At 33.1% G+C, this 144179-nt stretch overlaps 10 protein-coding genes across 18 annotated transcripts; 3 read left to right on the forward strand and 7 right to left on the reverse strand.

Annotated features, from left to right (window-relative positions):
* The first annotated feature begins 55837 nt into the window (after positions 1–55837).
* On the forward strand, positions 55838–60746 carry LOC107839554 (peroxisomal adenine nucleotide carrier 1). Its single transcript, XM_016683092.2, has 5 exons — positions 55838–56260; positions 58364–58595; positions 59351–59497; positions 59677–59834; positions 59917–60746. Exons 1-5 carry the CDS (start codon positions 56118–56120, stop codon positions 60188–60190), a joined length of 954 nt encoding a protein of 317 aa, XP_016538578.1. The 5' UTR covers positions 55838–56117; the 3' UTR covers positions 60191–60746.
* A 13667-nt stretch (positions 60747–74413) lies between these two features.
* Positions 74414–79470, forward strand: LOC107839553 (protein YIPF1 homolog). The gene is made up of 6 exons (XM_016683091.2): positions 74414–74861; positions 74942–74984; positions 75076–75156; positions 76438–76624; positions 78728–78995; positions 79092–79470. Exons 1-6 carry the CDS (start codon positions 74805–74807, stop codon positions 79296–79298), a joined length of 843 nt encoding a protein of 280 aa, XP_016538577.1. The 5' UTR covers positions 74414–74804; the 3' UTR covers positions 79299–79470.
* Positions 79471–82804: 3334 nt separating this feature from the next.
* Positions 82805–88421, reverse strand: LOC107839552 (serine--tRNA ligase). Its single transcript, XM_016683089.2, has 8 exons — positions 87898–88421; positions 87678–87748; positions 85683–85877; positions 85389–85600; positions 84237–84392; positions 83970–84153; positions 83412–83591; positions 82805–83288 (listed from the first exon to the last, which is right to left on the reverse strand). The coding sequence occupies exons 1-8, from the start codon at positions 88028–88030 to the stop codon at positions 83079–83081; spliced, it is 1341 nt and encodes a 446-aa protein (XP_016538575.1). The 5' UTR covers positions 88031–88421; the 3' UTR covers positions 82805–83078.
* Positions 88422–88573: 152 nt separating this feature from the next.
* Positions 88574–96862, reverse strand: LOC107839551. Its single transcript, XM_016683088.2, has 10 exons — positions 95408–96862; positions 94603–94828; positions 94380–94513; positions 94227–94295; positions 92469–92963; positions 92293–92361; positions 91760–91924; positions 90565–90781; positions 90074–90412; positions 88574–89227 (listed from the first exon to the last, which is right to left on the reverse strand). Exons 1-10 carry the CDS (start codon positions 96701–96703, stop codon positions 89112–89114), a joined length of 3126 nt encoding a protein of 1041 aa, XP_016538574.2. The 5' UTR covers positions 96704–96862; the 3' UTR covers positions 88574–89111.
* Positions 96863–98084: 1222 nt separating this feature from the next.
* On the reverse strand, positions 98085–99745 carry LOC107839550 (uncharacterized GPI-anchored protein At3g06035). Its single transcript, XM_016683087.2, has 2 exons — positions 99523–99745; positions 98085–98696 (listed from the first exon to the last, which is right to left on the reverse strand). Exons 1-2 carry the CDS (start codon positions 99611–99613, stop codon positions 98185–98187), a joined length of 603 nt encoding a protein of 200 aa, XP_016538573.1. The 5' UTR covers positions 99614–99745; the 3' UTR covers positions 98085–98184.
* Positions 99746–101015: 1270 nt separating this feature from the next.
* LOC107839548 (NADPH-dependent aldehyde reductase 1, chloroplastic) lies at positions 101016–102560 on the forward strand. Its single transcript, XM_047394659.1, has 4 exons — positions 101016–101351; positions 101447–101823; positions 101910–102268; positions 102362–102560. The coding sequence occupies exons 1-4, from the start codon at positions 101070–101072 to the stop codon at positions 102382–102384; spliced, it is 1041 nt and encodes a 346-aa protein (XP_047250615.1). The 5' UTR covers positions 101016–101069; the 3' UTR covers positions 102385–102560.
* A 5550-nt stretch (positions 102561–108110) lies between these two features.
* Positions 108111–113918, reverse strand: LOC107839547 (mevalonate kinase). Its single transcript, XM_016683083.2, has 5 exons — positions 113509–113918; positions 112144–112381; positions 111799–112052; positions 109313–109726; positions 108111–108499 (listed from the first exon to the last, which is right to left on the reverse strand). The coding sequence occupies exons 1-5, from the start codon at positions 113639–113641 to the stop codon at positions 108351–108353; spliced, it is 1188 nt and encodes a 395-aa protein (XP_016538569.2). The 5' UTR covers positions 113642–113918; the 3' UTR covers positions 108111–108350.
* Positions 113919–116895: 2977 nt separating this feature from the next.
* LOC107839546 lies at positions 116896–122081 on the reverse strand. Its single transcript, XM_016683082.2, has 7 exons — positions 121850–122081; positions 120968–121062; positions 120342–120421; positions 120182–120237; positions 120001–120113; positions 117429–117487; positions 116896–117207 (listed from the first exon to the last, which is right to left on the reverse strand). The coding sequence occupies exons 1-7, from the start codon at positions 121956–121958 to the stop codon at positions 116910–116912; spliced, it is 810 nt and encodes a 269-aa protein (XP_016538568.2). The 5' UTR covers positions 121959–122081; the 3' UTR covers positions 116896–116909.
* A 940-nt stretch (positions 122082–123021) lies between these two features.
* Positions 123022–126123, reverse strand: LOC107839545 (root phototropism protein 3). Its single transcript, XM_016683081.2, has 4 exons — positions 125437–126123; positions 125275–125344; positions 123586–124683; positions 123022–123486 (listed from the first exon to the last, which is right to left on the reverse strand). Exons 1-4 carry the CDS (start codon positions 125556–125558, stop codon positions 123112–123114), a joined length of 1665 nt encoding a protein of 554 aa, XP_016538567.2. The 5' UTR covers positions 125559–126123; the 3' UTR covers positions 123022–123111.
* Positions 126124–127380: 1257 nt separating this feature from the next.
* On the reverse strand, positions 127381–140813 carry LOC107839543 (alpha-crystallin domain-containing protein 22.3). Of its 9 annotated transcripts, none has more exons than XM_047394662.1 (6): positions 140639–140813; positions 138979–139063; positions 130534–130940; positions 128095–128223; positions 127958–128007; positions 127381–127629 (listed from the first exon to the last, which is right to left on the reverse strand). In XM_047394662.1, the coding sequence occupies exons 1-5, from the start codon at positions 140724–140726 to the stop codon at positions 127967–127969; spliced, it is 750 nt and encodes a 249-aa protein (XP_047250618.1). In that variant the 5' UTR covers positions 140727–140813; the 3' UTR covers positions 127381–127629; positions 127958–127966. The 9 variants fall into 9 exon arrangements, with proteins under 9 accessions (XP_047250618.1, XP_047250617.1, XP_016538562.2 ...); XM_047394661.1 differs by having other exon boundaries at positions 127939–128007; XM_016683076.2 differs by adding an exon at positions 139970–140043 and having other exon boundaries at positions 127939–128223; positions 140639–140777.
* Positions 140814–144179: the final 3366 nt, after the last annotated feature.

The raw sequence follows: 144179 nt of genomic DNA on the forward strand, positions 1-144179 counted from the left end.
ATTGTAGAAGAATTATAAAATTATAATAGTTTTCATAATTTATGGGTAATTTATGTTTATGAGAAATAAATACATCTTAAAAATTCAAGTTATATGTCCAAATAAGAATTCAACTTAAAATCAATCCAATTTGATATCGTTATTTTAATTTATGATTCTACATCATAGGTTTGACTCTGGTATTTTATTTGGCGGAGTAAAAATCTCTTTTGTGGGCACTTTACATTGAAAAAAATCCGGACTGCATAACTCATGTGCCAAACTAGCCTTCAAAATAGACCCTTTTGAATGATTACATTTGGGGCGTTTGGTTTGAAAATAAGTTAATGATGAGTTAAGTTATACTAGGATTAGTTATGCTGGAACTATTTTTTATTGAGTGTTTGGTTTGTTGTATTCAAAGTAATATGCATGGTATAATTTCTAAAAATAAATTAAGTGATTACAAAAATACCCTCCATCTTATTTAACTCTTTTTTTTATATAATTTCTTTTCAAACTTTAAATATTTATTCTTAAAAATAAAACTTTCATTTTATTTAGCCTAATTTTTGTGTGTGTGCGCATTTTATGATTATATTGTGTGTATTTTAAAAATAAAACTTCCATGTTATTTAGCTTTAATTTTTTTGTGTGTGCCTTTCCATGATTATGTCGTATGTGTTTAAAAAAATCTTACTACATCTTATTTAGTTTGAAATAAAAACTTCCAACTTAAGTTTGTTAAAGTAAAAGAGGATTTATTGTTTATTTCATTTCAGTTAAACACATATCACTCATATAATATATTAAAATTCATTTTATATATACCATATCAATTTTCAAGTGATTAAAAAAATATTTAATTTAAAATATATAATTCAACAATGGTGTTGATATTTTTATGTGAGGAGGGTCAATGAAAGCGGATAATTGGAGATAATGATGGAATAAGAATTTTGAATTTTAGATTTAAATTTTTGATAAATTATTATATATTACTAATAAGTTTTTAATGTAAATATAAAATTTATGTCAAAATTATTAAGTATTTAACTTTTATTAAAATTCATAATTAAAATATTAGTATAGAGAGAGAGAGAGATGTGTGAAATGAAATCATAGGTATTGAGGGTATTTTAATTATTGTATAATTTTATACCAAAGAAAAATAGTCTTGGGATTTGTTATCCCACCAATTGGGTGGATAACTTATCCCAGGACTAATTATTAGTCCCGGGATAAGTTATTCCAAATATTTACAACCAAATGAGTGGTTCAAATTTTTATCCCGGGATTATTAACTTTAGTACCGCAAACCAAACAGCCAGTATTGTTGCACCCAAGCTCATTCTGCCTCCAAATCTTGAGCTCCCTTAGTCCATTTTTGCCACCTTAAAGTGCGTATCATAAATGTCAAGTGAAGTTGCATTTTGAGAATAGATCTTGAGAACTTTCAATTTCACTAAGGGTGTGTTTGGTATGATGGAAAATATTTTTTGGAAAATGCTTTCTTATTTTTTCTTGTTTGATTGTAATTAAATGTTGGAAAAATATTTTCCATAACAACTTATTTTCCTCCATTTGAGGAAAAATGACTTCTTTTATGGGTCAAAGAAAGTTATTTTCCGGAAGATGACAAATATGACATATGCCGCCACCCCCACCCCTCTTCCCCACCCCAACAACACTCATATTCACGTTTCTCAAAAAATTCACATTACTCGAAAATATTTTTCACTGTGCTTTGATTCAATTTTTCACTGCTTGAAATAAAAAATAGTGAAGCCCAATTTTTTTCTTTTTCAATATTTGTTGAATGGATTGTTATTTCCATATGCATAGAGGAAGACTTACCTATATTACTTTTGTTAATTGCATATTTCATTTTGCCATTGATATAGCTTGTTTCACAAAGTTGAATAAGTTTGTCGTTTCGGATATTTTTATTGATTGTAGTATCTTGAGATTGTACTAACAAAATATTAAAAAATGTCTTCTATATTTGCTAGTTAGTAGTTGATTAAATTTAGTTATTGTAATATTTTAGTATTCGATATTGATATTATTTCCTATGCTTAAATTAGTTCTTATGAATTGTTGAGTTGCTAGAGGCATTGATATACTAGTTAACAGTTAGTAGTATTTCTAAAAAATATTTTTTCACTCACCAATCAAACACTAGAAAATATTTCTCTAAAAAATATTTTCTACTCACCAACCAAACACCATAAAATATTTTTCGAAAAATATTTTTCACTCGCCGACCAAACGTGAGAAAATAAGTAGAAAACGAACTTATTTTTCAGAAAAACTTTTTCCAGGAAAACATTTTCCACGGAAAATATTTTCCATCATACCAAACACACCCTAAGACACAAGTTTCATTCACATTAGGACCCAACTTAATTAATATCTCGATTTATCATGTAGGCTAAGTTATACTTCATTCATTTTGGGTTGAAAGTCATTTTCTCCCCCCAACTTTGATTAAAAAATTAAACTCCCCCTCAACATTGAACAATAATCATACTCTTCCCTTTATTTCATGCAATGTCCATTTTGTCCTTATAATTTTAATTCTATATTTATTTAATATCTTTTTATATTATATGTAATAAATATTTTTTTAACATGGATATTTATAGCATTTTATTTAAGTTTATTAACTTTATACGCAAATTAATACATTTTATAAATTTATCACAAAATTCAATATTATTTTTAAGATCATTATTTTGGTATTATATGTATTAAAGAGTCATTTGGTGTGAGGTATAATTATAATAATTCAGAGATAAAGTTCATGATTTTATATCCTGCGTTTAATTAGGTGTATTAGGTAGTCTCAAAATTATTTATCGCACTATTTATACCACAGTGATGAGATAAGTTATCACACATACATGTTAGTATAACTTATTTTGTAATAACTAATTCCGGAATAACTTGTTTCCAAACAACCCACCCCCAAGTGTATATATATACATATGTATGTACATGCATGTGTGTATATTTTCATGTTTTATCACTCTCTTACTAAATTTATTTCGTATTACTTAACTTTTTGTTGATATAACACAATCCTTAAGAAAATTTTACTCAGAGGTATATTTTGCTAAATTAACCTTATTAATGATAATTTGAAATTTTAAATTTGCCTATACTGTTACTTTATATAGTTATTTAACACTAAAGGGTAGAAAAAAAACATAATACAATTCTCTTGATTTCACAAACTGAGCAGATACACTAAAACATTTATTTTTAGCATGAGGATCAAGTGATAAGAAACGATATTATCTATTGTCTATATCAGTAAATAAGTTGTGATTGCCATTATTAGAGTATTACATATTTTATAATTTATATAAATAAATATAATCTTTAAAATTTGACCTTATTTTTACTAGAGAAAAACATCTAGTATCCCCGAACTATGACAAAATTTGCTACGACACACGTCAACTTCACGGGGGTCCTATTACCCCCTAAACTAAATTTTAGCGTATTTTTGTCAATCTTTTTAGCTAACGTGATACCTTTTGTCAATCGTTTTAGATGGTGTGACACCTTTGATATGAGCTCCATTTTATGTAATAAAGGTGTCACATTAGTACACCAAAAAAATTATAAAAATATGCTAAACAAATTGAGGAACACTGTACAGTATATGGATGACCCCATAATGACAAAGAACTTGAATCGCCTAATGGAAGCAGAGAAAACAAGTCTAGATTCTCTAGAATATGAAATTGAAAGTAATTAAAATGTGCATGCTTCGTACTTTATTGTATTGGATTTTACTAATGTCTAGTGTTGACTAAGGAATTCCAGGAAAGTGCTGCTTAAGAATTAGCAAGACGAGTTCCGCTCTCTCTTCAAATATTTCTCTCTTCTCAAAAGCTAACAGATGAACCCAAGGATGACTTTCCATCTTTAGCTTTCATTTTTCTTCTCCAAATAACAACCGAAGCTTCGATCTTGTCCTTGAGCTCTCCAAAAATTTATGTTCTGACGACATGTCCATAGTTGTGAAGAAGTAATCTGGATCAAAGTGTTCTTTGGTGGTGCTTTTGTAGATCGAATCTCCTCGGCTTGCTCTCCCATTCTAAACATAGTAAAAGGAAAATGTTAACTCAAGATCACAAGCCTGAAGAAAGTTAAAAGTGAGACTCGTGATTTTTTCCTTTTACATACCATGGAAGGGATTCTATATAACTTTCTGGAATCTCCATTTCTGACAAGACTTGAGAATTTATGGCAATGACTGCTTTATGAACTTGGTTTACTGAATCCTTCTGAAGTCGCAACCAATAAGACAAGTCGTTAGGAGGAACTTTAGGAGCAGGTATCCACCATTTGTCATCTACAATTCAGATAATTCTACAATGACATAAAGAAGACGAGAACAAAATAAAAAACTTCGTATCTCTTACAATAAGAATCACATCTAGCTTGCATAGTGTTGGGATGTTCATTTGAAGATCGGACCTCTGCTTTGTTACCATAACCTGATAAATAAATGAACGTATGATTACTCTAGTTGTATGGTAGATATGATTACTCTGGTTGTATGGTAGATATACGTTATACACAACAAAGAGAGAAAGAAAGAGGCAGAGAAAGATAAGTACCTCCATATTTGCTCCATCTTTTGATTTTTGTTTACAGGAAACAAATTTAACAATGTGATCGTGACAGATAAAAGCCAACCAATTTCTTTTCTCCATTTGTAATGTAATATATAACTAACTACATAAGTTTCTTAAATTGCAAAAAACCACCGACTAAATGTTGAATAGAGCAATAAAACGTCGCATTACCTAACGTGTGGCTGAAGATTAAGCACCAAATCATAATTCCTATGTCCCCTGGTTATTGACGGTATATATAAATTATACAAAATGATACACGGAGGCTTTTCAATTCTCCCATTACCCTTGCCTTAATTACAAAAATTATTAATGATAGTCAATAAAAAGGGTAAAGTAATATTAACTTTTTAATAAGAAAATAAGGAAAATATAATGTGGCATAATCAAAAAATGGTAAATGCAAAAAGAGTTTTTTCAATTCTCCCATTACCCTTGCCTTAATTACAAAAATCATTAATGATAGTCAATAAGAATGATAAAATAATGGTAACCTTTTAATGAGAAAATAAGGAAAATATAATATGGTTTAATTAGAAAAGAAAATGGTAAATGTAAAAATGATTAGAATATGTACAAATTAGAATGATCATTAATGATATTTAATAAATATGGTAAAATGTTATTAATTTTTAATTAGAAAATAGGAATAAAATGGGAGAAAAATGCCCCAAAAAATGTCAAAAAAGATAAATGGAAATGGTGACTTTAGAAGCTCACATCAGCATTCCCATATCTTTCCTACTTTTTTTCTTTTCTATTATATAGAAGAGGTGGTTTCGACCACCTCATGCAATTACCAAAAAACCAACTACTTTCACTTAATTACATATCATGTCTCAATATATAATAATTTCATTATTTCATTATAATGGTTTAAATATTTAATATATTCTATTAATTAACTATAACTACATATTGGAAGTAAATTTTTTTATTTATTTAATTGTCTATCATGTTCAAAACTAATTTGTTACCACAAATCACAATAATTAATAATTTTAAATATTTAAAAGACATATAGAAAATTTAGTGACTCTTACCCAAAAAATCCCTCTATTCCCACTAAATTACATACCATGCCCCAATATATAATAATTTAATTTTTTCATCATAATGATTTAAATATTTAGTATATTCTATTAATTTATATTAATTAACTATAACTACATATTGAAAGTAAATTTTATTTATTTATTTAATTAGCTATTATGTTCAAAACTAATTTGTTACCACAAATCACAATAATTTGTTACCACATATAGAAATTTTACTGACTCTCATTATTTTAGTAATGCCACATAAATTGAGATAAAAAAAAGTACTGCAAATCATAATAATTAACAACTTAAAATATTTAAAAGCTATATAAAAAGTTTAGTTGACTCTCAAAATTGTATCGAAGCCACATAAATTGGAACACAAGGAGTAAATATATTATTTGATAATTATGTAAAAAAATTTATAAATCACAATAATTAACAAGTTAAAATACTTTTTTAAAAATAGATAAAATTCTATTCAACTCTCAAAATTTTATCGGTGCAGCATAAATCATGAAAATATAAAAAATTATCTTAATTAATTGCAAGTAAATATTTAAAGTAAATCAATTTTATTATTTTAATTGACTTTTATATAGAAAATTAATCTTTTTATTTATTTATTTATTTTCGTAAATTTAAATTTTAAAATTATTTTTTTATTCTATAGAAATACTAATATTTTAACTGAACTTTAAATTTTTAATGTAAAAAAATAATAAAATAAATTTCTAATGAATATTTTCTTAGAATTTGTGTTGGGTCAATACGTATCAAGTTAAAAAGAAATAAAAAAATATATAGTAAAATTTTATTATTGTGAAAGATAAATATAATGAACTATCCAATGATGTTTAATAATGTCATATTTTGCATATGCAAATATAGCATCCCGTATTTAATTAACATACTATTTCGTTGAATTATCGATGATTACTATTGGATATGATAAAATTATATTAATTTTATAGTAATAACATAATCAATCGCTCTTAATTAATTATTATGAGTCATCTAGATATTAAGAAAATAAATAATATTTAATGAAAAATAAAATAGACATAAAATGCAAAATTAACTCTTAATGTTTTAAATTTAATTTTCGTCTTTCGAACGATCATTTTACTATATCACTCCTTATTATAAGTCATTTATGTATTAGAAAAATAAGAATAACAAAATGATATGTCAACATAAAATATTTGATTGACTATCAAAATTATATTAGTGCCACATAAATTGGGACGGGACAGAAGAAGAAATAAAACAACATATATTATTTGAAAATAAAATAAAAAGTATTGTAAATAACAATAATTAACAAAAAAAAAGTTATTATGGTCATTTAAGCATTGTGCCACATAAGTTGAGATAGAAAAAATATTATAAATCACAATGATAAAAAATTTAAATTATTTAAAAAATATAATTAGCTATCATCGACACAAAACTCTGGACAAGGAGAGTAGCATATATTATTCAAAAATTACATAAAAAGTATTATAAATTACAATTGTCAACAACTTAAAATATCTAAAAAATATTAATATGTTATATTTTTAAAAAAAATTACATGAAAAATACTATAAATCACAATAATCAACAACTTAAAAAATTTTAAAGATATAAAATATTTGGTCGGCTCTTGAAATTATATTAGTGTCACTGAAATTGGAATAGAAGAAAAGTATTATAAATTACAATAATTTAAAACTTAAATTATTTTTAAAATATAATTGACTATTAATGCCACAAAAATTTGGACAAGAAAAGTAACGTATATTAATTTGAAAAATACATTAAAAAAATTATAAATTACAATAGTTAACAACTTAAATTATCTAAATACATATTAAAATAACATATGTTGAACTCATGCTAGATTCCGGATGAATCCTAGAAAACATATGCAATCCTTTTATTAAATTTTTTATTTAAATATATCAAGATTGAATAAATAAATAAATATCTTAATGTTGGGCCCGTGCTGACACGGGCCATGCTTCTCTAGTTTCTATTATATAGAAGAGGTAGTTTCGACCACCTCTCATGCAATTACCAAAAAACCCCTCCGCTCCCACTTAATTACATGCCAGGGGGGTTGGGCCACAGGTGATAAAAGAGTTTTAAAATGAGGTGTAGGTGACACAAGTCTTAATAATTAAGTAGAGGTGACAATTACTTAATTATGGTTTAAGAAAGTTTGAAAAATTTTAAAATAACCCACAAGTTTTTAAATTTACACTTTGATTCAAATGTTAGTTAATATATAACGGGGAATGAAGGAAAAAAGACGTCTTTTTCTCTCCCCTCATCCGTGGATATTTTCTCTCTCTTCACGATATTTGTTGTTTATTGTTGCCGCTGCTTTATTCATCATCTTTTGATTCATTATCATCATCTTATACTTCATTATCAACTTCATATTCTTTTTGTTGACCATTATTGTTGTTGTTGTTGTTACCCCAACTGCTGCTCTTTGACCAAATTCTTATGTCAAATTTTATTTCGTAAATCACTTTCAACTTTGGAAGTTACTAGAGAGGAGACTTTGGTAAGTCAGATTATGTTTTTTAGTTGAATCTGAGTAACTGCTAGTGTTGTTTTTACAACAATAGTTTGCACGCGAACATGAATACAATACAAGAGCAATTTATTTAAACAGATCCATTAACTGCGGCACCAGATAAATGTTTTGTTGTAACAGTAGACTCATGTTGGATTCATGTTTAAGAGTTCTAGGTGCCCGTAATATGATTATGAATCGAATAGATGGGTATTCTATTGCACCAGATTAGTAATATGTTTCAACAGATAAATAATCTGTTTCATCAGATTACTAATATGTTTCGAACAACAAAATACAGCTCCTGTCACACACAAAACCTAACAGATAACTCATATGTTCTTGTTATTGATATTGGAATCAAATTATTCCTTAATTGTAGACATGTAATTCGTTAAGAAATAGAAATAGACAGCACGAAAATTAAATAAGAAATAAAAAATCAAGTGCATCAAACATAATTTTTTATAAAACAAATAAAAAAAAATACATAGATAACAAAAAAAAAAGATTAATTATTATTATCATCATTATTATTTATATGGTCAGCCGGCCAATCTTCAAAGGGCAGCAGCAGCACCTTCCGCAGCCTGCGGATCTCCCGCGGCATCCTCACTCTGACGGCGGCCAACTCCTAATGCAGGTCATGAACCTCTTTCTGCAGTTCCCTCATGGCGTCTTGTAAATTAGCGACATCCCATACAGGATCAGCCATATCTTAAAAACGCATAAGTTGACAAAACACACACGTAAACACAAAAGTAAAGAAAAGAAAGAATTCAAATGTAATGTAATACAACGTATATTTACAAAAAAAATCAAGAAAAAAACTTACCAGAGACAGGAAAAAGCTATCAAGTCCTTGAAGAAAAAGTAGTTGAAGGTGTAACAAGAGCGAGAAATAAATAGTGTGTAGTAGAACAAACGATTGAGTAAGGAGGGACCTATTTATAGAGGATTGAACTTGAATGATTTAGGTAAAAAATCGCAACTGTTCACCTCCATTTATTAATGACATTCTTGATTACTGTAATAAGTTATGACTTAATTAACTTAATCAATATTATGATAAGTCATGACTTTTCAGCTTTATTATTATTAATAATTAGTTCTTTCCAGGAACCATTTTTTTACACTGTATTGGACAACAGATAATACATCTGTTGCATCAGATAAATCATCTGTTACAACAGATATATCATGATTTACAACAAATATATAACCTGTTGCATCAGATAATATATCTGTTGCAACATATAATATATATGTTTTTTTTTAAATATATTATCTTCATGACATTTAAATTTTCTGACTTTTTAAATATATAAATTAATAAAGCAGATTTAGAGGCACAACTGTTCACCTCCATTTATTAATGACATTCTTGATTATTGTAAAAAGTTATGACTTAATGAAATTAATCAATATTGTGATAAGTCATGACTTTTTAGCTTTATTATTATTAATAATTAGTTCTTTCCAGGAACTGTTTTTTTTTACACTGAGTTGGACAACAGATAATATATCTGTTGCATCAGATAAATCATGTGTTTCGACAGATATATCATAATTTGCTACAAATAGATAACTTGTTGCATAAGATAACATATTTGTTGCAACATATAATATATATATATTTTTAAATAAATATATTATCTTCATGACATCCAAATTTTTTGACTTTTAAATTTTATAAATTAATAAAGCAGATTTAAAGGCACAACTGTTCACCTCCATTTATTAATGACATTCTTGATTACTGTAAAAAGTTATGACTTAATTAAATTAATCAATATTATGATAGGTCATGACTTTTCAGCTTTATTATTTTTAATAATTAGTTCTTTTCAGGAATCATTTTTTTTACACCGAGTTGGACAACAGATAATATATCTGTTGCATCAGATAAATCATCTGTTACAACAGATATATCATGATTTGCAATAAATAGATAACCTGTTGCATCAGATAATATATCTGTTGCAACATATAATATATATATTTTTTTTAAAAAATATATTATCTTCATGACATCCAAATTTTCTGACTTTTTAATTATATAAATTAATAAATCAGATTTAAAGGCACAACTGTTCACCTTCATTTATTAATGACATTCTTGATTACTGTAAAAAGTTATGACTTAATTAAATTAATCAATATTATGATAGGTCATGACTTTTCAACTTGAAGCTTAGCTTTCTAATTATTAAAATAATTAGTTCTTTTCAGGAACCGTTTATTTTTTACACGGAGTTTCACAACAGATTATATATCTGTTGCATCAGATAAATCATCTATTACAATAGATATATCATCCGTTGCAACAAATAGTTAATATGTTGCATCATATAATATATCTGTTGTAACATATAATATATATATCTTTTTTAAAAAAAAATTATCTTCATGACATCCAAATTTTCTGACTTTTTAATTATATAAATTAATAAAGAAGATTTAAAAACAAGAATATTTTTGGTGAGTTTTTTACGGTTTAAATTGTGTTTATCATTTATTTCCTTATTCTTTTCTGTCAAATGAAATGACTTAATTAAATCAAGCTGGTGGTGACTTAATCTTTTCGTTTCTTTAATAACCATTTTTATTAATTGAGTTATGGCAACAGATTGTATATCTGTTGCATCAGATAACCCATATGTTTCAACAGATATACCATTTGTTGCTATAAATCGACCATCTGTTTAAGGAGTTTTTTTTGTATTTTTTCTAACTGATTCATGAGTTGCAACCGATGAGGAATTTGATGCATCAGAAGCATTTTTTGTTTTTGTTTGTTTGTTGAATGTGTTTAGACAAAAGTCACAGTCACGAGTATTCATTAACTTTTTTCTTAAAAATCAAATCATATATATATCTTAATTAAATTAATCCAATGTTGTGACTTTTTTTAAAATTAAATAATCTTTCTTTTACTATTATATATCATTTAGTTCCTTATTATTTATTAACGAACTATTTTTAGGAGAATTTCTCATCATGACCGCATCCCTAACTCCAACCGCTGACATGTTTTGGATAGGAAATAAATAGAATGATAATTAAATATTGAATAAGAATTAAAAATTTAAAATCGACCAAACTAAACCAAACCAAACATATACATGAATTTTTTTGAATCCCTTATAGGTAGATCGGATATAAAAAAGGGAAATAAATATGCTAAAAGAAAGAAAAAACATAACTTTATTATTATTATTATTATTATTATTATTATTATTATTATTATTATTATTATTATTATTATTATTATTATTATTATTATTATTATTATTACTATTATTATTGTCAACCTGACAATTTTCATCCGGCAGCAGCAGGGCCCTCCTCAGCCTTGCTCGGAAGTCGACCAAATCCCTCTGGAGTTCATCAAACTGCCTTTGAACTTCCTGCAAGGACTCGATATGAACCTTCTTGTACGAATCTGGATCTGACATATTAGTATTGTAAGTATAGTAAAATGAAAGATAGTGAGTGAGAGTGAGTGAGTGAGGAGGCCGGAGGGACCTATTTATAAAATGATTGAGAATTGGAAGGGACTGGACTTAGTCAAACTAAAAGCCGCGACTGTTCATATCCCTTAAAAGGAAAAATTACACAAATCTCATATTTAAGACACCATATTACACAATATCCCTTAATGTTTTAAAAAATTACATAAAATTCCGGATTCATATTTACTAGTGATACATATGCTATATGTATCACTACTGTATACATATGTATATACTACTGATACATATACATATGTATCACTAGTCCATATATGTATTACTACTTAACATATGTATCACAATTCAAAATTCCGGGATAAAATATAATTAGCAAACTATCTGGGATTTAATGTAATATTGTTGAAACTATCCGGGATTTATGTGTTGTGTGTGTTACTTAAATAATACTGGTGACTTTAATAATAAGTATATTAGAAAAAAAATGGATCTAAATACAACATTTTATCTTTTTGTTGTATTTCCGAAAGATAAAGATTGGTAATCTGTTGCAAAATATATTCCACCTGTCAGATAACTTACAACATATGGACAATCTGTTGCAACAGATGGATATATCAGTTTGCTTTTCCTTTAGCTGTGGCGTCTGTTGCAACTTGGTAGTCATCTGTTTATTCAATTTCATCAAGAGCAATCGATTTTTCTAAATACTTCTTGGCCAAATTCAATTTTTGCTCTTGGATTGCTTCTGTTTTTTTCTTTGCATCCTTCAACCAAACTAAATTTTTGCTATTGGATTGAGGGAAAAAATTGAATCTGGAGGCCAGCTTGAAGGATGCAAAGAAAAAAAGAGAAGCAATCCAAGAGCAAAAATTGAGTTTGGCCAAGAAGTGTTTAGAAAAATCTATTGCTCTCGATGAAATTGAATAAACAGATGACTAGCAAGTTGCAACAGATGCCACAGCTAAAGGAAAAGCAAACTGATATAACCATCTGTTGCAACAGATTGTCCATATGTTGTAAGTTATCTGACAGGTGGAATATATTTTGCAACAGGTTACCATCTTTATCTTTCGGAAGTACAACAAAAAGATAAAATATTATATTTAGATCCATTTTTTCTTTCTAATTTACTTATTAATAAAGTCACCAGTATTATTTAAGTAACACACACAACACATAAATCCCGGATAGTTTGCGTTAGATGTGGAGTCTGTTGCGTCAGATATGGAGTCTGATGCAACAGATATGGAGTCTGTTGGAATACATAGCAGCCTTGCTGGTGGTTTGATTTGTTCCATTAGTTGCTCCGTCTATTACAACATCAACAACAGCATAAACTACAAACAACAAATAAAAAACATCAACAACAAAGAAAACAACAACATTTGTTCCAACAACATTATCAACTACAAAGAAGCATACATCCTATGTTCCAACACCATCAACAACAAGGGATGGACCCACGTGGAGTCCTCCGGGAGCGCGAGCACAGACTGAACTTGTATCGAACTTTACATATGTATGTGAAAATAAAGAAAAAAACGTATATAATCTAATCAGTGAGCACCCATAGTAAGAGTTGTTTGGTTAGCCTAGTTGTTGTTTATGGGTGCTTAAGGCGTTATTTATTTCTTTTGGTCTTGAGTTCAATTCCCACTCAGCACATATTTTTAAAATTTTGGTAACCAACTCTTCTCTTCTTATTCACTTTAAACTTTTTATTTTTTTCTCCCTTACTCCTTGTGTTGATTGTTCGGACTCCACTATTTTTAAGCTAAAAAGCACCCACCGTCTAACCCACACCACACCACTAGTTCCAACAATGTCAAACCCACCAACAACACCACACCACAAGTTCCAACAATGCCAGCCCCACCAACAACATCAATAACAGTATCAACAACCAAGAAACAAACAAAATACATAAAAAAAATGATACTACCAACAAGGCTTTTAAACTTCTCCCTATAGATGACTTTTTTTCGCATCTTACAATAAAATTTTTTGGTATGTTTATTCAATAATTAAAAGTTCCTTTAATTTTTTTAAATAAATATGATATGGGAAAATGGTAATTAAATAAACAAAAAGATGTAAATAAAGTTGCAAGAAGAAGACGAGAATGAAAGAGCAATAGTGAATCATATCATACAATGTCAAAAGGGGTCAAAACAGCAATTTCAGTCGAGGAATCTAAGATATGAATATCGATCAGTTTAGATCCGAACGAAAATTTTTGAGAAAGAGGAGAGAAAAAAAAGGCTGTGATAACCCTAAAGAGGATAGAAAAAAAAAGATGAGAGATTTAGGGCTGAAGGAGAGGAGGGGAGAGATAAGATAATTCTAATTTCTAGATGTACTACCCTTAATATTAAATGACTAAACAAAGTGAGTGTATTCATTCAAATTTATATTTACAAAGCATAATTAATAAGGCTAATTTGGTAGTAAAATAAACCCATAATTAATATTTTCTTGATGGGAGTGCCAACTCAATATGAAAAGGAAGAAGTATTAGGGGTTTCAATATTCATTAATTAATATTCACTAATAATTTGAGGGGCACGAGGAAGAAAATGGGTGACATTGAAAAGACAGGACAAGACTAATCAATGAGATTTTTGAGTTATCCAAGAAACATTTTTTACCGCCTTTAGTAGCACTACTACTTTATCTACTCAGACAGTAGCTTGCTTTAAAATTAAAAAAAAAACAAAAAGATTTCCAAACAGATATGTCATCTGTTGCAACAGATTTAGATATCTATTTGAGAAATCCCAACAGCTCAATCATCTGAGACAACAGATGGAAATGTCATTTGATAACTAAATAAAAAACGTCATCTATTACAACAGATATCAATATCTGTTTGAAAATTTCCAACACCTCAGTCATCCGTCATAATAGATGCAAATGTCTATTTGATAATTAAATAAGAAATGTCATCTGTAGCAATAGATATTGTTATCTATTTGAAATTCTCCAATAGCTCAGTTGTTTGTTGCAACAGATTTCATTATAATTGATTTAGGATGAACTAGGGATGAAAGAATGAGTTCCTCATTAACTCAATGTTAAGATTAATAATAGTACCTACATTGATATAGGTGGAACGAGGGATGAATGAATGAGCTCACGGGGTCAATTACAAATCCAATTGAGTCGTTGTATTTACATGGTGTTAGTATTGCGTTCGTCCCGACCCGAGTAGTCGATCGATCACTCTGAGTTGAAATGTGTTCTCATTAACTTAGTGTTAAGATTAATAATAGTACCTACATTGATCTAGGTGGAATGAGGGATGGATGAATAATCAAAAAGGGTCAACTACAACTTTAATTGAGTTTTTTGATGATTGCATGATGAGACGGTACTGCATTCCTCCCGACAAGAGTCATCGATCGATCATTCTAAGACGAACCGATTCTTACTACCTCGTATGTTCAACTAATACCTTAATTGAATAATCTGGGACTAGGGGTGAGTTCTCAAAGGGTCAACTACAACTTCAATTGAGTCTTTTGGCAAATACATGATGAGACGGGACTGCATTCCTCCCGACAAGAGTCATCGATCGATCACTCTAAGCCGAACCGATTCTTACTACCTCATATGTCCAACTAATACCTTAATTGATTAATCTAGGACTAGGGGTGAGTTCTCATAATTGACTTTTAATGTAAATTAATTTTATTATTTTAATTGACTTTTATATAGAAAAATAATCTTTTTATTTATTTATTTATTTTAGTAAATTTAAATTTTAAAATTATTTTTTTATTCTATAGAAATACTAATATTTAAACTTAACTTTAAATTTTTAAAGTACAAAATTAATAAATTTAATTTAATAAAATAAATTTCTAATGAATATTTTCTTAGAATTTGTCTTGGGTCAATATGTATCAAGTTAAAAAGAAATAAAGAAAAATATATAGTAAAATTTTATTATTGTGAAAGATAAATACAATGTACTATCCAATAATGTTTAATAATATCATATTTTGCATATGCAAATATAGCATCCCGTATTTAATTGATATACTATTTCGGTGAATTATCGATGATTACTATTGGATATGTTGAAATTTTATTAATTTTTATAGTAATAACATAATCAATTGCTCTTCATTAATTATTATGAGTCATCTGGGTATTACGAAAATAAATAATATTTAATGAAAAATAAAATAGACATAAAATGCGAAATTAACTCTTAATATTTTAAATTAAATTTTTATCTTTCGAATGATGATTTTACTATATCACTCTTTATTATAAATCATTTATGTATTAGAAAAATAAGAATAACAAAATTATATGTCAACATAAAATATTTGATTGACTATCAAAATTATATTAGTGCCACATAAATAGGAACGGGACAGAAAAAGATATAAAGCAACATATATTATTTGAAAATGAAATAAGAAGTACTGTAAATAACAATAATTAACAAAAAAAATTGACTGATTTCTACTGCTTCAATCGTGATTTTAATGTATCACCCGCAATTAACTATTATAAGTCACTTATGTATTGAAAAATTAATAATATTGAATTCATGATTTTACTATATATATATATATATATATAATTACTAACAATAAAAATTTTCATGATATTTTTTTAAAAAATAAAAATTACTACATATACTCAAAGGGCAAAAGAGTAAAAACACACAAGAGATAAATGTAGAGAAATCAAGAAGCACCAAATGCATTATTAACATTTGTAACATTCAACACTTTTCTAAATGTTTCCAAATTCTTCTTGAATCAACACATACACATAATAAAAATAATAAATAATAATAATTACATTTTACTATATCACCCCTAATTAATTATTATGGTCATTTAAGCATTGTGCCACATAAGTTGAAATAGAAAAAATATTATAAATCACAATGATAAAGAATTTAAATTATTTAAAAAATATAATTGGCTATCATCGACACAAAACTCTGGACAAGGAGAGTAGCATATATTATTCAAAAATTACATAAAAAGTATTATAAATTACAATAGTTAACAACTTAAAATATCTAAAAACAGTTTAATATGTTGTATATTTCAAAAAAATTACATGAAAAATACTAGAAATCACAATAATTAACAACTTAAAAATTTTTAAAGATATAAAATATTTGGTCGACTCTTGAAATTATATAAGTGTCACTGAAATTGGAATTGAAGAAAAGTATTATAAATCACAATAATTAAAAACTTAAATTATTTTTAAAATATAATTGACTATCAATGCCACAAAAATTTGGACAAGAAAAGTAACGTATATTAATTTAAAAATTACATAGAAAAATATTAAAAATTACAATAGTTAACAACTTTAATTATCTAAATACAAATTAAAATAACATATGTTGAACTCATGCTAGATTCCGGATGAATCCTAGAAAACATATGCAATCCTTTTATTAAAAAAATTTATTTAAATATATCAAGATTGAGAAGACAAATAAATATCTTAATGTTGGGCCCGTGCTGACACGGGCCATGCTGCTCTAGTATTTCTTTTCTTTTCTTTTCTATATATTAGAAGAGGTGGTTTCAACATGTGAATTTTTTGTCTTTAAATTCAATATTGAGGGTATTAAGGTCTTTAAAATAAGTTCTAAGTTTAATTTGATAATCTTTTATGCTTTGTTTTTTGGACCTCCCTAAAAGTTTTAATAAAAGGTCATTCTTTTCTATTTAATTACCAACAACACCATGTAAGTAATTTACAATAATGCCATCACATGTGCCTTGCATATATTTCCACATATGCGGGCCCCTCTATATTCCATTTTTCTTTTCATTTTCATTTATCATTTTTTATGTATAAAACTATTTCAAATATATTATATTTAAGTAAATTGATTAGTAAGATGATAATTTATTGTAAAAATTGATTATTGATACAATTAAATAAATTTTATTCTTTATTTAATTTCATATCAAACATATAATTTACTTTCTTTCTTATTTGTTACTACAATTTCACCTAATTTTTTTTTCTAATATATAGAAGACAAAATTTCGATATGCCTGCTTATGTTGTCTTCTTTAACTGCTACAATTGTGATTTTATTATATTGCCCCTAATTAATTATATAAGTCATTTATATATTAAGAAAATAATAATATTTAGTTTAAAAAACAGACATTTATGACATGTCTATTTCAGTTGTTTCAATCGTAATATTACTTTCTATTACATCATTTTTAATGAATTATTATAAATTATTTATACATTAAAAATTTAATAAAAAGTAAAATAGACATTTATGACATGTCTGCTTCAGCTGCTTTAATAGTAATTTTACTAAATATCATCCCTAATTAATTATTATAAGTCATCTAAATATTTAAAGCAGCTCTCCGTCGATCTGTCGGCTTCAGCTGTTTGCTCCGTGATTTTACTATATCATTCCTAAGTAGTTATTATAAATTATTTACATATTAAAAGATTAATAATTTCTAATAAAATAATAGAATAGACATTTATGATATGTCTGCATCAGCTGCTTTAATCATAATTTTACTAAATATCACCTCTAATTAATTATTATAAGCCAACTAAGTATTAAATAAATAATATTTAATTAAAAAGATAAAATGGATATAAAATGATAAGTTAACTCTTGATGTTTAAAAATAACTTGTCGTCTTAAATGAGATTTCACTTACTTTTTTTTCACAAGTATCTTTTATAGTAATTTTATTATATCACTTCTAATTAGTTTTTGTGAGTCACTTAAGACATGTCTATTTCGCTGCTTCAATCATGATTTTACTCTATCACCTCTAATTAATTATTATGGTAATCTAAGCATCATGTCACTTAAATTGGAGTAGAAAAAGTTTTACACAATAATTAAAATTCAAATTATTTAGAAAATATAATTGACTATCAGTGACACAAAACTCTAGACAAGGAGAGTAGCGTATATTTTTTGAAAATTACATAAAAAATATTATAAATTACAATAATTAAAAATTTGAAATATCTAAAAATAATTTAATCTATTATATATTTTTATAAAATACTTAAAAAATACTATAAATAAATAATTAATAACTTAAAAAATTTAAATGATATAAATATTTGGTTGATTCTCGAAATTGTATCAGTTTCACTTAAATTGAAATAGAAGAAAAATATTATCAATCATAATAATTAAAATTTTAAATTATTTTAAAAATACAATTGACTATCAATGCCACTAAAATTTGAATAGAGAGAGAGTAACATATGTTATTTAAAAATTACATAAAAAATATCATAGATTACAATGTTAACAACTTAAAATATTTAAAAACATATTAAAAGTAAGCTTGATTATCTAAATTCAATTTGTGTCATAGAAATTGGGATAAAAAAATATATATTGAGCTCATGCTAGATCCCGGGTGGCTCTTGGATGTATATGCAATCCAGCCTTTTTTTTTAGCTTTAGTTTAAATATATCAAAATTAAAAATACAAGTTCTAATACAGTTTATCAAACAGTGCATAAGAAATAATGTTAGCATAAATAATACCAATATTACTAATACAAGCATTATTAATGCAAACATTATTAATACATTCTATCGGCATATTTTTGTACACTCTAACAAAAGACTCCACGTTTCAATGTAAGGAACATATACAAAAGCAAAATTCAATAAAATATCTATATAAGTATATTTTATCGTGTTCTCAAAGTCAAATAATTTAAATTAATATGAAAGATGGTAACTTATAGTTTTCTTTTCTATATAATTTTTGAGAAACTTAAAATTTGAATTTAAAATATTAGTTTAGTTTAACTTCAAAGAACAAGGTGACAAATTAAAGAGAAGGAAAAATGAAAGCAAATGATGTTTATGGCGGCTTAGTAAGGGAATATAATGCGGGTTATTAATTGCAATTCACATGTGATGTAATATGTAATGACTAGATAACCCTTTATTTTTTTCAACACTTTTTCTCAAGTCTTATGTATCATTTTTAATCTCAAATTTTCTACTTAATGTAGCAAATCTCAACCATATGATTAAAGATCTAAACTTTTAAATGCATCAAATTTTATTGTTTATATGAGTAAGTTATACATAATTATCTTGTAAGACTTGACTCCGTGAAAAATGCTACCAAGTTGTTAATGTGTTTTGTGTATTCATGTTTTATAATTCATAATTTGAATTAATATCAATTTAACTTACTGTACATAATAAAAATATCTTAACATTGGGCCCGTGCTGACACAGGTCATGCTCCTCTAGTATTATATATAAGTGAAGGTTTGGTGTACTACTAATTTGTCTTTTGTGGTACTACCAAACCTTTACTTATAAATTAGTTATTATTACTATTATTATTATTATTATTATTATTATTATTATTATTATTATTATTATATTCTATATAAATGAAGGTTTATGTTTTTTCCCTTATATTTATTAGTTTTGTCCTTATTTTTATAATACAATAAAATGGTTATATATACATATTGCTTTTTTACTACTATATATAGGTGAAGGTTGGGGTGACTAACAAGGGTATTTCAGTAATTTTAGTCACCTCAACCTTCACTTATATATAACAGTAAATAAAATGGTCACACATGCATATAGACATACATCAATTTCGAAATATTTATCGCACCATAAAATTATCGAAATACATTTGATAGTCATTTAATAAGGAACAAAAAAATATTTATAAAAAATTACTGCCATGTATAGTTCAATTACAAAGGTTTAAATAAAAATATTATTAAAATAATACATGAGGAAAAAACTAATAAATATAAGAAAAAAATAATATGCATGTGTAACTATTTTATTACACCATAAAATTATCGAAATACCCTTGGTAGTCATTTAATAAGGAACAAAAAGACATTTATAAAAAAATACTACCATGTATAATTCAATTACAAAGGTTTAAATAAAAATATTATTAAAATAATATATGAGGACAAAACTAATAAATATAAGAAAAAACAATATGCATGTGTAAGTTGTAACTATTTTATTGCACCATCAAAATGAGGATAAAACTAATAAATTGTTACTATATATAAGTGAAGGTTGGGGTGACTACCAAGGGTATTTTAGTAATTTTAGTCAACCCAACCTTTACTTATATATAGTAGTAAATAAAATGGTTACACATGCATATGTGTTTTCCCTTATATTTATTGTCTTGTTCTCATTTTTATGATGCAATAAAATGGTTACACATGCAGCTTGTTTTTTACTACTATATATAAGTGAAGATTGGGGTGACTACCAAGAGTATTTTGGTAATTTTAGTAACTCCAACCTTTCAATTACAAAGGTCTAAATAAAAATATTATTAAAATAATACATGAGGGAAAAACTAATAAATATAAGAAAAAAGCAATATGCATGTGTAACCATTTTATTGCATCATAAAAATGAGGACAAAATTAATAGAAATAAGAAAAAAATAATATACATGTATAACCATTTTATTGCATCATAAAATTACCGAAATACCCTTGGGGTATAACAAACAAGTAATTTAATAAGGAACAAAAAGATATTTATAAAAAATTACTACCATGTATAATTCAATTACAGAGTCTACATAAAAATATTATTAAAATAATATATGAGGACAAAACTAATAAATATAAGAAAAAAGCAATATGCATGTGTAACCATTTTATTGCACCATAAAATGAGGACAAAACTAATAAATATAAGGAAAAAATAATATGCATGTGTAACGATTTTATTGCACCATAAAATTATCAAAATACCCTTGGTAGTCATTTAATAAAGAACAAAAAGATATTTATAAAAGTTACTATCACTACAACATTTTTGGCCTCAGGCTACTCTTGCAAAACGTGGCCTAAAATAGCAGAAAGTGTGGCCTTTGATCAAAGGCTACACTTTTTGACTTTAGACAACACTTTTTGGGGGGTGGCCTAAAGAGGCGTAACCTTTGCTCAAAGGCCACACTTTTCAAGTGTTGTCATAGCAGCTACATTTTAAAAGCGTGACCTTTAAGGTATAAAGGCCACACTTTATAGCTTGTCATTGGCAACACTTTTATTTGATAATGCTACACTTACAAGTGTTGCCTTTGTTTTTCTATGGTCACGCTTCACAAGTGTAGCCTTTTGTAGCAACTCTATGTAATAGTTAAAAAATGTTGCCTTTGTTTCATTATTGGGCACGCTTCACAAGCGTAGCCTTTTGTGGCACCTCTATAACAACACTTAAAAAACGTGGCCTTTTATTTATTACTAGCCACACTTCAAAAACGTAGCCTTTTATACATCCTCTATGACAACACTTGTAAAGTGTAAGCACGTTTTAACAACACTTTTGAAGTGTAGCAATATTGCCTAAAATTTGACATTTCAAACCACATTTCACTAAAATGGCATTAGACATATCAAATGTTCATGTGTAATTTCTAATTGAAAAATAATTATTTTGATCGGAATGTATGTATCACTAAGCACATTACATAAATAATTGAAGTGCATAGATTTGATTTAAAAAATATATGTCTTTTTACATACTAATAAGAAAAGGCAACATAATAAAAAATTGTATCAAGTTCCACACAAAACCAAATGTATATAAACGAATCTCAAAATATTTCAAAAATTCATCATTCACTTCAATCTCGATCAAGTTGAGTTGTGGCGCCCACCATTCAAATTTCATCCCCCACATTGATCCTACACATTCAAAATCAAACAAACGAAGTAAATACAAATATTTTTTCAATCCTGATATGAGGAAGTATGTGAATCCAAAGTTTCTTTAATTCATTCAATCAAGTTAAAAGTTCAGGATTTAAATTTCTTGTGTATTTTTAAGATAAAGTACCTTTTCATGTACCGAAGCATGAGCTGAGCCGAAAGAATTTGAAAGAATTTTTCCTCTTACAGCTTGTGCATTACTCGCATTAGGTGAAGGAATGTTAGATCCGTCACTCCCTAGTACATCTTGAAAAATCAATCCAGGATTGTTTTGCACCAATTGACTAAAAATCTGTCGCATTTCTTCTCTCATTTCACTTATAATTTCTTCCTTCATAGAAGTGACTTCATTAGCATCCTTTTGTTTAAGCTCGTTCATTTCCTCATATTTTTTCAGAGAAGTTCTTGTCACTGATCTACCATAGCCTCTAACTCGACCAGGGTTCTCTTTTCCAAACACTGCCGTGAATGCATCATCTAATGTTTCCCCAATATTTTGATGATTCTCTAGTTCATACTGTTAAAAAAGTAAAACAATAGCTGTCGGGAGAAGAAATAATGCAGTATATATAAGATACATTTCAAAAGAAGGCTCCTCAGTCCCAGGGCAAAAATCCATCTTTCTTAACAATAATACTCCTGGGAATAAAATCAATCTCATAAAGCCAAAGCAGATTTCAGTTCCTAAAGACTCAGGAACCCATTCTAAAATAGAGAAGGAATAATATTAGCCTACAGTCAATACCTTTTCTTCTATCTATATGCACTATACTACTTCAATTGTTCCCATCCACAGATGTAAAGCAACTTTGTTTTTTTACCTTTTCTAGAATGTAAGCTTATATGCTGTTGTGCACTAATATGTATATATGAATATCTTCTTTAGAATAAAAGGGAAATGAATTTGGTGTTTCTTTGAACAACCAATTGTTATCCTCGGGAATATTAAGAAATAACATGTTGGATATGTCAAATAGTCCCACAAGAGAATAGGAATGATTTTTGGTAATTTGGTTTCAATTTTGTGAAATTGCAGCCTCTTATACAAATATAGCCTCAAAGGTTTCTATCAAAGCTGCATGAACATAATGCATTTTCTTGAGGACTCCTCCTGTAATCCCTGCAACAAAATCTTCCATGTATTTTTTAAAATTTTCTAGCACAAATGCCATTTTACAAATGGAAAGGGGTATATTTTTTATGATAATTCACTGTAGTGTCACTTAGTTTAGCATCTGTATGTGGTCATTGTTAGCTCCTTAGTTTAGCATCTGCATGTTGTCATTGTTATCTCCTGATGTAGTTGAAATGAGTGGTCAAATTGACTAAGTAGTACTCTACTGATAGAATGAAAAAAGGTTGATTTTTCCAATTACACTAAATAGTATTCTCCTAATGCAATAAAACAAGTCATCCCCTTAGTTTATCATCCACAGTTGCTGGAATCTGAAGAATGGTTTCAACAAACATCAAAATATAAAGATATATATTGGTCGCTACTTGCTTAGTGTATATTTAGAGGCTTAAACAAGATAGCATTCTTCTACTACTATACAGGATAAACACATATCAATAATAAACAAGATAGCATTATTCTACTATACAGGCTTAAACATCTTCATATAAAGGATTAAATGTGAACTTAGCTGCAGTTGAAATCAATTACTTACTATTACAATTTGGGTATCTGCCTGAACTTCTTTTCCCGTCTTTGTACGAGTTGCAACAAACATTTCAGCCTTTAATGGTTCCTCATTATTTTCTTTTGTCCGGCGCTACAAATTATATCAAATTAAAGTAAAAACAAATATAAACATGTTATAACAAAGTAAAAAAGAAATTGAAAAATATAATTTTTTTTAAAAGCGCCTACTAAATATTACCAATGCCACGCGTACTCTCCCAAAATTAACAGATCCCATTCGATGTCTCCACTTTTGTTTTTTCTTATTTTGAGAATTTACCTCGCTCAAGGCCTAAAAAAGAAAACATAAATTAAATATCCAAAATATGTCAAGAGTATATATGCATTATTTTAATCTCACTTCAACTTCTGGAAGCTTCCAATACTCGATCAACTGATGTAAGTAAACAGCTGGAACTCCAGCGGGACATTTTGCTAGCATTTCTTCAACAGTAAGTGTTTTATCAAAACATCTCCGTTTAACTTCTCTCTTGAATCCCCTCCAAGCATCACGAAAAGCATGCATCAACCACTTTTGTCCTTCATTTGGAATCAGAAACTTTGACTATACGAAATAAATATATTAAGCTTCGGTTAGTAATAAACATAATATCTATACAATCTAAAATATTAATTTTTCTTACATTGACATAATCCCGCATGCGTTTTTTAGTTTCATCTGGAACAACATGCCAACTAGTGTACAACAAGGTGATAAATCTGGGATTCCTTGCAACTGTTCCTATGAAGTTGCTTAAATTACAAACTGCCTTGTCAGTTGGTCCCACTTCTTGTCCTAAGTCAAATGTCACCACCTCTCTTTCATCTAAAGATCTTGCATGAATTTTCTTGCATATTGTTGGTCCTCGAACATTTTTATTCTGTGGCACTCCTAGATTAATGTAACAACCAAGAAATAAGAAACAAAGACAATGAGTAATAAAATTATAGGATTCAAGACATACCATTTGTGCCACAATCAACATTCATATTCTCATTACTATTCGACCACTCATCCTCACCAATTTCTTCTTGTTCCGCAGGATCATCCAATTGCGTATTATGTTCATCTAGATCTTCAGTGGGCAAAACTCTAACACCATCTGTTGTGTGAACATCATGTTCTTTTTCACCACTTATGTGTATCCCTTGTTTTTCTAGAAACTGATCAAGACTACTTGACGGTAGGACTAACTTCCTCTTCATCTGTTTGTAGTTTTCTAGCTCTTTAATAGCATGTTATTTCTCTTGTTCAACTTGTGATCTTCCAATGATATCTGAAGTATTAACATTGACCTTTGAAAATCCTTGGAATATGATGTTGTGCATAGGTGATTCGACTCCTCTCTTTTTAATGGGCTCTCCAGATTGAGGTTGAAATAACCGTTGTTTGTTTTGTCCTTTTGTAGTGATCAAATATGAAGCATTAATCTCTTCCCTTGAGGATGATTGGATCATTGACTTGTGAACATGCAATATACTCTTTCCTTGTTGTGCAATGGACTCCTCAAGATTTTTTCTTTTTTGTGTCATCGGTGTCTGAGCTTTCCTGATTTTATCATTGTGTTCTTTTGAAAGTTGTTCTCTCTTAATCTTATATTTCTTGACTAGTTCAGCACTTGAACGGTATTGAGTATCAGAATTCACATTCTTCAACGGACTTTGAGCTTTGTTCGGATTCGAAACTTTTTTCTTTAGAGTTGATGCCTGCTTCATCCTTACTAACTGAAAATAGAGGCAAAGAATATTAGATTGCCAGAATATTAAATTCACATAAACATTACATGAATAAAGGGAACCCAAATAGGTGGCAAAAGAAAGAAAAAAATAGTACAGACAATGCTAACTAAGGAGTTCTCTTTAGTGTTCTAAAATGACTCTTCTCGAAAACTGTGTATGGACCATGGTCATTACTATTCCAGAAGCTTTCAGGTCTACTATAGCTTTTGTCTCGGACTCTTCAAAAATGTTATTGTATGCGTATCCGATCCTCCAAAAGTAGTGCATTTTTTGAAGATTCGACACAGGTGCAACAACATTTTTGTAGAGTTCAAGCAACATAGACTATAACTTCTACGTGGCAACACCCTTTCAGCTCACAACAAGTTTGGTTATTGAGAACTATTCTTAGTTCTCAGCTTCCATTTGCCAGATCAAGAAACAGAATAATCTCTACAAAAGAGTAGCTAAACTTATCTACTTGTGGTTGATCCTTAGTTCAGATATTTTTCAGAAATCTATTATCCCGCTCATACCCAGCTATCTTTCTTGGGAAACAGGACAAGATTCTAAAGCTTGATCGGGTAAAAGTTCTAGACTAAAGAGGCCAAAGGAGTAACTACAACGTGGAACCCTTTCATAACCTTCCTGTCACCAATCCTCGTTAGGTTTGAACTCAACTACTCATGTATCAATAGAACTAGCAATGAAGTGCTGCCCATAAAAAGGATAGTAAAGCAGAATACATCCATATTCAAGTTCATTGAGCCTACTTATCTTCAAACAAAAAAATAAATCTACGCATCTTCTACAAACTGAAGTATGCAATTGACAACGCAAGACCTTTATAACTTGAATAAGTGAATTAGCTTTACACGCTATGTTCTTTTTCTTGTAATTTTTACTGTACTGATCCTCAGTAAATAGCAACAGAAAACCAAAAGTTAATGCATGTAAACAAGTTCTTCAATCATCAAGTACATTATCTTCTTCCTACACTAATCATTACAACATCGGAAATCTTTGGTGTGCTACATTTCCAAATATTGGAGATCACCATGGAGGAAACTGCTGCAGTGAAGGATATTCAGCCTTTCGTAAGCAAGCCAAAAGTACCGATGTGACTGTCAAAGTACATATTTTTTATTTATTCCCTTAGGTGGCCATCTGTTCATCCTTGTAACTTACCATGAGTATCACATTATATCAAAATGTCTCTAGTATTAGGATAACTTAATCAATTTGCAGGAAGTGAACGAAGTCTTTCCTTTTAATCAATAGACTGAAATGGTCTCAGGAAGCCTGTTAAAAAGAAAATTCATAAACTCAAAAGAACCAATAAATTCCCAAAACACAAATTCAAGAATCATAAATCAACGGAACCAAATTCCTCACATTCTCTTCAATCGTAGTAAGTGGAATCACAACACACCCCAAATTGGCATTCCCAAAATCCAAGAAACTCAAAAGAATAACAAATTCCCAAAACCAAGATAAAAAATTGACAAAATAATGAAAAGGGTGTTCAAATTCACTGATTGAGAAAAAAAGACCAAAATGAGCGATTGACTATCACCTTTAGGTTGACAATTCCTCGCAGTAGTTGCCCTTACTCGCTCCTCGCCGGTGGTTTTCCTTCCGAGCCAATGGTGTCTTTGACTAGTTCGATGATGTTTCGGTGTTATTCAATGGTGGAGAGCTCCTGGTTTATTCGACCTACAACAAAATCAAAGGCATAACATTTGATTTTATGGAAGAAGATTTGAGCAGCAAAATTTATCACTTGTAATTCTTGAATACAACGATGAAATGTGGAAGAACGAGCCACGATTCTTACCAGAAGATCCCTATGAAAGAGCAACAATTCGTTTCTAGGCTACTTACTACCTATAATTAATTTAGGTGAAATGATAGCGTTGGGTTTTTTATTTTCAATATACTTAAATTTTTTAGGTGAATTATAAATTGGAGGGAAATTAAAATATTTGGGAGGGAGAGAAAATTTTGATGAAAATTTAGGCCACAATGTTGTCTTCTAAATTATAATAAAATTACACTTAAAAAATGTAGCCATACATATGAATAAGTGTTGTCAATTATATCATGATTTGGCAACATTTGTAAAGTGTGGTCTACATCATTAAAGACCACGCTTTCAAAGTGTTGCCAAAAGTAATGTGGCCAGAAGTAAAAAACTAAGGTTACGCTTTAAAAGTGCGGTCTTTAATGGTATAGGCCACACTTGTAAAGTGTGGCTCAGGTTTAGTATGGCCTTAGGCCAAAAATGTTGTAGTGTATCATGTGTAATTCATTTATAAAGGTCAAATTACTTATTTTTTATACCCCAAGGGTTTTTTGGTAATTTCATGATGCAATAAAATGGTTACACATACATATTACTTTTTCCTTATATTTATTAGTTTTATCCTTATTTTCATGGTGCAATAAAATGGTTACACATGTATATTATTTTTTCTTATATTTATTAGTTATATACTCATGTATTATTTTAATAAATATTTTTATTTAGACCTTTGTAATTGAATTATACATGGTAGTAATTTTTTTATAAATATCTTTTTGTTTTTTATTAAATAACTACCAAGGATATTTCGGTAATTTTATGGTGCAATAAATATTTCAGAATCAATGTATGTGTCCTCAACTTATATATTTGAAACTTTCAAATGAGATGTGCATCATGTACTTCTCCAGGAATGTCCAAACGAAAAACGTCCCTCCAACTATAGTTGCAACAATCTAATTAGATTTTTATCCACTTATATAATCACTTTTGTATTGGTTAGACCAGTTTAACAAACTCAATTTTGTTTCACACTGAATGTATATATTATGTTAATATCGGTTCATTGTTCTACATTTCTTTTCTTTTATTCTTATACTAAACAATTAAAATAAGTAGTAAATAATCTTTCCAAAGTTGGATCTCTTTTGCACGTTAATATTGCCAAAATGTCTATGCAAGATGGATATATATAGCACGCCACATCAGCATTTCCATATCTTTCCTTTATGTACAGCTTAGAATAATTATTAATGATAGTTAATAAATATGGTAAAATGTTATTAATTTTTAATTAGAAAATAGGGGGGAAATGGGGGAAAATGCCCCAAAGAGATAAATGAAAATGGAGGCTTTAGAAGCATGCCACATCATTCCCATGTCTTTCCTTTATATATTAACCAACAACAACAACATACCCAATATAATCTCGCCTAGTGGGGTCTGAAGTAGATAAAATATATGGCAGTCGTTACCCCTAACTCGGAAGTGAGGTAAGGAGGTTATTGATGATAGACACCCGGCTCACGATAAAAAACAATCTAGATAGAAACATAATATAAGAACAAGAAGCAATAGGCAGTAGCAGAACAACAGCTATAACAAAAATAAGCTTACCACAAAATAATACTATCATTGAACTATCATAAATAACAAACATCACCAAAACCCCAAGACTAAACAACTACAAGAAAAGTAGTACTACTGGCACATATAACAGAACAAAGTAGGAGCGCACTGATACCCTATTAAACATCTACCTTGTTTAACCAAAAAAGATTTATTCTAAAGTTATTAACCATCTACCAAGAAAGACTTATTCTAAAATTACAACACCAGAACCAGAATGACAAAACCCACACTAGAAGTCCGCATCAACATCTCGGGCATTAACATCCGGGATAAAACAGCTGCTAGCCGGTGAAATAGTCTCTAACTTGATAATATCAACTTCTGCGTAGTCAAAGTTGGCCTCCGAAATTGTATTCCCATAGGTATTTTTGATCAGCAAAGTAAATAGAACCAGACCTCAATTCAGGAAATTCTGTGGTTGAGAGAACAAAACTTCGATTTTTGCCAACGAAGAAGGCACGATTGCCAAAGTCATCCAAGTGTTGAAGCTTCACATTAGGATCATTTATGAAATTAACCTTAAAAACATCAAAAGACAGTGTGTTGTGGTAAATGATGTCAGAATCTTCAATATCTGGCACAGAAGTCACTGTCTTGTAATAAGGATCTTCACTATCTGGCACACCGAGAGTATAGGAGAGAGTGTTTCTATTACCGTGGCGCAATACAATAAAAAGTTCTTGATCTTGATGGTCGTAGGCCAAGTGTATCTTTTGGGTGTAAAGTGGCCCATCCCAATCTAGTGGATTGAGATAACGAGGAGGCCAATAACATAAATCTCTCATAATTTGAGACTTATCCTTAATGTGAAACCTCTTAATTGGATCGCTATGGAGATCCCAAGCTTCAAGGTTCAGCCATGCGTCGCTGACGGTGTAAAATAGTTTCTTTCCACTGTGATAAACAATTTGATAGTAATACATAAAGGGAGAATGAAGGGGAATCCAGCAATTGGGATGATTATCATCATCATCATCATCATCATCTCGTCGTGTTCTTTTTTTCCTGCAGAAGCAGAGTTTCTGGGTGACGCGGTAAATTGCCACGACTATGCAATCATCATCCATAGGAGATGACGAGAGAACCACATCAGACTGTATAATCTGTTGACGGTGCTCTTCGGAGCCAGTATCTATAAAGGAAGCTGCTTGATTGGTCTGCTAATTTCTGTACTTGCTCTGATTTTTTCCATTGGACGACAAGGACATGTGATCAATGAAGAGCTCACCGAAGATGAATTCAAAATATAAAACTTCTATTCAACTCTCAAAATTTTATCGGTGCAACATAAATCACGATAAAATAAAAAATTATCTCAATTAATTACAACTAAATATTTAAAATAGATCAATTTTATTATTTTAATTGACTTTTATATAGAAAATTAATCTTTTTATTTATTAATTTATTTTAGTAAATTTAAATTTTAAATTTATTTTTTCTTATGTAGAAATACTAATATTTAAACTTAAATTTCTAAGAATTTGTGTTGGGTCAATATATATCAAGTTAAAAAGAAATAAAAAAATATAGAGTAAAATTTTATTATTGTGAAAGATCAATATAATTACTATCCAATAATGTTTAATAATATCATATTTTGCATATGCAAATATAGCATCCCGTATTTAATTAATATACTATTTCGGTGAATTATAGATGATTACTATTGGATATGATAAAATTATATTAATTTTTATAGTAATAACATAATCAGTCGCTCTTAATTAATTATTATGAGTCATCTAGGTATTAAAAAAATTAATAATATTTAATGAAAAATAAAATAGACATAAAATGTGAAATTAACTCTTAATATTTTAAATTAAATTTTCGTCTTTCGAACGATAAATAAGAATAACAAAATGATATGTCAACATAAAATATTTGATTTACTATCAAAATTATATTAGTGTCACATAAATTGGGATGGGACAGAAGAAGATATAAAACAACATATATTATTTGAAAATGAAATAAAAAGTACTGTAAATAACAATAATTAACAATTTTTTTTAAAAAAAATTGACTGATTTCTGCTTCAGCTGCTTCAGTCGTGATTTTACTAAATCGCCCCTAATTAATTATTATGGTCATTTAAGCATTGTGCCACATAAGTTGAGATAGAAAAAATATTATAAATCACAATGATCAAAAATTTAAATTATTTTTAAAATATAATTGGCTATTGTAGACACAAAACGTTGGACAAGGAGAGTAGCATATATTATTCAAAAATTAACATAAAAAGTATTATAAATTACAATTGTTAACAATTTAAAATATCTTAAAAAAATTAATACGTTATATATTTCAAAAAAATTACATGAAAAATACTAGAAATCACAATAATCAACAACTTAAAAAATTTAAAAGATATAAAACATTTGGTCAGCTCTTGAAATTATATTAGTGTCACTGAAATTGGAATAGAAGAAATGTATTATAAATTACAATAATTAAAATCTTAAATTATTTTTAAAATATAATTGACTATCAATGACATAAAAATTTGGACAAGAAAAGTAACGTATATTAATTTGAAAAATATATAAAAATATTATAAATTACAATATTTAACAATTTAAATTATCTAAATACATATTAAAATAATATATGTTGAACTCATGCTAGATTTCGGATGAATCCTAGAAAACATATGCAATCCTTTTATTAAAAAATTTTATTTAAATATATCAAGATTGAAAAGATAAATAAATATCTTAATTTCGGGCTCGTGCTGACACGGGGCATGCTTCTCTAGTATTATTTAGAAGAGGTGGTTTCGACCACCTCTTGCAATTACATAAAAATCAATTACTTCCACTTAATTACATATCATGCCCCAATATATAATAATTTCATTATTTCATCATAATGGTTTAAATATTTAATATATTCTATTAATTATATTAATTAACTATAACTACACATAATTTTTTTTATTTAATTGTTTATCATGTTCAAAACTAATTTGTTACCACAAATCACAATAATTAATAACTTAAAATATTTAAAAGACATACAGAAAATTTATTGACTCTTACCAAAAAAAAACCTCTACTCCCATTTAATAACATATCATTCCTTAATATATAATAATTCCATTTTTTCATCGTAATAATTAAAATATTTAATATATTCTATTAATTTACATTAATTAACTATAACTACATGTTGGAAGTAAATTTTTTTTATTTATTTAATTAGCTATCATGTTCAAAACAAATTTGTTACCACATATAGAAATTTATTGACACTCATTATTTTAGCAATGCCACATAAATTGAGATACAAAAAAAGTACTGCAAATCATAATAATTAACAATTTAAAATATTTAAAAGATATAGAAAAATTTTAGTTGACTCTCAAAATTGTATCGAAGCCACATAAATTGGGACACAAGGAGTAAATATATTATTTGATAATTATGTAAAAATTATTATAAATCATAATAATTAACAAGTTAAAATATTTTTCAAAAATAGATAATTGTTCTATTCAACTCTCAAAATTTTATCGGTGCAGCATAAATCATGACAAAATAAAAAATTATCTTAATTAATTACAACTAAATATTTAAAATAAATTAATTTTATTATTTTAATTGAATTTTATATAGAAAATTAATATTTTTATTTATTTATTTATTTTATTAAATTTAAATTTTAAAAATTATTTTTTTAATATAGAAATACTAATATTTAAACTTAACTTTAAAATTTTAAAGTACAAAATTAATAAATTTAATTTAATAAAATAAATTTCTAATGAATATTTTCTTAGAATTTGTATTGGGTCAATATGTATCAAGTTAAAAAGAAATAAAGAAAAATATATAGTAAAATTTTATTATTGTGAAAGATAAATATAATGCACTATCCAATAATTTTTAATGATATTATATTTTGTATATGCAAATGTAGCATCCCGTATTTAATTAATATACTATTCCAGTGAATTATCATTGATTACTATTGGATATGATAAAAATATATTAATTTTTATAGTAATAACATAATCAATCGCTCTTAATTAATTATTATGTGTCATCTAAATATTAAGAAAATAAATAATATTTAATGAAAAATAAAATAGACATAAAATTTGAAATTAACTCTGAATGTTTTAAATTAAACTTTCGTCTTTCAAATGATGAATTTACTATATCACTCCTTATTATAAGTCATTTATGTATTAGAAAAATAAGAATAATAAAATGATATGTCAACATCAAATATTTGATTAACTATCAAAATTATATTAATGCCACATAAATTGGGACGGGACAAAAGAAGATATAAAGCAACATATATTATTTGAAAATGAAATAAAAAATACTGTAAATAACAATAAATAACAAAAAAGAAAAAATTGACTGATTTCTGCTTCAGCTGCTTCAATCGTGATTTTAATATACAGTGATGTTTAAAGAGGGTAAAATGGCATAATGAGATTTGAAGAGGATAAAATGTATGTAGTAAAGTGTGAGAAGAATAAAGCATACGTAAATTTTATTACTATATTTTAAAGAAATTAAGGAAAAGAAGTATAAAGATTATTTTCAAAAGATTTTTACCAACTAATTTAAATATAAATAAAGTAAATTTAAATACAAATAACGTATATTTATCACAAATTTGCTACCAAACACTTCCCACTTTCTTAACATTAGCAAATTTTCTATCAAATATGTGTAGCCATCTTTCTCATCTTTTTACAGGTCCTCAATATTAATTAACATTTCTCTGTTTTAAAAATAAAATAAAGAAAAAGAAAAGGGATAATACCTACGAAAATACCTGAAGTTTAACCAAATTTCCAGTGGAGCATATTGAACTTTGCGGGGGTCTTATTACCACCCTATACTTTTTTAATTGAAATTAATCCCCCCCCCCCCCCCCCCCCCCAATTTTTTTTTAAAGTGGAATTAATCCCTCCCCTCAAAATGTATACCCATTTTTTTCGGTGGAAAGTGTGGTACACGCGTCGTTTCTTCTCCATTTTATCACTTTTCAATATTTTTTCACCATTACAATCATATTAAATATTCCAAATGATTCCATTGAGCTTATGAAGAAAGTTTTTTCAAATAATTGAATGGAATCTTTCATTAATTTTCAATTGAAACTCAGAAGATTCAATTTGCGAGTTCAATTAATGGAAGATTCAATGAAACTAGCTAATTGAATGGAACTCGCTAATTGAAAACTCAATGGAAGATTCAATTTCCATTAATGAAACTCGGAAGATTCGAAAAATTCATTAATGGAACTCGAAAGATTCGGAACATTTAATTTCATGATTCAATTTCCATTAATGGAACTCGAAAGATTCGAAAAATTCATTAATAGAACTCGGAAGATTCAGAAAATTTAATTTCATGTATGAATCTATTCAATCTTCCGTTAATGGAACTCGGAAGATTCAATTTTCATTAATGAAACTCGGAATTAAATTAGAGAGTTTCCGAGTTTGAATCTTCCGAATCATCCATTGAGTTTCAATTAGGGAGTTCCATTAAATTATAACCATTGAGTTTTATTAAATTTCACTCCATTGTTGAAGAAAGAAGAAAGAAGCAAGAAGCAAGAAGCAAGAAGCAAGAAGCAAGAAGAATGAAAAAATAAATAAAAATATAAAACTTTAAATAATTGTAAAATTAAGGGGTTGTTTGGCAAAAAAAAGAGTTTTAAAACGTTTTTAACAATGTTCACGCGCTCAATGCACGTGAATCACACGTAGTGTGCCAAGTGGCATATATATGTTATTAAAATACGAAAAAAAATTGGGGGGTAATAGGACCCCCGCAAAGTTCAGTATGCTCAACTGGTAATCCGATCAAACTTCAGGTATTTTCGTGGATATTATCCCAAAAGAAAATCTTAACTTTTCTTCTCTATTAAAAAACAACACTCTTTTCCTGTGTTAAAATTAATAATTAAACAAAAAAATAGCGAATCTAAGGTGTGTATTCTCTTTATCGGGTAAGTTTACATGATTCTTAATTTTTGCGATATTGAAAATCAATAATCTGCTGGATATTTGATTTAAGCTATTTCATTAGATTTATGCCTCTTTTTTCTTTACATTTCTGATCACAAAATTCAACAAGAAGGTTAAAAAAAGGTTTCAATTGTGATCCCCTCAGCTCAATCATACTAATGAAAATATTCTACTGCTTAAACTTTCTACTCCAAGATAAATCCTAAAACTTAAAACTTGCAATCCATATGTTCTACTGTTGGGCCCGTGCTGACACAGGCCTTGCACTTCTAGTCAAAATAGAAAAGCATCTTTATAAAGGAATATATGTGTAAGGTTTATGAAATTTGCAAAGATAATAAAATTAGAGTGGCTTCCATATGATTTCTCGTATATATATATATAGAGAGAGAGATTTTCGCATAACACAATTTACTCGAAAAGTCACATTTAATATCTCACCGCTTAATCATTTGTTGGCAGTAGCTAAGTGGAATTTACTCGGACGATTGACCAACATATTTCCCTTGGGGCTTGCTAGTATTTCCTAATGTGTAATATTTTTTTCATCACTTACTGCCTATTTTGGGATTTAGCAGTATATCAATCCTGATTTTTTATGTGGTAGATATGGATCAAGTGACTCGTAGTTTTTTTTTTTCTGACTCAGTGCTTGTAGTAAGAAAAAAAATCTGACTATGCACTTAAGGGGTATTCTAGTGGTTAATGAAGTAGGTTGAAAACCTGAGGTCTTACGTTCAAATTTCAATACAATAATAACAACATGCTCAGTGTATTCTCATATAGTAGGGTCTGGGGAGGGTAGAGTGCAAGCAGATCATCCTACCACCTCATATGAAGAGGCTGTTTCCAATAGACCCCCGACATAGGACCGATAGCAATATAACAAATACAAAACAAAAATTCATATAAACTAGTACAATCTGCAAAATAAACTAACGTCACCAGCCACAAGATAATACTACAGCCAAAAGATAAAACTAAAGACTATCTATCCAAAACCATAGACAACACTCAACACCACAAACAAGAAACTTCAGACACAAATAAAGAACGCTCCCCTATTGTAACTAATGCACTCTCACCCTCAACTCTCTACCTTAATTCCCATTCTCCACACCTTTATATCAAGGGTCATGTCTTCCGTAAGCTGTAACTGCTCCATATCATATCTAATCACTTTCATCCAATATTTCTTTGGTCTACCTCTACCCTGCCTAAAACCATCCACAGTCAATGTCTCACACCTCTGCACTGGAGCATTAGAGCCCATCCTCATCACACGTTCGAACCAACATAACCTAACTTTATGCATCTTGTCCTCCACCGAGGCCACTCCCACTTGCTCCCGAATACTCTTATTATATTTCTTATCCTATCTTTTCTGGTATGACCACACATCCATCGCAACATTCTCATCTCCGCCACCTTCAATTTTCGGATGTGAGAGTTCTTAACTAGCCAACACTAGGTTCCATACAACATAGCCGGTCGGATTGCCACTCTATAGAACTTTCCTTTAAGTTTCTGGGGCACCTTCTTATCACATAAAACTCCCCAAGCAAGGCACCATTTCAACCACCCCATCCCAATACGATGCGTGATATCTTTGTCAATCTCCCCATTGCCCTAAATCATAGACCCTAGATACTTGAAACTCTCCCTCTTCTGAATGGGCTGGGAGTTCAGCTTCACAACCACACCAGCCTCCTACGACGCCTCACCAAACTTACACTCCAAATACTCCATTTTGGTCCAACGTACTTAACCGAAATCCTTTAGATTCAAGGGTTTGTCTCCAAATCTCCAACTTATCATTAATAAAGATGAAAATACTATAAATTTATATGGCCCACATAATTAATTTATTTATTGGTTTAATAATAATTGAATAAGTTAAATTCTTAATCTATATGGAAAGTTACCTAGTAGGATAATTACTGACTTCTAGTAGGATTGTATCCACAATTACTGACTCCTAGTAGGATAATGATTATATCCACCAATCACATTGATGAAACGTGAAAACATAACTGACTATTCCCATTATAAAAGGGGTCCTCTCTCTGCCAAAAGAAGAATAAGCTCTATCACAATTATTCTGAAAGTAAGGTAAAGAGAGAGAAAAAATTTAGTGCTTCTGCTATTACGCTTTTGCTTCCGCTAAAATCATGGAGAATTCAGGTAAGTAATTCTTTATTGAATTACTGTTATTATGTGTATGTAAAAATCATTAAGTTCAATGTTCCTGAATAATACAAAGGATTATGGATAGGATTATTTATGTATAAGATTGTTTAAGTTTATATAATCCGTTTTATGCTTACATGTGGTATCGGAGCCTGGTTTCGGAACAAGTGATTTTCCATTAAAATTAATGTTTCTCCATATCTTGTGAATTTTAATTATGTTTGTTAGAAATTTCACAATTATTGAATACGAAATTTGAAATATTGCTATTATTATAATTGATTCTATTTAAAAAAACATTAGTTTAATCTTTGTTATTTTAAATATTAAAGAAACAACTCTTTGTTGTTAGATCGTTGTAGTATGCAATAATAAAATTTATTGTTTCTTAATATAACTTGGAATCATATATGTAAGATTCGTTAATCACCAAAGTGATCGAATCTTTATGAAATTAATTCCAAAATAAAGGTTAAAGTTTAAATTAATTACTCATTAATATTGATGCTTATAATTTATCTAATAATTATGGGTAAATTAAATTTTTGGTCATAAGACATTTGTGGATCACCCAAAAGTTGATTGTTTGTTCGTATGACCAATAAATATTAAAGAGATAATTTTGATTTATCGTTAGTTTTATTTATTTATTTATTTATCCAAAGATGATAAATATTATTAATTGATGCATTAAATATTATCATTTTGTGTTAAATATATTTTAAGCATCATTATGTTTAAAGTTGTATTTTGATGTTTCGCCTAAAGGAGAACATCAATATACATTTAAGTAAGTCATTTCTGAATTTGATAATGTGTTTAAACTCGTATCTCAAAGTATTAACAAATAAGCATGTTCTAATTCAGCACTTGCCCTTCATTCGCACTCTACCTCTGTTACGACTTTTAATGGACTTAACTTTTTAGATTGGTGCGAACAAATCAAATTTCATCTTGGGGTTTTAGATCTTGATGTTGCACTTTACTCTGAAAAGCCAACTGCTATTACTGAAGCTAGCAGTGATGAAGAAAAGTCCTATTATAAGCAATGGGATCGGTCTAACAGATTAGGCCTAATGTTCATGCGAATGAATATTGCGGGCAACATTAAGACTACTCTTCCCAAAACTGAAAGTGCGAAAGAACTTCTGAAACTTGTGGAAGAGTCTTCCCAAACTGTTGATAAGTCTCTTGCTGGGACACTAATTGGTACTTTGACCACCATGAATTTTGATGGTTCACGTACTATGCATGAGTATGTCATTGAAATGACAAATATAGCAGCAAGACTTAAGTCATTGGGAATGGAAGTGAAACAAAATTTTCTTGTGCAGTTCATTATCAACTCATTATCGTCTGAGTATGGTCCTTTCCAAATGAACTACAATACTATGAAAGATAAATAAAATGTGCATGAATTGCATGGTATGTTGGTTCAAGAGGAAACGAGGCTAAAGAATCAAGGAACCCACTCCATTAATTATGTAAATCATCAAGGAGCTGAAAAGAAAGGAAAGAAGCATGGTAAGGGACAACAGAAGCAACTTAATGTTAATTAGTCCTCGTCTCAAGTACATAAGAAAGGAAACAAGAATGGAAAGTGTCATTGCAGTGGAAAATCTGGACACTTTCAGAAAGATTGCCTGAAACGTAAGGCATGGTTTGAGAAGAAAGGTAAGCCTTGTGCTTTTACATGTCTCGAATCAAATTTAACTAAAGTTCCTTATAATACTTGGTGGATTGACTCTGGTTGTACTGTTCATGTTTCTAATACTATGCAGAGATTCCTTACAATCCAAAACATAAACAAGAATAAAAGATTTGTTTACATGGGGAATAGAGTGAAGGCTCCAATTGAAGGTGTCGGGACTTATCGTCTTATTCTCGATACTGGGCGTCACTTAGATTTAGTTGAAACTTATTATGTTCCTTATCTTTCGAGAAATTTAGTTTCATTGTCTAAGTTGGATAAGACTAGATATTCTTTTAATTTTGGTAATGGATGTTTTAGTTTGTTTAAGAATAATTATCTCATTGGTACTGGTACTCTTTGTGATAATTTATACAAACTGAATCTTGATAATCTTTTTTCCGAAACACTCTTAACTCTGCATCATAATGTTGGTACCAAACAAAGTTTGGTGAATGAGCAATCTGCTTACTTGTGGCATAAATGTTTAGGTCACATATCTAAAGAAATGCTGGAAAGATTAGTTAAGAATGAAATTCTTCCAGATTTAGATTTTACTGATCTTAATATTGGTATAGATTGTATTAAAGGAAAACAAACAAAACACACAAAGAAAGGATCCACAAGAAGCACACAGCTTCTTGAAATTATACACACTGATATATGTGGTCCTTTTGATATCACATTTTTCAATAAAGAAAAATATTTTATCACTTTTATTGATGACTTTTACGTTATGGATATATCTATTTGTTGCATGAAAAATCTTAAGAGATTAATGCCTTAGAGGTATTTATTACTGAGGTTGAAAGACAATTAAATAGAAAGGTGAAAATAATCAAGTCTGACAGAGGTGGTGAATATTATGGAAGATATGATGAAAGTGGACAACACCCAGATCCATTTGATAAATTTTTCGAAAAGCATGGCATATGTGCTCAATACACAATGCCTGGTACACCATAACAAAGTGGTGTGGCAAAAAGGCATAATCGTACATTAATGGATATGGTTAGGAGTATGTTAAGTAATTCATTTTTACCTCCTTCGTTATGGATGTATTCTTTAAGGACTACTGTGTACTTGCTAAATAGGGTTCCTAGTAAAGCAGTCCCAAAGACACCTTTTGAACTGTGGACTGGTAGGAAACCTAGTTTGAGGCACCTGCATGTTTGGGGTTGCCCGACAGAAGTTAGAGTTTATAACTCACAAGAAAAGAAACTGGATTCAAGAACAATCAGTGGTTTCTTCATTAGTTATCCAGAAAAATCAAAGGGGTATAGATTTTACTGTTCTAATCATAGTACGAGAATAGTTGAAACTGAAAACGCTAGATTCATTGGGAATGGTGAAGTTAGTGGGAGTGAAGAACCACGTAATGTTGAAATTAAAGAAGTTAGATGTAACACCCCGTATTCAAGTACATGTATTGGCGTATTCAAGTACGTGTATTGGTCTTATTTATATGGAATTAATTTCTTTATTTTATTTATACCGGAATTTGCCCGTCGATGATTCCATGCGAAGGTTATTGAATAAGCTTTCCAATGATATAAAGATTTTCAAAAACGGATAGGTTTCGGATATAATCAAGCATGTTCGAAACTATAAAACGGTGGCCGGGATATTTGGGAATAGTAAATGTGCGGGGAAATTTCCTGCACACAAACTACTGAGGCCAGCCAATTTTTTGGGTCAACTTTGAATGATCATAACTCCCTTAATATAATGAACTGGGAGAGCTGCAACCTATGAAAAGAAAAATGTTTGAGTCTTCTTTCCAATGCAATTGGTTTCATCCAAATCCAACATCTGAGTAAGGAGTTATACTCGTTTCACTTCAGCCTCTCAAAATAGATTTTTAGGGTCAACTTCAAACGATCATAACTCCTTGTACAGAACGAACTGGGTGTCCTACTTTATATGAAATGAAATCCCTTTAAATTATGTTTCCAATGATACCAATTTCACCCAAATCCGATATCAGAGCAAAGAGTTATGGTCGATCTACTTTAGCTTATCAAAACAGTCCACCAAAGGACAGATTTGACATTATTTAAATTTTAAAGGCACTTTGGTCATTCCCTATGATATTATGGACGGGAATATGTGTATATATACATGTATATGAGTTCAAAAACTCATTTTCATCATCAATCATTGATAAAGAACAAACCTGAGCCAAATTTGACCTTTAAATTACTTTTGATTCAACTGTAGAAATTTCAAAGTAATTCGATAACTGCGTTTGTCATCTCGAGAGCTTCGAACGACACCTATTATTTGTGCAAACAGGATTGCATAATAAAGAGGTGAATTTTAAGGTATGAATATTGTTTGCCTTTGTTCCCTTCCATATGTATATGTGTGATAGAGGATTATATGTATTGGTTGTTATTGAAAGGTGATGAAAATGGGGTTATGGACTATTTTGCATAGTTTGATTGTATTGAATTGTGGAAGGTGGATATGGTAATTGAGTTATGGAAGGTGGATATGGTGATATACTATTGAATTGATGATTATTTATGTCTATGACTCAATTTGATTTAATGGATTGGTTGGAAGGATAAATGAATCCAAACTTGATATTGGAGGATGTTGTATGAATATGCATAGCATGTGAATGTAATTGGAGTATAAGAGGATTAAAGTGACACCCTTTATGGTGTAATTAAGGCTTACTACTTAACCACTAGTTTGATGAATTCAAATAATTAAATTGTGACGTTTGGTCGCTAATACTAGATTGCTATATATGTTCATTGTAGATGAATAATCCGAAAAGACGAGAAGTCCATTTGGGACTAGTATTGAAGGTTGACAGTCAGGTATGTAAAGCATGCTCTATACCATATCTTTGGCATGAAAGTGAACAATTGTTCTATTAAGAAAGTTTCCAAAGTTATTCAGTAATATGTGATCCATAATGGTTTTGTATGATGTCCTACGTTACCAATGAACTTATTTCCAACCTACAAGATGTCAAGACATCCCAATACTTACTTGTTTCCAAATCTTACATGTTTATTGCACTAATGAATGTCAGAAGGTATTCGGTTACTCAAACAAGATTCATGTGCTATTAATGACTCCAAAACGTTTCATTGATATACCAATAAGTTCCTACTTCATTGTTATGGCATTGATGACTCCAAAACACTTCATTGATGTGCCAATGAGTTCTTACTTCATTGTTATTGCATTGATGGTCTATTTATATGTCTCTTATTGATGTATCATTGTTTCAAAGTATCAAAAATGCGGTGGCGACCGAAATAACAATCTCAAAGATTAATTGAACTAAGTGATGAAAGTTCTCTCTTATCGGGTGGTATCCCAGGGGCATAAGCCTATCATGGGTCGATCCCTATTTATGTGTTTATGGGTGGTATCCCAGAAGCATAAGCCTATCATGGGTCGATCCCAGTTGATATGTATTGGAGGCATCCTGATGGTCACAGTACAGTGCAGTAATGATTACAAAGATGATAAGAACGAAGGTAAAGTGATTGAATAAATATAATGTACAGGTTGTCACAAGTTCTAGTAAGTGTGGTCCACTCCTATTACGATTTATTCACTTGTTTCTGATTTCTATTGAGCTCCTATATCATATGTGATTATCTACAGCTTTACATACTCAGTACATATTTCGTACTGACGTCCCCACGGGGGACCTGTATTTCACGCTGCAGGCACAGGTACCTCAGCTCATACACCGCACAAGTAGGAGCCAGGATATCCAGCTGCTTTTGGTGAGCTCCAGTTTGCTTCGGGGCTTTCTGTGTCATATCCAGTCACTTTTGGTATTGTATAGAAGTTAGTTATATGGCGGGGTGTGTCCCGACCTTAGTTAAACTCTGTGTATTGTCTAGAGGCTTTGTAGACCTAATGTACAGTCAAGGTGGTGTTTTGTTAATAGACCTGATGGCTCCAACGAACAAGTATTGTATATACATATATATGTGTGCTCGAGCTTATACAGGTGATTATTTCCTTTTATATGCGACATAATGTTGTCCGAATTTCGGGTTGTCATAGAGGTATGCATGGGAAGTATAAGGTTATGAGCTGGTTCTCTCGGGCCTCCTCGGTTACAGGTGCCAATCCGCGCAAATAGGATTTGAGGCGTGACATTAGAGTACGAATTCCTCTACCCTGTACTTCTTTTAAATTTGTTGTTCCTGAAGATGTTATACAAAAAAGTAATCAACAAGAACAACAAATTAATATTTCTACTAATAAAGCCATAATTGACGAACCTATAGTAGATAAACCACAAGAAGTAGCATCAAGAAGATCTCAAAGACAAAGGAGATCTGTTATTTCTGATGATTATTTGGTATATCTACATGAGTTAGAAATTGACTTGGGAATTGATGATGATCCAGTTTTATCTTCACAAGCCATTGAAAGCAATAATTTAGATAAATGGATAAATGCTATGAAAGATGAGTTCAAATCTATGGAACAGAATAAAGTTTGGGACCTTGTTGAATTACCCGAAGGCTGCAAAAGAGTTGGGTGTAAATGGGTCTTTAAGACCAAACGCGACTCAACTGGCAACATCGAACTTCACAAGGCCAGACTTGCTGCCAAAGGTTTCCCTCAAAAGGATGGCATTGACTATAAAAAGACGTTTTCACCCGTCTCTAGAAAAGATTCACTCAGAATTATAATGGTCTTGGTAGCTCATAATGACTTAGAGCTACATCAAATGGATGTGAAAACAACCTTTCTGAATGGAAATTTAGAGGAAGAAGTTTATATGAATCAACCTGAGGGGTTTTCTATTTAAGGAAAGGAACACATGGTGTGTAAACTTAAGAAGTCAATATATGGACTTAAACAAGATTCCCGATAATGGTATCTTAAGTTTAATGAAATGATTGTCACCTTTGGATTTAAAGAAAACACTGTTAATCGGTGTATATATCTGAAGGTCAGTGGGAGTAAGTTTATTATGTTAGTCTTGTATGTTGATGACATCTTGCTGGCTACTAATGATCTTGGTTTGTTACATGATACCAAGAAATATCTCTCTAACAACTTTGAAATGAAAGATATGGGTGAGGCATCCTATGTGATTGGAATAGAAATATTTCGAGATAGATTACAAGGATTGTTGAGATTGTCTCAGAAAACCTATATTAATAAAGTATTAGAGAGATTTAGAATGGAAAAATGCTCATCCAGTCCCCTTCCAATTCAGAAAGGAAATAAGTTTAGTCTCAATCAATGTCCAAAGAATGACTTGGAACGAAAGCAAATGAAAGATATTCCTTATGCATCAATAGTTGGGAGTCTTATGTATGCCCAAACATGTACAAGGCCAGACATCAGTTTTGCTGTTGGGATGTTGGGCCGATATCAAAGTAATTCCGGAATGGATCACTAGAAGGCTGCAAAGAAACTGTTGCGATACTTACACGGAACGAAAAATCATATGCTCACTTATAGAAAATCTGATCATTTAGATGTGGTTGGATATTCAGATTCAGATTATGCTGGTTGTGTGGATACAAGAAAATCCACATTTGGATATTTGTTTCTATTAGCTGGAGGAGTAATATCATGGAATAGTGCGAAGCAGTCTTTTATAGTTGCATCCACTATGGAAGCTGAGTTTGTGGCATGCTTTGAGGCCACAGTCCAGGCTAATTGGCTACGAAATTTTATTTCAGGACTTGGACTAGTCAACAACATAGCCAGGCTGCTGAAAATTTATTGTGATGATACTGCCGCAGTTTTCTTCTCTAAAAATGATAACTATTCAAAAGGTGCTAAGCATATGGAATTGAAATACTTTTCGATTAAAGAAGAAGTCCAGAAACATAAAGTGTCAATTGAACATATTAGCACTAAGCTTATGATTGTTGATCCTTTGACGAAAGGATTACCGCCCAAAACATTTATTGAACATGTTGAAAGGATAGGTCTTATTGATAGCAATGAATGATTTTATGTAAAGACTTTATTATGTTTATGAAATTGACATTTTGAGCTCAAATTATATATGTTTCTGTTGTTACCTGCTTTCTCTTGTATACATAATACTGTGAATGATGATAACAGGTTCTGACTTAGATAAAGTATTCTAAGTATTATTGTTGGACCCATTATGTATTTGAAAGGTTATGTTAGGTAATAGGCTAATATTGTAGTACATGGAAGGAACTATGTCAAGTAAAGGGACGTACAATCGCCATGACTCATTTTAGTTGATTTATTTAACGATGACAAATGATGGTTGATTTAACGTTAATAGTGCACATGATTGACGTACCAATTAAACCATTAAATTAACATTGTGTGTGCCAAGTGGGAGAATGTAAATTTCTATGGCCCACATAATTAATTAATTTATTGATTTAATAATAATTGAATAAGTTAAATCCTTAATCTATATGGAAAGTAATTACTGACTCCTAGTAGGATTGTACCCACAATTACTGACTCCTAGTAGGATAATGATTGTATCCACCAATCACGTTGATGGAACGTGAAAACATAATTGACTATTCCCGTTATAAAAGGGGTCCTCTCTCTGCCAAAAGAAGAATAAACTCCATCACAATTATTCTAAAAGTAAGGTAAAGAGAGAGAAACAATTCAGTGTTTCTGCTATTACGTTTTTGATTCCGCTAAATGATGGAGAATTTAGGTAAGTAATTCTTTATTGAATTACTGTTATTATGTCTATGTGAAAATCATTAAGTTCAACGTTCCTGAACAATACAAGGGATTATGGATAGGATTGTTCGTGTATAAGATTGTTTAAGTTTATATAATCCGTTTTATGCTTACAAAAATATTAGATGATTCTTTCTATTTTAACTTCGATAGATAGAGTTACCTCGTATCTGTTATTGATGGACATTGAAAGATATCTCATGGATCGAGTTGAAGCACACAAAATTTGGATCCAAAAATAATTTTGAGATAGAAAATTTTTAAGCCTCGTACACCCTTACATGTGTAAACTTTGTCCCAAGTCACAATGTCTTTCACACCATTAGATATGTAAACTTTGTTTCAAATCACGATGTCTTTTTTTTATGATAGTAGATTCATCTGATTATAAATAACTCTAGCATACTACTTCAATCAGTTTAATCACTACCTGACATCAGAAATTTTTTTGTACAACTAGCTTGATCTCCAAATAATAAAACCTTTATAAATTGAAACCACTATTATATAACAAACTTTTTCATAAGAGAAAAAGTTGATTGTCGTCATATAAATAATTCATTCAAATATATTAATAAATGATGAAATACTCTTTACCGTCTTTATCTATATCTATATCTATATCTATATCTATATCTATATCTATATCTATATCTATATTTATAATCTATATCTATAATCTATATATCTATATAATATATTAAAAGTGTGAAGACCCTTAAAAAAGTAAATTGGATTTTTTGCCCTTCATTAAAACAGTCCGCTTTAGACAAAACCGACTTTTACCCTCTTCCCTGCAATTAAATTCTTCAAAATAAATATAATAAAATTTTCCTAAATTTTCCTAATTTTCCTTTACCCAAATTTTTCTTTGCCCGTTTTATGTATTTTAACCAAATTTAGCTTTTCTCCATAATAAAATTTCCCTAACTAAAATTTTCCTAATTTTCCTATATCCAAATTTTTCTTTACCCGATTTCTGTATTTTAACCAAATTTAACTTTTCTCCATAATAAAATTTTCCTTTACCCAAATTTTTCTTTACCCGTTTTATGTTTTATTAATCCTATTTGATTCCTACTTGGTTTCTTTCAACCACGACTTTTCCTGTCCTTTTATATAAACGTTTGAGCTTTTTTTTTTTTTTTCATTTTTCATTATTATAAACAGCTGCGATCTTTCATTGTTTTTTGTCTCAACAAAGTTTAATTGTTTTCCCGCACAGTTTCAATAATTTCAGGTTTTTGATCGTTATATCATCTCTCCCTTTTTACGTTGTTAATTTAAACACACTATTACTTGTTATGTCAACTTAATTTTGCTAAGCTTAATTTAGCTTAATGTGTCCTTTTAGTTCAATATTTTTTATTTTCTACTTCTCATAACTTCTCATAGCATACCTCAACATATTTCATTCTATGTGTCACTTTAGTTGAATATATTATATTTTTTGTTGCTCATAACTAACTTCTTTATCTACCACCTACCAACAAGATCGCTCAGACAAGAATTAGTTGAATCAAAATTGAAGCTTTGTGATCACTATTATATTTTTTTTATAGTTACAGGTTGTAGATGAATGTCAGTTGGTTTTGGAGAATTTCTTGTGTAAAGGTTAGATTTAATTGTATTGTTTTGATATCTTTATTATCTTATTGTTATTTTATTTTAATTTACAGATGCTAGATGAATGCGGGTCGGCTTTAAAAAAAATTTTAGGTAAAGGTTAGGGTTAATTGTATTATTATAATATCTCTATTAGTTTGTTATTTTGTGGTAGTTTAAATCGGCTTTGAGAAATTTATGTGTGTAAAATTTAAGTTTAATTGTATTATTTTGATATCACTTTTATCGTATTATTTGTTGCAGTTTACAGGTGATAGATAAATGTTGGTCGGCTTTGAAGAATTTCGGAAGACTATAAGAAAATTTTTGTGTGTAGAGATTAGATTTAGTTGTATTATTTTTATGTCTCTATCATTGTATTATTTTGTTGCAATTTACAGATGGTAGATGAATATCGATCGACTTTTAAAAATACTTTTGGTAAATGTTAGGTTTAATAAATAAATTCTCCATCTTTATATACTCAAAAGATATTAAATTTAATTATTATATTCATCTTTATTATTTAAACAACTATCTTATTTAGTATAATGTTTGAACTCATCAAAGTGAGGTACACGCGCAAGACGCATACACCTAAACTAGTATATAAATAGATCCATGTCACTTTTCAAAATATCAAACAAATAAAAATTATGCATGAATTATACTTTGACAATTTTTTTAAAGTAAGACCATCAATTTGAGATTTCCGTAATTGACCTGATCATCACAATTGATCCGATTATATAATATATCAAGCAATAAATTTTAATGTTGATGAGAATCATATAATATACTGAAAAAGAAAAAGAATGATTCCTTAAATCTAAAATAAAATAAAAGAAATAATGACATATAAAAATTTCATTCATTAATAAATAAGAACTATAAATTCAAGAAAAAAAATTATTTTGTTATTTAAAGAGGTGAAAAATAAATCATCAAAAAACTTTTAAATAAAAGGTTAAAAACAAAATTCAAGGTTGGAAAAGAAAAAGAGATGACAAAATGACCCTAAACTTGATATCAAATTATAACTTTGACCTTAAACTTTGACAGTGCACAAATATGACCTTTAACTATTTAAAACTACACAAATATAACCTTCGATTCTACGTGGCATTGGGCGCGTCCAGCTTAAAATCTAAGGGCATAATACATAAATATGACCCTAAACTTGACACCAATTTATAACTTTGATCTTAAACTTTGACAATGCACAAATATGACCTTTAACTATTCAAAACTGCACAAATATAACCTTTAAATAACTTTTCACTATTATTTTTTCATTATTTTCGGTTCAAAGATGAAAATGACATCTAATTTCTTTTGTCATTGCGAAAAAAAAGTATTATTGAAGATTTATTAATTAGGTGGGTCAGCCTCATACGAAAAAATCGTGCGGGTATGTATATATATTATAAAGCAGAGGGCGAATTTAAGTTATATATTTATTTAAATATTAAATGAAATATGAAACTATACTAATAAAAAAAATTATAGTTTTAATAAAACGTTATTAAATTAACTTCATTAAGGATAGTAGTAGTAGTATATTAAATTAACGTTATCAAAATAACGTTATTAAAATGTTATTAAATTAACGTTATTAAAACGTTATTAAATTAACGCAGGGACAGACCTACGTGGTTGCCATGGGGTTCACCCGAACCCCCTCGGTAAAAAAATTATGTTGTATATATAAGGTAGAAAATCTATATTTATGTATGTATATTAATGTTGAACCACATGAAACAAGACACTTAGATAGCCTAGTGATGTTAATTACTCTTCTTGTGCGCTTCCTTCAGCCTACTGCGCGGATTCGATCCCTACTAGTGGTTGTTCTTTTTTTTGTTAATAAAAAAAAAGTTAGGTGTTGCTGCTGTAGAAATAAATAAATAATAATAATAAAAAAAATGACGTCGTTTTAACACAAAAAACAAAACTTTGACAGTGCACAAATATGACCTTTAACTATTCAAAATTGCACAAATATGACCTCCCTCCAAGTCAGCCCTTTTAACGACGTGACACCGTGGGATTGGATTACCTTTGCACGTAGGGGCGAGTGAAACTCACGCATGGGGTTGCAAAATCGAATGTCATATTTGTTCAGGTTTTGAATAGTTAAATGTCCTATTTGTGCACTATCAAAGTTTAAGGTTAAAATTATAATTTGGTGTCAAATTTAGGGTCATATTTATTTATGTATTATTAAAAAAAAAAAACGAATAGAAAAAGAGCAAGACTTGGGATGTGCTTGATACGAATGATTTTTTTTAAAAAAAATATTCTCTTTTTTATTATTTCACTTTCCTTTTTTCACATTCTCAAATAATACATTGAGTCAAATATGTTAAACAGAAACAGATATACTTTAATCAACATCATCAATTGCTAAATGTATATTTTTTAACTTAGATCTCTATTAACATGATTTCAGCCCTACAAAAGTTAATTTCTATAATAAATTATTTTTACACTATCAATACGTATGAATAACTTTAATTTTGTCAATAGGTAATTTCACTTTTTATCGCTGTACTAAAAAACACTGTTATATTGAAAAAAACTTTTTTTTATCTTCAAAAATAATAAGAGTATTAGCCTGTTTGATCAAACTTCTAAAATCAGTTAATTCCAACCAATGTTTTTTTGAAGTACTTTAAAAAAAATTGGTAAATTATATTTGTATTTGATGATAAACTTTTTCGTTTTTTTTAAGCAGTAATTAATGTTTGAACAAAACTTTTTAAAATTATTTTAAAATGTATTTTTCTCAAAAATATTTTTATTAAAAATTATTTTTTTAGCTTCTGAAAATAATTTTTACTACTCTCCATAAACACCTGGCCAAATATCTCACTTTTTTAAAAATAAGTATTTTTACAAAAAATTAGCACTTTAAGAAAAAAATTAAACTTGATCAAATCGATTATAAAACTATAAAACACAAATAAATCATTTTTCTAAAATATGATATACCATCATTTATGAAAATACACTAAATATTTTATTGTTATTCGGATTTACCTATTTCGTTTTTTTTAAGCAGTAATTAATGTTTGAACAAAACTTTTTAAAATTATTTTTAAATGTATTTTTCTCAAAAATATTTTTATTAAAAATTATTTTTTTAGCTTCTGAAAATAATTTTTACTACTCTCCATAAACACCTGGCCAAATATCTCACTTTTTTAAAAATAAGTATTTTTACAAAAAATTAGCACTTTAAGAAAAAAATTAAACTTGATCAAATCGATTATAAAACTATAAAACACAAATAAATCATTTTTCTAAAATATGATATACCATCATTTATGAAAATACACTAAATATTTTATTGTTATTCGGATTTACCTAATTAGTGTTTAAATCAAAACACATAAAATTTCAATAAATAAGAAAAGAGTAAATACATAAAGTAGTCATTAAAGTTGTCTCAAATTTACAAATAGACACTTAAAGTTTGAGACATTTTATTATCCTATTGAACAAATTAAAAGTGGAACAAAGATTGCATTTTCCAGCCAACATCAGCTACAAGAAAAAAAAGTGCAATCACGCACCAATTACTGTTCACCACGTGTCAATTTATTTATTTAATTATGTTTTTATTACTTCATTTGTTTTCATTTTCCTTTTTTTTTTTTCCTTTCTCTCTCTTCCATTCTACACCCTATTACTCTCTACATTTTACCACTGCTAAATGTTCAACTTTGATTACTTTCTTTTTAATAGGGTTGCTCAAAATCGAACCGTAATTATTAATCCAACCTCAAAATTAATTTATTGGCTAATTGGTAATGAGTTATTAGATTAATGGTTGGAGAACGGATAATTTTTTTTATAATTAATGGCTTATTGGTGTAGGGATGAATTACTCAATTTTTTTATCGGGTAAACCGTTAACCATTAAGAATTATTATAATTATATTTTTACCCCTATATATACAAGTATCTTTTGACAATTCAATATATAAAACTCCATTTATTATTCTATTCACTTCTTAATTTAGAAAATACATGTCACTTCTTGTGATATCTAACTATAAAGTGCAGTTAGACTCCCTAAAATGTAAAGAAAATCTGAAATTAATTCTTAAACCAAAACATAAATTATTCTTGACAGCACAAAGGACCGCAATAAAAATGAAACAACCCAAATGTATCATTCACAAAGTTTGATACAAAACATAAAAATTCAAATAATATTAAACTTTTAATTTTTTTTCTGTCAATCCAGTAATTAAAAATGTTTCTACATACATTTTAGGTCTAGAAGAAAATTCTTATTTGATTCGATGTTTTAACCTATTAAATAACTACACGAACAAAACTCAAGAAGCCTAAGAGATTGATAAATAGATCAATCATAGTATATAAACAACTTAGTCGGTGAAGAAATGGAGGAACTACCAATAATCGCTCGATATTTTATTCTCTCTTAAATTTATCTGTTACACCGTTCGATAACCATCCGTTAGTTGTTAATCTGATATCGAACCAACCGTTATCTTATTGGGTGGCTAGCGGATTAGTATATTTAAAAACCGATAACCAATAAGTTGAATCGCTAAGCATAATTATCCAACCGATCCAACCGATAAGCAGCTCTACTTCTTAGCACCTTTTATTTTATTTTATTTTGTCTCTTGTTAATTATTTTATTTTTTGTTTAGATAGAAAACCAAGATAAATTGGGCTGAGATATATGATTGAGCTTGAATTTTTTTCTTTGTATTCGTATTGTTCTAAACCTCTAATTACTTCGTTATCACAATTATTGTTAAATCATCATTGGCTTATCATCAAATTAAGATTTTAAAATCAAATATAATTATGTTGGATCAAAATTTTATTAAAATTAAATCTTATGCTCTTTTTAACCAAAAAATCGTAGTTTCATAACAAAAATTAAAAGAACCGTATAATAATTGACCGATTATAAACTTAAGGTGAAAGAACTTGAAAAACGAGTAGAAAGAAATGAAAGGAAAAACATAAACAAAAAGATATTGAAAAAATGAAAGAAAATGATGGAGAGTTGGATGAAGAAGATAGGAGAAAAAAAGAATTGAAAAATAAATTAAAATAATTAAAAATTATTTTTAATAAAATAAATACTGATTTTTGGTGGTTAGACCGGTTTTGTTGTATGAGGCGGAGTATTGGCCTGTTAAGAAGACCCACATTCAGAAGATAAAGGTGACGAAGATGAGAATGCTTCGGTGAATGTGCGGATATACTAGAAAAGATAGGACTAGAAATGAGGTTATTCAAGAAAAGGTGGGAGTGGCTTCGGTGGAAGCCAAGATGAGGAAAGCAAGGTTGAGATAGTTCGGTTATGTGATGTGGAGGAGCACGAATGCCCCAGTGCGGAGGTGTGAGAGGTTGGGAAGGGATGGTTTCAAGCGAGGTAAAGATAGATCGAAGAAATATTAGAGGGAGGTGATTAGACATAACATTGAACAACTTCAGCTTACCGAGGACATGACCTTGGATAGGAAGTTGTGGAGAAGGCGAATTAGGGTAGAAGGTTAGTCTGAGTTAGGATATTGTATGTTTTGGTGTATACTTGGAGTATCTTGATTTTGGTATTATAAAATATGTTACTTTCAATTATATCTTGTTCTATTACTATTCCGTATCTTTTCTTATATTGTTTTATTTTGAGCCGGGAGTCTATCGAAAACAACCTCTCTATCTCACTTTTGAATTAGTGGTATTAACTGCGTATACTTACTCTTTTCAGACCCCACTTGGTGAGAATATACTGGGTATGTTGTTGTTGTTGTAAATAAATATCGAGTTCCTTATAAAAAAATTAAAATTCTACTTGTTTCATACTTTATTGTAGAGTGAGGTATACTATCCACGTCATGTGGGGTCAAAAGATTTTCTCCGTTCTATTTTACTTGTCCCAATTTAATATTGCACATTGATTAAGAAAAATAATTAATAACATGACTATTTTATCATAATACCCCTATTAAATGATATTTACATTTTAATTTGGAGAAAAAAAAATTAATACTAAGGGTAAAAAAGGAAAAAGAAAATTAACTTGTCTTGATTAATAAAAAATAACAAATAAAATGAGAAATCAAATTATAAAATTTGAGACAAATAAAATGAAATGGAGAAAGTATTTATGATGGTATTGATAGATGTTTTGGAGTAATAAGATTGTCACAAATTTAAAATGTTTTTTTAAAAAGGTAAAATGTTCTTTTGGACCCTTGTACTGTGTCGGTTTTGTAAGTTAGACACTTCTACTTACATGTTTGTCATCTGAACTCCTGAACCCACTAAAAAGCAATATTTTAAACTCTTTTTTGGTGAGTGTAACACACTCTCCCCATGTCAGCTGCCATGTCACTTGCCACATCTGCCATATCAGCTACCACGTCATCTTTAAATATAAAAAATATTAAATATTAAAATAAATAAATAAATAAACAAACAAACAAACAAACCCCCTTTCTCTCTCTTCCCCTTTTTTTTCTTTTCCAGTTCTTTCTGTCTGTCCCCCTTTTCAGTTCTTTCTTTCTCTGTTTCTTCTTTTTTTTTTCTTTTTCTTATTCTTCTTCCTCCTCTTCTCATTCTTCTTTTTCTTTATCATCTTTATCTTCTTATTCTTCTTGCTCTACGAAAAAATTAAAAAGCGAGGGACGAAAAATTTAAGAAGTATGAAAAGAAGAGATTTTTGTGATTTAGGTGATTCAAGAAACTTGAAATTCAATGTAAAAACTCATTTTTATACTTTCTTTAGACTCTTTATGATTAGGGTAATTCAAGAAAGTTTGAAATTCTTGAAATTCAATGTAAAACTCAATTTTTGTGATTTTTTTGTGATTTGGGTAATTCAAGAAAGTTGAAAATTCTTGAAATTCAAAGTAAAGATTCAATTTTTATCTTTCTTGGGATTTCTTGTGTTTTGGGTAATTCAAGAATGTTGGAAATTCTTGAAATTCAATGTGAATATTTTTGTGAATTGGTTAAAATTTAATGTTGAGACTTCTTGAAATTTTTGTGAGTTGGTTGAAGAAAAAGAACTTAAGAAATTTTTATGAATTGGTTGAAGAAAAAAATTCAATGGTCAGTGGTATAGTGTGTGATAATATTTGTGGATAAGAAAAAGAATTTTCCGATGAGGCTTTGTCGGGAAGGTGGGGGGGGGGGGGGGGGGTGTGGGGGGGTTTGGCGGGGTTAGTGGGGGGGGGGGGGGTGGGGGGGGGGGGGGGGGGGGGGGGGGTGGCTGAGGGGGGGGAGGTTTTTTTTTTTTTCTTCTTTTAAATTTATTATTTTTAAAAATATCTTTAAATTAAGAAGATGGAGGAAAAAAAAGGCAGGTCCTTTTTTGTTTTTTAATTTTAGTATTAATTTTATTTTTTAAAATTATTTTAATATAAAATTGATCAAAAATTGATCCTTACTCGCACTCCAGGCAAGCGACTACACTTTCGTAGTCTTAGTCAGCCATTTCAATGCCACTTAGGCAAAGTCAACGATCAAAGAATACAAAATGTTGTCTTTTAGTGCGTTCAGGGGTCCGGATGACAAACATGTAAGTAGAAATATCCAACTTATAAAATGATCATAGTACAAGAATCCAGAAAATCATTTTGCGTTTTAAAAATTTGAGACAATTTTATCTTTTCTCTTTAAAAAAGCTTTCCAAACGCGCACGAAGAGGAAAGTAGGAAGTCCCTTTTGACAGGCAAACGTCGAAGGACTCATGTAAGCAAGAAAGGGACCCCAAAACCATATTAGTCCACCTTACCAATATGTCACGTGTAAAATGTAAACAATGCAAATAAATAAATAAATCATATTTGCAATCACAAAGTTTCCACTATTTAATCATTTATCTGAAACAAATAATTATAATATGTAAATAGTAATTTGAAATCTAAAAATAGACAATTTATAATAGCGTGAATATTATATACTATTATTTGGTTAGTGGAATAAAGAATCACCATATGCAGAAAAATTATGAAATTATCTCATTCCAGTTTTGGTAATTTTTTGATTACAAGTTAATAATTTTGGATTATTTATATCATTAATTATATAATAGTTTTCCTACCACACTCATGTCAAGATAATTTAACAAAATAATTTATTTGTCCTTCTCCAAATCTTTTTAACCATAATTTTCAATACATATTTATCCTAATTAATCCACTTTAATCACATTTTAAATTCAATAATTTTTTTTTTTTTAAAATAGCAATTAAAATATACCCTTTAAATAATTTTGTAATTATATAAATTATGTATAATTTTAATACCAAACGAAATGGATATAAGCGAAGAATCCTTTTTCAATATATATATATCCACGTATTGCAGTTCCCAAGAAGACCCATGATCGACCCCACACACTACCGTGTCTGTACCAGCCTTTGTGCTCTCATTCATCACCTAGAATTCAAACCCGCCTGCCTACTTTATTTGTTAAATAAATAAATAAATAAAGGATCAATTCAATTGGAATTTGTAATAACTTGGATTGGAGTCTTTGGTTTTGACATTTGTTAAAGGACCAGAGTATACAATTCTTGATTACTCATAATTTGTGTACTTATATTATAGAGAAAGAGAGAGAAGAAGATGTCAGGTGATCTGGAATCTATATCAGAGGCGACATCTGGAGCCATTGGAGCTTTAGTTAGCACTACTATTTTGTATCCTCTTGATACCTGCAAAGCTAAGTATCAAGCTGAGGTTCAAGCTCACGGTCTCCGTAAATACAGGTTCTTGTTTTTACCTACCACCCTTCTACTGTTCTCTCTCATCATGTGATCAGGTCTTTTTTGTTTTGCTCTTTGATCAGTTTTTTTGGTTGTTTTGTGTAAATGGGTATTTGTTTGTTTCTGACTGGATGATGCTTTTTCTTGAATCCTGTTATTATTTTGTGGAGAAAAAGTCAAAAGGAACATGAATTTTCTATGAAGGGGTCCCTTGATCTGTGATCGAAGTTTGGATCTTTAAAAGGGACTTTTGCATCTGGTTCGTTTTTTTTTTTTTTAAAAAAAAAACAAAAAATTAGTTAACGGATCAACTGAAATCCATGTGGCTAAATCTAGTTTTTCCAAGAATAAAAGTGAATGTTGTGTTTGGAAAAGCTTCCATTGCTTAATTTAGATAATATATTCGCCTTTATTAAAGAGTTTGTTCTTCAAACCATCATGTTATTTTATTGCCTTTTGGCTAAAAAGGCTTTTTTCTGCAGAATATGTTTTTCTTGAGGAGAATACTACTTTTGTAGTGAAACATTTGGAAGTGATTTCGTGGGTAGACCTTTCAATATTCTAGCCTTCGATTGCGCACGTTAGAGAGTTTTTCAGTGTTGAGATCTACAGAGAAAGAAAGAAAGGATGCCCCAAAATTTTCTAAGTCATCAGGGTTAACGAATAACAACTATTTGTTCTTTAAAGTTGTAACAAAACTTACGTCATCTAAGGAGGGTAGCAAGAAATATCTGTAAGAACTGACTTATCAAGGAAAAATAAAGTTTATGCGAGTACCGAGTTCTTTGTAGGAATACACTGGGTTTGTTGTTGTTGTTGTTGTTGTTGTATGCGAGTACCGAGTTGTCCCAGGACTGCCAACAGTTGAGGGCATAAGTCAAAGGAAAAGTCCATTCCAAAGCTTCATTTTATCTTGAAAATTAAGAGACAACACTCATAATGTGTGATATTAGCTGTGCTGTTGGCATAATCCGTATTAACCTCATGTGTCATAACTATGCATGTTGCACATCTTTTGTTGATCCCATGATCTGCAAAATTTCACTATTTTCTGACTTTGTATTCTCTCGTGAAACTTGATAGGCGTGGTGGGGAATTGAGGTATTGCCTTTATATAATATAAATGTCCAGCCTTTAGAATTTCTTGGCAAGAAGGTTTTGTCATTATCGTACAAAAAACAGTGTGACTATGATGCTTGATCATCAAAGTTGCAGTTTTCCAATCCAAGGAAATCTTGCTTTAGTCAATTGAGAAAATTCTCTAATGTCAGATAGACCAAACAGATGGTGTACTTGAGGTTTCTATTGCATCTTCTGCTTATATTAGAAGGTTTAACAAGTATCTCTACCTCCTCTCGTTCAGGATCACTAGAGAGATTTTTATTGATTGCAGACCTTTAGTTTAAGAAGTTTCATTTTAACAGGATATCTTTGGAAAACACATGATTATTTAATTGAAGATGTCTATTTTACTACTTTTAGAACGAGGAAATTTCCCGTGTATTCTCATGAGCTTTTTTGAGTGATCTTCCTGCTGCGTGTGATAACACTGTTCTTCAGGATGTCTCATCATTATTACTTTGTACAAATGACAGTAAATTTTCTTGGGTAGAAATTTTCTCTTTTTTGTTTACCAAGATGACTGAGAAAATCTTCATTGAGCTTATTACCTAGTTTACTGTAAATGAGTTCCTGCCAAAATGCTTAGTTTAAATCTCTCACTACTTACTAAAGCCCAATTTATCATGAGAATGTTGTTAACAACTGACGTTTCATTCTCGTGGTAGTGAGAAGAGATCCCTTATTTGAATATGACTAACCATTCCCTTGAAGGTTTGAAATTTATAATGAAGTCTGGGACTGAGATGCCTTTAGTTTCTTTTACTGTGTCCTCTTTTTCAATTATTACTGATCTCATTGAAGTGACATAACACATCTGGTATTTGTACATTCCACATCCTTTCTGACAATATGCCAATAATTAATATTTGAATACAATTTTTATTTTTTTTGGAACATCTTCCACAGCATCTATTAGAAAATGAGGTATTATGCTTTTTACGACATTGTTAATTTTGTCATTGATTCACTTTTGCCCTTCTGCAGGAATATCTCTGATGTTCTGGTGGAGGCAGTATCAAGTGGTAAGATCCTGTCACTGTACCAAGGTCTGGGAACCAAGAACTTGCAATCTTTCATTGCGCAGTTTGTGTATTTCTACGGATATAGCTACTTTAAGAGACTCTATTTGGAGAAAAGTGGTTCCAAATCCATTGGAACTACAGCCAATTTGTTAATTGCAGCGGCAGCTGGTGCTTGTACAGCCATAACAACTCAGGTAAGATGTTTGTATACTTGCATTTGATCAATTTCTTGTTAAGTGACTAAAGAGTAGTGTCGAAGTGTTCCTATTTTTATCTCTCTTGCATGTTGTGAGGAAATACGGCCTAAGAGTGTGTTTTGAAATCGTATTTTATGTATCAACAGAAAATGCTTGTTTCAACAACTGAGCTTTTTGTCTTTTTGGCTATGGTAGATAACAAACAGTAATGCCGATCTGGCTGTTTCCAACTGGGGAAGGAACTAAAAACTGAAATCATTGAGACATTGAAACTAGTTTTATGCATCTTTCAAATAAAATGTGTCCTCACAATTTTCCCAAGGCAAAATTCCGAAGTTTTGGTTGTGTCTTAATTAAAAGTAGTGCTCCTATTCTTAATTCTGGCACATAGACCAGTAAATATTAGTGGAGCGACTTTCCAGGTTGTTCATAGCTGCTCTTTGCAAAAGGTTTAGTGAAACTATCTCTATTTAAGATCTGTTGTTCTAAACACTAAATTTCTCAAATGTCTAATCCATGGTGTGTGATAATTTCATGACTTATGAATTATGATATAAGCGTTTTCTGTACTAAGAAATGAAAATATAGGTGCATGAGCCAAAAACTTATTGTCAAATGTCCATGGGTCTTACTCCAATTGATTGTTATCAGATTCAATGGATATTTGCAAAGCCAAAACCATATCGTTTAATTTCATACATCTGAAAATGATGCTACTCAGTTGGATTCTGATGTTATTTGATGTTCTGTAGCCACTGGATACTGCTTCCTCGAGGATGCAGACAAGTGCCTTTGGGAAATCAAAAGGCCTTTGGAAGACACTTACAGAAGGTAGTTGGAGTGAAGCATTTGATGGCCTTGGGATTTCTTTACTGTTGACTTCCAACCCTGCCATTCAGGTACTTAAACATTCTTCAATATTGCTTGTAAAACTGAAGTAGTGACTAGTTGAATTAGTATACAGATTTGATTTAATTAAATGGAGTCTTGTGAATTCAAGTAATGTTATTATATGTGAAGCCACAATTTCTGCTAATTATCGATTTAGTTTTCTAAAATAGATGTTTACGTGATGCAGTATACAGTTTTTGATCAACTCAAACAACGATTGCTGAAAGGTAAACAGAAGACAACAGGGAAAGACACATCGCCTATTGTACTTTCTGCATTCTCAGCTTTTGTGTTAGGTGCACTGTCAAAGAGCATAGCCACTGTTCTGACCTATCCAGCGATCAGGTTTGATATCTTTTGACTTCTATCATGGATTGACGTTAATGTAGATCCAGTATAAGCCTTTTAACATTAATCCTGAAAACAGGTGTAAGGTCATGATTCAAGCAGCAGACGATGATGAGGATAAGAAGGCTGAACCAAAATCAAGTAAGACAATCAGCAATGTCATATGCTCTATCTGGAAGAAAGAAGGAATCTTGGGTTTCTTCAAGGGATTACATGCTCAAATCCTCAAAACAGTGTTGAGCTCAGCATTGCTTCTAATGATCAAGGAAAAGATCTCTGCCACAACTTGGGTCCTCATACTATCACTTAGGAGAATTCTGCTGGTCAGGCCGAGAAGGCTAAAAAGTGCTTAAAAATTGCAGTCAGCTGAGCTGATTGCGTGTAAAAAAAAGGTCTATATGACAAATCAGAAGAAAGAAAGTTAATTTGGAAGGTTGCAGTCTTAGTTAGTTTCGAGGGGGGGAGAAGGCTCCCTGTTAAACGGTGTTCAGGTCCATGGCATACAGATGAAATTACTGTCATCAAGGTGGCTCAAGCAAGTTGATGAATTCAAGAGGAATAATATGATAGTTTTTGGTCTTCCTAGAAGAGAATAATCTGACAAGAAAATTTTTATTTTATTTATTTATTTAGAAACGTTAGAATAATGTGGTTAAGTAATCTGTTTCTAGTTGCTTTGAACAATTAGGTTCTCTAGAAGAAGAAGAACGGGGTTTGCTTCTGGCAGCAACATGCTTGACCGGCCCCGTCCGGCTTCCAAAGTTTTTGTGGTACTTGTCAACTTTGGATCCTTGTTACTTGCCCAAGCATTGCCCAAATAGGTTCTTTCATGTGACTTGCCCAAGCATTGCCCAAATAGGTTCTATCTCTCATTACATTCCAACTACTATATTATTGGATTTACAGGAAGTCGTAGCGTCTGGGAGATAATTTATTTTTTACTATGTGTTTTTCTTTGTTCCATAGTACAGAGGGAATATGCTTAAACACAACGCTTCGTGGAAATTACAAATAGAAAGCATAGTTAAAGAGGTTTTATGAGTAAACTAGTAATCTCCATCTTAGGCTTCGGCGCGCTATCACCTCACTCAATACCACAACTAAAAATTCAATGCTACAAGTGAAAAAAGCACTATTGGTACATATATTGAATAGGAAAAAACTTTTTCGCCATAATTTGGCCATAATAGTAATAAATGCTATTCACATTATAAACTAATTTATTTTAAGACATTTTTACCCTTTTTATCCTAAATTTCAATTTCTAACATTACTTCATTTATTATACCATTTTCCAATACATTGAAAACTATCCCAATACATGGGAATGAATAATTTATGTATTTAATTATAATTATTTAATTTTATTAATTGGCAATTACACAATTAAAAAATTATCAAATGTAGTAATATGTTATTAAGAAAATAAAAATTAATTAGTACAAATTTATTTATTAATTGTTAGTTATATTTCTTCTTTTTTACATTTGTAGTTGTTTCATTTTTGTTCTACTTTTAATTATGTAGTATAGTTTATACTTTGTACATATTTTAAAAATTTTAATTAAATTGTTTTACTTATTTTTTATCTAGTTCGATTTTATGATTTTTTTAATGAATATGAAAATTATTGTATGGAAATAGAGTTTTAACGGTGAATTTTCGAAATAGTCAGCTAAGTTTTAAAATTTTTCTTCAAATATCACTTATGTTTTATTTAGGATCACAATATCACTCAATAATCACTTTTTTTCTCAAAAAATAGTAAACACCTCAAAAGTCTTCTTCTCTCTTGGTTGACATGAATGTCATTAATTTTTTATTTTTTTTAAAAAAACTAGACCTATTTAACTCATCAAACTCATTCAATCAAACTATAGTTCTTTTTTTCTTTGAAAGAATGCATTAGTTTATTAAAAAAAATTATACTTAGAAAAACTTTATCGGTACTAAAACTTGACACATATTTTTTAAAGGATTATTTTTGTCATTGACCACTCATAATTTTTTAATTTCCTACAAAAATTATTTTTATCTTTTTAGAGATAATAATATGACTCAACTTTCACTATTATTCTAAAAAAGACAAGTATCGTATATGTCTCTTTCTCTTCTAATTGACGGACCATGTTGTTAAATTATTTTTTTTAATAAGAGACTTATTTAAATCATCAAACTTATTTAGTCAAAATTATATTCTTATTCTTTTCTTTAAAATATATTAATTTATTAAGAAAAAATTTTCACGCTTAGAAATCTTTTATCATTACTTAAACTTTCAATTTTTTTCTAGAGTTATTTTTTTGGATTATTATAAATATTATTGGAGTCTCTTATAAAAATTTCATTTTGTTTTTGCTAAGAAAATAATATCACTCAGTTATTAATATTTTTTCAAAAAATACTAAATACCTCGAAAGTTTCCTCCTCTTCTAAATAGCATGTCATGTCAGTAAACCATCATTTTTTAAAAAATAATAAACATATTAACTCCACAAATTCATTTGACCAAAACAATAGTTTTATATTTTTAAAAATATATATTATTTTACTAAGAAGAAATTCTCATACTTAGGTATTTATACTTTTTTTTCTAGAGTTAATTTCCTAGATAATCATTCTAGTTTTTATATATAATGGCCTACAAAGATCAGTTATTTCCTAAATAAAATAATATCATTAAATTATATAAGTTATCTAGAGATTTTAATTTACATTTAAACTAATATGATAAAGATTAAGTATGGTAAAGAATTTCTAAACAGTAAAATTAAACTAATGCATTTTTTTTAAAAAAGGAATAAAACTATAATTTTGAGTACATGAGTTTGATGAATTAAATGATTTATTATTTAAAAATGTGATTTTAATGACATGACATGTCAACTAAGAGAAAGAATATTTTTGAGGTGTTTAGTATTTTTTTAGGAAAAAAGTAACAGTTGAGTAATATTGTGGTCCTAAATGAAATATAAGTGATATTGAAAGAAATTCTCAAATTCACTCAGAATTTTAATAATAACATGTTTTGGCATGTTTAAATTTTTTTTATTTTATATTTGTATATAGATAGATATACTAACAAAATGGTTGTGGTTAAATATAAAAAATTATTTTGCTAAATAATTTAACCACAATATTTTTTTTTCGTAACATTTGTAGCAATCAATGTGGCTGAAATTTATATACACATTTTATATGGTCTATGACTAAAAATTTATACTTATTGCTATGAAATCTATTATGTTGTAGACTATAGTTATAAAGAAAATTTTACTTTACAATATACATACATACATATATATATATACATACATACATACATACATACATACATACATACATACATACATACATATATATATATAGTAAGTGATTTTATCTTCGACAAACAATTTGTATCTATCTTCATATAATTAGCGAGAATTTATAAAAAAAAATATTAGATTAAGTATATTAATTAATAAAATAATTATATATAATAATTTATTTATTCAAATTATATTTGAAACTTATAAATAAGATCCTGTAAATTTGAATTAAGCCGAATAATAAACACCTCTAAAATTCTTAAAACACTTGATCATGATGAAGCTTGAGTGAAACATATTAAATTTTTGTTTAAATTCTTTATAATTAGTTAATTGAAGTTAATAGAATCGTTAATATAGATATTTATTTTCTAAAGAAAATTATATTTGAAACTTACAAGTTATAAAATTGAATCGCATCATTGACAAAACTAATTAAACTGAACTGATAAAAATATTATTTCGATGAAACAAGTCTAAAGTAAAATTTAGTAAAGTTAATTTGTTTAGATTTGTTATAATAAGCTGATTAAAAAATAGCAAAATTTAATCACTTATTTATTTAGATATACATTATTATACAAATACACTTTTGTGATAGCTATGTTCAATTATTAATCCTTGGTTCAACTAATTATAACTATATTTATAATAATTATTAATTAATAATTTAGTATTAGACTATAAAAACATTGTTCAGATAGATGAGGTTTAAATCCTCGAATAAAATAACCGTTGTCGTAACACTTGATCAAGGTAAAGTGTGTTGATTTGTTGTTATCACAATATTGTTATCGCAATATATATATATATATATATATATATATATATATATATATATATATAAGCTTAATAATAATAAAAAAAATCATTAGAGATCATTTTAGTAACAAATAATAATTCATAATTTATCAAATCGACGTAATATAGGGGTGAAAGACTTATATGATTAACACATATGTCATTCTCTTTTGTTCGACAAATGTGAACTATATGCATAATTTTTATAAGTGTCAACATATATCAAGTTTAAGGTATGTTGAATTATCGTTATTGCGATATCTTACAAATTATGCCTGAGAATTATTAAATTATATATATTTTAATTGTATTTAACCATATACTTAAAAAATAAAGAATCAGAGGTCAATTTAATAACAAATATAAGTAATGATTCACAATTTATCAAACCGGCGTAACATAGGGGCGAAAGACTTGTACCATCAACATTTATGTCTCACTCTCTTTGGTTCGGCACATATGCCTATATGAATGATTTTTATAATGTGTCAACATTTACCACTTCTAAAGTGTGATGATTTGTAGTTATTGAAATATTTCAAAAATTATTTTTATAAATTATTTAAATATATAATTTAATTTTATTTTAACACAATAATTAAAAATAATTAAGCATTGTACCACTTAAATGGGCATTTGTGATTTATTTATCTCACTTATAAAGAATGATAAACAGACAACAGATCGACATGTTTGCTTGTGTTGCCTGCTTAGATTTTTATTTTATATTTGTTTATTTAACTTACTTTTTAATATATTATATATTTGAGAATTACGTAAAAGTATTATAAATCATAATAATTAACAACTTAAAATAATTAAAAAGACGTAAAAAATTTAATTGACTCTCTAAATTTTATTACTGACACATAAATTGAGACAAAAGAACAAGTAGTAAAAATCACAATAATTAATAAATTAAAATATTTTAAAAATATATAAAAAAATTTAGTACACTCTCAAAATTGTATCAATACCACATAAATTGAGGCAAAGGGTATAACAGATATTATTTAAAAATTATTATGTTTTTTAAAAATTTAAATTACATAATTTAAATAATTTTTTAAATACAATTTGAAAATATTTTAATAACAAAATTATCCGTCCTAAATTTCAACTTACTTAAAAATAAATAAATACATTTTATTACAACTTACTTCCTCTGTCCCGTCCTATGGTTGATATAGTGAATTTAATTTTCACTGCCTTTTGATCCTGTACAATAAATATAATTTATTAAACTTATTTAAAATAAACAAATGCGTTTTCTTATTTTATTGAATAGTCATTTATTGATTATCATTTTCCAATGTGGTAATTGGCTTTTAAGTTTAGAAAATAACAAAGACTTTAATTTTCTTTAATTAAAAAAAGAAAAAAAAATAATTTGTTTTGAAAGAGAAAGGTCATTGAAGTCTTTTTATAATTATGGCCAAACTATGGCTAAATTTTTATGGCCATTTAGCACTATCCGATTGAATAAGTTGCGTTGTGCCTTTTTAATTTAAATGAGAATTGTTATGATATATATCAATTATAGTGAATGTCTATCAAGATCTATTTGATGTCTATCAGGATTTGATGTATTTGTCTTTTATTGTGAAACTAGGGACAAATTTCTCCTATAAATAGAAGAGCTTCCTTCATTAGTTCATTATAAATGACCCCTCAAGAGAAGAAATAAGAATCACTCTCTCTACTCTCTCTACTCTTCTTCTTTATTCTTTCTTATTTTATAACACGTTATCAGCACGCGACTCTATCGTCTCAAATTTGAAGGCTAAGGCTAAGGTATTATTATTTTTCTTCCCTTTTTTTCATATGGCTAACAATCTTACGAAGTGTGAGTTCGTTGACCTTCAAAGTTCGGGCAAGAACTATATTTCATGGGTGTTGGATGCTGAAATCCACCTAGATGCTATGGGTCTTGGAGACGCCATAAAGAATTAAAATAGAACATCTAGTTAAAATCGTGCTAAGACTATGATTTTCTTGCGTCATCATCTTGACGAAGTTCTGAAAATTGAGTACCTTACTGCTAAGGATCCACTCGTATTGTGGAATAGCCTAAAAGAAAGGTTTGACCACTTAAAAATGGTCATCCTCCTAAAAGCACAATATGAGTGGATGCATCTAAGATTTCAAGACTACAAGTCTGTTCATGAATACAATTCTGCCATGTTCAGAATTTCTTCTCAATTGAAACTTTGTGGAGAGACGGTCAATGATAATGATATGATGGAAAAGACGCTCTCCACTTTTTATGCCTCGAATGTGCTATTACAGCAATAATATCAAGAAAAAGGTTTCAAAAAGTATACTGAACTGAGTTTTCATATTCTCGTGGTTGAACAAAATAATGATTTGTTGATGAAAAATCATGAGAACTGACCAACTGGATCTGCACCATTCCCTGAAGTGAATGATGTGCACGCTCACCATGCTAGGCGTGAAAAAGGTCGCGGCCCTAGTCGTGGTCATGGTCACAATAACCAAGAAAGAAGCCCTGTTCCAGGTGTTAATCATTCATCAAACAAAAAGAGAAAATATGAGAAACATGACGCAGTTACTTGTTTCCGATGTGGTGAAAAGGGACATTATTCGCGTGATTGTCGTGCTCTCAAGCACTTGGTTGATCTTTATCAAGCATCACTAAAGAGGAAAGAGAGATATGCCGAGGCTAACTTTCTCTCTGAAAATAATGTTGACATCACATGCTTGGATGTAATAGACTTTTACGAGCACCCTGAAGGAAAGATTGATCACTTGATTGGTGATGGTTCCGTTAACATGGAAGAATGAATATTTTTTTATTATTGCTAAAAGTTAGTAAATAAAGAATCATGTAAAAATAGTTGTTTGCATGAGTATTAGTTTTTGATTAGTTTTTATTAAGTTCAATTATATTATTGTAGTTTATTATTAAATTGAATTGAATTTTAATTTTACCATTATTTATTGAAAAAAAATAAGAATAATCATTGACAATACCTCTTTAATTTTTTCATCAACACTATGTATGAGTTAACTATAACATGAGGTGACCTAATAATTAAGGTACTACAACATATACAATAAGTGGTAAAGTAATAAAATTAGCGTAACCTTGCCGTGTTATTCATGTAAAACATCAACACTACATTCAAGTATAGTAATTTAACTTACTAATCTTCCTACGTGTGCTTTTAATCATTATACATAGTAATTTTTTTATTTTTTTTCTTTCTTTATCATCAATACCAATTGTCAGATAATATGCATGCTGTTTATTAGGTTTACTATGTGTCTATCAAATCTGTTGACAAGTAATTTTTTTTTTTTTGCACATGCCATATAGCTATTTTTTTCTTTAACTATTGAAACATAAAATGCTAAGCTAAGCTAAGCTAATTTTTTATAGTATAAGCTTTCACTTTGTAACAAAAATTTAATATATATCTTATTTGATGTATGTCATTTTATTTGAAGATATGAATAATTTTCAAAGTAAGATTTCAAATTGTGAAGATATTTGTTTGATTGATTCTGGCACTACGCATACGATATTCAAAGACGAGAAATATTTCTCTCATCTAAACATGGACAAGATTAATGTTACTACAATTTCTGGTAGTGCTAATTTGATTGAAAGCTTTGGAAAAGCCATTATAATCTTACCCAAGGAAACTAAACTCATCATAAATAATACTATGTTCTTTCCCAAGTCTCGGAGAAACTTGATGAGTTTTAAAGATATTCGTGAAAATAGTTATCATATCAAGACATTTGATGAGATGAATCTTGAATATCTTGGTATTACCAACAATGTCTCTGGGCAGACATGTATTGTTGAAAAGTTCCTTGCTTTATCTTCTGGCCTGTATTGGACAAAGATTTGTGCAATTGAGGCACATTCTATAGTAAACCGGAAGTTTACTGATTCCAATACTTTCGTAATTTGGCATGATCATCTGGGACATCCAGGATCAATAATGATGAGACGAATAATAGAAAATTCAAATGGGCATCCATAAAAGAACTTGAAGGTTTTTTTGAATGGTGAATTTTTATGTAATGCTTGTTATCAAGGCAAGCTGATTGTGAGACCATCGCCAATAAAAGTTGGGATTGAGTCCCCCGCATTCTTGGAACGCATACATGAGGACATTTGTGGACCAATTCACCCACCAAGTGGGTCGTTTAGATACTTCATAGTCCTAATAGATGCTTTTTCTAGATGGTCTCATGTGTGCCTTTTGTCATCTCGCAACTTGGTATTTGCAAAATTGTTGGCACAAGTAATATGATTACGGGCTCAATTTTCTGATAATCAAATTAAGTCTATTCACCTTGATAATGCTGCAGAATTTTCATCCCACGCATTTAATGACTATTGTTTATCGATTGGGATAAGAGTGAAACATCCTGTACCCCATGTTCACACTCAAAATGGCCTTGCTGAGTCATTAATTAAACATCTGCAGTTCATAGCAAGACCATACTGAAGAAAACTAAGTTGCCCACTTCGGTTTGGGGTCATGCAATTTTGCATGCTGCAACATTTATTCGTCTTAGACTGATAAATTATCATAAATTTTCTCCGTTTTAATTGGTTTCGGATCAAGAGCCTAATATATCTCACTTGAGAACTTTTGGGTGCGGTGTATATGTGCCTATAGCACCACCAAACCGCACCAATATGGGCCCCCAAAGAAGGTTAGAAATTTATGTTGGGTTTGAATCACCCTCTATTATTCGCTATCTTGAACTATTAACGGGAGATATGTTCACTGCTCGATTTGAAGATTGTCGGTTTGATGAGATACTTTTCCCAAAATTAGGGGGAGAAGATAGTGATATCAAAAGAGAAATTTTGTGGAAAAATCCATCACTATCTCATCTTGATCCACGTACTTCTATTTGCGAGCAAAAAGTACAAAAGATTATTCATCTGCAGAGAATTATAAATCAAATGCCGGACGCATTTACAGGTTATCACATATTCCTGCAGAGAATGTCCCAATTTGAATTGATGTCTCTAAAGGACCATCCATTAGTGTCATAGCTAATGAATCTAAAGCACGCTTGAAGCGTGGCAGACCATTAGGTTCTAAGGATCGAAATTCTAGAAAAAGAAAAATAAATGGTCAAGATGTCACTACAAAAGATCCTCATATGAAAGCTCAAGATTTGAGCAATGTTGATATCCCTAAAATGGTCAATGAGCCTGAGACTCAAGAAAATGAGGAACTATCCATAAATTCAAGTGATGTTGAAACTAATTTGAATCAATCTGAAATAGTAGTGGATCATGTCTTTGCATATAATGTTGCAACGAATATCATGCAAGATAGTGAGGATCTTGAACCTCAATCTGTCACAGAATGTTGACAAGGAAATGACTAACCAAAATGGCAAGAAGCAATTCAATATGAATTGGATTCACTTGTCAAGCGTAAAGTTTTTGAAAACCTATAACTCAAACACCTAATGGTGTTAAGCTTGTTGGCTATAAATGAGTCTTTGTGCGAAAAAGAAATGAGAAAAATGAAATACAAAGGTATAAAGCACGCCTTGTCGCACAAGGATTTTCACAACGGCCTGGTGTCGATTATGATGAGACATATTCACCAGTTATGAACGCAATAACATTGCGTTATCTTATTAGTTTCACTATCCATAAGAGACTTGAAATCCATTTGATGGATGTGGTAACAACCTATCTATATGGATCACTTGATAATGAGATATACATGAAAATTTTCGAAGGATTTAAAATGCCGAAAGCATATAGTTCAAAGCCTCGAAAAATGTATTCCATTCAATTGCAAAGATCATTGTATGGTTTGAAGCAATCTGGACGCATATAGTATAACCGTCTTAGTGAATATTTATCTAAAGAAGGTTATACGAATGATGAAATTTGCCCCATGTGTTTTCATAAAGAAAACAACGCCGGAGTTTGTTATACTTGTTGTCTATGTCGATGACATAAACCTTATTGGAACGCCAATAAAGATTCAAAAGGCAATTGATTACCTAAAGAAAGAATTTGAGATGAAAGATCTCGAAAAGACAAAGTTATGCCTTGGTTTGCAAATTGAGCATTTGACAAACGACATCTTTGTTCATCAATCTGCCTACACAGAAAAGGTGTTGAAACGATTCTATATGGATGGAGCACATCCATTAAGTACTCCGATGGTTATTCGATCACTTGATGTGAATAAGGATCCATTCCGGCCTCAAGAAAAGAATGAGGAATTCCTTGGTCCTGAAATACCATATCTTAGTGCAATTGGTGAACTAATGTATCTTGCAAATACTACAAGGCCTGATATTGCCTTTTCAGTAAATTTGCTAGCAAGGTATAGTTCTGCTCCTACTAGGAGACATTCGAATGGGATCAAACACATATTACAGTATTTAAAGGGGACTACCGATATGGGCTTATTTTATTCTAAAGATTGCAGTTCCGATCTTATTGGTTATGCTGATGCTGGGTACTTATTTAACCCGTATAAAGCTCAATCTCAAACAGGCTATGTATTCATATGTGGGGGTACTGCCGTATCTTGGAGATTAACAAAGCAGTCTATCGTAGCCACTTCATCGAATCACGCTGTGATTATAGATATTCATGAAGTAAGTCGAGAGTGTGTGTGGTTGAGGTCCATAATACATCTCATTCGAGAAAAATGTGGCTTTGAATGTGACAAAGTACCCATAATTTTATATGAATATAATGCAGCATGCATAGCACAACTGAAAGGTGGATTCATAAAAGGAGATAGAACGGAGCACATTTCGCCAAAACTCTTTTATACACATGAGCTCCAAAAGAATGGTGATATTGATGTACAACAGATTCGTTCAAGTGATAATGTGACTGATTTATTCACCAAGTCTCTTCCAACTGCAACTTTCAAGAAGATGGTGCACAAGATCGGAATGTAAATGTTCAAGGAAGTTCTTATTAGGGGAAGCTAATACGCGTTGTACTCTTTTTCCCTTACGAGGTTTTGTCCCACTGAGTTTTCCTTGTAAGGTTTTTAATGAGGTAGCCTATATGCGTATTGTTAGATATTCAAGGGGGAGTGTTATGATATATATCAATTATAGTGAATGTCTATCAAGATCTATCAAGATCTATTTGATGTCTATCAGGATTTGATGTATTTGTCTTTTCGTGTGAAACTAGGGACAAATTCCTCCTATAAATAAAAGGGCTTCCTTCATTGTAAATAATCCCTCAAGAGAAGAAATAAGAATCACTCTCTCTACTCTTCTTCTTGTCAAGGTATTGACTTTCAAACGAGAACCTGTATAGGGCAAATTACAATTGTATCACAAAAATCTGTACATAGTCCATCGATAATACCACAATTAGATTTCGTATTATAGCTTCTGCATGTTTCTACCAAAACTATACAAAATTTTATTCTCATCTTTGAAGCTAATTTTCCTTACCATTTCCTTTTTCTTCCTCCTTAATTTTCAACAAGAAAACAAGAAAGCTAAATGAAAAGCTCTGTTTTACTCTTTATATGTATTATGATGCTTTCACATCCGTTGATTTTCTTTCTGCATTGTTTTAGATTATTTTTCTTTAGCCAATATTCTATCAAAAATATTTTTTCTATTTTTAAATGGTGATAAAATTTATATACACTTTTATCCTTTTGAGACCCACTCTGTGAGACTACACTGAAAACATGTTGAATGAAAATGTTCGTTTATAAGTAAATTGACTGACCCACACATAAATCCCTTTTTTAGATTACAATTTAGATTTGTTACTATTGTTAAAAATAGTGCAATATAATTCTTGAGAAATTACTTTCCGCATAACTTTTAACTTGAATTTAATATTATTTTGTTGATTAACTCTATTAATGAGTGTAGACACCTAATTTTGTCCCTCCCGAAGACCTAAGTTACACATTTTTATCCCTGTCTTACCACGTGCCCTCACCCGTATGATTATATCCCATAAAAAATACAAAATTAACAAACCCACTAACAAACCTAATCCCTAATTATTCTTTTGTAACAAAATTAACCACTCCTCCTATCAATTTTGGACAACACATCACTACCCCATGCCCCCATATCCTACCCCACCTACCCTACCCCAATACCCACCCACGTAAACCTCATAATAAAACACATACACATACTCTCACAATCACAGAATTTGGCACCAACAGTAACCAAAAAAGAACAGAGCACATCTCAAAAAAAAATAAAAAAATTCCCTTTCTTCTCCTTTCCATCACCTTCTTCGATTTTTGGACCTTCAAGAACAACAACATACAATAACCCATTTTTTTTTCTTTTCTTTCCATTCCACAATTCTTTCTTCACTGACAGAACACCACACGGATCAACACAACAATAATACCACAGATTAAAGACACCCACAAGGAAATTTTCCATCATCTTCCATAATCACATACTCCACTCAAAAGGATTCCACTCCATCATACCTACACAAAAACACACAGAGCTGGTCATTTTTCTCATTAACAAGAGACTCTCAGCTCTCACACATACACGAATTCCACCACACACAGAAAAGGGAGTAGATCATGAGAGAGGCGTGAAGAGTAAAGAGAAAAAGAGATAGAAATTGAGTGAAAAAGAAAAGGCGAAAGATAAAGAGAAAAGCAGACGAAAATTTGGATTGTTTCGGCGAGTTCTCGCTGGAAAACGCTACTGTCGCGCAAATCCAGCCAGTGGTTCTCCGATTTCGCCGTTTTCGTGTACGCCGGAACTCCGACGAAGTGAAACCCGGCTACTTTCTGACCCAATCACACCCCGCAATTATTCCCGTTCTTTTTTTGGTGAATACTACCAACGAAAATTCATGTTGAGTGGACGAGTCGACGGTGAGGTTCGATTTGGATTGAGGTTCTGATGGCTGCGATACTCCAGCCATTCATAAAAATAATTAATGAATTTGATTCGAAAGCCCTTTTATTGGATCTTTGGTGGGTGTTTGGTCTTGTATGTTGTGGGGTCCATTCGATATTGCGTTTGGGGGGTGTTCGTGACTAACCCGTCCAATATTCGTGATTTGATTTTCACTTTGAGGTCTGGTTCCTTGGTTGAAATCTGTTCGGCTGAAAATTTTGAGACACTGATTGGGTTTGTTCATTGTGAGGTTCTCCGGTCGAGTATTTTGGTCTTCGGATTTCTTTATTATCGACAAGGATCAGTTTCATCGAGGTCCATTTCTTCTACCGGTCTTTATTTTATCTTGACTCTTTATTGATGTTGTGGGTGTGGATGATTTATTTGTTGTGTGTTTGGTTTGAATCTTCGTTGTTTGTGTTGCGTTTGATGTTGGTTTCGGATTATGAGATGTGATTGGAAAATCGAAGCATACACTAATCATGTGGTTAAAAATGGACTTGGGGGTGAGAATTAAAATTTGATATAATTGGAAATTTGGATTAGTTGATTTCATTGTGTGTTTAACTTGAAACGAGCGCTAATTGAACTTGGTAGTATCGTGATACGCCGATTGGTTTAGGCAAAGGTAGGTTGGGTAGGCAAGATTTAGGATTTGTGGTGAAATGTTTGTGGAATGGTTTTGATTTATACATTGACATCTATTGTATTAATTTGGCCGGGGAATGCCCCGAAGTATCTGTATATATTTATTCACCGGGGAATGTCCCGAAGTACCTTGTACTTGGAAGATGTTCGTGGTGAAGGCCCGAGGCGTCGGGTAAAGCATTAGTTTAGGATTAGCGTAGGTTTATTTTTAGTCCTTTTTTATTTTGGACTGTATAATTGGACTGGACTTTACATTTTTGGATTGTTTTGTTTTGTTTATTGTTTGATTATTTTGCGTTCTTTTGTGCGGTTTATACATTTTGTAATGCCGAAATAGTTGATACACTCTACCAAGCGACCGTGGTTGAACCACGGGATCGAGGGGTGCCTAACACCTTCCCCTCGGTCAACAGAATTCCTTAGCCGGAGTCTCTGTTCGCAAACCAGTTTAAAGAGTCAAATGGTTTTGAAAAGGATTTTCCAATGATGACTTGGCACACTAGATTATGCCAAGTGGCGACTCTGAGTAAAAAATGTAAATAATCCTTTTCCGAAATAAATTTTTATTTCTTGTCACTTAAATAATAAAACCTTTTCGACCCTTAAAATATAAATCTTTTGGAGTGTGTAAAAAGAGGGGTGTGACAATGAGTTAATAACTCAAATGGTCACCCAACTTTGAATTTTTATCCAGAAAGTCACTCAATTTTGATGTTTACTCAGAAAGTCACTCAACTTTCACATTTTTACTCAGACTCAGACTCACTGAGTAAAACTGTGAAAGTTGAGTGTCTTTCTGAATAATGATCAAAGTTGAGTGACTATCTGGGATAAAAGTTCAAAGTTGAGTGAACATTTGAGTTATTAACCCCTCTACTAATAAAATAACAAACCTTCATCAACAAAAACAACAACATACTCATTATATTTCCGCATAGCGAAAGAATCATTGTCTAACATATAAATAAATAAAATTTTCGATCATGATTTAATATCTTTATATAAAATTTTACACTTTATTCAAAAATCTTTTGAAATCTTGATCTAAAAAATTCATAAATTGAAAAAAAAATAAAAAATGAATAATCGGCAAAAATTTCCAAAAATATGAGAAGATCCACCATCCCTTCACCTGAAAAAACCAAACAAACAAAAAACCCCAAAAAGAAAAAAAGAGAAGTAAAATAAATAGAAAGAAGAGTTTGGGAAGGATCACATTCACAGATCTGTACGCGAGAGTGAGCTGAAAGAACAAATTTGCGATAAAATCCCTTGAACTTTACACCTTTAATACATAAAGGAAGCGAAAATGATGTCCAGTAATTACACCGCCATTGATAATCAGAATGTTTCTGGATCTGTTCCTGTATGTTTTTCTCTATTTTTGTTTTCGAATTCATTCAGCCTTTTTTCAGTTTCAGATCTGATTGTTGAATATTATTGCAGGCAGTCGCAGATCCACCTGGTCAAGTTGCCGTCAAATTCACTGGTAATTGACTTAATCACCTTTTCAATAGAATCATTGATGATATTGAATTAGTTTTTGTCAAATTAAATGGACTTAATTTTGTGATTTGCAGAGTCGAATTTGCAGACATTTCCACCTTCCAGTTCCCAGGGCAAAATCTCTGCTGCTTCTGGACCTCCACGTGATGCTGACGGTAACTCCGACTAATCTACTCATATACGTACTGTTTTTTTTATTTGAAATTTAATTTGGTTTATCGTAGTATGATTGCTATTATAAAGCGTGTAGTTTTCAGCTAAATGCAGCTGATTTAATGTTTATCGGTGTTTATATTCTACAATTGATTGATCCATCTTGTCATGCTTGGATTATCATTGTGGTTGTCCATGATACTGTTCTTGTGGCAGCGGTGATTTGAATCAGCATCCTGATAACACTGACATTGACAACATGTTTGACCTTGATATGATTTGAATTGTTAACTTGACAGCTGATATGTTTTAATCAACTAAAGATAATGGACATTATTATATTTGTCAACACTGTTCTGAATTTACTGGTGAAAAAATTTCTAGACTGGCATCTTTTACTTGGTGCACTTTCATATGCCTATAGAAGAGGTGGAGAGATGTTGGCATGCTACTGGTTAGAAGTGCCAAAGTGGGGAAGATCTTTAAATTTTCCAAGCAACTACAAGGTTAATTTAAGAATGTAAGTTTTTTTAACAAATGTAAGTTTTTTTAACAAAACAAGTTAGTCGAAAGCGCTAGTTCCTGCTTCCATCTCCTTTTAGATAGTGCCTGTCCAAATCAATGTCTTGGAAGTTTGGCTGGAGCAGAGAGCAATTCAGTCCTGATCTTGCTTTGTGGAGATGAAACAATTAGAAAAGAGGAGAAATTGAGTTCTTTAGCTAATGAAGTTTTTAAAGAATTCTTGTTATGGAAGATCTTGATAGTCGGCAAGGCACTACAAATAGCAGTGAGGTTATTCATCAGAATGGGAGTCAAAATCAGATAAATTTTGGGATGTAATGATGCTTCTGATTGTTATGCTAGTGGTCTAGTACTATATGGTAGAATCATAAAAAAGAACTTGTTTTGCCAATAATAGGAAAGACGAATATAGTTTGGTGTGGATTTATTAGTCAAAATGAGGTGAGGAAGAAATCTTTTTTCCAGGATAAAAATAGGAAAATAAGGAAGTTCCAGAACGGGTCTCGAGGGGTTACGATAATGTGGTTATGTTTACTCTAGGTATACCTAGTTCTTTACAGGTTGTATCATTTGGTGCTCCTTCATATTGACTATTGAGTTATTTCATTATCTCCAAAGCGTAAACTGAAGGAAGCTGCAAGTGATGCTATTCTGTCCTTCCCGTTATGTTATTAGTACTTTTAGCAAATTTATTTTTCTTGATTCAAGTTGAATTACTTCTATTCTCTTTTTGTTTAATAATTATAATTTTGTTTTTGTAGATACATTCTCTAAACCAGTATCTGGTTCTGATGAGCCCCAACAGGGCGGTTGGTTCCGTGCTTTCACTATTGCTGCTTATAAGCCATATTTTGATGTTGATACCTCTGATGTTCTAGAGAGGATAAAAGATTCACTCCTTCCTTTCACGGGATCCTTTTCAGAGAAGACTGCCGATAACCCAGATTTGTATGCTCCCCCCTCTTTCATTTTCTTTACTGAATTGGTCTTTATTCTCTTATATTATTCTGAATTACAGATCTTATGCGTTATGAAAACGTATCACTCGTATTTATTTCCTGGAAATATAAGTTTTTTGGACTTTTACCATTTTCTGAAAATAGGGTGGGGGTTGACCATTATTAAAAGACATTTATATTTTTTTATCCCATTTACTTCCATCAGTTCTCTGCCCTAGGTGTTTCCCGTTTCTAGGAGAGCAAAAATCCATCTTCTCTTTAACACTTCTCTTCTTGGATATTATTGTTCTAATTTTGGTTTTGGGGGAGATCCCCCTTAACGAGTATCCCTTTCTGGCAATTCCATCCTACAATATTCTCATTGATCAACTATTTAGACCTTAACTTTTTACCTCGCTTAAAATCAGAAAATGACTAAGAGGCGTTCACTGGCTGAGATTGTTGGCTGGGAGGTTGGCCATGAGCCTGAAATAATATGACAAAGCCAATATTCTCATTGATCAGCTATTTAGACCTCAACTTTTTTACCTCCTTAGAATCAAATAATGACTAAGAGACATTTACCGGCTGAGATTGCTGGCTGAGAGGTTGTCTAGTGGCAAAGTCAATATTCTTGAATTGTTCAATTTGAATAGTGATTTATTTTGGTGTTGAAGTTCCAATGAGTGCTGGTTGTAAGGGGATGGTGTAGTGTAATGTCAGGCTAGCAGATCTGGAACGATTCTTTATAACTCTTGTAACTATAAAGATTTGTTGGTTCTCGTTTTTTTTTTAATTATAAATAAACTGGCTCCCCACTTGGTGCGATTACACTGGGTTTGTTGTTGTTGTTGATAAATAAACTGGCTGTTGTGTTTCTTGTTCATCTAAAGTTTATGTCAACTGAAATTCCCGCATGAAAAACTTAAATGGAACTGAAAGAGAAATTCTGTTTATGTTCCCTCAATTCTCTGTTAGATTTAGGATTTTAACCAAAGGGAGGTTGTTTCAAATTCTGGTGGTATATTTTGAAAATTACTATTACAGAAAAACCAATAAGAAAAAGTTGCGCTGGCATCTTTTTCAATTTCGAGTTGGAAATTGTGCTGTGCGTTTTTTTTATAATTTTTTTTAACAAAGGTTGAAAAATTGTTTGTATGTAGCATCAGTACAATGCACAGCGCAATTTGTGCTGTGCATTGTACTGATGCTTGTGTATTTTTGTGCAAATCATCTGATTTCTATCATATGTGCATTTGTTTTGATTTCTTATTCTCTCCCTTATATCTACATGTCTTCTATTATGATATTAGGATTGTTTAGGTACTTTATTTATTATTTGGATCTTTTATTTCCTTAGTGTTTCAATTCTTAAATTTTGTTTTTACTTTTCTTTACTTTGGAGTGCTTAGTGGGTTTTGTTTCGTGTGTTTGGGGATTGGGGGTAAATCATTCAGCTACTCATTGCCTCCTGTTTCATCTACTTTATGCGTGTTCCTCTATCATTTCTGTCCTGGTATAAAAGCTCATGTTTGTTTGTTGGCAAGTGGCAAGCTTATTATGGTCATACTGGTACCTTGCTTGAACGCTGCTTTATGTGATGGTTATCGAATTTGTTTCAAGAAAAGTTACTTCAGTTGTTGACTTTATGGTACATTATGACTGGTCTCGTGCCCTTGCTTCTTTTTCACTTGGTTTCCAATTGGTTTGCTTTTTCGGAATTGGAACTGTGCCTATGGTATTTCAATACCTTCATGACAAGTAACAAATCAAACAACCTACCAAAATAGCAAGTAAAGGTTTGCCACTACTGCCCCGCTGGTATGTCTTTAGCCCCAGCTTTACCTGTTCAGTGAACAAGAAGAAGCTCGATCAGAACTTCCCTGCAGGAAATTTTTGCTAAAGGGTGCAATGTAGGAAGAGAAGCTATGTTTGCAAACGTTGCATCTAAACCAGCCCAAACTCTTGCCAGATGCTTAAATTAGCCATTATCTGCACTCGGTGGTGCCAGACTAGTTTGTGCCTTAGCCCTTAAGATATTATCTGTGCATTTTTCAGTTGTTTCCATAGTTGCAAACTTCTCTACCATAATTATTCAATTTCTTCATTTCAGGTATGGCCCATTCTGGATATGCAGTACCTTGGTTTTTGTTGCGGCTTCCATTGGTACATTTATTACCTATATAGCACACAAGCTACACAACAAGGAGTGGAACTATGACATCAACCTTGTCACTTGGTCTGCGGGTTTATTCTATGGTTATTCCACTATAGTTCCTCTTTGCTTGTTTGTAGTCCTCAAATACTTCTCTGCCCCATCTGGCCTCGTTCAGCTGCTGTGCCTTTATGGCTATTCCCTTTTTGTCTTCATTCCAGCGTTGGTAAGTTTATGTAATTATAGTATACTGGATCAATGATTGCACTATCATTTTTAGTTTGTAGGATCCATACTAAGATTTATGGTTACTGTGTTACAGTGTCTGTCTCTTGTTCCCTGGGAGATAGTGAGATGGGTGGTTGCTGGTGTAGCTGGCTTCATGTCTGCCACATTTGTTGCTACTAATCTGAAGCACCACATAGCATCGGCTGGCGAAAGGTGGTTCTTTATTGTGGCTGCTATCTTCCTGTTGCAACTTGCTCTTGCTTTGGTATTGAGGGTTTACTTGTTCAACGTCACAGTATAGCTAGTATTGAAATGCGTCTAGGGTTGGTTTGAATATGTCATGTTATTAATTAGAAGAGAAATCACATTGTCCTTCGTATCACTTTGACTGGAAGTGTGCTTGGTCACTGAAACGGAACTGTATTCATTCATTTTTGACGATATACAATAATATAGTTTCATTTTCACCAAAAGGGTTCATTCTCAGCTTGTGGCCCTCTTTTTCCATAAGTAGGTTTGAGAGTGAGCTAATTTTCAATTTTGTGTCTGCCTTTTCTTACTTTGCTTGCTCCTTTTGGGCTTGGGGTCAACATTGGATTGTGATGATTACTTTGCTATTTTCTCAACTCTTGCATTGTCAGATCATGCATTGTGAGTGCAAATTCAATATATTAAATATACGTATAAGCTTTTTCACAAGTCAATAGAGCATATATGTAGAAAGAATTAATCAAACCGACCCCCTCGAATCTTTTTGAGTTGCCAAGTCGGCTAAAACAAAGGAGGCAATTACTGCAAGCAAATTTGGCCAGTTAGCATTAGAGGCACAAGATCATAATCTCAAAGTTTAAGCCTATACATTATACAACACGTGTAGTGAAAAAGATCATAATCTCATAATAGCTACTAACATTTAGCTTGTACACACAACATAATTTTCCGACAAAGAGTGTGCACCTGACCACCCTTTGATATAGGTGGCTCCGCCCACGAGAGAGAGAGAGAGGATATTCGTTTTAAGAGCTGACAACGACTCTTTTCACCAGGAAATCATAGTAGAAATGACATTTTCTGCAGGCATAGTTAACAAAAGTTATTACAAGAATTTCAGAAAACAAGAGGGCGGCTACACCCACCCACCCCAGCCTCAAATGGCTTCCTCTAGATGCTACGCGTCTAGCTCTCAAGTGCTCATTTTCCAATACGTTTAGTGCATTGGAAATACTAGTTTGCTACTTTGCTTAATAAGAAAATTAGGCATTAGTAAAAGGCCAAAACAAAACAAGTTGCCCAAACAAAAAAACTCGTCATATGAAATGGGAAGGACTAGTTTTAATTAAATCAATAAGGCTGTCTGTTAACTTGTTAATAAAAAAAAGCAAGTACCAAAACATATTATAAGTTAGAAAATTTTAGTACTCACGTATGGTACGTTAAGCTTTAATAACTTGTTTTACTATAGTATCTAATTAAACAAAATGTCACAAGATTTTATGGTCAGAAAGAGATCAAGCCTCAAAGCAAAGAGATGACAAATCCAAGGAGTATATGATTATTTAATAGTACAAATCTCTACTTTTAAGAGAGGTTAGAACAAAAGAAAAAACAAAGATAGTATTAAATCAAGGAAGAAACCTACCTCAAAACAAAACAAAACAAAATGCTAAAGATGCCTTTATGAAAAATGTGTTGTTTCTTCAAAGGCAAGAACCCTTTACATATTTTACTAGCATATTAGGGTCATGACAGTCAACACAAGAGCTAAATTAACTTGTATCTTACCTAGATATTTGCATAAACATTATGTTTTTGTCTTTTAGACTTTAGAGAAAGAGAGAAAACATTTGCAAAAAGGTCAGAAAGATCCTAAGGTAGAGTCAAATGTTAGATCCTGAATTTAAGATATGTGGATTTTTACCAAAAAGCTTTGTAGAAAAAGCCTATTGGTAGAAATTTCTAAGAATTTTAGTAATCACTGTTTCTGCTGACATTACATTTTGTCATCATCCATATACTTCAACTACGTAACTTCTTTAAAATTATATTGATGACTAAGGTTCTACTTTTCACACACAACTCTGTTTAGTTGAAAAAAAAAAAAAAACACACCTTATTAATTAGAAGCTCCTATATAGTACCATGCAACTTACTCAAATGTATTTACTCATTCACATCACTTAATCTTTTCCATCTTGGTTCAGTAGCCATATCTTTTTCTCAATAGAAATCACATTCTCACAAAAGTTATATCAATCAAGAGTGAGAAGAAGTTTACTAAAGGGCCATGCTTGCCAAAAGAAGTATAGTACTTTTATTAATGATTTTTGTGACTCTTTCATCTATTAAACAAGATGTTTTGGGGGGTCGCGGTTATTACCTGCTGCAAGATAAAAACAACATGAATATGGAAGATCTTGCACAAAGTCCTGTAGGTACTACTACAAGTAGCAGCCATGTTGGAGATGAAGGTGGATTTGTTGCATATGTCAATAGAGAAGTGCCCTCTTCTTCTGATCCCTTGCACAATAGATGAGCAAAGAAGAGATAGTAAGTTGTACATAGATCATTGCAGAAGCTATTGGATATCATGCATTAGGTGTGTGTCCTTTATCATGAGCTAGCTATTCCACTTGATACTTGTTATCTCCTACCAGCATATATAGATGACGCGGGTAACTCAAGAAAAATCACCAGTTATCGTATTTTCTTTGTGCTAGGATTTGAGTTGGTGCTCATCTGATCGTTTATAGAACCACTAAACCATACCTTTGGGTGCATGCGAGTAATAATATTCTTATATTTTGTATGTTGGGTAAAAAGAATTTGTATGACTAGAGATGCTTCACAACCCCTTGCATGAAACATAGAAGCAAGAGTTGCTCTGTAAGGGGTTGTGAAACATTGTCATTCTCATAATAATAGCCAAAACACTTGAAGTTCCTCTTTTTATTTTTATTTGTTATTACTGTTGTTTCTTTGATTTTTTTATTATCAACAGTTCTGGAAAACCCTAAAGATTTCAGCATGAGTTTTTCTTTTATTCTTCACAAGCTTTTCATTCCCACTCATGTGAATGTACTGTACTCCCTTTTCTTCAGTAGAATACATCATCTCTTTCATTATTTCTTGTTTAGAAAAATTATTGTGTAATTCTTTTTTGCAACTCATGGAGAGAAAAAAACCAGGGCACTACAAGAAGAAAAAAAGAAAGTGAACTGCCCAACCAACAGGAAGATTAACAGTAAACGAAACCTTTTAAAAGTAGTACAGGATTTTCAAATTCTTAACACCACGGTGAGTTTATTTTTGTTAAAAAAATCTTACGTTGGAATACGAGTGCTTAGAGTGGGAAACAACTGAACATTGAACGAGACTTTGAAGCTTGAAGAATAAGTCTAAAATGTCCTTTAATTATTGCACTACAATTAAATAATTGCCATTTTCCTCATTAATTTGACTAATAATTGTAGTTGTGATTTCCTCATTAAATAACAAGCCTGTAGAAAAAGATAACGTAATGCACACGCGTTGAAATTAAACTCATCGTAGGACCCTTTAATCACATGGATTAAGGACTAAAGTGGTTTAATTTAGGTCCCTACTTTGAATTACTTCAAAAGGCACCATTGAGTTGTACTTCAATTTCCTCTCATGAAATTTCTAATATTCTACTTTAGGTATAACAATTTGCCTAGGACATGAATCATGATGCATCCATCACCAGATATAGTTTCATAATCAACTGGGATTTGCAGGAAGGCAATGTAAAGCTAGCTACCACAAATATGCAACACTTCGCAGGGTTCAAAAAAGTTTCAAATAATCATGAGATTAACATCTGGCAGGTTTTCAAAAGAAATTTATCAACTTGACATCAAGTGGGAGACAGCAATCTGCTTTTCTATGTCAATGACCCCACTAAAATAAACTGTTTTTCTAATTCGTTTGTTACACTTCCAGAATTCAAAATTAGCTTCCCTGTCTTGTTTCCCTTCCTCCTCAGGCTTCTTATAATCAAGAGAATACATGCTTCAGTTCTTTTCACAATGGAAATTTTAAGTGTACAAGATTGGAAAGATTATCATGCCTTTGCCTTGTTTCCTTTAGCTTCTTTTGCTGGAGGGGCCTGGAAAGGCATGAATGTCTTCCCACCCATGTATGGCCTTAGAACTTCAGGAATCTCAACTCCATCCTCTCTCTGGTAGTTCTCAAGTATACAACAGATAGTCCTCTCTGTCGCTGTAAGGGTGGAGTTCAATAAATGCACGTATTGCTTCGTGTCCTTATTACCCTAAGGAAACAATTATGTCAAAGGAGTTCAGATTTGTGTGAAACAAAACATAAAGATTGGAAACTGAAGCTGACTATCATCAACATCCGTTAACACTATGAATGAAGGGGCAGATCACAATACCTTCTTTTGTCCAAACCGAATTTCCAATTTCCTCGACTGATAGTCTGTGCAGTTTGAGCAGGACACAGGCTCTCTATAAGTCAATGATGCAGGGTACCACCCTTCCAGATCATACTTCTTTGCTGCTGCATCATTTAGTGCACCAGAAACAATAGCCACTACTTGGTAAGGAATCTTAAGCTGTGAAAAAGAAAGAGCTATGTTTAGATTTCCTTGAGATCAGCCTGATGATAATGAATATGACTAAACAATAGCAAATGCCTCATATTATCTAACACCTAAAAGACACAGTGAGCCAGAACCCAGAATCCACTCCTGAGCTGCAGAAGTTATTTCAGACTGAATTTTCTTTATCAAATAGTGGTCTCAGAAATTTCAAAAGTATGAAGTGCGGAGATCTTTGGATACATAAATCTTGGATTGTAAATCTTACTAACCATCTAGATAAAACCAAAAGACTTAAGACCCAATAGGTAGGGACCCCTAAAGACCCCTGCTTCAAAGATATTTCTAACAGAAGGCAATATCCCACAAAAGGGAAGAGAAGATCAGACCAACCTGCTGAAAGAATTCCTCTGAGTTTTTAAGCATCTCTTCATGCATGTCCCAAGAGTCATCGCCTCTTGGACTCGTCAAACAAAACTGCTCCGCTTTCTCAAACTGGTGGACCCTAAACATTCCAAGTGTATCGTGGCCATGCGAACCAGCTTCCTTACGGAAGCATGACGAATATCCAGCATACCTGGTGAATGGCATAGATGTTAGTCCATAAAAGCAAACGGGCAATAGAGGACACGCTGTAGGTGCCGGGTTGTGTTACAATACCTTATCGGAAGCTGTGAAGGATGAATCCAGTCATCCAAATGATAAGCACACAAAGGTTGTTCGGCAGTGGCAATCAGATATTTGTCATCTCCCTTCACCAGTGACCTATCAAAATATAAGATAAGTGAAGCACGTCTTGCCACCAATAATTTCAAACTGGAAAGCATTAATACATGTCATCTTGTAAGAATACCAACAAGAACGTAGAATAAATGTTACCTTAAATCATCAGGGATAGGGAAGTTCTATTCTGATGCACATATTTTTGGGACTTTCTTGTCCATTTAATGAAATTATCTTTTGCTTTTTTTTTTTTTTTAAAAGGAGCAGAGTTACTGTCACTAATGAACAGCATATTGGAGATTTTTCATTCTGACAGAACTCAAAGATCCTCCAAAATAAAAGGAAATTGTTTTCAAACTGTTAATAATCTCTTATAGAAATGCACGGTATAAATTCATAAATTCCTGTAGTTTGCCCTTCTTCAAATTATTACTAAGCGGGAGCTTAATGCACCGGCTTGCTGTGTTATTTTTTTGGTCATTTTTGTTCTTTATTTTGGATATATTATGCTCTTTTCTTAGCTTTCTTGATTTTTTTTATTTCATATTTCTCTCCACTATGACTTTTTCCTATTATTAAGTACACTAATTTACTTCACTTGATCCGATAGTCTTTTAGAAATAGCCCGGTAAAGCCTATGTACACTCTAACCTCTCCGAAACCCACTTTGTGTGATTTCATTGTGTATGTTGTTGTTGAGTATTTTGAGTAAAGTAATGGGTGTCTTTAAATTTTGCATATGTACCTTGTTTACTATTCTTTATCTTGAGCCAGGTTCCTATCGGAAACAACCTCTCTACGTCTTCGGAGGTAGCGGTATGGACTGCGTACATCTTACCCTCCCCAGACCCCACTTTGTGGGAATACACTGGGTTTGTTGTTGTTGTTGTAATATCGACAAATTTTACTTCTCAAGCTAACTGGTTTCCTCTTTCACAACTTCCTTAAAGATATTCACTTCAATAGTGTGTTAAGGGAAAAAAACGCAGTACGAAGCATTTGGTTTTCAATGTTAAGAAAAACTACTAGCATGTGCTAGCTATAGAGTCTATGAGGTGGATTAGATGGTGAGAAATTACACACTGCTACCTAGTCCAGGGAAATTTCAGGCATCCAAAATAACATGCAGAAAGCACAGTCCATAAAAAAATTGCACTTAATAAATGCAAGAAGTCTAAGACCATAAACTCAATATAGCCCTTACCCTTTGTTAAGTCTGCAATTCCAAGAGCTTCAACATGATTTTTAAGACCCTTCTCAGTTCGCCTCTCTCCCCATGATCGAACTATAGCATTATTTGCCTACAAAACAATCTTTGATTAAAAGAGAAGTTTTTATTATACGCTCGTGGTATGTCACTATAAAGCTAAAAAATCCACATACCTCATCATCACTAACTGGCACTGAATCGTGCACAAGGTTACCAATGATTTCCAGCTTTGAATACAAAGCAGCTCGAACCTCCTGTACTTCTACATTTTTCTTTGCTTTTAGTTCCTCATGCACTGCCTTCTTTTTTTTGAGACGTTCCTCGTTCTCTGCTTTTTCTTCAATTGTTTGACTTGCATCCTTAGATTTCTTTATCAAAGGAAAAGAACAATATCAACTCCAACATTGAACTAAAGAAAAACATGCATGCTTCGTAATAAACAAAAAAGAAACCAAAATCAGGTGCCAATGAAAGAGGTAGATTAATTTTAGTTGCTTGAGAACCAAGAACAAAATTATTCCAATATTAGCAGTCCACCTATTTTAATATTATCTCTTAGAATCCATCATTCATCACCAGCATGAGGGACAGCCTATTTCTCAAAAGAAGGAAAACATTTCTGCTTCTGACTAAGGAATCCGAACTAAATCTTTCTTTTTCAGCACGGAAATTAAGCTTTTAGCGTCCATAATTATTTTCTTAATAACAAGAAAGAAGGTTCTCAAATATTGGCTTCTACTTTCAGACTGTAACACTAGAGAAGGACCAAGCATAACATTGGTCATCAACAATGTATAAACATTAGAGAGACATAGTGTTATGAACCAAGTCAAGCCCATATGTGGATGCTAAGGTCACACAAGTAGTTATTGGGTTGAGAACAAGCAAAATGGATGGGTTAATTTGGGATCCGGGTTGACTAGTGGGCACGAGAGCGGTTTCATCTAAAGGGGTAGTGGTATGTGATTCAGGGATGATGGGTATTGTTGAGTAAATAGCCTGATCCTCTCATCTCTTCTCAGAGTCTAAGCTTCTAGTCTCTCTTATTATCTTCTTCAACAATTCTCTTTGTTTTACTAGTCCATCATTGTTCTGCAACTTCTTTATTAGTTCCATTTTCCATTGTAATTTTGAGTCTAGTAATTATAAAAGTAAAAGAATGTTTCGATTGTGAAATTGGAGATGTCAAACACAGGTAATAAACATTACTCTACCATCTAATCTTCTCCAGCTTCCAGACTTGCCATTTGCCTAACCGGTACATTGAAAAGCGTGTTTACACTTGTAATTGATCAATTGATACAAGCCGAATCAACGCCAACCTTTCCAAACCAATAAATCAAGGTCAACGCAAGGGGATCCAAACCATGATTATCTCAAGGATGCAAGGACATATTTAGAGGACCTTTTTTGAGCTCCCGATTGAACAATGTCGTGTTTGGAAAGTCACTTGGAACATGGGAGGCTCCACGAAGCAAAGAGCCAAGGGACAACTGTTTGGTGATAAGGAGGAGGATTGCCAAGGTCAAGGGCAAATCGCCAAATGGCTTTAGCATCGCCGAACAAGGCAGCTTTTCCTTGATGGGCCACTTTTGAGCCCATGAGTAATAAGCCTAGGCCTAGACCATAAATAGCTAGCCTTTCATTTCCATAGGTAGATCTTTATGACTATTGATAGTGTGACACTTGAGAGAGCATGAGAGCTTGGAAAAGCTTTTGTTGACTATTGTTTAGAAACGGTTGGTTGCGAGGGTGTTATCATTCCCTCGAGGTCATCGTAAGAGTTAGGTGCTTGTTGCTAATCAACAAGGGAGGTCTTTGGGTTTGAAAGATCCATTGGTTGCCCTTTTCTTTATCTTCTTGTGTCTATCTATCTATCTCTATCTTCTATCCTTTATTCTTCGTATTTCAATTCACGTTTTCTTCTAGTTTTTGTGTTTATTTCTCTTCTCGTATTTTGGTTCGTATCATCAATTTATTAGGTTCTCCTTTCCATTAAGTCCAAAATAAATGATGTGATATACTATAATCACAACAAATGCCAGGTATGCATGAGTCAGGCTGGTTGATGTGCAGAATTATGAGCTCTTATTACACACAAGACATCAAACTTTGTGAAAAGAAGATAAGAATATGACAGATGAAATCAACAACTCAATAGAACTCACTACTTTGAGCTCTTTAAATTCCTTGGTGATCGTGTTGATAACTCTCTGCAACTTTTCAACCTCAAACTGGCCTGAAATACGAACGAATCTTCATCAAAATCACGCCTCTAACATTTAAAATTTCATTATCAATCTTCATTATTCAAAATTTTTATCAAAGCATTATCCTAGTATTTGATAATATAATTACACAGAGACAAATAACAGTGAAAAAACTTACACTGACGCCATTCTCTATCAAGCTGAATGACCTGATCGACGAGACTGACGTCGGTAAAACGGCGCCGTTGCAATTCACGGATGATTTCGGGATTGTGTCCCTTCTCTTCTCTGAAAAGATTAATGTCCAACATCTTCTTCTGCAATTCTCTTACAATTCAGACAAAACGAACTCAATTGTCAACGAAAACTAATGCGTTGAAGTTAAAAATGGAGATGAAACAAGAATTACAGCACAAGTGCGAGTGAAGGTAATGCTGACGGCGGCGAGGGTTTAGAGAAAGGACCAATATCCAAAAACAGTACTAGAATGAGCTTTTTAAAATTGTTATTTGCTTTAAAATATTGTTCATAATTACTTGTCATTTATATTAAGAAAATAATGATCGATAGAGTAATTTTATTTTAAATATTATCCTATATTGATGCTTAAAACCCTAGAGCGTATTTCGTGGCTAACATCACTGAAAATTTCATGGTAGCACATTTTATGGCGATCTTGCGTTCATCCAAAGCATATGAGGCGCATATGAGATTTGGTCACTGTTAAAACAAACTATGTATGCGTTTGTCCATGAGAAAAAAAAGAAAAATTGAAGTTGGAGTTGAATTTTAAGTCGGAAATGTTAAGAGTGAGAACTTCCAAGTACCAATATTTAACATTGTACAACACTCAATTGACCAATGAAGATGGGCACTATAAAGAATCGAAATCTTTGTTTCAGTTTCCTGACAACCCTACTTTCTTTATGGATGGAACATAAGATTACACCAGTACATACAACTTACACACGAGCCAAACTTAATGGTACAATGTGACCAGGATACAGAAAGGAAAAATCAGGGACGATGACCGACATGCTTTACTACAACATATCTTGGAAAAAATTGCCAAACAAAAACCAAGTAATCTGTATCTCACATCATCTCTCTACTGCCGTCTGTAAAGAACCTCAACCCGTGCCTCTGCACTCAGTATCTTGATGTTCAGATCTGCCAACTTTTTTGACCCAAAGCATACTTTTGTGTGCATACTCTTGTGCAAACAGAACTCTTCCAAAATAAGCCAAAGGCCAGAGCCCTGGAGAGCAGCAGCTTATATCCTTCACTCCAACCTCTGCAGAGCAATCTCCAGTTGACATGGTGTGCTAATCCAAGGTCCTTGTCTCAAATTTGACACTTCGCGAATTTGATACCAATCATATTGATATTTTCTCACCATCCAATAATTAATTGTGGCAACTCCGGAGGGTCATTGCTTATAAGATTTGCCCACAGATTTGCAAGTGTAACGAAGTAATGCTCTCCATTCCAGTCAATAAGCTTCATCCCTGAATTTTGCATTGTGAGGGTAAATAGCGTAAAGTGAAATTAACAGACTCTCAATAACTTACACGCAGCGAGTAAAGGCTGATTCCCAACGAAATAACAGAATCAAGCAGTCAATGAGTTCTACTTTAAACCATCATAGTAACAACAAAAAAACAATTAACAACAATGTCTTGTGCAAGTTTCAGCATTCTTCAATCAGATGCTCACTTTAATTGTTTGTGAGAATTCCCAAAATTTGTTTCTTTCATGATATGTTTATCTATTTGTTCTCCTGGTAAGTAAGATCTTATTATACCAAGAAGGTGCCAAAATGTACACAAAAGCACTATTGCCCAATTTCAAACTTTTACCTAACTGAGGAAGAATTTGCAAATTGATTTTCAACGAAGGGGCCCAGACCCTGCGCATAGCGGGAGCTTTAGTGCACCGGGCTGTCCTTTTTTTCCGATTTTCAAGGAAGGGGGAAAAATGTGGTTTCTTCATAATTGAAGGGAGTCCAAAAGGTCGGCAAAAATATTCTTTCACGATTTATATCTCTACCAAAATAGAGGAAATACACAACAATCTAGACATGCCCCTAAACCCAAATTCCATGGGTAAACCAGACTTACTACTGAATGCACTTCCAAATGCACCACTTGCTATGATTAGCTCTTCAGGTTTTCAAAGATACTTTTTTAAGTTTCAATATCCAGTTATGTATCTCCAACTAACCATTAAGTTGTCATGAGTACTACTCACACCATTTATGCGGCTCCTGATATTAACATGTCTTTGTCACAAGAATGGTAAGAAGCGGAATGATGCTTCACCCCGAAAATTATGAACTTGTATAAGTTGTATACCTGGCAATACTTCCAAAGTTAGGAGCGACAGCCTACACACTTCTTTCTGAGCATAGAGATGTTTTTGAAGGGTAAGTCCATCAAGATCACGAATTAACTTGATAGAGTCCAGCAACGAAGCAACAGGACTCTCATCTCCAGAAGCAGAATCTAACATACTCGACAGAGCTGCTCCAAGACCCGAAGAGGACCACGTAATGTGACATTCATCTAGCACGGTATGAATACTTGTACACTGAGCGGTATCTAACCAAGTCCAAGGTTTGCATAGTTTCACAGACGCTTCAAGCACTACAGTAACCCTATAAATCTCACCCAGTGCCCGGATGAATGCCCTTCCTGCATTTATCATATTGATCGCAATAAGATACCGGAACTAAGAGATAGAATCTTCCATACCAAACAATTTCAAGGAATTCCTACTTTGGGAATATAAAATTTTCATTGCGCCATTTTTCCAGGCCATGTACAAGAAGATACAGATAATGTACCTCTGGGGTGAGATAATATATGACCCTGACCATTCATTTCCAATATCTTCTTCCAGATACAGGAGCCATGTTGCAACTCGTGTGCACAAGCAGAGATCATTTTACACCATACTGAAACATAAATTGATTGCTCTTCCACAGATCCCGATCTCAAAATTTTTAGCATCACTGTAGCATGTCTTATAAGATCCACTGTTGTCTCCAAATCATTTTCCACCTATGCACCAGAAAAATCACATGTAAGTACAATAAACCAGAGTTAAGTATACACATGAATATACAAGCACAATATCCAAAAAGAAGCCTAAGTTCATGGATTTTTTAATTTGATAACCATGGTGTCATGGGCCAGCTTGCACGCACCTCGACTACTTCCACGGGATACCCACAAGGCTGCCACCTTCCACTAGCAACATATACAAGGTAACTCTTATCTACCAACGCCAGGACAGATGGGAAGAAATCACCTAGTGTATCCGCTGGGATTTGAACCTGGGACTTCATGGGTCTCAACCCACTAAATTAACCACTAGGCCACACCCATTGGTGTGGTTCATCCAATTTTATACAAAACATTTTTTAAAGTGGATTTGATTGAAAAAATCAGTATACATTATTCCCTTGATTATGTGTGTGCGCCGAGTCACAGTTTTGTCACAACGCAATTGAGCCAAAGCTCAATACAACTCTTACTTTTTCCCAACGATAATGAAAGGGACTTGCAAAGTTCAATGTGATTCATTGAGAGTCCTAGTTTATGATATCTCAATAATCACTTACAGTTTTTATTCAGAAAGTTAAGAAGTCCATTTCAATAAGATTACAAGTCTGAATATATTTAGAAAACTTAAGCTTCTTTGCTTCTTAAATGGAAAAAACCTTTAAGATTCGATACTCCCTCTATCTGATACTCCTTAGTCCTTCCTTTTAGGCCTGTCCAGAAAAAGAATGACACCTTTCTATTTCTTTCTTTCAATCTTATACTCCACGCGCAATCAAGTACAATTGAACAAAATGGGACGAAGGAAGAAATAAGTAATGTACAATTACTTAACTGATTAGTAAATTAAGAATTACATCTAAGCATAAATCAGTTAGAAAATTTAACTTTTTTGGAACAGGGGGAGGGGGTGAGAGAAGGCCATCAAACTAAAAAGTTCCCTCTAAGCATTAGGAAATGGAGAAAATGACATACCAATGACAGTCTCCTCGATAAGTGGTACTCTGATTCAAGTACTTGAAATTTTGATTCCTGCAAAATCTCAATAAATACACCCATACAAGCATTGTGAGATAAATGTCCTTCCAAGTGGTCACCTTTGCACATGGTACTATCCTGATCAATATCCTTGCAAGCCTCCTATAAAATGAAAAAGAATTACAAAAAACGTCAAATTCAGAAAGATCCTTTTGCACATCATATTGAGGAATAAAAGGAAAATGACACATTCACATCCATGAATAGATTTTTGTCTCAAAACTATTAGAAACAGATAGCCAGTGACACCTAGTGAATCAAGGAGGCACATGCAAATGTAGATGGTGGTGAAGACAATTTCTAAAAGTACATTGACCTAATAATATGTGCTACGTACTACTTTTCCCAGACCTTGTTGGATCCTCTAGCATTGGCAGTATAATCTCACAAGTTGCAAGGGGGCAAAAAAAACAATGAGAAAATGTTCATAATTTCGAGCAATATATGAACATAAATAAAAGAATACAAACCTCAATTTCCTTATTAAGAGTCAAAAATTTTGCTTCCTCTACTGGATGTCCATCAATGCTTTGAGCTCTCTGGAGGAATAGAATATAAACAAGTCAATGCATCAGTAACAAATTCAGCTGGTTCGCTGTATGTGGAACTACAAACTAAAATTAAAAAAATAATAAGCCACACAGACCTTAAGGTCATCGAGATGGCATTTTGCATGATAGCACAACTCATTCCTTAATTTAGAGTACAAATTCAAACAATTATCCAGATTGAGACTGGAAAAGCTTCTCTGTGGAGGATCCTCAGAAGTAAGAAGAGAAATATCATTATATGAATTCATTTGAGAAGAGCCATCCTTAAACTCCCATTCATCATCATCCAAGTCATCCTCACCATTCAACAAATTTGAACTTGAGACTGAATCTTGTGGACTGACACTAATACTATTTGGCACTTGAACAGAGTGAACAGGTGAGATCTGTTCAGCTTCGCTATATAAATTTGAAATGAGATCATTAATGGAAATGTTTGAAGCTCGACTTCTATCATTCTTCAAATAAGAAACATTATGGGGGAAAAAAATATCTTCAGTATTAGAAGACCCATCGATCTCCAGCTCTTCATCCCCAAATATAGAGAGGGGAAGAGCCCCTTTATGATTCTCTAACTTTGTCTCCTTTACCTGGATAATAAATCAAGAATTGGTAAGGGAACGCTGGAAATAAGTTGCCTAAAATCTAGACACGGCGAAGTTCAAAACATAAAGAAGAAAAGCTCTAGCAATGTTGGTAGAAAATGCAGTTTTCTAATCTAAACTTGAAAATCAAGAAAGATAAAGACACTAAAATATGGTAGTTACTGTACATGTATCTCATTAATTACATGGTCCTACCTATAAAATAGACCAAACACTCATTTAAAAAAAACAACAACTAAAAAGTAGAAGAATATCCCAACCATGTCTTTAATAAACGTGGTGTACGGGCCAACTTGGGCACACCTCGACTAAATCCACGGGGTACCTGCCATCTCCCACCAGCAACAGGTATCACGAAACACTATCCACCAAGGCTACAACAGATGGAAAGAAATCACCTAGTATTTGTCTCTACTGGATTTGAACCTAAGATCTCATGGTTCTCAACCCTTTTCATTGACCACCAGGACACCCCAGTGGGTGCAGAATAGTGCAACCATTATACACACACATCTACAGACTACAACTCCCAAACCATGGAAAGGGCAATAAACTTAAGATATTTATTATTAATTTGTTATTAATGAATTCAACGAAACATCGTTCTTTTCTGAAGGAATTCAAAGCTCCAAATGTCCAAATTATCTGGAAAAAGAATCTTCTGCACAAAAGCAGCATCAATGGAACAAGGAAGGCAGAATTTCGCAAGAGATACAGGCAACAGCATGATTACAGGCATGAAAAAGAGGAGGAAGAATGAGACTTCATATCAAAATTTTAGCACATTGCTTATACATTCAAGGTAAACCAGAAATACTATTATTGATAGGGCAAAGAATTCACCATGACCAGAATGATACACGGAAGGAGGAAATTACAACAAGGTCCAAATTGTTAAGCTAAGTTGAGAAGGAACAAAACTGAGAAGAAGATGCGGAAGGAATATCCTAAATGCTGAACAAAGACTTATCTTTAACAATGTCCAAAGTACTAAGCAAAATGGAAAAGAAAAACATCCAAAACATTAAGCAAAACGGAAAAGAAAAACATGGGAAGAAGAGCCAAAAGAAACAAGTAAATACTAATGCAGACTATCTTCAAGACCTCAAGAAGTCCAGATTGCTACTAAACTTAACAAAATATATGGAAATAAAAGAAGGAATAAACCAGAGAAGGAATTAATTTTTTTTCCAACAAAAAGATATAAGTTTCTTAACATAAGGGAGTTCCATTAAATCAACCATTAACCTGGTCTTTATCATCAGATTCAGAAGCTTGTAGTTCAGAATGAGCAACATCATTCATCTTCCATTCTTCCTGCACAAAAGCATACGAAGAATGGCCTGTAAAGGGAAAACTCCAATCATAGCATATATTCAGAAATAGATCAATATGAATTACCTCCAATTTCAATCCAGAATCTGACGATGCCGTTGTAAATTCCCCAAAATCCTCGTCGGATTCAGCGCTCCCAACAACTGGATGAGGGTCCAGTGCACCATTACTCTCTTTTTGCTCATGTCTACCATCTGATGCTGAAATATACATATATTCTTAGTTGGCATAGATCGTTCAAAATCAAATCCAAATATATTGTCAGGGTGAAAAGCAGAACTTCCATTACATGTCGCAAATAGATCAATTGGTGGACTTGACATGGCGAATAAATCGATAGAACTATTGCCAAATCCAGAGGAATATGTCTGCATGTCACCAGCATGATGTGCCTTCGAATCAGATGCTGCTGATCCGTTTGATGTTGCAAACAAGTCGACTGATCCATCCAATCCATTGTGAAAACCGAAAGAGAAGGCATTAGTTTCATGCTCTTTTTTTGTCTCTGATGTAGCCTTCACACAGAAGTAACACAATTAGTGAACCATATACACCTTCATGCATACTAACTAACCAAGAATAAGGTAAATGAGAACAAAAAAGGTAATCAACCAAGAAATCAATCAACTATTCCTCAATCTCAAACTAGATAGGCCACATTATGAATCCTCTAACCTGAGAGGGAAAAAAAGAACTCCTGACAAACACATGGCCTAGCGTTAACTAAAAAGAGTAACCAAAATAACAAAATTGCAAGAATTGTGAATAGACAAATAATTACCAAAAAAGTAACAGTTGAACAGTTTAACACACACAGCAGGCAGTTTTGTAACTGCACTGACCATCAAATAGATTACATCTTGCTATGCAGTAATTGAAGAATGCGGAACCCGAAAATATTAATAACCGCCTGGAATTCCCGTCCTTCCATCAATTGATGCAGATGACTACAATCTCACATGTACATAATATGAACTTAAGAATAGTGCAGAGAAGGGTTTAACACCAGTACACAGCATAGCTTTTTCTCTTTTTTTTAACTGTACTAGTGCACAACATAACATATTATTGATCATAAAAATGTCAAGCTTTACCTTATTGTTATCATCTCCAACTTTAGAAATTGAGTAAGCATCCTTGAACTCCCATCCATCCTCATCGTCATCATTGTCGTTGTTAGCATCATCCAAATTTTCTCTTGAGCCAACAGCATTGAAGTTTGAATTCAACCCACCAACATCAGAACTAGAGTTTGGCATTTCAACAGCGGATCCAAATCCACCAAAATCAAAATCCCATCCACCAAAAGTTGAACTTGATGCTTTTGCAGAAGAACTAGAACCATTTGAATTGGGAACAAGCCCGCCATTTTCAGTCTTGATCTGCTGAACCTGATCATTCAAGTTCGTTAAACCATCCAGACTCAAATCTCTGTTTAATCCAATCTCATTGGATTTAGACCTATTAATATCCGCATTCCACACACTTGAACTTGTGGCAGCTGAAGAAGAACTTACACCAGTTTGATTAATACTAATTCCCACACTCTGACCCCGATCACTCAAGTTTGATGTAACGGCTCTACTCAATCCATTCTGATTGGATTTGTACATATAGAAATCCGAATTCCACATCCCAAAACCAGAACTTGTAAAATTTGCTGAAGAACTCGATGCATTTGGCTCGAAAACAACCCCAGTATTTTCCGTCTTGATCTGCAGACTTGTTGCAGCATCTGCACTCAAAGTTCTATTCAATCCATTCAGACTAGATTTGGACATACCAAAATCTGGATTCGACAAAGTAAAAATCGAACTCGACACATCAGCAGAACTACTCAAATTATTCGAATCCGAAAAAAGACCCGTACTATTTTCTGCCTTCATCTGTTGACCCTCACCACTCAAGCTCGCCAGGTAGTTCAAGCTCTGCACTCTACTAACACAAGGAGAACCCAAATTCGGATCGAAACCCAATCCATTCGACTGTAATCCGGACTTTTTGAGAGTCGAATTAACACTATCCAAGCCCACCAATTTATTGGAATTTGAAAGTGACCCATTTTCAGATTTCACTTTCTCTTGTTCATCAGCATCTTCTTCTTCACCGAACAATGATAAAGGAAGAGCACCAGAAGGCTTCACCCACCCAGCTGCCTTGTTGGTTTTTTCAGATTTGGGCGGAGATTGAGAAACGGAAGGAGTAAAGGAAAAAGGGTCATAGGGTTTCGATTGGGTGAGGGAGGATGCAGTGGACGGTTCAGATCCACTAGGGTATTCAACGAAATCACCCCATTCATCATCTTCAGATTTGGGAGGGGCAAATTGGGAATTTGTGGGAAAAGATGCGAAAGTGAAATCGCCGAAGCTGTCGTCGTCGTCCTCTGCCATACTTGACGGAATTTAAAGAGCCACCGGTACGATGCTGTCGTGTTCCATTTCGCGGTCTCAACCGCCCAACTCCGACTAGTTTTACTTCCTCGACTTTATATAAAATTTACACAACACCACCTAAACTAACTAGTAATACAACTACACGTCAAAGACATTTTGCTAAAATTCACTTAAATTCCTTAAGTAAAGTATGTTTCTATGAGGCCCCTAAATCCCCATATTTTGTTCCAATTAAGCCATTTTCTGACAATCAACTATAAATTTAAAGTGTGAGAATTACACTAACGATGACGTGACAATTTAATAAATAAAATAATGACACATGGCTATATGAATATAAAAATTATTTTAGAATATATTAGATTAAAAAAATTATTTTAAATTAAAAAATCCTTCTTCTCCGTCTTCATTCTTCTTCTCCATTTTTCACTCCATTTTCAAGGATATTTTTCCGGTGAGTCTCGTTCTTTATTTCTTCCGGCAAGTCTCGTTCTTCCTTCTATAGCTAGCAATATGAACCCAGATTCAGTTGGGTCAATTCAAAAAATTATGCTACATAATCTATCAATTCAAAAAAATCACTTTTAACTGAAATTCGACATGTAAAAGTTAGTGTTTAGGCAAATCAGATTTGTGAAATCCATTAATTTTTAGAGTTAGTTTGTGTCTCCCTTTATCATAGTCAACAGGAGTTTGTTTTTTCTTGTCAAAGGTTGTAATTTTTTTATTTTTGTTGTTGGATTTTTGTTGATTTAAATTTTAAGGTGAGTGTAATGAAATGGGGTTTGAATGTGGAGTTTGTATGGTGGAAGCCATGAAAAAAAAAAGCTGAACTGAATTAAAGAAGCTAAACTTTAAAAAAAAAATAGTTCGAAGATTCTTGATTATGAGTTTCATAATTGGAAATTGATGAATTAAAGAAGGAAAATTGATTTGCGTTTTGGATGACTTGTAATGGGATCAAGAAGACGGAGAGGAAAAAGATAGTATCACATGGCAGTCCCTCGATCTCATGTTCCATGCCTCCAAATAAAAATGACAACTGCTCAAGTAGTTGGAATGCCCAACTCAGATTGGCACCTCCTACCACATCAACGTCAAATGAATAACCTGATGTATATGTGCGATTATAAACACATTTTGAATGACCTGAGATATATATAAAAAAAATTGGTGATAGATGACCTTAAGAAAAATTGGAAATTGGTGTTTGTGACCAAGTAGATTTTGAATGATGGATGATGTAAAAAGTTGGTGAATAAGGTCCCCATATAAAATATATTTGAAATGACGTGCGATAAAAAAAAAATTGGTGAACGATCCAAAACATTAAAAATTGGTCACATCAAGGTTGCAATACTTCAAAACTCATTTGAAATAATACACTCTCTTGCAATATACATAGATATATTACAGTAAAACAGTTGATACAGATCTAGATAATTAAAGGACCAACTACGTACCAGTCTTATTAATAATTAATGGACATGATTAACTAGGAAGAGACCTAACAACAAAAACATAAAATAATAATGAATACTCCTACCAAACACACTACTATTAATCAAACTAGTAACTCCACTAGCAAAGCTTCCACCGACGGTATTCGTAGTCAAGACCAAAACAGTCCAACCATTCTCAGTGCCAACTCCAGCTCCAGTATACTTTGAATTGTTAAGGTACCTCGCATGCTGAGACTGAGTATAGTTGGTGATCACGAGAGTTGCGACGCGATCGTGGACACAAACAGGGAGGATAACACCTTCGATTGTCGTGTTAATGTCTATGTCGCACTTGTCCAAGAGTTTGGGATACTGAGCAAATTGAGATACTGGCGCTGGCGTAATGCCACCCCTGGGGCATGGTTGGTGTTCCATCTCGTCTGCGATTTCATCGGCTAAGCAATCTGCCTTATCTTGCTTCGTTAGAGGTGGTAAGCTGTGGGATTGCCGGTAACTGTTGATACCGGAAAGGACGTGGCCTTCTTCATCTGCAATATCATGTTAATATTTTTTAAGATGTAGCAAAGAGTGTTGGGAGGAATATTGATTGAAATTTTTTCACAATAATTTGTCAAGCCTATGTATGTATAGAATGAATGGTAAATAAGGGATGTTGAGCCTAATCCAATTTCAAAAGCTAGCTCATGAAAGAGAATTGCCTAAGCCTTAGACGAGACCACCTATATCTCATTAACAATAATCTTAACCACCACCAATGTGAGACCTTTTTTCAAACCTGAATGCGTACAACGAAAACATAAAGAAGACCAAAAGATCATCTTTTGATAATATTCGCATTACACGTTACGTATGAGTAGATATCACATACAACTTGAAATACATAAACCAATGGCACAATGCAAAAATTGGTTTATATTCTACCTTCCCATATCCAATATCTTGGAAACTAATTGATGAGTTCCTCTTTTCTTTTACTCATTATTTAATAATTCTATTTTATTTTTATTTAATAATTCTATTTTATCTTTAACCATATGCTTTTTTAAATAATAGCTTTACCTGTATCCCATTTTTCCATAATATCTCGACCTATCCCCCATATTTTTATAACAGCTTTACTCTATACCCTATATATTTTAATTTTAAACCATATCTTTACCGTCTCGGAGATTCATCAAATAATTTTGCTTGTGAGCAATCCATTAAACATTATATTTATTAAAACAATACAACATAATAATGTATATTATAATACAATACATTATTAAATCAGCAACAACAACCATCCAAACAAGCTGTCAATATTACAGTGATTAATGATGAGCTAGATAAGCAAAGTGAGAGAGAGTGCACCATCGCAGTTCACCGGAGCCAAGAAGAGCAGCTGTGCAAGCAGAAACAACAAAAAAGCAGCAGAAGCAACCTTGTCCTTAACTAACGCCATCAATATTATGTTACTGATCAATATATCACTTGATCAAATTTGTATCTATGTTTTTTTTCCACAGCTTGAATATTAAACTACCAGATTTTTAGATTGCTGTATGGTGGAGACTGGTGCAGAGTTATCCGGATATAAGCCTAGTTTTCTGAAGCCCCAATGGGTTGAATTTGATGACAGTTTGAGCACCGTAAGGAAATTTGCATGAAAATTACACGTTGCGAACATGCAAAGCAGCTGACGCATTAAGTTAACCTCTAACACCACTCTAAAGATACATCTAATTGGCACCTGTAAAGTACCTCCAACCTTGTATTATTATATTATAATTATACATTCAAAACCTACCTCCACATAGCTACTTGTCTTTATCTCTTGTGATTATGATGAGGCTGTCTTTCTCTTTTCAGTTTAATTTATCTAAAAAGGATAAGATCAAAGAGTTTCCGGTCATTCAGAAAGTTGTCTTTACGTAGCAAATCTTGTAATAACCCAAAAAAGAACCAGAATTTCATTACTCCCTTCGTCCACTTTTAGTTTAATGTATCTAATCTACTAAAAAGGATAAGATCAAAGATTTTGAGGTCGTTCAGAAAATTGTTTCACTCGACAAATTCTATACCCAAAAAAGAACCAGAATTTCATTACTCCCTTCGTCCACTTTTAGTTTAATGTATCTAATCTACTAAAAAGGATAAGATCAAAGATTTTGAGGTCGTTCAGAAAATTGTTTCACTCGACAAATTCTATACCCAAAAAAGAACTGGAGAAAGGAATCAGAATTTTGTTACTCCCTCCATCCACTTTTTGTGATTTCGTTTCATTTTTTTAGATTTAAATAAATTGTATAAATTTTAATTAGTATGTAAAATGTTGTCATTTAAATTTTGAACAAATAAACATATCTTATTCGTAAAATAAAGTGACTTCAAAAGTCTCGTGTAAATTAACATGAGTTTTAAAAACAATCACCGACTTTTCAAAGAATTAGATAACCTGCGTCTAACCCTATATGATCAGGGCAATAACTTAAACCAATCATTCTCACGCTTCGAACCTTTCTCAATTCCATTTTTCAAATTACTCCTTAAATTAATTTAACTGATATAATTTAAATTTTGAGAGTTATGAAATTACTTTATTATTTCAACTACATTTAGACTCTGCACGCAACCATAGGTCATTGCACAACCAGGAGAGCATCAGGGTTAATTTTTAGCTATGTCTAACAATTGTCCAACAAAACTCCATTTCCTCTAAGGGGTAAAACACATTATGATGAAAATGGTTCAAGAGGTCCGCCAGACCCGCTATGACGTACATTTCCTACAGACGTGTCCACTGCATGTAGCTAAACAAGACACGTAATTCCTCCTACGTACATAAATAAAAGACACACCTCCTCTTCCAAAGTATTTATCCATTCTTCACTTTCCATTACTTCTCCACGTATATATACATGTCCTCTCGCTTTCTACATTGTTCAGTAAGAGCTTTGTCTTCCACTTTCTTCACCACTCACCTAGTTTCTCCATCTAGCAGTTTTCTTACGACTTTCTGTTTAAATAAGGCCAAGATAAAAAGATCGTATCCTCCCGTTAATATTATTGTCAGATCAATGGCTTCAGATGGCCAAACATTCCCACCCCAGAGACAGGAAACTCAGCCTGGCAAAGAACACGTCATGGACCCTACTCCTCACTTTTCTAGCCAGGATTATAAGCCTGCTAACAAGCTTCAAGTAATTAATTCTCATCTTAATTCCCTCTATTTTCTCCATTTCTTAAGTTGTTTATTTTGTTAATATGAGAACGGAAAATAATTTTACGTGATCAGGGAAAAATAGCGCTGGTGACAGGAGGCGATTCCGGGATTGGACGAGCAGTGTGCCATTGCTTTGCGCTGGAGGGTGCAACTGTGGCCTTCACTTACGTCAAGTCTCAAGAAGAAAAAGATGCACAAGACACGCTTAAATTGCTAATGCAAGCCAAGGGGGCAGATGCAAAGGACCCAATGGCTGTGCCAACAGACTTGGGTTTCGACGACAATTGCAAGAGAGTGGTGGATGAGGTTGTGAATGCCTATGGCCGTATTGATATTCTGGTGAACAATGCTGCAGAGCAGTATGAGGCTAGCTCGGTTGAGGAGATCAATGAGGAAAGGCTTGAGAGAGTATTCAGAACTAACATCTTCTCTTACTTCTTTCTCACTAGGTTGGTCCTACTCTATAGAAGATTTACATAATTATACTATTATTAATAACTTTTGACCGAAATTCAAATGAATGTTTTGGATGCAGGCATGCTTTGAAACACATGAAGGAAGGTAGCAGCATAATAAATAGCACATCAGTGAATGCATACAAGGGGAATGCCAAGCTGCTTGATTACACGGCCACAAAGGGGGCAATTGTTGCATTTACTAGAGGACTTTCCCTTCAGCTTGTTGAGAGGGGCATACGCGTTAACGGCGTTGCCCCTGGTCCAATTTGGACACCACTGATTCCAGCTTCGTTTTCTGAAGAGGCATGTGCAAATTTTGGTAAAGAAGTACCAATGAAGAGGGCTGGTCAGCCTATAGAAGTGGCCCCATCGTATGTTTTCCTGGCTTCTTGTCCTGAATCCTCCTATATAACTGGCCAAGTCCTCCACCCTAATGGTACGCTGAGCTTTTACGTAATGAAGTTGCTAACAAATACGTTATCCTTAGATTGAGCATGTGATCTGAAAGTTGTATATTGTTGGTTTGCAGGTGGGACGATAGTCAATGGTTAAAGAAAGCCTGCTCTTTGGGAGCTTTTGTCAACCTTCATGGAATGCTATGATCTGTTTTGTGTTAGGTTTTAGATGTTTCTCTGTGTTTTGTACTTGGTCATAGTGAAGTGGTATCAATAAAATAATACTCCACTCTGTATGTTTATAAGTTTGCAATATACTCTGTTTTGTCTCTCTCTCCGTCTGTGTTACACAAATCTAGGAGTTAATAGAGGATAACTCGAGTTATTTGTAGGCTGATTTAGGAACAGGGTTCTTGATTTCAGTTCAAGATGATGAATTTAGAAGAAGAGGAGATGGAATAGAATAGAGAGAATTTTAGAAGAGAATCTCAATATTATGATTTCATTTTACATGTTCTTTATATATCAATGAAAATGAAATACCTAAGAGAATTGAGAATGACAGTAAACTGCCTAATTAATTTGTAATTAACTTTTAATAGAATTGAGAATGACAGTAAACCGTCTAATTAATTTGTAATTAACTTTTAATATAATTGCTGATCTGGATTAAAGTTCTTTTAATCTTTAATTTCAGCTATGTGAAGTCTTTTAATCATTATTTGGTGTATCAATACTCCCCGAACAAGAGATCTTTAATTTAGTCAACAACGTATTGTAGAACTCCCAAGTAGCCTTATCAGCGGATAGGCCTTGCCACTTAATCAAGACCTGAGCATAGGCCTTGCCACTTAATCAAGACCTGAGCAACAACCTTATTGCCCTTCTTTACGATCCTTCTTTGCAAAATACTTTTTGGAGAGGGGCAGCCCTTCTTCAAAATACTCTCCGGAGAGAGGCAGTGAGGATGAGAATATCCAGGCAGGGGATAAGAGATAGTAGCAGGTAGAGAATATCCAAGGTAGGGGATAAGAGATAGTAGCAGGTAGCTCATAACACTTCTTCAGTAATGACACATGTACAGTAGGATGACTGTTGACATCAGCCGAAAACAAAAGAACACATGTACAGTAGGATGACTGTTGACATCAGCCGAAAACAAAAGAGTATATGCTACTGGCCCAACCAACCTTCTTGATGATCTGGAAAGGACCATAGTACCTAGCAGACAATAGAAACAGTTTGTTGTCTGTAAGGTTGAGTCTTAAAGTACACCCAATCACCAATGTTAAAGGATCTATCACTTCTATGTAGGTCAACCTGCTGCTCCATTCTCAGTTGAGCCCTGGTCAAATGATGCTTGAGAAATTGTAAAATCAATTCTCTGTGAAGAAGAGAATTATCAACTTCAGCCGAAGCTGATTCACCCGGAAGGTAAGGCAAGTGCAAAGGGGAAGGTCTGCCATACAATGCTTCATATGGAGTCATATGAATATCGGAATGATAGGATGTATTGTACCAGTATTCAGCCATAGCTAAACAAGTTGACCAATTAGAAGCATATTCACTACAGAAACACCTCAAATATGTCTCCAAACATCTGTTCAGTACTTCCGTCTGGCCATCAGACTGTGGGTGATACGCTGATGATGTGTGTAGATGGATCCTTTGTAAGGTGAATAACTCCTGCCAAAATGTGCCGAGGAAAATAGCATCTCTGTCACTAGTAATTGCATCGGAAAGACCATGAAGTTTCACTACCATATCCAAAAATACCTAAGCAACAGATGCAGCAGTACAAGGGTGTTTAAGAGCCATAAAATGAGCATATTTGCTTAACCTGTCAACCACCACCAATATGACTTTATAACCTCTAGAATTAGGAAGTCCAGTGATAAAATCCATGTTGATTTGAGACCAAACTACATCAGGTATGACCAGCGGTTATAATAAATCAGGAGAAGTTGCTAAGTCTGCTTTGTTCTTTTGACACACATCACATGCATTAATAAACTTCTGAACATCAGATCTGAGCCCTTTTCAGTAGAAAAGATTAGGCAATTTCTTCAAGGTGGCCTCTATGCCTGAGTGGCCACCCTGAGGGGAAGAATGCCACAAGGTGATGATCTGAATTCTCAGCTGATGGTTATTTCCCACCATAAGTCTTCCTTTCCTCCTGAATTGATTATTACACCAAGTATTCTGCTTGAGAGTGCCAGGAGAGGTTTGGAGTTGATGAATAAGAGCTCGTGTCTCATGGTCAGCATGCCAACTATCAATTATGGCCTGAAAAAGATCATAAGTAGCAGTAGATAACACCAATGACATAAGTTCAACACCTGTTACCCTTGATAAAGCATCAACCACTTTGTTTCCCATCCCTCTCTTATATTCAATTGTGTGGTCAAATGGCATTAGTTTAGTCAACCACAAGAGTTGAGAGTTAATATACAACTTTTGTTCCATAAAAAACTTCAAAGCTTTTTGATCAGTTCTAGTGACAAACTTTTGACCAAGAAAATATTTTGAATTTTGTAACAGCCTGCACAATAGCCAATAACTCTCTATCATATACCGACATGGATGCATGTTTAGGGGCAAGAGCTTTGCTAATAAAAGTAATGGGATGACCCTCTTGCATGAGAACAACACCAATACCAGTCCCACTTGCATCAGTTTCCACAATAAAGAGTTTAGCAACATTAGGTAAAGCTAAAACAAGAGCCTGAGTAAGTCTTTCCTTAAGAGTTACAAATGCAATAGTTGCTTCATTAGACCATTTGAAATTGTCCCTCTTTAAGAGGTTAGTTAATGGTCTAGCAATTATACCAAATCCCTGGATGAACCTTCTATAATAGCCGGCTAATCTCAAAAATCCTCTCATTTGCTTAAGAGTAGTAGGAACAGGCCAATTTTGCACAACATTCACCTTTTGAGGATCAGTAGACACTCCATGCTCAGTAATAAAATGGCCAAGATACTCAATCCTCAACACCCCAAACAAATATTTACTTTCTTTAGCAAATAGGTGGTGTTGCATCATAACTTCAAAAACAGCTGTAAGATGCAGCAAGTGATCTTCCAAGCTCTTGCTATATACAAAGATATCATCAAAGAAGACTAAGACAAACTTCCTTAGGAAGGGTTAAAATACAAAATTCACAAGTCCTTGGAAAGTTGCTGGCGTATTTGATAAACCAAAGGGCATAACCAAATATTCAAAATGACTTGAGTGTGTTCTAAAAGCTGTTTTAGGCACATCCTCCTCTGCCTTTCTCAGCTGATGGTAACCAGACCTGAGGTCAATCTTAGAAAAGATCTTGGACCCTTCTAACTCATCTAAAGAGTCTTCAACAATTGAAATTGAAAACTTGTTCTTGACGGTATGTTTATTTAAATCTCCATAGTCCACACACATCCTCCAAGAACCATCCTTCTTCCTAACTAAAACAACAGGAGAAGCAAAAGGACTATAACTAGGTTGTATGATCACTTGATTCAATATTTGTTGTATTAACCCTTCAATGATATCCTTTTTCACAGATGGATATCTATATTTGGCTCTTGTTTATAGGTTTAGTACCATGGTGTAACATAATCCTATGACCAAAAACACCTCTAGAAGGTGGTAACTGAGTAGGTTCTATAAATAAAGATTGAAACTGCCCCAATAAACTTAATAAGCTTACATCTGTTTCAGGTTGTTCCTTAGTTTCAATGGCATACCATTGTACGTCACTATTCATAGAGGGAACTACTTGGATCATACATAGTTGAGATTGATTACCTAAAAACTTAGCCATTTTCCAGCTCCTGAGGCTGTGACTTGACTTCCCGCACCTCTAAGACAATGGTTCTTTGTAGTAGAATTCCATGGTGAGTTTCTTGAAATTCATCTTAATATCCCCCAAGGTGAGCAGCCATTGAATCCCTAAAACCACCCTACAAGAACCTAGTGGTAACAACAAGAAATCAGCAGAAAACTCAGCTCCTTGTAACAACCAAGATATAGTGCACATCTTGTCAATTTGCATGTCATTTCCATTGGCTGCTACAACTTTTTCAGGAAGAACTAATCTGATAGGGCACCCCAATGGTTGTAGCAACTCAGGGTCAATAAAGTTGTGTGAACTACCAGTATCAATCAAGATGTGTAAAGGCTTTTAAAGTGATAGCCAGTCACTTTCAAGGTCCTATATCCTAAGGAACCATTTAAAGCATGAATAGAAATTTCTAGTTGCTCCATTGTGTTAGCTATCTCCACTTCTTGACTTTCTTTAGGATCTATCATTCCCAAAATCTGGTCATCACCACCCTCATCCTGCTCCTCTATTTCCATCAAGTACAACTGCTTAATAGTCTTGCATTGATGACCAAAAGTGTACCTCTCATCACAGAAGTAACAAAGACCTTTAGATCTCCTGTCATTCATTTCTTCAATACTTAATGTTCTCCGGTTAACACCTTTTTGTGGCCTGCATAACCAGTACTTGGAGTTGGTAATAGTCCTGGTTTACTCTGCAACCTGTGCTTAGTTGACCTCTTAGATGTGTTGAGACTATGGAATCCACTGGATGGTTTGATGGCCATAAGAAATGCTTCTTGCATTCTTGCACTCTTATACACCTGTGAAAGTGATGTAGGTTGAGTAATCTTTATAGCAATGTTCAGGTCAGGTTTCAAACCCCCAATGTAACAACTAATAGCATTTTCTTCAGACAATTTGACCCTAGTCAAATACTTCTCAAATACAGCCTGATATTCTTTCACGCTCCCCACCTGTTTGATCTTTTTCAGCTCCTCCATAGGGTCATCAAAGTCAGTCCCAAACCTATCCACCACAGCTATTACGTACTCGGTCCATGTAGGCGGTTGTAAATATTGCCTATACCTCGTAAAAGATAGATGCCACTGAATGGCTTCTCCCTCCAACTGCAAAGCTGCAATAGAAACCTTATCCTCATTAGCAACATTTTTCATGGAGAAGAATTGTTCAGTTTTGAACAACCAGGATCGTAAATCATCTCCCAAAAATCTCAAATAATCCATTCTCGACCATCTTGAGAAATTGGAATTGTGAGTGTTATAGCTTGCAGGGTTTTTATCTTGCCTTCTTTCTTCTGAATGTCGATGTCCAGAGGGACCTGTTCTATCCAGAGGAGATTTCTCCCTCCTATTTTCTCCAGATTGCACCAACTGCTCTTTCAATTCCATCACTACTTGATCCAATCTTTTCAAGCTAGTGACCTCTCCTGTCAAAGTTCCCATATCCGCTGACAATTTCTGTAGCATATCCCTTATTTTCCCCATTTCAGCTGGAGAACTATCAATGGATCTTGCTGTTTTCGTCATGGTTGCCAAGAAGTCAATTGGCTTTGATACCAATGTTACACAAATGTAGGAGTTATAGAGGATAACTCGAGATTTGTAGGCTGATTCAGAAACAGGGTTCGAAATTTCAGCTCAAGATGATGAATTTAGAAGAAGAGAGAAGAGAAAAAAGAGAATAGAATAGAGAGAATTTTAGAAGAGAAACTGATATTTCTTGTTATGATCCTTCATTTTACATGTTCTCTATATATCAGTGAAAATGGAATACCTAAGAATACATTTGTAACTAACTTTTATAGAATTGAGAATGACAGTAAATTGTGTAACTAATTGGCAGTTATAACTGTTTTCCAGAACTAGTTGCTGATCTGGACTAAACTTCTTTTAATCTCCATTTCCAACTATGTGAAGTCTTTCAATCATTATTTCATGTATCAGTCTGTGTTTGGGCTCCCTTGAGAAAAATCAAGGTTTCGCTACTGTTAAATGTTGTCCAGAAGAAACCGTAAGCAACTAGGTAATAAAATTAGACAAATTTGGAGGACTAGTAAATTGGAGGAACCAAGAGAATTTTGGAATTAGAATAATTAGCGTGTAAATACAATCATAAAAACAAAGAATCTTCCCATTAACAATTATATGTTTGTTAAAGAACAAAGGAAAAAAAAAAACGTGAGATTAATCTCTTATGATTATTGCAAGTAATTGAGACTTGGAACTATAACAAGCAGATGGCAGGGACCTGAGCTTCTCTAGATTGCAAAGCGCACCTCCTCCATGTCCACATTCATCTCATGACAAATTGCGTCCGTTGGCTCCAAGATCAGGAATACCGATATAGGAAAATTCTACACCATTTCCTCCAATTCCAGCAAGCAGGCATTGGAATCCGCATGTTTCTAAATCAGCCATCACTTTATCAACAACGGTTCCTGCCAGAACTGGAAATTGTTAAGGAGAAGCGAAAAGACTAGGATGAAATGTGGGGAACTCGGCAACACACATGATAAGCTATTTAGGGAAGATTAGTGTGTCTAGCGATTGTTTTTTCAGACAGGTCAAAGATAAATGTATTGGCCAAGAAGAGATGGATACAACACTGTAAAATAGCTGTAGAATTATGTAATTTCAGAGAAGATGGTCATAACACTGTACAATAGCTGCAGAATCATGTAATTTCAATCAATTTAACGAATGCTTTCATGTGCAAACGTTCTTTGTTGTAAGAAAAATGGAATAAAAAACTTAGACAAACAGTGGGACACACGGGAAAGGATTGCAGCTCATACTTTCAAATAAGATGTTGGTTCCACAAGCAAAATGCGTATGCCAATATATTGAAAATGTTAGTGATAAAGATAGTTGTATGCCACTATATTGAAAATGTTAGTGATAAAGATAGTTGTTCATCTCTATCAGTACAAGCAAAGTTGACTCAATATTATCAAAAGTTGGAGCACACTAAACACGAAATCTATATTCTAGGCAAATAGAGCTGTGTCCAAGTGAATAGCCTTTTTTTTTAAAACCTTTTCAGAGTAATGTTCAAGAACCTAAACTTTCTATGCATAGGGATGGCCAAGGCAGCCCATTTATGAACCCCAAGGTAAAGCAGATGGAGTTTAGAGGTAAAATCAAACTATATCCTGGAGAAATAAAGCAACTCCAAAAATGTCAGTATTGAATAGAGATACCATATAAATAGCACGTTTAAATAGAAAGCATTTATCAGAAGGAAAATAATCAAAGGATACGGGTTGGTAGTAATGTCAAAGCACAGCCTCCACCACCAGCTCCAGTTAACTTGGTAGACAGTTTGTACTTTAGAGTTGTTCTAACAACAGTTTCTATGGAAGCATGGCTAACACCCATGCATTGAAGCAATCCTTGGTTCATCTCCATCAACTCTGCCAGTTTTTCTTCTTTCTCGGTTATGGCAAGATCATCTGAGACAGGCGATTGAATAATTGCAGCCACTTCATTACTGATAGAATCCACTGAAGTAAACACAGAAGCCATTGCAGTCGGATGCCTCATAGTCCTTTCAGAGACGCCAGCTACCAAAGCTTTTGTATTTCTCCCAACCTTTGTGTTAGTGATCAGCATTTTAAGTGGCATGTTTGTTTTGAGGCGTGTTAAATCGCCTGACTTAAACTTGATCATGTTTCCTGTATGTTAAGTTTATAGGTTATAAAGTCATTAGAATCCTGACATATCCTTCAATTTAGTATCTGAAAATTAGAGGTATTCTATGTTTCTTAACCATAAAAGAAAAATCCACCATGGAAAATAGTTAGGCAGAATCATTTACAGATGCCTTGATGACAGTAGAAGGAACAGAAGAGCAAGTGACTACTGACTATGCAAATCCCATGTCCCAAAAAAAATGCCACATAGAGAAGAATGTCAAAACGCTGCCAATGCACATGAGAGAAATTAACATTGTAACTCAGGAACTTCCATAAGCATAAATCTTCTTTGCCAAGCAGACCTTAATTTTACAACAGCTCATCTGTTCTAATTTCTAATTAGATAACCTTCTATAACAGCTAATTAATTACCTTCATGAATAGAAAATTCAGATTCTCTTATGGATGTAAGACTTCATTGTATGTTTTGTCAGACCAAATTTAAACAGGACATATATGTAAAGTTTAATCAGTAGAACAGCAAAAGAAGAGAGAACAATTCTCTTCTACCTACGAACAAAAAGTTATAATTATTGAGCAATATAGGACATGCAAAGTGAAAAAAACTTGCATTTCCTTTTGTGAGTAAGTAATGATATGCCTAGATTGTGACTAGAAGAATCCTTCCCATGTTGACTGTACCCATCTACCTTAAAATGAATATTTTCTGTCTCCACTGCTTCCACCATGTCTAAAGAGCCGAAGACTCAAACAAGTGGAAAACCAACATAATTTAACTTGAAAGGCAAGGTTTCTTTTATATATTGTGCCAAGTTGATTATCTGTCAACAGTTATCAGACTTATTTCCAGTGGACATCAGTCTTTGTTACAAGTTACTTCCTCTAAAACTCTACTTTTGCTAGGGGTTTGGACATGAAGAAATTAACTTGTGTGCCTAAAATTACTACAGAAGTAAAGGATCTGTTAATATTAGAAGGAGCTTAATGCTTACATTGTCTCCAGTTCTTGTTTGATTCTGGCCTGATGAGGACACACATCCTCATTTCTGGCAATATAACAGCTCTCAAACAAACACTGACGATGTCTTTTATCATATGCCAAATATTTGAGACACTTATGGAGATTGAGTAAAGCATCTAGTACGCCCCTGAACTATGACCAAAGTTGCTACGACACACTCCAACTTCACGGGTGTCCTATTACCCCCTGAACTCAGTTTTAGCGTATTTTTGTCACCCTTTTGTTCTAATGTGACACCTTTGATGTGCGATCCATTTTATGTAAGAAAGTTGTCATGTCAGCACAAAAGGGTGACACAAATACGCTAAAATTGAGTTCAGGGGTAAGTTACCCCTGGGAAGTTAGTGTGTCGTAGCAACTTCGGCCATGGTTCGAGGGGGTATTGGATGCTTATCTCGAAGGAGATCTAAAGACTTATATAGAAAGATAAAATAAGTATTGCTAACTTGCTACAATCCATAATTGAATCTCAATAGTTCTTCATAGATCACTGGGTACCTCTTATCCATATCATGGTTCCAAAAGCACACCAAAAGAAAATTAAACTGCAACTGTTTGAAGTGGATGTTCTGGAAGAATTTAAGAAGCAGATTTTACAAAAATGTAGGAGAACATAGAATACCAACTGCTGGTCGAACATAGAGATGGAAATATTTTTAACAAGCCTAATGAATTGCTCTTGGGAAATTTTGAAACACGCAATTCCCATTAGATTAAGCTGTTATTCCGGAGTCCTTTAAGGCGGCAAGACTATGGTGCTACTAATTAAAACCTCAAAGATAATGTTTAATTTGGAAAGTTTTCAAGTTAATCCCATGCTTTTTCTTGCACCCACAAGTTCAATAAGATATCTTTTTCTATTTTAATAAACTCTTATTAACTCCCACAGACCTACCAATTTCTCACTTCTCAGTCACAAATCATATGCTTTTATCCGTTTAGGCAAAAAGTCAAGAAAATTCAATGCTTTAGTGCCCCTTGTCAGCTTGACTATGATGTTCTCTGATCGTTTAACATATCATAAAAGGAATGCAGATATGGTAAGGTAACTATGGCTATTATGACATACCATATGTGCTCACTGTGTTGTCAATACCAGATGGCTTCCCATGAATTATTTTCTCGCCCTCGAAAGCCCATTTATTCACCAATTCCAGCTCATTCTCTCCAAATACTTGCCAACCTTGGTGGCTGAAATCCGTACTGACTGAATCTGACAAAGCAAGAATGGCCGCGGAGAGTGCAACACAAAAAGCTGCAGACGAACCCAAGCCTGATCCCAGTGGAAGCTCAGAATTTACAACTGCTTTAGCTGGTTTGCATCTAATAAGGCAATCAAAGAGAAAGTCAATATGATAATATGATTCTGTTTAATGAATTTAAAGTGGCCAAGCAAAGGAATGGAAGTTAATACCCATGGACTGAGGTGAACAGCCAAAGAAAAGCAGTGACACCAGCAGCGAGACCTATATTTGCCTCAGGAATGTTCTGCTCATCGACTAGAATAGCAATTAATTTAAGTTTCTCCAGCGAGCATGAGGAAGGCGGAATCTGGGTTTCCAAGTTAGGAAAAGCCTCTTTAATTCTTGCAATTGGCCAGGAAACTTCTAAGGACACATCCTTAAGCTGGAGGCTTAGTGTTTCGTCATTATCTATTTCCCAAAGAAATTAAGAAGAAAAGAGCATAATTTGATAAAAACTAAATGAAGGAACCAGTAAACATATTATGATTATAAATGAAAAGAAAACAACAGTTTGGATAAAACCGATTTTTCTTTGTTGGTCTTACAAAGAAAAATAATCTGCTTAGACCAGTAAAAATTGAATTTAAGCAAAATTATCATAATTTTTCATATTGCTATCTTGGTTCATCCATTTTTAGGATAGACCTAGCATATGTGACAAATCCTTGAGGTCAGTTTGAACTCCAGCATCTCATCTCAATATCGGTGTGGTGGCAGAGAACACTGACCATAGCATGGTAACATTTAACCAATCAGCCAGTCCTATTAGCAACTAAAAGCCTAAAATTCAACCATCAGAATACTATATAAACACTTTATCATATAATTATACATTTCTTCAGGAAACTAAATGTCTCTTACGGTGCCTTTGCTAAGGAGAAAAATCCTCTTTGATGAATCATTTCTCAGTGCTTGATAAGTTATAAAGGTTTGCAACATAACACAATCAAAAATGATTTAGGATAAAGTGCAAGGATTGCTTGTAACATACTTCTTCTCATTATAAGACTACAACACTTTCTAAATATTATCACTCCCTCTGTCCCATACTAGTTTTCCACTTTCCTCTTTACACGCTTTCTAAGAAATCATAAATAACATGGTTAGTTTTACTATTTTATCCTTTATACACTTTTGAAGAAAAAAAAATTGGAACTTATAAACTCGTTTAGGCTTTCAAGAAATATTAATCACAGGAATAAAATAGGAAAAATTTGATTAATTTTGTCTCGATTTGGTAAATGGACAAGCAATTTGGGACAACTATTTATAGTAGGTGAAAAACTAATATGGGATGGAGCCGTTACTGAATGGAGATAAAGAGAATAAGGAACGGATTGTAGTAATATTTATGAAAATGAGAAGAGAGTTGAAAAGCATAACATTGAAAATCATTTGTCAACTACAGAGAAGGAACACTCTTCAACATTTTAAAGTGTGAAAGGCAGGGATTTATTTGGGAATTAAGAAATGATAAGCAGCAAATTAGATTGGGAAATGATATTTTACGAGAGATTTGGAGACGAATGGTGTACCAGCAGGAGTAGGGAAGCGAAGGGAGACGTAAGTATAGAGATCAATGGAGGCAGCAACGGCAGCTGATCCGTGAACTACAGCATGTTCTCCAGCCAATATTATCTTCCCCGGAGCTCGCGCTCTCACCTCCATTTTTTACTTTTCCCTTTCCCCTTTTTCGTTATTTTCGAGATACGAATCTGTGCCTTTTATTTATATATATATATATAGAGAGAGAGAGAGAGATCGGTCAGAAGGAGACTGCGGTTGGCTACTGCAGCTGAATGCTGACTGCTGGACTGCTACTGTGTTGGTTGAATATGGCGGAGAATTTTATTTTACGAAATAAAGCGCACATTCACATTTTTTCCCCTTTCCAAAATATGAAAATTGTCCCATTTTCTGTTGAGAAAATTTGGCTGAATTTTCATGTTTTACATCAGTAAAATGAAATACTTTTATTTTCTCATTTTAAAATAAAATTAAAGGTTATAATAACATAATACTTAAATATTATGGATGATATTTATAAATATACTTAAAATATAAATTCAACTCACTCTTTCAATTTCAATTAATTCTTTCCCTTTCTCTAATTTTTTTATCTCCTCCATTCTTATTAAAAACTCATTATTTCTTCAACTCTCTCCTTTTTTGAAACTTCGTATTTTATTTCTAAATGTTCGTTCTCTTTCCAAATGGTAAGTTTTCTACTCTCCACTCATTTTAGTATCATTTTTTTTTTTTTAAAAAAGAAAAAAGATTGTGTATATATTAATGTAACTAGTCGGATAAAAAAGGATCGATGATTAATCTATCGACTAAAAAAGATCGATGATTAATCTGCCGAATAAAAAAAGACTGATGATTAATCTGTCGGATTAATTACTATAATTAATCAATTATTGAATAACATAAAAATTGATATTAAACATCGATCGAATCGATAATCAATTTGTCTATGTAAATCAGGTTTTTGATTAATTTTTAATTTTTAAAAGATTTTGATGAGACGAATTTTTTAAAAGAATTCTTGATAGTTGGTGATTTGTAAATCACTTTGTAAATTTTTAAGATTTGTAATTAAATTTTAAATTACAAAATCCTTCTATTATTAAATACGGCTGGTACCATTTCGATGTGTTTCAATTCTTTCAATAAATTAAAATATTTAAAAGTGGGTCATGTTACTAAAAAAAAAATAATAATAATTAAATAGTAGACTTGAGACAAGAATTCCTTTTTTGTTGCTGACTTCTCTTACCAAACCACTCTCAATTGTTTGTGCGTGATTTTAATCTCTTTACCCCAATATGGTATATCATACACTAACTTTATCCCAATATAATTTTTTTTAATGTGAATTCAAATTTAATCGAATTCAATCAGATATCAAATACAAATTACAAACAAAAAGTTATTTAGACACAACAAAGATATTTTATTCAAGGTTGCTTTCCGGTGTATCATAATTTGTGATGGGCATCACCCATCACAAGCGAAAGAAGCAAATACGTGCAGGCAAATTAAATTATTTTTCCTTCTGATGATTTATATGTGATTGTGCTATATCACATTTAAACATGACTTATTTGATAAAAGTGGTGAAAATAAATTTTATAAGCGCCGTTTCATATTAATTGTCTTCTAACTCCCTCCAACATACTTCATCCTCTCCACCTAATGGAAGAGACAGATCCAGAATATAATTTGTATGAGTTAAACCTTTAAGATTCTTGACATTAAACTTTTCATATTTAAAAATATGGGTTCAATGTTGCAATCTTAGTGGTTTTTAATAACGTTATACTCTGTATCAAAAGTATTGAATTCATATCAATTTTGTGTATTTACAATGCATCTGTCTTTACATAGTGTGTGCCTATATTACATACAAATATTTTCAAAATAATATTCTCTTATTATTGATCAAACACAAGAAAATAAGTGAACCCACTTTATTTTTTATTTTTTTTTTATTGAAAATAGCTTTTGATACCAAACACATCCTAGTATGACAATATATGGGGTCAACTCAAAAGCTTTTATGAACTCTAATTAAACGGCCGTGACAATTTTAAGCTTATGCGCCATCAACAAATATTCTCCACTGCTCACTCTCATAGAACTTACATTTCTCATGCTCGTAATTTGTAGATTTGGTTGTTAACTATTTTTTTTAAAACGCAAAAAGGAAAAAAAAAAAAAAACAGAGGGCAAATTTAAATTCATCTAACAAAAAAATTAACTAAAATTAGTTAAGATGGACTCTTATATGAGAGTGGTCAACAGGTGAAAATATTTTTTCCAATGTTTCAAATTTGACCAAAAATCTGTATCCAGCGTATCAATTTGGAAACTATACACACTTTAAATGTTAACCTTTAGCTATAAACTTAAATAATAATATATGATAATTATTTCACTGTTTGTTTTGGTTGAATTCATCACATACTTATATCACTACTTGTTCTCCTTAATTTGCAACTTTCTTGCCAAACTTTACTACTCTTAGACCACTAACTGAAGTAATTTTTTGCAGAAGGATAGTCAATTGAGTGCCTAATTAACGATATTTTTAGTAGACGATCCATGATACACAACATAGTGCAGTTGGTAAAACACCATCTTTAGGGCTCGAGATTAAGCCCCGAGAATAAATAACTTTTGATAGAGACAATTTACCTTCTCACTGGTCTTACATGACTTACATGACGTGATTTTGGATTAGTCGAGTTAGGGAGCTTCAGATAGGGAATGATTAACCCCACCCACCCACCACCCACCACCCACATGAACGAAAAAGGAAAAAAAACCAAGGTGGACTGTGATTAGTGTAGTTGTCAAACTTGGCCGGCTAAATAGAATATTCTGTCTTGGTAAAATGCCATTGGCATCCATTCTGGACTTTTGCCGCCTGCCGTATCAGCCTATTAAATTCATATATATTACACTGAAGCCTGCCAACCATGTTTGTTTAATCCTTTTACATGTATCTTGCTATAACACATTAAAGTAGTGGGATGCCTACAGAATGAATCTTCAGTGAAATTAAATGATGGAAATGGGATGCCTACAGAATGAATCTTAGTGAAATGAAATGATGGAAATAAAACTTGAACAAGTCGAGAACATATGAATTCTACATGCCTAGAACTTCGGACAAAAATTGATATGCAGCTGTAAAATAAGAGGCAAATTTTGGAACTTACATTTTAGAACGGCGCAACAATTTTAAGCAAGCAAAATCAGACCTTAAAATTGCGAGTGTTGTAAATGGCCATTACAGGAACAAGGCAGGTCTACGAGAGTTTGAAACCATGGATGTGAGAAATAGCGAACATGTAATCCATGGTTGAAACTGCGCCTGCACCAGCTAAAATCTGTCAAGTGAGATGAACTTACAATTTAAGGAGAAAATCTATTCATTTCCATCGCAATCCTCATCAAAGAAGTACAAATAGGGAACCAAAGGGGCATGTTCAACTGCTTCTCCTACCTCACCCTCACCCATCATTTCAGGAATTTTCCAACCCAAATGTTGGATATAAATTCTATCAAAAGCATCAATAGTCAAAGATGAAGCTAGAAATAGTTCTAACTCGTTCACAAATCGATCAGTTCGACCTGTCAGGAAAGGTCTTGCTGCTTCAGTCACCGTGATCTTGAACTCTTCTTGCTTTGCTTGAGGAGTAACTTTTTTTTGCTTTTGCTCATTTCTGCAACGTTAACCAACTGACAGATCATTCATTTTATATTGAAAATGCATAATGATGATCAATTAAGAGAACATGAAAACATCAAAACAATAACTTAAAGGTAACTGATTTCAAAAAATGCCATTTAACTTTCCAATAGAGCGGAAAGCAAACAAAGAGGTTAGTTTGATGGTGGGAAGTTCAATATATGCAAATTATCTACAATTCACAGCAAACATTACCTTCTAAATGAGTCAATGACACCAAGTATATGATGTACAATAATATCTACATCTTCCTCCTGCATGATACGTAAAAGAATCAGACTTAGCAGAAATGTCATACAATAATGTTTCTTGTGATGTTACTTCTTTTACAAGGATGAGTGAATTATTGAGATATCAGTTTAATGATAGTATTTAAACAAACTTTGATGTATTATTGCAATAAGAATGACATGATCAATAATCACCAAAGTTCACTATGGCTCCCATTTTACGACTTTCTGTCACAACACTCAAGGAAATAAAGTTCGAAAATGTAGTAGCTATATTCTAGCCATTTTGTAATAATTTAGACAAGTATGATGTGTTTTCAACAAATCATTTTATGAGAAATCGGGATCAACGTGACATCAATAGATGTTGAATTTTTTTAATATAAGCTCTTTATAGTTGCATGACATTCAGAGTTGCAACAACATTAGGGGTATTAAGCTATTGAGTCACGCTATGAATGAAGATTTGGGAGAGAGTGGTCGAGGTGAGGTTGAAAAGGATAGTGTATTTCGGAGAACCAGTTTGGATTTATGCCCGGGCGCTCAACGACGGAGGCAATTCACCTGGTGCAGAGGCTGGTGGAACAGTATAGGGAAAGGAAGAAGGACCTGCACATGGTGTTTATCGACTTGGAGAAGGCGTACGACAAAGTTCCTAGGGAGATTCTTTGAAGATGCTTGGAGGTGAGTGGGGTCCCGGTGGCATATAGCAGAGCAATCAAGGATATGTATGATGGAGCTAAGACCCAAGTGAGGACGGCGGGAGGAGATTCAGAGCATTTTCCTGTCTTGACAGGTTTGCATCAGGGGTCTACTGTTAGCCCGTTTTTGTTTGCTTTGGTGATGGATGTGTTGACGTGGCGTATCCAAGGAGAGGTGCCTTCGTGTATGCTTTCTGCAGATGATGTCGTTTTGATTGATGAGGCGCGAGGGGGTGTGAATGATAAATTAGAGGTGTGGAGACAAACTCTTGAGTCCAAAGGGTTCAGGTTGAGTAGGAGCAAGACAGAATATTTGGAATGCAAGTTTAATGACGTGAGGCAGGAGAACGAGGTGACCGTAAGGTTGGATTCACAGGTGGTGTGTAAGAGGGATAGTTTTAAGTATCTCGGGTCCATGATTCAGGGGAACGGTGAGATTGACGAGGATGTCTCACACCGTATTGGGGCGGGATGGATGAAGTGGAAGCTTGCATCGGGGGTGTTGTGTGACAAGAAGGTGCCGCCCAAGCTTAAAGGCAAATTCTACAGGGTGGCAGTCCGTCCGGCCATGTTGTATGGAGCGGAGTGTTGGTCAGTCAAGAACTCCCACATTTAAAAAATGAAGGTGGTGGAAATGCGGATGTTGCGTTGGATGTGTGGGCTAACTAGGGGTGATAGAGTTCGGAATGAGACTATCCGGGAGAAGGTTGGAGTGACTTCGGTGGAGGACAAGATGCGGGAAGTCCGACTGAGATGGTTCGGACACGCGATGAGGAGGGACACGAATGCCCCGGTTCATAGGTGTGAGAGGCTAGCTTTGAATGGTTTTAGGCGGGGTAGGGGTAGGCCGAAGAAGTACTGGAAAGAGGTGATTAGGCGGGACATGAACAGTTACAGCTTACTGAGGACATGACCCTAGATAGGAAGATCTGGAGGACGCGAATTAGGATAGAAGGCTAGTATCAGTTTGGGTCGCTAGTGTAGGGTATTACTTGGTGGGTGTATCATTCTTGCTAAGACACCTTGTTTCATGCTTTATTACGATTTTGTTTACTTTTCGTTGGTTACTATTACTTGTGGGTGTCTTATTTATGTTATGTCATCTTGTTCTATGCTTTATTATGGATTGGATTATTATTCCTTGTCTTGAGCCGGGGGTCTATCGGAAACAGTCTTTCTACTTCTTCGGAGGTAGTGGTATGGACTGCGTACATCTTACCCTCCCCAGACCCCACTATGTGGGAATACACTGGGTTTGTTGTTGTGTTCCTATTTGTGGAGGGAAATAGGCATATAGGAAGTGAGTTGCCTAAGATGAGAAATGGGTTGTTCATGACAACTAGTCCCACGAAGCTTTTTCATGGATCAGTCTAGGGATTGTCGGCATCTTTATCTCTACATTTGCAGAGATTATATCCCAGTGACTTCAACCGGAGTCTGAGTGAAAAAACTGTTCAGTTACACCAAGATTTACTTCAATTGACGACCAATTAAAGATTGACTAAGAAATAACCATGGATATGTCGGTTCTGTAGACAGTTTTCTGCTGGTTGCAAATTATTATTGATTCTACCTCAAGGAGACCCTAAAAACTTCACCTCCATCAGCTATAAGAACACAGAGACAAGGAATGTAAGAAACAGCTAGAGCACACAATAATAATCAGAAATTGTTGTTTCTCTTTGAAACATTAAAAATGCTTCCTTTTTTGTGATTCAACGGATCGTTGTTTTTACTGACCATCATAATCAAAAGTTGTTAAGAGATTGAGTTAGATGTGCAGTCTATACTGAAGATTACAACGTTTAAACAATGAAAAAGATACAATTGAAGGACCTGAGTCAAAGCCTGGATTTCTCTTCTCAACCAACTTATAAGCCAAGGATTAGGCTGACGATACTTGTGCAATTTCCAATAACGTGGCACATTGAATTTGTCAAATAAGCCCCCTGCAGAACTACCAATTTTAAGTTCTTGGAAGCAAAGTGATATTAACCAATGATGGAAAACACTTCACCTTCATTGATATAGTAGCATTGCAATCTATACTTGTGAGATTTTGTGAAGAACGCACTGGAATACAAATGTCATATAAAGGAGCTCAATAAGTTAACCTAGAATAGTAAAAAACAAAGGGAGAACATACAAAGCAGAACAAGTATAGAGGACTTTGCTACCTATTGTCCGAGTTTCCATTAACATAATGTTGTTGAAAAAACCCTCCACTATAGCTCTGTATAATAGAAAAATTCTCTGTCTGTAAAATAGACAATCACAAAGATAAGTGTTGATTTGAAAGAGAAATTCAACAGAAAACTTTTAATATTAACAACTGAAGAGTTTCTAGAGGGACAACAATCCGATTCAGCAAAACATTTACAAATGTATTGCATATATTTATGTATGCACATCTCTGATGTATCCACTTCGTTAAATGAATATCCACACTGAGTTCTAGGCTGACAACTCCTCAGATCAATCAAAAAGTTTGTAAGACCAAATATTTAATCCCATGGTCTTATCCCAAATATTACATGGATGTTATAGTTACTGGAATCCTCTCAAATACATCTTAACAAAAACATTTCAGATTTCTTGAGGTTCTTGCATAGTAAAAGCACTCTAACGCGAAAGCATGTCATCTAGAACGAATCATATCATTGTTAATAGTAGTTCACCAATCAATGCATACCAAATTGCAACCATTCTTATTCCTGAGAGGGATCTATTTTACTAATGCTCGTGAAACTAAGAACGCATTCACGAAATAGTAACAAACAAGAATGATAAAACATGTTCGGACCTTACATAAAGGACACTTTACTGAAGCAGGTGCACGCGAGTGCTTGCTCGTAACCACTTTTATCCAATGCAAAATGCAGCTGTAGCAAAATTTGTCTGCAGAAAAACATGAATGGATTGAGCACTTACTAACTGATTTAATCAGAAACAATCCGTACATAGCTTTCTTCCACAGCTTATACACTCAAGAATTACTTAGCAAAATTCCACTTATAAAGGACCATAAATCAACTTTTTCAATTATAGACATACAAGAATCACACACCAACTTCAGACAACAGACAGAATAACATGAGTGTATTACATCACATCCTCACTAAGTAAGTACTCCCTCTGTCTCAATTTGTTCGTCTAATTCTCATTTTTAGTTAGTTTAAAAAAGAATGCCTCTTCCCTTTTTTAGGGAATCTTTAATTTTAACTTTTCACGTGGTATATTTAACATCACAAGATTAAAGGGCATTTTGGTACATTCTATATATATTCACAATATTGCACCCAAGAGTGTGGCCTAGTGTTCAATGAAGTGGGATGAACACCATAAGGTCTAAGGTTTAATTCCCAAAGGAGACAACCACTAGGTGATTTCTTCCTAGTCTATTCTATTGGTGGACAAAGTTACCTGGTACCTGCTGTTGGTGGGAGGTGCCAGGTATCCGGTGGAATTTGTTGAGGTGCACCCAAGCTGGCCGGACATTACGGTTATTAAAAAAATTAAAGTAGTTCTTAAATTTTATGAACTCTGTGCAAGTCAAAACTAGACAAACAAATTGAAACGGATGGAGTAATATTTAGGCAAAAAGGGTATACAATGATACTGAATTCAAGCTTAAAACTGATGAAATTGCATATATGTGTAAAAATAATAAAGAAAGGAGGCGTACGGAAACATTGATCCAGGTAAGACTCTTCAGTAAATGGTGCAAGACAAATCGGGCACGGGTTCGGGTCGGATACCGGTTGCTCCGCCGCGTTTCCTTCTTCTTCAGCCATGGACACAACTGACAAATCGGAGACGTTGCAAGAGAACTCCAATTTTTCCTTTTTCCTAGTTTTTGAAAAAATTGAGATATAATTAGTTATTTATTTCATATTTATTCTTTATTATTAATGTGAAGAAATATGTACTAATATGACATAAAAAAGTTATTTAATCAGATTACTCTAGGTACTCCCTCCGTTCATTTTTACTTTTTCATTTTATATGTTTAATCATACTTATTCAGTTTATAAAATGAATAAATAATTTATCTATATTTTTTCCTATTTTTTCCTTATATTAAATACAATTATCACTCACTATATTTTTCAAAATAAAAAAATTATTACATTCAATATAGTAAAATTATCCATCTATGTGTCAAGTCAAAATTTGACAATTATTTATATATAGTGAGTGATGTTTTTCTTTTCTGAAGATACTTCGTCCGCCTCATTTTATGTATTGTCATTTTTTTGATCCGTCTCAAAAAATGTCACCTTCCTTATTAATAATTATTTAAGTACCGAATTTTACTTTTATGTCCCACTTATAAGGTTAAGTGACAATTTGGTAAACATTATTAATCTTTTCTTATTTTTCAAATTTTATTATCCGATCAAAATGTGTTAGGAGTTCTTTAAGTCACATGCGTTCCAGCAATTTTTAATTTATCACTGGGCATGAAGTTCATAAAACGAACTAGTATTTTTTTTGGATTCGCAAATTTAAGTATGATAATGTATAATGATATACAAATGGGAAACTTTCTTGCTTGGAACCTTCTGAGAGTCAAATACTGTGTTTGTGAATAGCCTGTTGTGACAAGTCTCATTCCATTTCAAATCTCTCTCTCAGGAAAAATATAATGAAATTTGGGATTCCATTTCCATCAACATAATGCTTAGAGTTTTATGGAATTTCTTTTGGCATTAGAACCAATAATGAAGCAGAGACACTGACCTTAAGAGTATACCTTGAATCATACATCCAGAATGGCTAGGGCTAGGAGTGAGTGGTTTTATTAAGGGGTCAGTGCCAAAAACTCCGCAACATAAGACGGATAACCAAAAAAACTTGAGAATATTTCAGGCTTCATTATCACTGAACAATTACAATCATCAGAATCAAGGAACCAGATCCCTTGCAGACATGAAACGTAACAAACTAACAAAAGACAGGTTTCTTCGTTTGCCTTTGAAGTTCCATTTTACGTTGTTGCAGTTCACCAACTTGAGCCTTTAACATCTCAATCTCTTGTTTCATCGCTTTCATTTCCTTCTGGGAGGAATTCATACAACTCTTGCCTAAACCACTGCTGACTTTCATTATGGTCTCTGACTTAGTTCTCTGGTAACTTGAACCAGCTGAAGTTAGCAACCTTGTCATATTGACCTGTTCAAGAAGTATAAATTGTGTCCTGATGTTATCTGGCAGCCTATCATTTTTCAAGGCATGCGTTCGTGCGTCTTGTGATAGCTTGTGGTACTCCATTTTTCTGCATATGCTTCTTCGTTCTTCTTCAGTTAGGTCGGGATGTTCCTGCAATAAGCCATTTCATTTCAATTTCCAAATACTTAGAATGAAATGCTGAATCAATTTTTTGAGATTGGAGGAAAAGAGCAAATGCATTATGCATACCTTGAGGTACATGTCTATAGACCTATATAGGTTGTCATCAGAAAATCTTGCTTCTTTTGGCAATGCATTCACAAGAGAGTCGAAGCTTCTTGCTACAAGGTTCTCGTATCTCGCTATGAGGGCGAGGTAATCGTCAATTAACCTCCCAACAACAAACATTCTTGACTTGGGATTATTTGATGCAAGAGAAACATAAGCTTCTACCACTTGAACAACAATATCCACATCGAAAACAGTTGTACTGTTCCTGACAAGTAGGTCTTCAGCACTACATTTTTCCAGCATGAGAGCTATCCTTGTCTTGAGATGATTTTTTAGTTTGGCATCGACATTCATAATTAGCCCAATCTTGAAAAGGTGAAGCAGAAAATTGCTGGAAACTGAGCCTTCTTCAGCAGGAAGCACCCTTATTAAACATTCAGTTGTCATTCTGTATAGCTGGATGGACAATTCTTGATCTTTCGATTTCTCTTGTGAAACTGTGATCTGAGAAATCCACTTCTTTGTCCAGTGAGCTATACATGACCCCACATCCTCTGGCAAAATCTCTCTCTTTTTGATCAATGAAATTACTTCAATAAAATGATCTATCCGGAGGGATGAAAAATCACTGAAAAACCAATTGCCAGTCAACTTCATCAACTTGCTTGTATCATCTGCCGTAACCTTTACTAACACTTCATGGTCTTCTACACAACTAACTCCAGTGTCCGAGCAAGCTTTCCAAGAAATGGCCTCCGTGCAACGTTTGACAATGTGCAAGTCTTTAGACCACAACGAAACTGATTCACAGCTTTTCAAGATCCTAAATGTGTCTTTCCACGAAGAAAGGATTACGTAGTTAAGGAATGCCTCTGCTTTAGAAATTAGATTTCCTTGGTGAAGATCATCATTCATTTCCAAGAAATGAGCAGCACAATACAGTGGGGCAACATTTGAAGCTGTAGCTTTGATCTTCTGTCCGTAGCAAAATTTCACAACTAATTCAAAGATTTTAGCCCCACCAGGAATTGTATCAATTTGAAATCTTGTATAGTTGTTCCCATTCCTTTCAAATACCAACCTGTTAAGGTATCCACTTCTTGAAACCATGGAAAGCTGGAAGACGAAAAGAATAACTTAAAAAAGCTCCATAGGAAGCATAAAAAGAGTTCCATAGGAAGCATATTTAAACTCCATAACACAAAATTATATCTCTAGCAATGCCAATTCCATATAGTTTACTAAATATTATTACAAAAATTGGAAAGATCAGTCACGTGGAAAGCAGAAAGCTAAGACATGGTGTGATTTTGAACTTCATCTAGTAGTGGAGATTTTCCTTTCAGTTAAAAAAAGAGTATAAAGCATCTAGTACCTCCTGAACTATGACCAAATTTGCTATGACACACTCCAACTTCATAAGGGTCCTATTACCCCCGAACTAAATTTTAGCGTATTTTTGTCAACCTTATTATCTGACGTGGCACTTTTTGTCAATCTTTTTAGCTAACGTGGCACCTTTAATGTGGGCCCTATTTTATATAATAAAGGTGTTAAGTCAGCACAAAAGAGTGACAAAAATACGCCAAACCTGAGTTCAGGGGTAATAGGACCACTATGAAGTTGGAGTGTGTGGTAGCAACTTTGGCCATAGTTCCGGGGGTACTGGATGCTTATCTCGTTAAAAAAATGGACAGTGTGTTGTACCTTATGCAAGTGGAAGCATTGGTCTCTAATTTCTACTATCAAATCACTTGGTATTTTTGTTTGGACAAACCTGCACCAGTGTTATTTCCTTCATTAGCCACTGCAGAGGAATAAAACTTAATCAGTATCACTAAACACAAACAAAGAGCAGATATACTCTACCAGTTCTTGTTTCTTCTTTCCACAGACTCCGCCACCATACTGCCACTTGCTGGATAAATAATACAGTGATTTCGCTTCTCCACAAATATTGACTCACCAGCTACTAAATTTTTTTCAACCATATTTTCAGCACATATACTAGTCCTTTAGTTTCTTGTATTCTGAACTATACACTTTATTCTTCTTTGCAATATTATATAGTTCCATCACCATAATGTCCCTTTCATGCATTCAATTCCTAAGAGTGCTAATTACTTTAGGAATTTTAGGAACCTGTCTTACATTTTAGTCCTTCAGAAACAATCATTTTCTTCCTAAAGGAATGTGTAACACAACTGACTGGAAACACAACTTTGCATAATCAACGTTGTTTTTACAGTAATATGAGATCAACAGTACTTATCGACTTTGTATTCTATTTCTCTAATGATCTTTTTCCACCTATACTGAACTTCCATGTAATGGACTTTGTCAAGAAATTAATTCTACCTGGAAGAACTTATGAGAGCTAAAGTTCAAGTTTGGTTTAAAGGTCCGTCAACATTATATTCCACAACACTTTGTCCCAACAGTCATGAAGTGGCAGTGATGTAACCCAAGGGCGTGACCCAATAGTCAATGAAGTGAAACAAGAATCATGAATTTTTTAAGTTTAAATCTAAGCAAAGACAAAAAACTAGGTGATTCATTTCCATTTATCCAAGTCACGGTTGACAAAGTTACCTGATACATGTGTTGGTAGAGGTTATCAAATACCAATGAAATTAGTCGAGATGCAAGCAAATTAAGAAGAGTGGCAGTGATTTAGAATGGTGGTGAAGTGTCCACGCTACTCATGTGGATGATCTTGAATTGAATCTTTCATGTGCCTCAAAGGGACTATAGATGGCAAAGTACAACTACTCTCTTTAATGGCCCAACTACTACTAGTCCCCAAAAGAATAACCAACCACAAAAGAGTGCAGGACATAGCTCACACATAGTATGAAACAAGAAGCAAGCATTTAAAGTGCTTGAAATTTTGTTCTTTCTTTAATTCAGGCAACAAATGAATCGGAGTATTCCAAGTGATCAGTCAAGGTCTTTGTTTTTCTTCATTGATGAGCTTTTTGATATTTTTGTCGATGAGCATTATGTGTCATATTCATGTTCAAATGTAGTACACTTTTTTCTTTATTGGAATATTTAAGATCAATAGACTGTGGAGTCATCCTTAACGTGACACATTAGATCAGTTGTTTTGCACTACGTATGATAAGTATCTTGCAAAAAAAATATTTTCGAAATGTGTTTATGTTAAAATCTAGAAGATGTTTGGTCCAAAAAAAAAAACCCAAATATTTCTACCAAAATGGAAAATAATAGCTATTTTACCCTGAGTCTTGTTCAATATCCTTTACAAATATCCCAAACTCATTCAATCTGACTAATTTATCAACACTGACTTTGTTATCAACCTATAGTATTACAGTTACAGAATCATCATCAACATACCCTTTTTAACACCTCGTATGATCTCACTAAATCACTACTTTTACACCTAAAACTGATACGAGCAGCGCAATGCAATAAAGCCTCAGCCATGAGGGGGTCAGAGAAGGACCAAACCACCAAACCACTAGGACTTATTGTGCGCAACCTTACCTCACATTTCTGCAAGAGGCTATTTTCATGACTTGAAACTGTCACCTGATCACATGATAACAACTTTACCAGTTACTCCAAGGCTTCACTACCTAATCAAACATTGATAAATGATCTGGAAAAAGATATCAGGAAAAGAACGAACTTTTCACAACATTTTCTTTGGAAAATCATTTTCCTCCTAACCAAAAACTACTATTTGATAAATATTCACGACATTTTTCCTAATAGGTTACTCCCTGTGAGAAAGTTTCCAATTGGGTGCTAACTGCCGGATATAAGAGTACCATAGCAAACCAATTAAACAACAAGGACAAAATTCTTGGTCTTTAAATACAGAACACAAATCTATTAGTTTGAGCCATTCTGTAGAAGTGGCTAAGTTCGAGTAGCCACACCCTTAGTAAGTCTTAATGATGGAACCAACTAGACGACATACACACAAATGAACTAAAGCATGACGCAAAATAAGGCTAAAAGCTGCACAACGATCCCGGAATCAACTGCAGCATTGCTACTGGTCTTCTAAATTTGGCTTCTCCCTACCATCTACAAGCAAAACACAGAATTAGGTTCAGGAAAAAGAGACGTTTCTGCAGTAGTGATTAATGATGTGGAACAATTATTTCAAAATAAAAAGCTTCATGAAGCTCAACATGAAAAAATATGTTCACATTCCAAAAACTATGCAGAATGATTGTTCATAGATCAGGAAGCTAAATGGCGGAATTACATAATTGGTTCGGATATAATGGTTAATATAATTGGCATTTTGACTTATATAAAAGTGGGGAAAGCCGTAGACACAACTTTCACATGCAACTCGAAACAATGTACTTTGGACTCAGACGTACTTACAAAGATGAAAGATTTTGACCTAAATATGTCACTGCCCATTAAAGGACCTGTTGTTTTTCTTCACAATGCCTTCAAAAATCCCATCGGATCCAAAATCACAAGACAAGTTTCGATGATCAATTGGATCTGGCAGCTGGAATGAAACAGTAAATTCACCTGGTGGGCATAAGTTCTGAGTATGCATCTTAAAAACCATATTCTTCCAGCAAACCTTGCTCTCTCCAGTCATGCTCACCCCTTTTATGATAATTTTCCCATTCGATCCAGCATCACAGTGAAACACTTCTGTAACCACATGAACAGGAAGATCTCTTAATCATCAATTCGATTCATATGGATGCAATTTGACATTCATTGATCACATGAAAAGAACAGATTAAATGATGGTCTAAAATCATTACAGGAAACATAGAAAAGCCTTCATTCGAGCCAAAACAAGAGCAACCCAATGTTATAAGCAAAAACACGCATTAAAAGAAGCAAGCATAACATTGATGTGAGATAATAAAAGTTTAACACATGGAATGCAATATACCCATATTAAGCTAAACATAAATGCGATACTGATGTATCACAGAAGTATAGAGATCAAAGATATGACGAGCTGGAGAGAAAATGCATCCCCAAACTAATCTCATTAACAGAACCTGCTGGTCCTAGGGTACTGACAAACACTCTAGAAGGGAGGAATTTCAATGAGAGCCAGTTTATCAAGGTAGGCAAACTGAAACATTTCTTTAAGCATCCGAATGACAAAAAATTACGGTTGTAAAGCTCATTGAACGGCTGGGAAGAAGGCTTATGCAAGTAATATGTGGCCCTAGAAACCAAGCATTTTTTTAATCAGTGAAAAAATGGAACACTCATCTCTATAGAGAAGTAGAAAATGAAGGCATACAGATATCCTATGACTAACGCTCGATAACAAAGCCTTTGACCTTTGTATCATTTCCCAGATATTGTTTAGTTCTGATCAAACTTGGTTTCGTTAGAACCTTTGGGGAAGAAGAAAAAATGAAACTATTGGTGATGAGGTCTTTATGTCTGAACCTCCTGTTTTTTTGGATACAACTCTCTTCAATCTTCATGCATTGATTTCATATTTAAGCTTCAGTATGAAATGAAGGACATTTTGAGAAAAAGCAAACGACAGATTTTATTTGAGTAAGATGGAGCATGCAGTATATTTATCAGCATGGTATTTCTGCAATTCATCAACAAGTTACATTCATATACAGAACATATGGCCAGTGGTCACAGATAAGAGGGACACCTGATGGATTAAAGTATAACATGGTCTCATGTAAGACAGTAAGGGGTCGTTTGGTGTGAGGTACTAAATCAAATAGTCCCGGGATAAAATTTTTAGTGCACCGTTTGGTTGTCAAGGTCGGGATAACTTATCCCACCATTTACACCATAGTGATGGGATAAGTTATCCCGGGAAATCCCGGGATAATTAAACTATTTTCCAACCAAACGACTCCTAAGAGTTATAAGAAGACTAGTTGGCTATTTCCGTGCTACGCACGGCCCAATGTTGATACTCGAAAATTCTAAGATATGCATAATTCTATCATTCACACTTTGTTTTGATGGTGGTTAACCATGGTATAGTATGGTACTATGTTCGTATGTTTCGTAGATTATACGGTATGAATTATGATATAGTTTGATTTCATGATTAGGTAACTATAAAGAACTTCGCTTTATGTAACCACCGATTTGGTGGTATTGCTTCAGTACCTTTTAACCCCCCTCATTTTATCTTTATTTATTATTTCATAATTCTATTTTATCCTTTATTCTACCTTTTTATAGTAGCCCTACCCCGTATCCTACTTTGCTAGTAGGTTAATCCTATTCATTAAAACAATACAACACCATCCAGTACAACACAATACCATACATTGTGAAACCAAACGAAACAACCATCCAAACAGAGTATTAATTAGAACCTTCATCTATTTAGTTGATAAATTCTTAGATATGCATTGTGCATTTACTATTTTGTTTAGATCAATAAAATTTATATAAGAATATTTTAAGGTGTTAATATGACACCGATAGAATTTCGAGAGTCAATCACATGTTTTTACAACAACATACACAGTGTAAATCAAATGTTTTTTAAATATTTAAAGTTGTTAATTACTGTGATTTATATTACTTTTTACATAGTAATTGTCAAATATATAGTAAAATATTTTAAGTTATTAATTATTTTCATTTATAATATTTTTAATATAATTTAGTAAGACAAATAAATTAAAACGGAGAGAAATACAAAATTTCCTGAAGGGAACCCATGGTAAGCAAGAAGGCATGTCGACAATTTTGCATAGTAATCGTCAAATATATAGTAAAATATTTTAAGTTATTAATTATTTGTATTTATAATATTTTTAATATAATTTAGTAAGACAAATAAATTAAAATGGAGCGAAATACAAAATTTCCTTAAGTGGACCCCTACTATGTAAGCAGGCATGTCGATGGAGTGGAGTCTGCTTGAGCAGCTCCACTCCCACTTCTTATATAGGATAAAATTTGGTGATTTTCTACTTAACAAAATCTCTCATACGTAGAACTTACTTTCATCCTTTGCGACCCCGGGGAGAGAGAAACGGAAAACATAAGCATCTTCAGATTCAGCTATATCAACTAAACCAAGGAGTGGCCCAACCTTTCCCAACAAAGCTGATCCAGTAAGGGCAACCCCGCCATTAGCATGATTTATAAGATTGCCCCACTCCTCTCTGGCTGGACAAGCAGGGAAAAAAACCATTTTAGGCTGACCCCCAGCATGCTGCTGAGAGTTGATATGCTTGGACGACGAAGTTCTACTAACTTTAACTAGGACTGAATCAGCATGATAGCCGTATGGCAGAGGAGGGCCAGTATATGGAACACAGCTGATGGGGGCCACATTAAGCGGTTGAGGATGCAGCGGAATTGAACCATTTGTTTCACCATAATTCGACAAAGACGACTGAGATGCTCTGCAATACACGAGTAAAATGCAACATTAGCTTCCATTACAATAATCTCTAGTATTAAGAAATACCTAAATTGATTCAATAGGACCTAAAACCAATGTAAGAAGAGCTTCACTGGAGTAAGCAAGTACAGTTCTTATGATGCACAAGTAGGAAATGATTTCTTTACGGATTAAGAAAAAGTTTTATTTCCTACTTGTGCATCTTATGATTTCTCAAAGCACAGGAAAGTCACAAAAGCATTCAAACATATTTTGAAAAAGAAAAGCTCTAGCATCCAGAGAGTAAGAAGCTACTTTGAATCTGGATGGAAAAAGGTGCCCCACAATTATTTTCACATGAAATTCTAATAACTTCATTGTTCCTCGTAAGGATGGCACTAGCCATCTAGGACACCCCGTTTTATCCTTTAAAGAGAAGTCAAAACACAAATGGACATTAAAAATAGAAACCAACTTGATCATATTTGCAAATGAGACATAGCGTGATAATTAGGGATGACTTCCTCACCACAATTAATATTGCTTGGAGGTGGAGGAAAATAAAAAAGAGACCAATTTACATTTATCGCCAACAATAGTTTCTCTATACATGAAGGCACTATCCAATGTCAAATCTTGCCCTATTTAACAAAATGCATCTTTTCATTCCAGTTCCATGTAGGATTAAGAAAATGTACCTTTTGTCCTAGGAAATTTCACTGTGAGCAATTAATTCAAAGCAAGCAGACAATTCAGTTTGATACCTGTTATAGACCTCGGATCCCTAAGCAAGCTGATGTGGACTCCCCCCCCCCCCCCCCCCACACACGCGCGCCCGCCCCAAGGTTAGACATTTGGGTACAGACTGTAAGTTTTGGCCCATGTGGCTTATATTATTTGATTGGTTTAATAAATAATAATGATAATATAATTGTTAAAATCTTATTGGTTGTAGGGAAGTTACTTCATATGAAACTCCCCACTACCTCAGTTTGATCGACTCAAATTAGTTGATTTATTCAATAGAATATTGTTTCCAATTAAAGGAGATTTGGCATCTTATTGGGCACATAACAATGGATATTTTCTTAAATTGTTAAGTTAATAATGGCAAACATGCATTAAGTGGGAGAAAATATAAGTTTTGGCCCATATGGCCCATATTTATTGCTTGGTTTAATAAATAATGATGATAATATAATTGCTAAAATCCTATCAATTGTAGGGAAGTTATTTCACATAAAGCTTCTACTACGTCCCGAAATATAGATCTAGTTTGGGACTTTCCCAGTCTTACCATAGTGATTTTTCATTCACGGTGGAAGATATTATATAGGATCATTAACGATCATCGACCACATATATAGATTTGGCGAATAAGTCTGACCATCTCGTCAGAATAGAATTTCCGACCATCCCGTCGGAAGAAATTTTAAAGATCCGGCGAATATTTCCGACCATCCTCTCTCCATCTCCTGTGCTATAAGGACCAGATCTAACCGGTAAAGCCTCCTCCGGTGACCAGATCTGTGCTTTTTCTTTTTCTTTCGACTCCTTTTATTGTATAACCCTTTTCAGGTACTTCAAGTCCGATGCATCTTACACGGTGGCTTGCGGCGTACATTTTTCTGGCAAACACGCAATTTCTGGTGAACAATATATTTTTCGGCAATCGAGTTCAAGGACGGTATCAGCAGTAGGTGAAGGTGACAACAACAATTCCGGAAACTAATTTCTACATCAAATAGCCGGAATTCGACTAATCGATTCAAGAAAACGTCCTCAGTTTCATCTTCTCCCCGGATCAGGTGCACTCGTTTCATCTCTTCTAGTTTATTTGGTCTAGGTTTCTTGACTATTGGAGGCAGATACGTTCTGTCTCATTCGATGGATATATTTTCAGTCCTTTTTCTCTTGATTTCTTATCTGATTATCTTGACGGTTCTTATGGAATTAGTGACTCTTATTTTCTATTACTTAGTAAGAGTTAGTTGAGACTAGCATATCTATTTCCAGATTTTGTTGCTTTTGGTATACACTGGTGGATTGATTCTTGATTCTTCCCAGTAGATTTCATTCATTATTACATTTGTCTTTCTAGATTTACCTATTTGCCCACCTTATTTTCTTTTCTTATCGTATTGAGTAGTGGCTATACGGATCGATGGTGGACTAGGGTCATGTCATAGGTCGGGATGGGGGATGGGGCTAGACTAGGGTCTGGGGTAAGGGCGGGGTCTGGCTTTAGCAATGGATTAGGGTCGAGTCTAGGATCTAGCTTGGGGGTGAGGGGTAGTAAGGTTAGATGGGATAAGAGAGCTCCTTTTTGGAACATAGGAACTCTTCAGGGTAAGTCTATAGAGCTTGTGAAGATTCTTAAGAAGAGGGAGATTAGTATAGCTTGTGTCCAGGAAACCAAATGGGTAGGCTCAAGGCGAAGAATGTGGACAGGTATAAGTTGTAGTACTCGGGTAGCGTGAGACATAGGAATGGTGTAGGTATCTTAGTAGATGAATATCTTAGGGGGCAGGTGATGGAGGTTAAGCGGGTTAACGATAGGTTGATGTCGATTAAGTTAGTCATTGGAGGATCTACGTTGAACGTTATTAGTGCCTACGCTCCACAAGCAGGGTTGGACGAGGAGGAGAAGAGCTTTTGACAGGTTTTGGATGAGGTGATGAGAGACATTTCGAGCACTGAGAAGCTTGTCGTTGGAGGGGATTTCAATGGGTATGTTGGGTCTTTATTGGGAGGTTATACTAATGTGCATGGCGGTTTCAATTTCGGGCAGAGGAATAAAGGAGGAGTTTCACTTTTGGATTTTGCTAGAGCTTTTGGGTTGTGGGTAACGAATTTGAGCTTCCCGAAGAAGGGAACACCTTATTACCTTTAGTAGTTCGGTGGCCAAGATCCAAATAGATTTTTTGCTCCTTAGGAAGTGGGATAGAGCGTTATGTAAAGACTTTAAAATTATACCTAGCGAGAATCACTCGGCCCAACATAAGTTGTTGGTGATGTACTTGGTAAGCAAAAAGGACAGAAAGAGAAGAGGTGTGGAGGATCGGCCCAGAATTAAGTGGGGTAGTTTGACTTTGGCCAACGCCGTGAAAATAAGGGAGAAGTTGACGACTATGGGGAATAAGGAAAGTGAAGGGAATAGTATGTGGGAGACGACTGTTAGTTGCATCAGGGAGACCGCTAAAGAGGTGTTGGGTGTCTTGAGAGGCAGATCTGGAAAGCACCGGGGGGACTGGTGGTGGAACGCAGAAGTTAAAGAAAAGTTGGCCTATGCTAAGTTGGTTGTAAGCAAGGATGATGAGAGGCGGACGAATAGGGAGGAGTATAAGTTAGCTAGGAGAGAGACTAAGTTAGCGGTTACGGCGGCTAAGACAACGTCTTTCAAGAGCTTATATGTGGCTTTAGAGGAGAAAGGCGGGGATAAGAGGTTGTATAGGCTTGCCAAAGCTAGGGAGCGGAGGGCGCGTGACTTTGACCAAGTGATGCATATCAACGGGGAGGATGGCAAAGTGTTAGTTGAGGATGCCCTCATTAGGAAGAGGTGGCAATCCTAATTTCATAGACTTTTGAATGATGAGGCGGACAAAGATTTAGTGCTGAGGGAGTTGGAGAACTCGGAGGTGTGTCGCGATTATGATTATAATAGGCATATTAGGGTGGAGGAGGTTAAAGAGGCTATTCGTAGGATGCGTAGGGGTAGGGTGACTAGGATAGACGAGATTCCGGTAAATTTTTGGAAGAGCACCGACGGGAGCAGATTTGGAGTAGTTGACAGGGTTGTTTAACATCATTTTTTAGGGTGGCGAAAATTCCTGAAGCTCGGAGATGGAGTACGATAATTCCATTGTATAAGAACAAGGGGGACATTCAGAGTTACAACAACTATAAGGGTATCAAGCTGAGAAGGATTGTGACTATTTCCGAGAATCAGTTTTGATTCATGCCAGGTCGCTCGACTACTAAGGTCATTCACCTCATGAGGAGATAGAGGAGCAGTTTAGGGAGAGAAGGACTTGCACATGGTGTTCATTGATCTTGAGAAGGTATATGACAAAGCCCCTAGAGAAATTCTATGGAGGTGCTTGGAGGCTAGAGGCATGCCTGTGGCATACACTAGGTCGATTCAGAACATGTACGACGGCGCGAAGACTCGAGTGAGGACGGTAGGAAGAGATTTGGAGCACTTTCCTATTTTGATAGGATTGCACCAGGGATCGACTCTGGGGCCGTTTTTATTTGCCTTGGTGATGGATGTTTTGAAGCAATGTATTCAAGGGGAGGTGCCTTGGTGTATGTCTTTTGTTGATGATGTTGTATTGATTGATGAGACGCGGGGAGGTGTTAATGATAAGTTGGAGGTTTGGAGACAAACCCTTTGAGTCCAAAAGATTTAGGTTGAGCAGGATCAAGACAGAGTACTTGAAATATAAGTTTAGTGATTTGTCGCATAAGGCTGACGTGGTGGTGAAGCTGGATTCTCAGGCTATTCAGAAGAAGGAGAGTTTCAAGTATCTTGTATATATGATTCAAGGAATGGTGAGATTGGTGAGGAAGTATCGCACCATATTGGTGCAGGGTGGTTGAAATTGAGGCTCGCTTCGGGGGTCTTGTGTGATAAAAAGGTGTCTCCTAAGGTTAAAGGTAAGTTCTATAGAGTGACAGTCCAACCAACTATGTTGTATGGGCGAAATGTTGGCCATTTAAGAACTCTCGCATCCAAAAGTTAAAGGTGGCGGAGATGAGGATGTTGCAATGGATGTGTGGGCTTACCAAGAGTGGTAGTGTTAGAAATGAGATTATTCGGGAGAAGGTGTGAATGATTTCGGTAGAGGGAAAGATGCAGGAAGTAAGGTTGTGATGGTTCGGGCATGTGATGAGGAGGGGCACTGATGCTCCAATTCAGAGGTGTGAGAGGCTGGCTATTGATGGTTTTAGGCGGATTAGAGGTAGGCCGAAGAAATATTGGAGGGAGGTGATTAAACATGATATGAAGCAGTTACGGCTTACGGAGGACATGACCCTTAATAGGAAGGTGTGGAGGACGCGAATAAGAGTAGAGGGTTAGTGGGTAGGAGTTCGTCCGTATTAGTAGGTAAGAGTGATTTGTTTGTATCTACGCCTGTAGTTGCTTGTTCGTGGTGTTTTGGTGTTGTCTTCAATTTTAATTTTACCCTTCCAATGTTGATTCTGACTGTTATGTTCAGATGATTCAAAATCGACTCTTGAATTTACTAAATCATTTGTGAGTTCATCCAAGCGAGCATTTATTGTTTCTTGTTTGGTTAAATTGGCAGCACGTTCTTTTTTTTTTTCAAAACTCGAAAAAGTAATTAGCAGCACATTCTTCTTGAACAAGTCCACTAATTATGCCAATTGATGTTGAATAAGATCTCTCATAACTACCTAAACTGATACCAAGTTACGGTCCGCGGATATGGATCTAGTTATGGGACGTTGTAAGATGAAATCTAATGTTTTCTTTCTACGACCTATGGGGCTGGTTTAATTTTCCAACAGTAAACTGTTGATAGACTAAAAAGGTGTACTAACATGAAAGTACTAGTATTTCCCTCTTTTTCAGCAAATTCTTCTTTATCGTCAATGAAATTACTCCAGCATAAGTTCTTGCACTGATGGCCCCGATTGAATAATTCGTCCCATTTGAAACAGATTCCCTTAAATCGCCTTTCCTCTATTTCAGATTTGGTCAGTTTCTTCACAAATCTGAGAAGTTGTTGAGGTGAGAAATCTGTTGTCCTTGACCTGCCAGCATCTAACAATTGTGGACAAATGGGTTGTTCTCTGCGTTCATAAAGTCGAGATAAACTCATCGTCGTAGCCAAATCTAGAGGATTATGCAATTCAACCTCAATTGCTATATTATCAGCAAGACCGCTGATATAAAATTCAAGTTCGTGTACTAGCTCGTGAAACTAACAGCTCAAACTTTTCTCGTTAATCTGCCACAGACCCAATCTGGTGCAACTTTGCTAATTCGCCCATCTTTTGACTTCTGATTGGTGGCCCAAATTGAAGGTTACAATGGCGTTGGAATTCATTTCAAGACTTGACGCATATCTGTCTGTAGTTGAAGAAACCAAAGGTGTGCATTCCCTTCCAAATGAAAAGAAGCAAGTTCAACCTTTTATTCTTCTAGAATTTGTTGGTGTCGAAAAAAGTGTTCACATCTGTTTAACCATCCCAGAGGGTCCTCATCACCATTAAATCCTAGGAAATCCAACTTTGTATGTCGAGGAATGATGGAACTTCATCCTTCATAACTTGACCCTTCTGCCACTCTAGTTTTACCCTTCAGCCTCGATTCTGATTGTTATGTTCAAATGATTCCGAATCGACTTTCGAATTTACTAAATCCTTTGTCAGTGAATCATCCAAGCGAGCATTTATTGCTCCTTGTCTGGCTAAGTTGGCAGCACATTCTTCTTGGTACAAGTTCACCAATTGTGCCAATTGATGTTGAATACAGTCTCCCATAACTCCCTAAACTGATACCAAGTTACGATCCCCGAATATGGATCTAGTTATGGGACGTTGTAAGATGAAATCTAATGTTTTCTTTCTGCGGCCTATGGGGTTGGTTCGTTAAGAGAGAACCTACAATCTCCCGAGTTAAAGTACTCAAAAATTGAAATATTTTCTGCTACCTTTCCATTAAAGTCAAATAAATTTAAATACAAATAGTGGATTAACCGCCTCCCTAGTAACAAGGAAATAACTTCCTACAACTACTGAAATGAGAAAGTGGAGGAATAACCTCCTTACGGATGTCTAGGAGAATTAAAAACAACATGATTAATAGATAAGTCATACTAATAACTGCCAAAGAAAAATTGAAAATATAATTAATAGCTGCTAAAATAATCTACTTTCTGATTTAATTTTTCAACAGAAAAAATTTTATAGGCTAAAAGGGTGTGCTAACAGCTTCCCACTACCCCACTTTGATGGGGAGTGGGAGTGATGTGTTAATTAACTGTTGGTCCTCTTTCTGCCTTTAAGAAGAATAGCTTAACTCCATCCATATTTGTTCTGAAAAAAATACCAAGGAATAGGGAGAGAAACTGTTTTTCTCAGTAACAAATCAAGTACTTCCGCTTAATTAAGGTAAAAAATAAAGCTATGGCAACTTCGGGTTTGTTTCTTGACTGACTTATTGATAATTGAATTTTATGTGAAAATCGTTAAGTTCTATGATTCTGAAATCAATAACCCTTCCATAGACAAGATAAGATAAGCGCTCAACATCAGGTTAATAATGATTGAGATGGTCCTACCTCTAATACCATGATGTGGGACTCAACAATACCCGGTACCCTTTTTCCAATTGCACCCAAGGGTGTGGCATAGTGGTGAATGAAGTAGGTTGAGAACCTGATGTCTCAAGTTCAAATCCCAGTAGAGACCAAAAAAACACCGAAGATTCTTCTCATTTGTCCTAGTCTTGGTGGACAGAGTTACCTGATATTTGTTGTTGGTGAGAGGTGATAGGTATCTCGTGGATTTAGTCGAGGTGCATGAAAGCTGGCCTGGACACCACGGATATCCAAAAAAAGGTACCGTTTCCCAACAGCGCAAAATACACAGAACAAGGTCATAAAAAAAAACAAAAAAGGACCAACAAACATTGAATCAGCCATACATTTTTCTACAGTTTTCACAAATAAAATGTCAAATCTCAACAAAACTCTTCTGGATAGTCCACATAAAGCACACAACTATATGCCAAGATTTCATCTTCCCAACATACCCTTAAATGAACTTGCCAAAAATTAGCTGTAAAAAAACAACTCGGTATCTGAGAAAATGGTTATGTTCTGCAGTTACAAAAGTGCCCAAAAGCACTCAAATATATATATATATATATATATATATATATATATATAAACACCTGACTTAGGTCTATTAAAAAAACAGCTAAATCTGGATTTTCACTTACACCATCTTGTATAAAAAAATGAAAGATAAAATAAAAAATTGTGTTATATATAGATGAAAATATAGGATGAAGATCGTTCAAGTACCTACAAGGTGAATCCATCAGATAGCTGCTGGGAAAAAAAATGGGAAATTCAACTGAGATGCAGAAAGGCGTAGAGCTCTGAAAATCTTGGGATACCTGGTAAAAATTAGGGAGCGGCAAATACCCAAAGATGGAAATTTATTTGAAACATTTTTGGCTGTGAAGTTGGTGAGTGTGTGCTTGCTTTTATGTTTTAGGGATTTTCTAGTGTTGAAGGCCCCTTTGCTGACCTGGTTATTTATTCTTGACTTTTGTTCTTTGAAATAGATCAAAATTACTAAAATGGTCCCTATTCTTTACGGTGTTTTTATTTATTTTTCTTTTTAAGGCTTAATAACATAGTATTTGACACCAAAGGATAAGAGTTGATTGCGTGCAATGATTTGACGAAGGTCATCTATGAGAGAAGTTTCTCGAAGTGAGTTACGACCAATGTGGAACCAATCCCTTAAACTTGACACAAATTTCATTTAGACATTTCGAATTCCTAAGAGATTTTAATATTAATAATAGAAGCATTTCAACAGGGATAAAAATCTGATTAAGTTCAGCAAAACATCTTCAGACATATTGCATATGTTTATGTATGCACATCTCTGATCTATCGACTTTGTTATATCCACATTGAGTTCAAGGCTGACAGCTCTTCAGATCAAGCAAAAAGTTTGTAAGACAAATATTTAATCCCGTGGTCTTGATCTCACAAGTGTGATACACATTTACATGGATGTTATAATTACTGGAATCCTCTCAAATACATCTTAACAAAAACGTTTCATTTTTCTTGAGGTTCTTGCATAGTAAAAGCACTCTAACGCAGAAAGTATGGCATCTAGGGGGAATCACATCCTTGTTAATAGCAGTTCATCAATCAATGCGTACCAAATTGCAACCATTCCTGAGAGGGATCTATTTTACTAATGCTCATGAAACTAAGAAAAATTTCACCAAATAGGAACCAACAAGAATGACAAAACAGGTTTGGACCTTACATAAAGGACACGTTACTGAAGAAGGTGCACGAGAGTGCTTGCTCGAAACCACTTTTATCCAACGCAAAATGCAGCTGTAGCAAAATTTGTGTGAATAAAAACATGAATGGATTAAGCACTTACTAACTGAATTATTCAGCAACAATCCATACATAGCTTTCTTGCACAGCTTATACACTCAAAAATTACTAAGCAAAATTCCACTTATAAAGGATCATAAATCAACTATTTCAAGTATAGACATACAAGAATTTCACATCAACTTCAGACAACAGACAGAATAACATGAGTGTATTGTTCACATCCTCACTATGTACTCCCTCCGTTTCACTCTTGTTTGTCTTATTCTCCTTTTTAGTTCGTTTCAAAAAAATACCTCTTTCCTTTTTTAGAGACTCTTTAATTATAGCTTTTCAACGGCATATTTAGCATCACAAGATTAAATGACATTTTGGTACATGCCACTAACACCATAAGAATCAAAAGTCAGTCCTTCAATTTTACAAATTGTCTCTAAGTACAGGACAAACAAATTGAAACGGAGGGAGTGATAATTCGGCAAAAAGGGTATATAAAGATACTGAATTAGAGGTTAAGAGTGATGAAATTGCATCTTAACAATGACTGAATATAAATATGTGTAAAAATAATAAAAGAAAGGAGGCGTACGGAAACATTGATCCAAGTAAGACTCATCAGTAAATGGAGCAAAACAATTCGGGCACGGGTTCGGGTCGGCGGACGGTTGCTCCCCCATGGACACAACTGACAAAATCGGAGACGTTGAGAGGCAACTCCCCCAATTTCTTTTTTGTCCTATTTTCGCTTCTTTTTATTTTTTCTACATACAGAACTATATTTAGAAAAGAATGCTCCCTCCGTCTCAAATTTGATTTCCTATTTTACTTATTTTTTTTATTAATTAAAAAGAAATAATTTTTTTTTCATATTTTATCTTTTGCATTAATTATTTTTTCTTCAAATTAAAAGATAAATATCATTTAATAGAGGCACTATGCTAAACTCGTCATATTATTAATTAGTTTTCTTAATCAATGTGTCATCTCAATTTAAGATGGAAGGAGTATTAACAACTACAAAATAAATGTTCTAATGGATATTTAAACATTAAAGCTTTCGCTGTTTTCAGAATTCAAGAAAGACCCGATCTCAAGGGTCTATTGTACGTAGTTTTACCTTGTATTTTGACTAAAGACTTTTTTCAAATCTTGAACCTATGACCTCTTGGTTTAAGGAATTGGTTCTGCATTGATATGTAACTCACTTTGAGAACCTTCAAGCATAGATTTCCTTCACCAAATCATCGCTAACAATCAACTCTTATCCTTTGTTGTCAACTACTACGTTATTAAGCCTTAAAAAAAATTAAAAACATTCTTAAAAAATAGGGATTATTTTAGTAATTTTGATCTATTTCAAAGAATATGAGCCAAGAATACATGATCAGGTCAGCAAGGGACCTTCAACACTAGAAAATCCCTAAACATAAAAGCAACACTCACTAACTTCACGACCAAAAATGTTTTAATTAAATTTCTATCATTGGGTATTGCCGTTCTCTAATTTTTACCAAATATCTAATGATTTTTAGAGCTCTACGTTTTTATGCATCTCGGTTGAATTTTTATCTTTTTTTTCAGCAGCTATCTGATGGATTCACCTTCGAGGTACTTGAACAATCTTCATCATATATTTTTCATTTATATATAATAGGACAGTTGAGTTTATCTTTCATTTTTATACAAGATGGTGTAAAACCCAGAATTAACTTTTTTTTTAATAAACCTAAGTAGGTGTTATTTTATATATATATATATATATATATATATATATATGGGTGCTTCTGGGCACTTTTGTAACTGTAGAACATAACTATTTTTTCGGATACGCAGATTGTTTTTTTACAGCAAATTTTTAGCAAGTTCATTTAAGGATATGTTGAGAAGATGAAATCTTGGCATATATCTATGTGCTTTATGTGGAATATCTAAAAGAGTTTTCTTCTGATTTGACATTTTATTTTTGGAAACTGTCGAAGAATGTATGGCTGATTCAATGTTTATTGGCGCTTTTTTGGGTTTTTTTTTTAACCATGTTCTGTGTATTTTTCTGCATTGGGAAAAGGGTAACTTTCTTTGAATATTCGTGATATCCAGGCTAGCTTTTGTGCAACAAAAAAAAACCCAGTGTATTCTCACCTAGTGGGATCTGGAGAGGGTAACATGTACGCAGTCTATATCACTACCTCTGAAGAAGTAGAGCGGTTATTTTCGATAGACCCTCGGCTCAGTACCAACAAGACAATAAAAAATTCGTAATAAAGCAAGAAACCAGAAATAAGACACCTACAAAGTAATGTTATACACTAACAAACCAAAAGCACACACCTCACCCAAAACCTCATAACTAGAAGCGCTAGCATATGTACAAAGCCCTAAGACTACTAGTCCGACTACACCAAAGCACTCCTAACTACTAGTTACGACTCACCCACACGCACTAGTCCTCTACCCTAATTCGTGTCTTCCATACCTTCCTATCTAAGGTCATGTCCTCGGTAAGCTGTAACTGCTCTATGTCGCATCTAATTACCTCCCTCCAATATTTCTTCAGTCTGTCTCTATCCTGTCTGCAACCATCCAAAGTCAACTTTTCGCACTTACGAACTGGGGCATCAGTGTCTCTCCTCATCACATGCCTAAACCATCTCAACCTCACTTCTCGCATTTTGTCCTCCACCAAAGCCACTTTCACTTTCTCCCGAATAGTCTCATTCCTAACCCTATCTCCCCTAGTAAGTCCATACATCCAATGCAAGATCCTCATTTCCGCCACCTTCAACTTTTGGATGTGGGAGTTCTTGACTGTCTAACACTCCACTCCATACAACATGGTCAAACGAACTGCCACTTTATAGAATTTATCTTTAAGCTTCGGATACACTTCTAGCTAAGCACTCTTCCTTAATTCGCGTCCTCCACACCTTCCTATCAAGGATCATGTCCTTCGTAAATTGTAATGCTTCATGTCATGCCTAATCATCTCCCTCCAATATTTCTTCGACTTACTTCTACCCTGCCTTAAACCATCCATAGCCAGCCTCTCATATCCCCGTACTAGAGCATCTGTGCACCTCCTCATCATATGTTTGAACCATTGCAACTCCACTTTTCGCATCTTATTTTCCACTGAATCTACTCCATCTTTTCTCGAATAACTTCATTTTAAACCCTATCTGTCCTGGTAAGTCCACACATCCATATCAATATCCTCACCTCTGATGCCTTCAACTTTTGTATGTGGGAGCTCTTAATTCCCAACATTCCGCTCCATACAACATAGCAGGTCGGACTGTCACTCTGTAGAGATTACCTTTAAGCTTAGAAGACACCTTCTTATCATATAAGACTTCTGAATCGAGCCCCCCACTTCAACCACGCTGTACCAATACGGTGCGTGACATCCTTGTCAATCTCTTCATTTTCCTGAATCATAGACCCATGATACTTCAAACTATCCCGCTTTCAAATGGCCTGAGAATCCAGCTCTACCACCACGTCATCCTCATGTGTTAAATCAATGAATTTATATTCTAAGTATGTTGTCTTAGTTCTGCTTAACTAAATCCTTTAGACTCTAGTGTCTGTCGTCAAACCTCCAACTTATCATTAATTTATTCCCAAATCTCGTCAATTAGTACAACATCATCAACAAATAATATACAACAAGACACCTCTCCTTGAATATACCAACTCAAAACATCCATCATCAAGGCAAATAAAATGTGCAAAGAGACGATCCCTAATGCAATCCTGTTAAAATAGAAAAGTGCTCAAAATCTCCTACCATTCTCATACGAGCCTTCGTTCGGTCGTACGTCCTAAGTCGACCTAGTGTATGCCACTAGCGCACTTCTAGCCTCCAAACAGCTCCACAGAATATCCTAGGGAATTTATGGTACGTCTTCTCAAGATCGATAAACACCAAGTGCAAGTCCTTTCTCTTCTCACTAAATTGATCCACTAACCTCCTCACAAGGTGAATGGCCTCAGTAGTCGAGCGACCTGACATAAAATCAAATTGATGAAAAAATAGTAACGATCCTCCTCTACCTCAACTTTACTATTCTTTCCCAAACCTTCATAATATGACTCAACAACTTGATACCCCTATAGTAATTGCAACTTTA

Source organism: Capsicum annuum, chromosome 8 (genome assembly GCF_002878395.1).
Source record: "Capsicum annuum cultivar UCD-10X-F1 chromosome 8, UCD10Xv1.1, whole genome shotgun sequence".
NCBI lineage: Eukaryota > Viridiplantae > Streptophyta > Magnoliopsida > Solanales > Solanaceae > Capsicum > Capsicum annuum.

What these genes read in the sequence shown, in the direction of transcription:
- LOC107839553 (XM_016683091.2), top strand. Translation starts at nt 74,805, where the DNA reads ATGATGTCCAGTAATTACACCGCCATTGATAATCAGAATGTTTCTGGA. An exon ending in ACCTCCACGTGATGCTGACG is followed by an intron (nt 75,157 to 76,437) that starts GTAACTCCGACT and finishes TTGTTTTTGTAG; the next exon opens with ATACATTCTCTAAACCAGTA. An exon ending in ACTGCCGATAACCCAGATTT is followed by an intron (nt 76,625 to 78,727) that starts GTATGCTCCCCC and finishes TCTTCATTTCAG; the next exon opens with GTATGGCCCATTCTGGATAT.
- LOC107839546 (XM_016683082.2), bottom strand. Translation starts at nt 121,958, where the DNA reads ATGGCTGAAGAAGAAGGAAACGCGGCGGAGCAACCGGTATCCGACCCG. An exon ending in TAAAGTGTCCTTTATGTAAG is followed by an intron (nt 120,422 to 120,967) that starts GTCCGAACATGT and finishes TCTATTTTACAG; the next exon opens with ACAGAGAATTTTTCTATTAT. An exon ending in GTCATTGACTCATTTAGAAG is followed by an intron (nt 117,208 to 117,428) that starts GTAATGTTTGCT and finishes TTAACGTTGCAG; the next exon opens with AAATGAGCAAAAGCAAAAAA.
- LOC107839554 (XM_016683092.2), top strand. Translation starts at nt 56,118, where the DNA reads ATGTCAGGTGATCTGGAATCTATATCAGAGGCGACATCTGGAGCCATT. An exon ending in CACGGTCTCCGTAAATACAG is followed by an intron (nt 56,261 to 58,363) that starts GTTCTTGTTTTT and finishes GCCCTTCTGCAG; the next exon opens with GAATATCTCTGATGTTCTGG. An exon ending in CTTCCAACCCTGCCATTCAG is followed by an intron (nt 59,498 to 59,676) that starts GTACTTAAACAT and finishes TACGTGATGCAG; the next exon opens with TATACAGTTTTTGATCAACT.
- LOC107839548 (XM_047394659.1), top strand. Translation starts at nt 101,070, where the DNA reads ATGTCCTCTCGCTTTCTACATTGTTCAGTAAGAGCTTTGTCTTCCACT. An exon ending in AGCCTGCTAACAAGCTTCAA is followed by an intron (nt 101,352 to 101,446) that starts GTAATTAATTCT and finishes TTACGTGATCAG; the next exon opens with GGAAAAATAGCGCTGGTGAC. An exon ending in TCTTACTTCTTTCTCACTAG is followed by an intron (nt 101,824 to 101,909) that starts GTTGGTCCTACT and finishes TTTTGGATGCAG; the next exon opens with GCATGCTTTGAAACACATGA.
- LOC107839550 (XM_016683087.2), bottom strand. Translation starts at nt 99,613, where the DNA reads ATGGCGTTAGTTAAGGACAAGGTTGCTTCTGCTGCTTTTTTGTTGTTT. An exon ending in GGCTCCGGTGAACTGCGATG is followed by an intron (nt 98,697 to 99,522) that starts GTGCACTCTCTC and finishes ATGATATTGCAG; the next exon opens with ATGAAGAAGGCCACGTCCTT.
- LOC107839545 (XM_016683081.2), bottom strand. Translation starts at nt 125,558, where the DNA reads ATGGTTGAAAAAAATTTAGTAGCTGGTGAGTCAATATTTGTGGAGAAG. An exon ending in GAAAGAAGAAACAAGAACTG is followed by an intron (nt 125,345 to 125,436) that starts GTAGAGTATATC and finishes ACACTGGTGCAG; the next exon opens with GTTTGTCCAAACAAAAATAC. An exon ending in CTATAGACATGTACCTCAAG is followed by an intron (nt 123,487 to 123,585) that starts GTATGCATAATG and finishes GGCTTATTGCAG; the next exon opens with GAACATCCCGACCTAACTGA.
- LOC107839547 (XM_016683083.2), bottom strand. Translation starts at nt 113,641, where the DNA reads ATGGAGGTGAGAGCGCGAGCTCCGGGGAAGATAATATTGGCTGGAGAA. An exon ending in TCGCTTCCCTACTCCTGCTG is followed by an intron (nt 112,382 to 113,508) that starts GTACACCATTCG and finishes TTTGGGAAATAG; the next exon opens with ATAATGACGAAACACTAAGC. An exon ending in TTTGACATTACTACCAACCC is followed by an intron (nt 108,500 to 109,312) that starts GTATCCTTTGAT and finishes AACAATTTCCAG; the next exon opens with TTCTGGCAGGAACCGTTGTT.
- LOC107839552 (XM_016683089.2), bottom strand. Translation starts at nt 88,030, where the DNA reads ATGTTGGACATTAATCTTTTCAGAGAAGAGAAGGGACACAATCCCGAA. An exon ending in TGATAGAGAATGGCGTCAGT is followed by an intron (nt 87,749 to 87,897) that starts GTAAGTTTTTTC and finishes TTCGTATTTCAG; the next exon opens with GCCAGTTTGAGGTTGAAAAG. An exon ending in CTGAAATTTCCCTGGACTAG is followed by an intron (nt 84,393 to 85,388) that starts GTAGCAGTGTGT and finishes AATGCTTTCCAG; the next exon opens with TTTGAAATTATTGGTGGCAA.
- LOC107839551 (XM_016683088.2), bottom strand. Translation starts at nt 96,703, where the DNA reads ATGGCAGAGGACGACGACGACAGCTTCGGCGATTTCACTTTCGCATCT. An exon ending in AATCTGATGATAAAGACCAG is followed by an intron (nt 92,964 to 94,226) that starts GTTAATGGTTGA and finishes TTTATTATCCAG; the next exon opens with GTAAAGGAGACAAAGTTAGA. An exon ending in TATATTATCTCACCCCAGAG is followed by an intron (nt 90,413 to 90,564) that starts GTACATTATCTG and finishes TGATAAATGCAG; the next exon opens with GAAGGGCATTCATCCGGGCA.
- LOC107839543 (XM_047394660.1), bottom strand. Translation starts at nt 140,726, where the DNA reads ATGGGGGAGCAACCGTCCGCCGACCCGAACCCGTGCCCGAATTGTTTT. An exon ending in CTGATGGATTCACCTTGTAG is followed by an intron (nt 130,941 to 138,978) that starts GTACTTGAACGA and finishes CGTGTATTGCAG; the next exon opens with AGCATCTCAGTCGTCTTTGT. An exon ending in CGGGGTCGCAAAGGATGAAA is followed by an intron (nt 128,224 to 130,533) that starts GTAAGTTCTACG and finishes ATGTGGTTACAG; the next exon opens with AAGTGTTTCACTGTGATGCT.